The sequence below is a fragment of the Daktulosphaira vitifoliae genome, unplaced genomic scaffold (assembly GCF_025091365.1).
Source record: "Daktulosphaira vitifoliae isolate Bord-2020 unplaced genomic scaffold, ASM2509136v1 Scaffold_1, whole genome shotgun sequence".
In the NCBI taxonomy this organism is placed as follows: domain Eukaryota; kingdom Metazoa; phylum Arthropoda; class Insecta; order Hemiptera; family Phylloxeridae; genus Daktulosphaira; species Daktulosphaira vitifoliae.
The window spans coordinates 52,065,012-52,192,039 of record NW_026099572.1 but is presented as its reverse complement, the minus strand read 5'-3'; the positions used below and the strand labels follow the sequence as shown (position 1 = coordinate 52,192,039).

Sequence of the window (127,028 nt, the reverse complement as noted above, 5' to 3'; positions counted from 1 at the left end):
TAGATAGTATTCGTCATATTTTTCATTTCAAAATGTATCGCGCAAACGAGTGTGTTTTTCGTAATTGAATTTTTCGGATTTTATTTTAAAGAGATTTTTAAATCATCTACTTCTATCTACTAGGCATTCGAAAATAACNATCATCTACTTCTATCTACTAGGCATTCGAAAATAACCACACGCATGTCTCACCCTATTTATTACTTTGGAAATATTGACTAATTTGTAACGAAAAGAAAATAATATTTGGCATACCACGAAAGGCCATTAAAACATAGTTCAGTAGGTTAAATAAGTTATATTCGTTTTGTTTGGACGTACTCGGTGGTCTACAGTAGTAAACATTTTTGATTGTGAAATAGTTCACTTTATTTTTTTACGGTGTCATAACAACTACGCCAGCGATGAATTTTGTAACTCTTCATAATAATGGAAAACTTCCGTTGAATCACATACGAGAGAAAATAACTTCAACTGTAAAGCACAATTGTTCCTGAAGTTGTTCTGAAAATTCGATTAAAACTCGTTGTTAATGTATAATGTATAATTTTAATATAAAATGTATAATTTTGTAATTGTAATTTAGTTATATTCCACTGATATGTAACATGATATTAAAGCTCTATGAATAATTTCAAGTGGTTTGTTTTTCGGTTGTCAATTTTAATTTTAATAATTAATTGTTTTTTTTATTTGTTTACAGCGTTTTCGAGATCAGTCGGTCGACGGCACCGCTCTTCCATTGCTCAGTGAAGATCATCTGACTGGCACGATGAACATGAAATTAGGACCAGCTCTTAAATTCCGGGCAGTCTTGGCGCAAAAGTTGGGAAACTGTGTCGTATGTATGCATTGTGCTCACTGTCATGGAGCTCAGCCGCATGTTCCGAGAACTACACCCAGTCCCAGCAACTCGTCTTAGTGTTGTTGTCGTTATGATTGTTTTTTTTTAATCCGTCCACTAGCAGTATTTAATTATTAAGCGACCACAATTGTTAACAACTTTTTTCGAAACAATTTCTATCAGAACAGTATTGTTAAATTTTTTTGAATCTGAAAACGGACAGTGTTTTCCAAGTTATTGAAGTTTTGTTGTTTATTTTATTCATGTTCTATGTTTAGTTTTTTAGAAGATAATTATATCTATTAGGTTAAAAGGGTTTAATAAATACATTTATTGATTGTAATATTTTACATAACTATAAAGATTTTATAAATGTTGAGACAATAATAATATTTTATAATAAATTTATCTCTAAAATAACTTATAGAAAATCGTTAAAGATTGTTTATTTTAACAACCAATTTATTAAACAATAACTGAATATTTTGAACGGTTAATAAATGTAAGATCCTTGCAGTATGTATTCTATAGTACTTAAATAGATTTTAATTGGTATTTTGTGTAAAATTACAAATTAATGACGTTGATTTACCAATTTATTAATTATTCTTATGTATAAAGTTATTCCACAAACATATAGTTGCTGTGGATTGTTGATGTTTATATAGATTTGTTTATACATATTATTATTATATACATAGATAATATTCATAAAGTTATTATTTTTTTTTTGTAATTTAAATATGTTAAAGGAGAAATTAACTGTATTTTCTCGGATAATCAGGGCTGACCTAGTGCAATTTAAACGCAAATACCACTCATAATGATCAATGCATCTTAGATGATTGTTTGTATATGAGTAAGGCATTTTTCGTTTGATTTTTTTATTATAATTTTGTAAATGTATAAAAATAAACGCCTTTTTGTGCATTAACTCATAATTTTATTAAAACTTGTATCCGTGTACACCAATTACCCATCCACTTTTTTAAAACTTTCCTGTAACGATAAAGTTGTTATTTGAATACAGATACAGATTGATATGTACAAAAAATGATTGCTAAAGTTGAAATATTTAAATAACCGTATAAATGGACTCTATTTCATAAGCATTATTTTAAAACGGTGCGTTAGTATTATCTCGGACATTATTTTTCAAAAATAATGTTTTTATTTGAAAATATAATACGCTTTCTATTATTTTTAGAAAAATGAACAAATTAAATAAACGCGAAAAATAAGATTCATTGTTTAAAAGAAAACTTTTCGAGTAACGATGTGAAGCACTTAACAAATCTAGAGGAACATTGGATTTACTTTTGCTTGAGCAAAGTCAGCCTTTATCGTCGAAAATGTGAACGACTTTTGAAGAATCTTTATGTTTCTTAAGTTTGTAACCGAAAACTATAATACTTTACAAAATACTTGACCTAATTGTTATAGAGAATGGTTTAAGTAGATGAATTCATCACTAAGTACTTTAAAGAAGCACTTAAATGAGTGATATTTATCAATAACTAAGAATGGTTGATATCAACTTCTATAAAGTTTGAGAGCACTTTTTTATTTCCAAATAATGATTTTTATTCATATTATATTAATCTATAGTAAACTATGTACCTAGTAATTTTAATAAAAATGTTGAAGTGATTTATCAAGAGATATTTTTTACGCGAGAACCAAATAATTTAAATTAAATCAATCCTGACAGCGTTTTATTTTGTAATCGAGTTAATATTTTTTTTTAATTGAGTATTTTTTGTCTTAAATTTTAATTATTTCTTTATTTTAGTTCACACAAATATTTCTCAGGGCAATCTACGTATTTTTATTTTATTTTTAAGAATTACTTTTAAGGAATGTCAACAGCTTGAAATAAGTACACATGCATTTGTCGTTCAATAGAAAATTCGTTCAAAAAAAATAAAACCAAGTAATGAGTACAAAAAAAACATTTATTGTTGAATAGATATTGACCTAGTTATATGAATCTGTATAAGATAGAATATCTTGTTACATCTTAGTGTTTATTTTCATTCATATGCGAGCTATTGAATGGCTACAAGAATGTTATAGATATTTGAAAAGATATTTAATTAGTGTTTAAAGTAAAAAGATCACAATTATAATTGAGTTCCAGTCGGAATACGTCGCATTATGTGAAGACGTAAATACTCAGCCTTTCGTTCCTAACATTGTGTGAATGCTCTATATTATCTCAAGTTTATTATTCCCGTTAGTTTAAGTCTCGTGATGCTGTTTGATGCTATCTGCTGATCAAGTTTAACTTTCTTGTTAACTACTCTACTGTTTCTACTTGATTCCTTATCAAACTTTGTTTCTTGTTACTATTATCTTATGCATTTAATAATAATAATTTTGCTTATCTGATGACCAAAGTAATTGTATAGTACAGAAGAACAAATTGTTCTAGGAAACCAAATTGTTTTTAAAACTCTATTTTTAAATTAAATAAAACGACATATAATTTTGTTTACTGTAAAATATATTTTTCATAAAGGTAATTGAATAACTTAAGTTAAAACTAAATTCTAGTTTAAAAACAACTTCAGATAAAATATCTTTTTAAATTAAATATGATTTTCTAAATTTTTAAAATCGAGAGAGTTTTTTCCAAATTTTCGACAACATTAGGTTCAACTAGATTAAAATCGTGTTCTTTTGATGTATTTATCTTAAAATTGGTCCAATGTGAGCTTAGAATTTCCATGGAGAGTTATAAAAAAAATACATCATGTCATAATCAATACCTTCTCAGCTTTGCAACGAAAGTAATGCCAAAATTAATTGATTTCAAAAATCATAACTATTTAATTTTTATGGGTATTGTCTTCAACTAAATATGATTTTTGACCTTTTATGTGTCATTGAAAATAAGTGGTTTAGTGAAAACTAAGAAAAAAAGACGGACACACACATAAATAAACACATCGTATTAAAATTGTTATTAATTTATACATTTATTTATTAATATACTATATATTAAAATTGTTTAGAAAATGTAGCACATTTTTCCCTTGTATACTAATCAAAAATCAAAATTTTAAATTTAAATCTTCAATTCAGTCATCAAGAGTTGAATAATTTTAATCATAGTCTATTGTTATCACACATTATAAGTTGTTAGTACTGACTAATGTCATAGGTTATTCCTCAAAAATTCCTTAAAAAGTAAAAATAAACGCCTAACATACTGAGTAGCGTACTGCAACGAAATAGCTAAAATGATAGAATAATGGAGTAAGAGTGAAGTTAAAGAAAATGTTTGATTAATAATCAGTTGATTAAAATATTACCTAATGTTGATAAAAATAATTTGTTAACTAATTTTTTTACATGACCAAAAAAATAAATGAATAATAAGATAAAAAAGATAAAAACAAATAAAAAACAAGCTAAATCGTCAGTACAGCTCCAACTTTGGATCAGTAACTGTTACTTCGATGACTAACTATGCAACAAACTATTATAAATATGTTTAATATATACAGGTAACTCACTTTTTATTAACCGCTTAATTAATCGAAAAATAAGATTAATATTAATCAACTTTAACTTCGGTACGAAGCTGAGAAAGTATTAGTTTTACTATGATGAGTGTTTCTTTTTTGTGCCTGTTACCACTTTTTCTCAGCTCTCACCGAACCTATTTCTTTCAATGATACGTCAAAAGATCACAAATCGTATCTATTCGAAGACATTACCCTCAAAAATTAAAAAAATTTTCCTCATTCCCCGTAAATGGGAGAAATCTCCAAAAAAATTACATATTTAATAATCGCTAATTTTCTACATTTTTTTATTTTTTTTTACTTAAAACTGCCATAACTTTTTCAAAATTGAACAAATCAATATAATTTTTTTTAATAGATACATAATGTATCCTTTACCTTCCCACAAATAAGGGGTTTAAAATGACAACTTTTTCTNTTTTTACTTAAAACTGCCATAACTTTTTCAAAATTGAACAAATCAATATAATTTTTTTTAATAGATACATAATGTATCCTTTACCTTCCCACAAATAAGGGGTTTAAAATGACAACTTTTTCTCAAAAAATTAACTTTTTCAACTTGACTTTTGAAAATGTTCCGGAAAGTCTGACACTTTTATATATATCTTAAATTAAAGCTAATGTAATATACTTTATTATGGAAAAAAAAACATTTTTAACTTTTTTATGCTATCATTTTTTTTAAAAATTGTATGGATCAATATCATTTTTTTATGAGAAATAATATTTATATCTTTTTTTCATTCAACTTACTATTTTTTTTAATCGGAACATTTCCCTTAATACAGGAGGAGTTCAAATATAAAAAATGCATATAGAAAGTATAACTTTGTCAGCTTAACTTTTGAAAGTGTTCCGGAAAGTCTAACACTTTTATATATATCTTAAATTAAAGGTAATGTAATATAGTTTATTATGAAAAAAAAATCCTTTTTTATATTTTTAACTTTATAATACTATAACTTTTTGAAAGATGTATGGATCAATACAATTATTTTTTTTTATGGATGCATGATGTCTTTAACTATCATTTGGTATATTTTTTTTATAAATCTGACTCTTTACCTACCTACAGGGGGCATTCAAAATGACAACTTTTTCATAAAAAATTTACTTTTTCAACCTAACTTTTGAAAGTGTTGCGGAAAGTCTGACACTTTTATCTATATCTTAAATTAAAAATAATGTAATGTATTTTATTATGGAAAAAAAAAATTTCGGACTTTATTTTATCTTCACGGTTAAAATGGCTACCGAATGCTATTTTTGTGTGAAAATTCTCGATTTTATATTTTATACTTTACATTTTTTATTTTAAAATGCTATAACTTATTGAAAAGTGTATGGATCAACACAATTTTTTTATGAGAAATTATATTTATATCCCTTTTTCATTTGACATACTTTATCTTAATCAGGATATGAATAAGGAACTAGTAGATCATGTAAGGTTTAGAACAATAAAGACAAGTAGATATAAAGAAATAAATATAGATCCGCTCTATTGAGAAATAAAAAACTAATTAATAGGACACTGAGGCAACCCGACTTTCGAGATTTTGAAATATGTATATGTATAAAGTGCGAACAAATTATAAGAAATACCATTAGAAATTAAAAGTGATTATTGCTTTATTGTTATTTATTCATATTATTAATTCTAAATAATTGGGTTGATGTAAATTTACTTACTTTGTGTTTTAATTTCAAAATATTCAGTGACTTTCAAAAATGTCCAACGTCTTTTTCAATGATTGCCTTTTAGACTTCCAAATTTTCAGAAAGATAGAAAAATAAGATTTAAATATAGAAATTGAAATAAGCATTGCACTAATATGTGTCACTATAACACGTGGTCGCGGCTAGTTAAGAAAAATAAACTTGGTTAAAAGAATTCTGAATTCTGTTTTGAATTTAAAGATTTAAAAGTGCTCTCTCTCTCTCTCTCTCTCTCTGAAAATCAGCGCCTTTTTATATTATTTTTAATTACTTGGGATGTTGTCGTCAGCGCTTTTAGTGATTTTTAGTTTATTGTATTAAATTTGAAAATAATATGATTAAAAAATTTTAAATTCCACATAAAATAATAAAAAAAAATTCACAGCCACTATGGGTAATTTGCCGTTAAAGTATAAAAATTTGTGATGGGCATTTTCGAATATTTTAAACTATTCGAATTGTGTTTATACAACCGAATAGTTTATTTTTAGTATAAACTATTAAATAATTTTAAAACTATTTGAATAGACTAGCAAATAGTTTGAAAACTATTCGAATGTTTTTTGAATGATTATCGAATAGTTCGAATAGATCGGTAGTTACTTTTCTATATTTCCCATCACTAATAAAAATACACAATTTTTTTAATACATACATTTGATTTGAATTTTTTTTTTTTTTGATAAATATTTCTGCAAAAAATTGGAGTATTGAATATCTTTTTATACTGATATGCGCAAACAAATTTTGCGCTGATTTCAAATCTACTGTTAGATTTATTCTATCACCTCCATTTTGGGAATTATTAATAATTAGTAAAAAAATGAGTATTTTCATATAAAATTATTAGAAAACAATTAAACCTTTTTTGAAATTATTATTGATTTTGATTTTTTTTGTTAAAAATAAACTGTGTAAATAATGAACGATATATTTATATATATGTAATATTTATATATATGATATATTTATATAATTGTAATATTAATAATGAATATAGTCTACCAGTTTGATAAGAATTTAAAAAGATAAATTAAAATAGCTTTCCCAATTTTTTTGTATTTAGTTATCTATCCATTTAAAAACGAAAAAAAATTCGTTTATTGAAGTAACAATGAAATATTATCGTATCATAAACTTATTAAGATAAGATAGGCCAGTACATAAATAGAATAACTCAGTAATCATAACAAAATAATATTACTATATTTGAAATGCCTTGCGTCACTCCTTAATTTAAAACAAGACTAGTGAAAAATTATAAGTGACATATGGGAATTAAAATACATATTTCCCAAACTATTAGAATGTTAAATTTCAGTTTTTGATCTACCCTATTACTCAATTTTAACAACTATGTTTTGAAGAAGAAATAATACACACCACACAAATAATAAACAATTAAATTTTAAATAATTTTTATATCAAAATTTTTTTGTACGTTATTTCCTCTGCATCATTTAAATAAACTAGTAAAAAAGATTTTAACAGTAAAGATAAAAATATATCATTTTTTTTATATGAATAAGTATAATAGATACGATTTTTTTGGTAATAACATTTTTTATGATAAATAAAAGTTCTATAATTTTTCCTGTGAATAGCATAGTGAATTACATGGTTTATGTAAAGCAAATTCTTATTTTAGTTATAAATTACCATATTATAATCTATTTCAAAATAACTGAATTCTTAATATTAAAAATGTCATTCTTGATTTTTTTATTTCAAATTTAAATAATTAAATTCCATTATCATTATATATTATGGATTATATGTCAAAGGTCGTATGTTATAGGCCATACGTATAGGTTATAAATACTTATTGTTCACATCTTTCATTCAAAATACATTTTTTTTTTAATCGTACCATTTTCCTTTATACAGGAGTGTTAAAAACTTAAAAAATACAATTAAAAAGTGGACCTTTTTTAAATTAACTTTTAAAAATGTTCCGAAAATACCAAGAACTTTAAATATAAAATATAAATATTTGTCAAATTATAGAATATATTAAATAAAAAAAAAATTGTCCCGACACCTTATTTTCTATGGGGAAATAGCCGCCAAATTGAACAAAAAATGTTATTTTTATGTAAAAATCACTGTTTATCGTGTTAATATTTTGATATTTAAAAGTACCATAATTTTTTTAAAAATGTACACAGCAAAATAATTTTTTTTATAAAATTATCCTAGGTATTGTTCTTTCATTTGGTATAATTTTTTGGAAATCTGACTACTTATTTGCCCTCAGGGGAAAATTCAAAATAGTAATTTTTGCACATAGTATTTGTAATTTTTTTAGTTAAATTTTTACAACTTAATTTTTAAAAATATTATTATATAATATATATTTCTATAAAAAAATTTCAAATATTATATCGTCTTCAATGATGAAAATGGCTACCGTATAAAAAAAATATGCTATTTTGGTGTTAAAATTCTCGGTTTTGATTTTAATTTTTTTTTTAAATACTTCACAAAGGGAGCACACTGTTTTTAATGAGTATTGTATAAATATAATTGACATAGAATATAAAGTAACACTTATTCAAATTTTTTACTACATTTAAGTCTAGAAAATAACTGAAATTTTGAAATAGATTAAAGTGCCATTTTTATTATCCCATATATATGGTCGTCCAAATAAAACTATAATATAAAATAAAATATCATTGTAAGAATAATCTCAAAATTTTATAAGAAAGTGATATTTGTGTTTTCAGATTTCTGTTACTAAGTCAGAAATTGATCTCTAATATTGGTAATATAAAAATATATAATCTAACTATAATAAAAAAAAACTTTTTAGGGTTTTAAGTTTCACAGGACAATAATAAGATGTAATCGAGCTAATAAAACTAAAAAACCCAGCACAGGGGGGTCGCGGTACAGTTGTGACGTGGCATAGTTGGATCAAGTATAATGATATCTGACAGTGATTAAAATCACTATCAAAAATAAACGCTTCGATGCAAATCTTTAGATAGTGTTTAATTTAAAAAAAATTGGTGTTTTATTCCAAAAGCTTCTTGATCTGATGGTTCCCTATTAATATCTCGATTAAGACAAAGTATGTCGAATGAAAATTTTTAAATCCCCCTCTGTGGGCAGATAAAGGTCAAATTTACAAAAAAAATATATCAAATGATAGGTAAAGACATCAAGTATCNAGTATGTCGAATGAAAGAAGTATATATAAAGTATTTATCATTAAAGAATAAAGTTGATTCATGCATTTTTTAAAAAGTTATAGCAACATAATGTTAAAAAATGTAAAATATAAAAAAAATTATTTTACAAAAATCGTAATTTTTTATTAACTTTGATGTCAACTTTCACCACGAAGACAAGTCCAGAGGTCAAATTTTTTTTTTTCAAATTAAAGTATATTACATAAGCTTTAATTTAAGATATATATAAAAGTGTCAGACCTTCCGGAACACTTTCAAAAGTTAAGTTGAAAAAGTTCTACTTTTTATATGCATATTTTATATTTTAAGCCGCCCCTGTATAAAGGGAAATGGTCCGATTTTAAAAAAAAGTATGTCGAATGAAAGAAGTATATATAAAGTATTTATCATTAAAGAATAAAGTTGATTCATGCATTTTTTAAAAAGTTATAGCAACATAATGTTAAAAAATGTAAAATATAATATCAAGAATTTTTTCACAAAAATAGCATATTTTTGCATACGGTAGTCATTTTCACCATGAAGACAAGTCCAGAGGTCAAATTTTTTTTTTTCAAATTAAAGTACATTACATTAGCTTTAATTTAAGATATATATAAAAGTGTCAGACCTTCCGGAACATTTTCAAAAGTTAAGTTGAAAAAGTTAATTTTTTGTGAAAAAGTTGTCTTTTTAAATACTCCCCTGTGGGCAGATAAAGGGTCAAATTTACAAAAAAAAANCCCCTGTGGGCAGGTTAAGTGTCAGATTTACAAAAAAAATATACCAAATGATAGGTAAAGACATCAAGCATCTATATAAAAAAAAATTATATTGATATGTTCATTTTTGAAAAAGTTACGGCAGTTTTTAGTAAAAAAAATTGAAAAAATTTCGAAAATTAGCGATTTTTAAATTTGTAATTTTTTTGGAGGTTTCCCCCATTTACGGGGAACGAGGGAAATTTTTTCAATTTTGAAGGGTAATGTCTTCGACTAGATACGATTTGTGATCTTTTGACGTATCGTTGAAAGAAATCCGTTCGGTGAGAGCTGAGAAAAAGTGGTAACAGACACAAAAAAACACATCATAGTAAAACCAATACCTTCTCAGCTTCGCATCGAAGCTAAAAAATTAACTCGATAGTCCTGCAAATAATAGCAACTAAGGTGTTTTTACTGTCCCTGACTTGGCTAACTTAATTGAATAAGGTTAATTAAAATTGATATTAATTAGTGAAAACAGTTATTTACTTATTAAGGATTTAAGAGTAAGTATACAGAGTGTTCAGTAAGTCAGGAAACGGGTATCTATTGTTCTCATTGTTACAAACAAAGAATTATGTTGATAATATATAGCATAAATATTTCAAGTTAAATATTCTATATTTATATTAATTAATATATTTTTATAATATTTATAAGCAAATATTTAAAAAGATATTTTTTAAGTACATTATAGAAATATTTTTAGTGAAACATTCTTTATTTATTATATTTAATATATTCTTGAAATATATACAAACAAATCTTTAAAAACTTATTTTGTAAGCATATTGTGAAAATATTTCAAATACAATATATTACAATATTTTCCTCTTTTTCCTTCAACGTTCATTTCCATAACTGTTCATATAAACAAATGAAAATAAATAAATAAACGAATTGGTGTGTCATTTATTTTACAAATTATTATAAGGTTCTTATCTGTCAAATTTGAGTCCAATCCAATATTATTAACTGTCAATAATTGAGTTAAACTTTGTACCTCATTTTAGGAAAATCACTAATCAATCATTTCAATTTTTCAATATTAGAAAAAAATGTGTAATAAATTATATTTTTAAGAAGTACAAAACTGTATTTTGACTTCGATGCGAAGCTGAGAAGGTATTTATTTTTCTGTATTTGACCATAAAAATGTTTAGCTATCACTGCACAAATACTGATAAATACTTAAAAATAACCTTAACTGAACCTAGTCGAAGGTTTTTTCAATTTTTTGTTATGAAAGGAAATATTCCAAAAATTATTATTGTTGAGAATAACAAATTATTTATTTTTTTTTTTGCAATTTATAATTTTTATAACTTTTTCAAATCGTGATCATTACGAAAATTCTATAGTTACATCGCTAAAACAAAAATATGCCAATTATTTTACTCTTACTAAGAAATTTTTATAATTTAATCTTAGAATGTGTTTAGAAATGTCTGACAAATTTTTAATAATAATAACATTATTTTCATTATACAAAGTGTGATATAAGTACTAATTATGTATTTTTAATTAACAGAATAGTACAGTAAGTAAAACTCCTTTTATTAAATACGAGGTGTACAATAAGTATAGATTCTTTGGGTTTTGATTATGTATGTGTATCGTAAATACTAATCATGGTTTTTAATATACAAGTTATTCGGGAAGTTCATACTCGTTTTTTATTGTAGTACTTTCTAGAGGTATATGAAAATAAATGATCCACATGCTTTAATTTTGTTTGTTTGTAACTAAATTGAAATAAAAAATAAACATTGATAAATGGTTAAATTGTGGCCTGTTTTATTTCATTTGTTATCAATATCTAGTTTTTGATTTAAAATTAGTTATAATTTTTAAAATCAAACAAAATTTATAGGTATTAATAAAAATTATTAAAATAAAATGCGGATTTTATTAATTGTTCATTTTTTGTTCTATTATGTGATATACGCAAATAATTGGTACGTATAGCTAAGCTTCTATAGTTATTGTAGCCGAGGTTAATTTATCCAGTGTATTATAGGTAAAATAAAAAAGATTAAAAGTTATTGGTCAAAATTGTATTACATATAATTATTGTTTATGGTTTTAGCGCTAAGTATGTTATTTTACAGTTTAAGTCAATAGTATGTAATAGGTAAAAGATATGTAAAAAAGAGGATAGTGTCAGTGACACCGGAGTTGCTTTTCTTTGTGACGCGTTTTGGATAATTAATTGTTTTTGAGTTTAAATCTATTTTTTCTAAATCTTTTATTTTGGAGGTTCATTTTATATATTCCTTTTTAATTGTTTCGTGAAATATTACTTTCGTTAATTTATTTGATCTGTGCATTCAGAATACAATGACCTATTAATTTTTACATTGAGTTTATCAGTGAGTAATTTTAAGATTCATTTTTTCCCTTCACAGTAAATGAAATTCGTTGAGTCAGGCTTTTGGGGTTTTATTGTTTCTACTGGTAAAAAATAATCAACTTAAAATGAGTAGTTATTTTGGACTGGCTAGTCGAACTTAACACAAGGACTTGCCAGTGTTGGTGGTTATAACCTTTAATAGTATAAAGAATTTCACTAGAGTTTGTGCTGGAGATATCCTCTGCTTCAAAACATTGTTTTGAAGTGTTTATTTATTCATTTTTTAAGACACCACAGTGAGGAGTTAGTTTTAGTGTGAAAGTATGCCGTAGTAAAATCAGTAGCAAATAAAACGAAACATGATTACATAGAATTTTACAAATACACGGATGCCGACATGCTTTAGTATCATATTTCAATAGCACCTAAATATATTTCCATGTTGACGTTCTAATTTAACTGTTGCTAGTCACTTTTAAGTCAGTGTTTACAAGATCTACATGACTCGATAACGTAAATCAAAATATATCGCGACTAAGCCTTCAAACTAGAAAATCAGTACCAATATATAACAGTAGATGGATTTATAAGATAAAATTGATAATATTTAATATTAAAAATAATAATACATTGAGTGTAAAAAGTTCATGATCTAGGTACTAACTTTCTATGCAAAAACGACTATTTTGAACTCCTCTTAGTAAACAGTTAGATTTCCAAAAATAATGTACCAAATGAAAAGAATTTACCTAAAGTATTAAAAAAAAAAAATTAATTTTGATTTATGTATTTTTAAAAAATTACAAAAATTTAAGTATAAAAAGTTAAACAAATTCTAACATTCATTGATTTTAAAAATCATAATTTTTTGGGAGATTTCTCTCATTTATGGGTAACAAGGGAAATTTTTTGAAGGTAATGTCATTAACTAGATACGATTTGTGATCTTGAGGTACTTTTAATATAGATCTAGTTATAAATGAGAAAAAGGAGTCACAAACATCAAAAAATATATATAAATACATTATAGTAAAATTAATACCTTCACAACTTCTCATCGAAGCTAAAAACAGGGTATAACAACATTTTTAGCGCGAAATGAAAGATTTAAAACATCTTTTAAATTAAAAATAATCATAAGTTAACATAGATAGCATTGAATTTCTAGATTTTAATATCTTATGGTAAAAAATATAGTGGCATAATGTCTGTACCTTTTATTTGGTAAATTTTTTTATAAACTGACCCTTTACCTCCCCACAAATGGGGGTTTAAAATGACAACTTTTTCACAAAAAATTAACTTTTTAAAGTGTTCCGGAAGGTCTGACACTTTTATATATATCTTACATAAAAGCAAATTTAAAAATTTCGGACTTTATTTGACTTCACGGTGAAAATGGCTACCGAATGCTATTTTTGTGTGAAAATTCTCGATTTTATATTTTACATTTTTTACTTTAAAATGCTATAACTTTTTAAAAAATGTATGGATCAATACAATTTTTTCATGAGAAGTAGTATTTATATACATCTTTCATTTGACATACTTTTTTTTTAAATCGGACCATTTTCCTTTATACGAGGAGGGTTCAAATCTAAAAAATGGATGTAAAAAGTAGAACTTTTTCAGCTTAAATTTTGAAAGTGTTCCGGAAGGTTTGACACTTTTATATATATCTTACATAAAAGCAAATTTAAAAATTTCGGACTTTATTTGACTTCACGGTGAAAATGGCTACCGAATGCTATTTTTGTGTGAAAATTCTCGATTTTATATTTTACATTTTTTACTTTAAAATGCTATAACTTTTTAAAAAATGTATGGATCAATACAATTTTTTCATGAGAAGTAGTATTTATATACATCTTTCATTTGACATACTTTTTTTTTAAATCAGAACATTTCCCTACATACGGGGGGCTTCAAATCTAAAATATGCATATAGAAAGTAGAAATTTTTCAACTTAACTTTTGTAAGTGTTCCGGAAATACTGATACTTTTATATATATATCTTAAATTAAAGCTAATGTAATATACTTTATTATGAAAAAAAAAAAAATTTTCATGGTAAAAACAGACATCATAGTAAATAAAAAAAATACGATTTTTGTAAAAAAATTCTTTTTTTATTTTTAACTTTATAATGCTATTACTTTTTGAAAAATGTATGGATCATTATATTTTTTTTAAGATAAGAACTATTAATATTTATATATTATTAATATATATATATATACTTATTTATTTATTCATATATTACACTTCTAAATCGTATAACTAGTAATCAGATAAATAATGAAACAGGAGATCCTGTAGCTTTTGGAATAATACATTAATTTTTTTAAATTAAACACTATCTACAGATTTGCATCGAAGTGTTTTTTATGATAGTGATTTTAATTACTGTTACATATTATCTATGCTGTACCCAACTATGCCACGACCCTCTGTGCTGGGTTTTTTTTTTAGTTTTTCTCATATGTTTACATGTTACTATGTTCTTAGTATTTTCGGAGTTTTTTTATTTGTTAATGATATTGATTGGGTTTTATAAGTGTTAAGCAACATCGAATTAATATTATCGCACAATTACCACCACCCTCCGCTGAATCAAATATGCGTATGGCTATCTATTAATTTATTTTCTTCGCAACAATACGTGTAGGGACATATATGGGGGTAAAATTCTTCTGATCAGGCCGTAAACTATAATCGTATTTCCAGCGTCGTTACATTGTTATTTGTTGATTATTTTGTGGAAAATCGTGTCCATTTGTTTTAATTTTTCAGTTAATGTTTTGAGATTCAATGATATACTAGTATTTGGACTGTTCACATTAAACAATGCAAAAAAAAACTAACGAGCCCAGCTCATTTGCAAAATTTTGTTTCGGAATTGGGCAAAAATATATTTTTAACCGACAAGTGCTAATATGTAAAGCTTGTGAAATAAAAGTATTAAGTGAAAAACGTTTCAGTGCAACTCAACACATCGCTTCAGATAAACATAAATGCGCAGTACAACGTTTTCAAAAAAGTTTCGTACGTTGTTAGTACCCCGACACACACAAAATATAGTACACAAATTAACTAATATTTTTGACGACGAGTTCATCTTTTTTAGCTCTTCTCGAGTCTTCCCGTTGGATACACCGGTAAGCCCCAATCACTCCAATTAGTGAACTACTAAATGGGTAGTGTTTAGACCCATCTGCACGGTCTAGCTCAAAAGTAGCAGACTGAAGGGTGGCTCCTCGTCAGCCACCAGTACAACTACCTTTTCACTATACCTATTAAAGGATGATTATGTCTAAAAATTAGTCAGCGCGCACACTAATTATTAAGATCGACTAAAGGCCCAGCAGTCCAACCTCAACTCTTGTCGCAAACATACACACAATTTTAACAGCACGATGGATATAAAGTATTTACGCTCAAGTGCAGGTTTTTTAATAGATATTTTATTTACGAAACGTAATAAACACAAAGTCAAAATTTAATATAAAATAAATTAAGTCGTACAAAATACAAAGTTACTCGCCCCAGACGTCCTGACCCGTAACTCGATGTTTCTTCGCCAAAACGTCAATCCCTCTATTCTTTTCATGTTTCTCTTTATATATTCTTTTTCATACCATTATTAATTTGATTACCCTGCACTTTTCCTTTATATGAACATTATTATATTGCTTAAGAATTTAAAAATTGCTTTCTACGTGGTAAAACTACGTCAATATTATACTAATATTGACGTTATTTAATACTTCCTCAGCTATTTACTACAAAAGTGAAGATAATAAAAAAATTCAGCTGCTTGCAACAATTATGACAAAAAAAAAAAAAAAAAATGAATACAACATTGANAATTATAAAAAAAAAAAAAAAAAAAAAATGAATACAACATTGATTTATGTAGAGCTAATATTCCTCTGAACAACCTATTCAATACACAATTCAGAAGTTTCTTTGAGAAGTATACTGGGAAATATACCCCTGTTGAATCTACTTTGCCTTTGGAATATGTTGACCAAATCTATAACGGATTACTGAACGAGATCAGGAAAAAATATGGATATCTATAGACGAGATAACATATATTGAGGGAAGAAACATAGTAAGTACAATGATTGAAACACTTTTGCATGATTCTCCCGGCGAAATATTTTTTTTAAATATCAAAGGATTTGATAAAGCGAATCATAGTGCTATTTGTAATACATTTGAAAAATCGTTATTGTTATTATGGCCCAACGGGATACAGTACGGCGATGTCTTATTGTTTGTAACTGATGCTGCACCGTACATGAAAAAGTCTGCTCGTATTCAAACTTTTTATACAAAAATAATTCATCTCACTTGTATAGCACGCAGCTTACATCGTGTAATTGTCGAAAACAATTCGTTTTCAATTAGACAATATCGACAATTTGGTGGCTAATGTAAAATAAATATTTCGTAAATGTCCGTATCGAGTTAAAATTTTTAAAACTAAAACGTCTAATATACCATTACCTCCAGCACTCATCATTACGCGTTGGGGAACTTGGTTAATAGCTGCGTCGTACTACTGTACAAATTTTGAAATTTTAAAACGCATAGTTGAATCAATTGATGAAAATGATTCTGTAGCTATAAAAAAATCCAAACATATATTTAAATTCCAATCATTAAAGGTCAATCAATCATTTGAGGCCGGCCGTTAGGGATTATCAAGAACAAAGTATCCCATTGAATGAAGAATTTGAAATTGTCAAAAAAATTATAAATAATTAGAAGACCGCAATAGTATTGAAATTAAAAACAAATTGAAAAATGTTTTAGATAATAATCTTGAGTATAATATTATTTGTAATATTTCTAATGTTTTAAACGGTAAAAAAGATTACTTTAAATATTAAATCTATCTGAAGAAATGAATGGGAACGATTTATTGTATTTTAAATATGCACCACTTACTTCTTCAGACATAGAAAGACACTCATACTATACGTGCATCTCTAAATAACATTTACTCTGAATTCGACTGAGAAAACAATCCATCTATATGATTTGGGGTCATTTAGACCTCCGTTGGTAGTAATCTCAACAAAAAATTGATTTTGCTGCTCACAAATGAAGGTAAGTTTTAAGTCTTTAAAATAGTGTTAAGTGGATTAAAATGTGAGGCATTTATTTTGCACTTGCGTCGAACAAGATTCTATGACTTCTTATATTTTAAGCATTTCTATGGTTTCTTAAATTTATGCATTTCTATGGCTTCTTTTATTTGATGTATTTCTATGACTTCTTAAATTTATGCATTTATATGGCTTCTTATATTTGATGCGTTTCTATAGCTTCTTATATTTTTTAACACTTCTATGGTTTCTTATATTTTTAACACTTCTATGGTTTCTTATATTTTATGCGTTTCTATGGCTTCTTATATTTTCAATACTTCTATGGCTTCTTTTATTTGATGTATTTCTATGACTTCTTAAATTTATGCATTTCTATGGCTTCTTATATTTGATGCATTTCTATAGCTTCTCATATTTTTTAACACTTCTATGGTTTCTTATATTTTAATAATTTCTATGGCTTCTTAAATTTATGCGTTTCTATGGCGTCTTATAACACTTTGTGTAGTATTTACTTTTTTGTGCGGACAGAAACTTTAGTATAAATAAAAATAAACCGGGAATTAATGATTTTGGAATGTTTGCGCGTGGTATATTTATATATAGAACGGAGCTGTGGTGCGTCGGTAAGTTCAGTCCTAAAGATCCCCAAGAACATCATCTTCATGATTGCAAATTCCTAATGTGGTTTAGTAAACGAAAAGTTCTTTTGATAAGGCATTTATTTTTGAAAGTCCATAAGTATGCATTAATTCTCTAACGTTCTATAAATAACTTGTTGTATTGTATAGTTGATAGAAAAAATATAAAATATTGTTCTATTCCAAATGTTTTTCTTTAATTTTGAGAAAAACCACATCTTTCTTGCCTCTTATTAGTTTATTTGATTTAGAATATTGTCTAGCGAATATTTACATGGTTATATTTTATTTGTTTATTACATGTATATTTGAGATAAATATGGAGATTTGTTTACGTACCCGACGAGCTGCTGCGATTGCAGAAGCTTATGAAATGGAATTATATGACTCTGAAACCGATTCTTTTAGTAGAGATGAAGGAAACGCTGAGGAGGAACCGGAAAAACAGGGTGATAGTAACTCGAAAGAAGAAGCCAAATCTGATAACGTCACCAGTGCGTCAGAAAATGAGGACAAGTCAGATGTAGACAGGTCGTAACTGTGGAACCATAGAACTGGTCGCAAGTCTGATGCAACAGAACCACGCACAAAAAAGAAGAGTGTCTCGCGGGTAACCAAAAGTCTTCTTATTTACGGACAAAACCTAACTTTTGTTAGTCAAAAAATATTCCCAAACTCAGAAGCCGTTGTTATCAAATTGATTATTGTGCACGTGGAAAAGGAGCTGCTCTTGAGGTATCGTCTCCAATAGAAGCTTGGTCGCTGTTATTTAGTGATGACATATTGAACAATATAGTCAAGCATACTAATGAAGAAATTGAGCGACATATTGACAGTATGCTTGAACATCATACACATTTGCAAAATTACCACAAAAAAATTGATTTAATTAAATTAAAGGGTCTAATTGGTTTATTATATTTTGTTGGTTTATATAAAATAAATATGACTAACATGGTTTAAAATGTTAATAACCTATGTACCAAGATCATGCAGTGAAAAACTGCGTTGATTGTAATACTTAAACGACGAGCTTTTGAACTTTTTAATTTGTAACACTGTTTGATCAGTAACATATTTATATTGTAATACTGTAAATTTGACGATAATATATTCTGTTATTGCATATCTTTGTTTTACTTATCCCGTTTTTATCCAATGAAATAATTACTCATTGACATAAACAATTGCATACCATCCATTAACTTTATTAATTTCAACTTTCTTCAATTGTGATCCTACATTGAGCCTTTTATAATTATTTTAAGAATAAAACATAAATTTTAGACACCAACTCATAATTTGAGTTTTTCCCGGAATTCATGACTTTCAAGTACCAAAATAATTATATTTTTTGAAAGAATATTCAATGAGATAATTCTTACAATTGAGTACAGGTAAACTTTGACGTTCAGAGGAATTAGTCTTTTAATTATCTTTTTCATTATAGATATAATCCAAAGAAAAAAGTCGAATTTTTCAAATTTTTTTTTTCAATTCGCTTCAAAATTCTACCATTTATTGGTAACTATAAATTATTTGCAGATGGGATTTATACAAGCGAAAAGATTATAAAAAATACTCAAAAACAAAAAAAAATTAATTAAAAAAAACTAGTTCTTACAATAATATAAGGCATTGAAATGCGCTGGGTCATGTAGACTCCCATTGGTAAACATCTGGTTGCAAATACATCGGTAGACTGAGGGTTAATAATCTTATTATTATGATTAAAATCAGAAAATTATTTAATTTTCGAAGATTAATAAAATGTCTCAAATTGTATTAATTTATACTTTTGATTTTTACTTGTTTATAATTTTTTACTAAAAAGTTATAGTTTATAATAAAAAATTATACATTTTAAATATTTCTGAATCTTTCAAAAAATGCTTATTTTAGATTTTTAGTGTAGTCGTCGGGTGGGATATAGGGGGGGTATTTCCCTTCCTAAATTACAAATTAGCCTTCCATAAATTTAACAAAATTATATACATTGTTATATAAAAACTATTTTTGGAGAGGAAAGATTAAATTTAGCTCCTCTTCCAAAATTTGATCACTTTACGCCCATGTTTTTAGTGCATATTTGAATGCTTTATTTTAGTTTTATAGTGTATGAACTTACGAGCTTTGGTCATTACTATGTGTGTACACTATGGAGATGTTGGTTTAGTAATAACATTGTTGTAATATCGTGATTGCTGATCATTATTTGTTCCAGTAGATGGTTTCTATTTATTATGTACAGCCAATGGAATGATTAAAATACCCACACGTTAAACTTTCAATAAGTACTTGGTCATATATTAACTCGAATGCCTACTGTGGTCGTATTCAACTTGACATGTATGACTATGATAACTGAACATACGAAAGTTGTTCGTTACAATGAGAATAATAGGTTAAATTCTATGTAACTTTTGTGTGAGAATTTCAGAGAAAATCGTTGAAAAATTAAAAATGTTTATACACCTCGATGAAAAAAAAAATTAGTAACTTGCTTATGAAAAAATAAAACACAAAAATCATTTGAATTTTATTAGTTTTATTAACACAATAAAACTTTATAATTTAAAGGAAAAAGTCTAAAACGAATTAAACAAAAGATACTTAACTTTAAATTCAAATTTTAATTTTAATAAATAATTTATTAAAAAAAATACACTTATGAATATTATGAAAAAACAACTTATTCAAGAGTAAATTTTAAAAATCAATACTACATTCAATATTAATATAAAAGGCATAAAAAATGAGTAGATTATTTTTTAACTTTAGAAAATGACAACAAGAGTAAATACAAGTTAACAAAATGTTTTATTATCACTTAAAATTTATTCAATTATGACTCGAATAATTCATGAAGTATAATTATGAAATTACATACTCATTTTATAGTATTATTTATTATTGCTTAAGTTAATTGTGATATAATGTTCACAAAAAGTAACATTTTTACCCAAATATTAACGAATGATTTTTTAATAATAAATTCTTTGTCCGAAATTACAAATAATGTTTAAAGGTTGTTCTCTTAATATTTATATAAGATCATTGATCTATCATTGACAACTAAATCCTCCTAAAATAACAAAAGTTTTATGAAGTTTTTTCTTTGTTTTATTGAGCGCATTTATTTCTAAATTTTATTTTATCCTACATAAGAGTATTAAAATTTTATTAGCAACAATATACATTTTTAACCATCTTAAATTTTAGTAAATGGTATAATAAAGTATATGACTGATCAGTAACATTTTTTAAAACTGTAGTTCAGATGCTATTACTATTTTTATGAAAGGAGTTGTGTGGTAGATATGATTGTAATAACAAAAATAAGAAACCTCCAAATTGTTTACAATGTCATATTTATGTATTAATAATTTTGAAAAAACTGGTTCAAAAGATATCATTTAGCCATTTCCATCTTATTTGGGATAATTTTCTAATTCATGAGCTGATAAATATGTATCTTGACATTAAAAATAATAAAGTTTATAATTTTAAGGAATAAGGATGGGCCAAAAAAATATTTAATCAATTACAAATTGAGAAGTAAATAGTAATCAACAAAATCAAGAAAACTTTTTAAATATTTTTATTGTTTTAGGAGAAATTTAGTGGTCAACGATAAATCAATCATTCTGTGTATCCTTTCAATGTTTCAAAAAAGTATGGGTAATGAATCAAAAAAATTAACCATCCATATTAAATAGGAAAATGGACCCTTATATATATATCACAAAAATAACAAAATAGTTTCAATGTTAAAATTGTATAATTTTAAAAATAAAATATTATATACTAATAAGAACACTAAAGGAAATAAGACTAGATTATTTTATTTTTATAGTATCAGTATTGTATATTCTGAAAAGTAATGAGTTTTCTCTATTTTTAGTTAATTTTGAGCTCAATAAGAAAATATATTTTAAAAACTATTATAGAGTTATTCAAAATTTTCTTTAGGAATATAAATTATATTTTTGAGTAAATTTTTTGAATTTGAGTTAAAGTAAAATCATTCATAAAATGTTTATCTCTTATTCGTAAAATGTAATACAATGCACAAAAACAATGTATGTACCTCAAAGACGCCTCAAAATAGTCACTGTACATTGATATTTACATTAAAAAAAAATTTTAAATATATTAATATTACATAGGTGACTACATCTAACTATGCTAATTTATTGGTATCATTATTATTTGATTTATAGTCATCTGCCTTGTTATAGTAAACACTGCAGCGATATCTGATTGTCCTAATGTGGCGTATTTGCTTGTAATGAAGGAAAATACTTAAAAATTTACTATATTGACATATCTATCTCTCTACCCTGTATGTACGTTTTTGTGGTTACTTCAAATCAGCTGTATAATTAAAAAAAATTCGTGCCTCAAAGGCAATAAATTTATGTACATAATTAAAAGTTCAAACTAAGATAAATGTATACATGATTATTATGAAGATCTCCAATTATAACATTTTTATTTCACAAGTTAAAACGTAGAGCATTTATGTTCTCCTAGGCTCTAGTTTTTGTGACATACTCATTAAGGTCCTCTCGTTGTTTATGCATCGGAGACAACTCACGTACGCTTTAACATCTGCTTCATTTTTCGACACAGGAGGTTCCAAAACTAAAATGAGAATTTAAAGAATTAGGTTATTAGGCTTTTGTAATGTCACTTAGATTACTCACCCAAATGTCTTGCCCTGCAATATCGGAGTGTTCTCATGGTCTGAGCCAACATGTGCATTTTTTCAAAGTTCACTAATCCATCAACATGTGTTTTGTTACCGTCGTGAGTGAATTTCATGTCTGAAAGTTATCACAGATAAAAATATGAAATCATTTTCCTTTAATAGAATATTATATTTAATAATACTAAAGTTAAATTAAATGTATAGAAAATTAACCAAATTTTTAAATAACAAAATTACATTTTCAAGTTACTTATCATTCAATCATAATTAATTTTCATATGTTAAAATATTTTCAAAAAATAACTTTAAAATTAAAAATACAAGAATGTTGAAAAATAAAATAAAATAAAAATAACAATAATAATACAGTAAAAATATAATTAAAGGGATTTTCTTGTTATGTTATAAATACAAGAAAAATGTTTGTACCTTTGATGAGTAGTGGCATAAATGGTATCATTGGTGAAGGTAATTTTCCCACAGTAATCCTATAAGCTCGATGATTCCTGCTAGGATCTATTAATGCTTCGTACTCGGTAAACTGCTTTCGGGACTTGGATGGTAACTTATCCCAAGTTGAAGACAGTCGACTGACAGCTACATCACTCAGTCCCATCAAAATGGCGAAAAATGCGTTGAAATTATAGAACTCTTTGCAACTAAAACAAATGTTCGTTTCTAAATATACAACGTTACTAATAGTTAAATTTACTTTAATGTAATGTTAGAAAAACTATTAAAATTGATACGATTTTTTTAAATTTTATCAGTGTCAATGTAAAAATATTTAAGCATGTTAATTTTATTTTGTAGTAATTTTAAAAAAATGTCATACTAGGTACATTTATATTTTTTGTTGAAAACTTTTGTGGAGACTTTATTATATCATTATTTTAGTTGCATAAGTGGAAATTCATTAAAAAAGTTCGGTTCATTAGATAGTAAAATTATTTTTTAAACTTTTTTTATTTTATTACATTATGTGATAGTATTATACATAAGTTATAATCATTTTAGGAAATGTGAAGAATAGTTATAATAAAAAAATATGAATACATTTTTTAGAAAACACTTCTAAGTTATTTTCATCTTTTATGATTTTTCCATAGTACTTTTTATATATTTGTGTTAATTAAGAACTCTATATTAATGCCTTAAATCTGTGAATTTAATTGAAGATATATTATTATTATTATTATGCAAAGAAAATGTAAGAAAGTGATAAAAAAATTATTATATGGGTTGAGTTCTCTGAATTTAAAGTAAATTTTCACACACAGTTTATCCGATAGATAGCGCCTAACATTTATGCGGTTTATTATCGTATTACAACATAACAAATTATATTGTTATGTGTATATATTACCCTGGTAAAATAAAATCATTTTATTTTTTAAGATAATAATAGTTTTTATCAAAAAACTATTTATTTTAATTTACTATAGATAGTGAATTATTTATTATGTGTAGGGTTTGGCATGATATGCATGCACACATTTTATTAAGTTATTTTGAACATACCATCAGTTAGTATAAGTTTTTATTAATTGACTTGAATACTTAATAATGTGTCGTTACCGAAGTTCTAGTATTGGTAAGGATTAGGAGGGTTACCTCCTCTTAAACAGAAAATATTTCTACGCTACTATATAATCCTATGACAAAGTTACACAAACTTGGGATTTTTCAAACTGACTCAAACAAAATGTATAAATGCATATAATTCTTATCTCTAGTTATGAAACTCACTATGTCGCCAATTTAATCATTTTTTTTAATGTATTTGAACGTTTTGATATATTTTGTGACATGCATATTTCAGTAATGACCCAGTACTGAATTTCATTAAAACGTCTGAGAAAAACATCTAAATTGGCGGTAATTTGTTGGAAACGATGCCTCCCAAACGTTAGATAAATTAGTTCATACTAGAAAAATATATATATTGTATTATGTTTTAGTTCTGGTGGTGGTTTGTGATGTGATTATATTATTTACTTCATGAACGTTCCAGAACAGTTCCCAGTCAAATAGAGTCATATGATACGCTAATTCTTTGGTACTTAACGAGTCAAAGTCACCGGATATTTCAGCTCCTTCAGCTTTCTCTTGTTCCGGTACACAAGTCTAAAATGAATTATTTTAATGAATTATTTTTGCTGTAATGTTTTGTAAGTAATTTTACCAAAGCGTCCATATGATCTTTAGGAGTTAAAAATATACAACTGTTAAGCCCTACACTAGTGGGTATTGAATGTTCACTATCCCTAAACGGTATCCTTTCGCCGTTTGATTTCACTTCAACAATCCGTAAGTCCTGTACTGGATGTCGTAAACTGCACTTTTCATATGCTCCTACTTTTATTGTTTCAGCAGTTGAATTGATTGGTAATCGTAGTGTGCAAAATGTATGGTCAGCACAGTACACTCTAAATATAACTAAAAATAAAATTTTAATTTAATATTCACTAAAATACTAATTTTTCTTTAACTTACTATCATCATTTTGTCGAATGATAGGCCTGGAGTTTTTTGACGGATTGTTGAGCGCCGAAAATAAACAAATAGGCTGTCCACCGGGTGGTAACTTCCATTTCAATCCTGATGTTTCCAATCTTTCATCTTGATACCTCCTTAATCTTGACATTATATGATGCATTAAACTAGCTTCTTCTTGTAAAGCTTGACTGTTGCCACCTAATAGTTGACAGTCTGCTTCAACGTCACTTGCTAATTCCTGTAGAAAAGTCATTTATTTATTACTGGTAATATTAATCAATATAAGACTTATGATTAATTTTTACCTCTAGGAATGACATGGAAACGACGTCGTCAAATACCGGATGTCTGATAGTTACCACCCACCTATATACAAACTGAACGACTTTCCTTTTACAGTTGATAGTGTATTCTTTATCTTGTGATGGATTTTCCATATGATAAGTAAACATATAAATTAAAGAAATTTTTTCCAAAAATCAATATTTATAAAAATAAATATATTTTATAAATTAGTAATAATAGGTTTCATAACACTTGTTTTTTTATTTAAAAGGATATTATTTATTAAGTTCTGACACCAGAGTTCTTGTAGGCATAAAGACTATATGTGTTAATAAGAAATCATCTAAACATGGATCATTTCTTGATCCTGCCACGTTGGTGATACTTAACCTATGCTCCAATAAATGTTCTAGTATTTTTTGTGGAGTTCCAGCTATTATCATATACCTGTAAAATATTAATATAGGAGAATAGAAAAAAACATACTGAATGTAGCGAGGTGTAATATATAGAAGTAATAAACACTTTTACGATTTAATAACAACTATACTATATTACAACGAACTAACAAATAACAAATAACAGCGAGAGACGAACTGTATTACAACGAACTAATAAATAACAGCGAGAAACGAAGCGCGTGTAAGACAGAATGCGTAAGTGATTGACTGATCGACTGACTGACTGGAGCGACGATCTTGCCCTTAAATAGTCAGAGGAATCTTCTAGAGGCGGCGGCGGCCGGACATTCTAGAATATTCGACCGCCACATGAATATTGTCGTAACACAGTAAAGAAAATGATAAAAGGTAAATGTGCAACTATGTGTACGAAGATGAATATGAGGAGGTGGTGCCTGCTGTCTAGGTATTCACGTGCGTGTTGTCGTACAGCAGTCACCGTGCTCGGCTGACACTCCGGGTTAGCTGTGGGTGTCGAAAGGCTGTTGTTATAGGAAGGGAGAATAAGAGTAACACCTAGGTATGAGGTGCAGACGAAGTGCAAGACACAAATACCATGTGTACGCAAAAGGAGCCCAAAGTATGAGGTGCAGACGAAGTGCAAGACACAAATACTTGGGGTATAGGAGAGGACAATGAAGTACGAGGTGCAGACGAAGTGCAAGACACAAGTACTCCAAAGAGAGAACGGGATAGCCGAGTATAAGGTGCAGACGAAGTGCAAGACACAAGTACTTCAGAGAGAGAATGGGGTAGCTGAGTATAAGGTGCAGGCGAAGTGCAAGACACAAATACTAGGCGTACCAGATAAGGAGTATAACAAAGTACAAGGTGCAGACGAAGTGCAAGACACAAATACTAGGCGTACCAGGTGAGGAAATATAACAGAGTACGAGGTGCAGACGAAGTGCAAGACACAAGTACTCTGAAATGTCGAGGAAAAGAGTATATAGGTTAGAAAAGGAATAAACAAAGACTTTACTTTAAACAGTAAGCCGGACAGCGACAACCGAGTACTGAGACTGATGAATGACACAAGGCACTGGAGTCGACTGACCACGATGGTCAGGTCTATTGGGTTTTTATAATAATTACACCTATTGCCGATTTGGCAATAAATATTATTTGTTAATTCACCAATCTCAGGCAGCGGATGTGCTGTCTGTATTTTATTAAAATAATTCTCACGATTATGAAAACGTGACACCATCACAATATATTATAAGTTTATAAATTAAAGAGATTTCTTAAGTTTCAAAAAATACAAAGTTTGGATATTTTTCATGTTATAAATTGTGAAGGGTTACAAAATGACATGGTATAGTTAATCTAATTAATGAGTTTTGATAAAATAAAATGACATTATTTCATACTTGTGCAATCTAGGTGATTTTTCTAGTATCAAAACATCGTTGCCAAGTTCTTTTAGTCTAATGGTGTTGGCTTCAACGTCTCTTAAAATTTTATTATAGTTGTCTTTGTCTACTCGTAGCAAGTGTGTATTGTCCTCTTTGACAGTTATTGTGGCCGACCTGAATAAAATGTTAATAATAAAAAATTTTTCATAATATTATGCACTGTTTGACTGAAACGACATTCAATATATTTATAAGTACTGAAATTTAGGTAATACCTGGGAACGTTGTGTATTATGGCTAATCCTCCAAAGTCTTCACCTTCGTATAGTGTTTCCACTGTCCCTTTGGAGTACGTTTCTACGCTAACTGCGCCTTGCATGATTACGTACCAAGCTTTTCCTTCGTCTCCTTGGCGGAATACTGTAAAAAATAGTGAAAAACTGTTTTATTATAGAGCGCATTGAATAATTTCCAACAGAAATGGATTGATGTTTTCGCGTTTACGGTTTGTTGGATACTCATTGATTATCAACGGCGAAATTTCCAATGTGCGTCGTGTTTCCAGACGAGTAATTTTCCACCGGAAAGATTAATGTAAAATATTCGACTAGACCCCACTCCCTTTAATGTTTTATTCAAATAAAGGGTTTTTAACTTACATACATCACCGGCCCTAGGATGTGACTCAAAGACTACTACAGAAGCCAGTTCACGTCTTACAGACGTAGGAAGATGAATTAGTGCTCGATGTGAACATAGTTCTTCGTAGATAAGTTCCAAGTCTTCGGGAGATCTGTCTGAGCTTCTATAAAAACATTTTTCAATTAATATGTGAAAAGTTTGTGTAAATATCAATGTTATTTACGGTGATCGCAGAACCATACGGAGATAAGCATCTGGACCTCGTTGTATTAATTCTTGTAAAGCCTCTTCAAGGTGTTCCTCCGCTTCAGCAACATCTTGTATATTGGGTGTATTCAATGCACCCTCTCTGTCTTGCCAAAAATTGTAGAATAAACATTTATCCTTGAAAGGATGTTCTCCTGTAGCTTTTTAAAACATTTTATTATCTGATTAGAATATATTTTTTAACTAATGAATTTTTAAAACAAATGTGTGACACTAAATTAGAATAAGTACTTAAGATTGAAAATTTACTTACCATGGAATATGACACCTTCCTCGAGTAATGCCTGCCACATCCCTACAACATCGTGTCTACTAAAGGAATCGTGGTCGGTAGACACAAGATTCATTAACCAGTCTATTAGTTCACTACCGGAAGCACACCTCCGAACGACAGATCTTCCGCCACCAGTCTTCCTGTCACGGAGAATGGTATTTTGGTCACTGAGTAATAATGTACGCATCACCCAACCTGCCCTAGCCATCGACATGCTGGGATTCTGCCCAAAACACAACAGTTTTCATATTAATATATGTTTATAGTAATTGTGTGATAGTCTCATGACTGTAGTGTCGGCAATTGTAACCAAAACTAAAAATTAGTCACCGTTATGTGCATTTATCGTTAACACGCTGTCATGAACTCATAGAGAAATCTTATCTGTTGGCATTATACAACACATAATGAAGTACCCCTTCCTACAAATTAATTTTTACATTTATAGTTTTAACTTAACGTTCTATATTATTGAGTATATATATTCAACAATAATTTTAGCATTTAAAAAATTTAATTTTTTTTATGAAATGGCCTTAAAAATTATTATAGATCTTTTAATTAAATAGTTATCATATTGAAAGAGAAATTGATATAAAAAATACAATTACGTATTGAGAACATACATATTTATTCCAAAAATTATCATTCTAATAAAAGTAAATATATCTACGATGTAGTAGGTCATGACCTACTACATCAAACATTTTTTTTAATCCATTCAAAATAAGCTTTGAAAAGAAATAACTAATATATAGTTTCACTTTTTTTAAGCTGAAATGTAATAAAAAAAATAAGTAGAATCAATATTATAGTATTTCTTTTACATTTTTTCAGACTGAATGTCATTTAATATTTTTCAAATATAGTCTTTCAATTACAATAAACGAAAACGCAAAACAAATACACTGAAGTTGTTATTTGATAATAATAATTTTATTTAAAAGAAAATGATAGCATTTTATTTATCGTATATATTTTTGTTTGAAAGGAACGAAGTCAATTTTCCTATCACTTAGCAAATATAAGTATCACTTCTCTCAAAATAAATACAAAAAATAAGTAATCATAGTTATACAAATAGTTTATTAATTCAAAATACTATAATACCGTTAAAAAAATAGTTTTTAGTTAACTATTACTAACCTAGTAAAAATTATATTTCGTATAACTTACTGAAAATTTGTTTTATTGAATTATTAATTATTTTAATACATTTCAAATAAAGAAATATTATCAACAACTAGGATGGGAAATCCAAAACATGTTTCTGTTATTATGTATTTTGTACTGTTAAATTATATTTATAAAAGAAATTGATCGGGTTTCTTAACTATTATTATTCATGTTTTAGTGGACGGTTCTAGACGTCGACAAAAAAAAAAAAAGAGTCACAGTAAATTAATTTAAACTTTGTGATATTTTAATAGATATAATAGAAAAGATTTTTTCTATTTAGTCGTTGAAATAAATTTAAAGATAATCTCTCTATAAGAAAATAATAAACAGAAAAAATTTAACCATACAAATTAATCGTATCTTTTATTTTATACAGCGTCTTAATATAAACTTACAATATTTTTATTTACTTTAAGTCGATCAGTATAAGAAAGGCCAAGTTCTTAAAAGCTATCATCATTAATTGGTCGTATACTGTATATATTTATATAGATACATAAAAAAAAATCCCTTTTATTTCATATTACGTTTTTGCGATATTCATGAGCTTTTGCATCTCATATTCCATTTTCGTTTCGTTTAACCATAAGTCGATAAACTCGATTGTATATTATTCACCCCAAAATGTTCAAATGGATATTTTATTCTTCAGACTATTAAATATTTTGCATGTTTAGTTAAATTTTACATAATTGTAAAACATTTTTTTGCTAGAAATATTAAGCACTATGTATACTAACGTTTTTGTTGAACAATAAAATCTATATTACTATATTAAGTTTTCCTAAAATTAATTTTGTGGGCCTTTAAGCTATATTTTCGAAATCTAATGAAACTCATGAATCATTTGATGAAATTATTTCATTTTATCAGTTGATAAGTTCTTGGAATATAAATTACAATTTTTTTTTTAAGAAATCATTCTTACATCAGATCATTAATGCAATAGAATTTTTATCGATATAATATTTTATTTGTTTTTCATAATAAATCAAAATCCAAAGTGTTGTTTAAAAAAGCAGTCAAAACTAAAATTATAAACCATTATTTATTATGATATGACACGTGATGAGAATTAAGTAATAAATGATCTTGTGGTATGATCTAAAACAAAAAGAGTTTTTAATGACTTTTTTTAAAGCACAAATCTTTTATATTGTTTGTTGAAAAAATGTTATGTTAAATAATAAATTTATGGATGTTAATGAATTTAAGACACCTCTATTACAAGAACGGGTTCACCTTCGAATAATTTAAAATATAAATACTTAATTTTTCTTTTCCTTTGATTAATTCAATCAATTATTTTTTTGAGTACAAATTATTATGATATTCTATAAGTAAACATTAAAAAATAAGGTGCAAAAAAAACAAAACTTTCGGATGAAAATAAATACATTTAAATCATATGTTTAAAACTATCTTTTATTTTTGCTTCAGTTATAAAATAAACTCGAAAAATGTCTACGATTTCTATAAAAGCAGTTTAATTAGTACCGAACAAACTCGAAGTGTGAAAGTTACATTTTCACATAAGTTAAAGACAAAATCCAAATGAATATAATAAAATAGACTCGGAAGAAAGGGAAAATATGGTTTTAAGTAATAGTATGTAGGAATTTGAGTAAATCCTTTTTAACTTACCTCTGTTATTATTTCAGCCGGATCCGGATTATCGGGAGTAAGCGTTCTTCGAACTTGGTTCATTACCGGCGGAGGAGATTGACACTTGGTTAAATTTCCACCAGCTATTCCTGGAAAAAAATATTTCAAAAGATATTATAGTTAGTCAGTGATCAAAGAAAATGCTTATGTAAGCAAAAACAAAATGAAAATCGTTGAGTAATATTTTCATTTGTTAGCCGAACGGATTATACGCAAATAATTAAAATTACCAACAGCGGAAAGGTAATTCGATTGAATAGAATATCGTTTTTTTTTTTTACTTAATTTTATAAAATACGTATCGCAATAACTATTTTATGAAGAAAGCCGTTTTTCATCAAATGAATTTGTTCAAAACTAATCGGACCACGTCTCGACGAAATATTATTAATTGTTATTTTTTTTAAATCGTATTTTCTTCGTTATTAATGTAAAAACGTTTTTATTTTTAATCAAATTAGATTTTTTACCTCGAATAAACTTGCGGCTGTTTTATAAATTAAAATATCTTTGTTCTTTCATTTATTTTTATGTTATATTGTACAAAAATGTAAACCAAAGAGATAAAAAATGTATGTGCATAAATAGATTTTTAGTGAAACATCATCGTGAGCAGTATTTGCTTTAAAGCCTTCGGGAACAGCCTCGTCCACGTCGAAGAGAAGTGGGATTAACAAAACTGTCATGAAATTAAGGGATAATGCTGTGGATTCTTCTCCTCAACACAACAGTTCTGTCCCGCGGGGTATGTATTTACATAGGAACGATGCGTCGAGGTTTAGTCGAGTCTGACAACGATTGCAAATAATTTACAATTACTTTAAACAAGTTCACTTAAATTTAAATACTTTATATGACTGGTCTATACTCAGGTCGATTGCCTAGAGTAAAATAAATACAGCAAATAACTCGGGCACATTTTTTTCATATAAAATATTCCCATTTTGTGATGTATTGAAAAAATGTTTGCGATTGTTAATAATTTTTCATACGACGGTCAAATAAAAATATTACAACACATATTTTCTAACGTTGCTATTTTTAATTTATTTAGTGAAAATAAACTGCAATTTGACGGAATTATTAGCAATCGTGATGCCGGGGTTTGTTTGAATATTTCATAAAAATATATATCCTTGGTAAAATTGATAAAATAACTTATCTTTTAAATAATATCAAAGGATTCTTTTTTTGCTAATAAACAATGCAATGTAATAATAAAAACATCTAGAAATGATAAAACCTTTACATTTATTTAGTAAATGTATTTATTTAGAAGTTTCGTCAGTCGATCCGTGAAAAAAGTTCAATGTAAATATGAATTAATAGAATTATTCTTTCATTGAAAATCATATTTTAAATTATATTTGGATGGTTTTTGTGAGAAAGTGGTCAAGTAAAATTTGTTAATTTTAGGCTATTTCATTAAATATTTTCCTGCCTTCAGTATTGTTGTATTCATAGATAATATAGATATATTCTTATTGTGATTTGAATCTGAAAAGCCCTATTTACTACTTGTTTATTATGTAACTAATTTACATAATTTCCTGATTACATGTATATTCTAAAATCACTTTAACTCTTAATGTTAAAAAACTTGCTAGATTTTTAGCATAGTTACTCACCGTTTTTTAGTTTGTTACTGATGACCAACTCCTTCATCAAACTGGAATGTTTCTATAAACAACAGATATACGATTAACAATTGAATTTAAATACAATAGTCATAATTGTCGTATGGTTTACTTTACAGCCAATTAATTCCGGTTACTTTGAAAAATTAACTTTTCATATGAAATAAAATTAGTTTAATGTTATTCAATTTTGTTACATATAAATTTAAAAAAATTGTTGAAACTGTTTGAATATTTTGATATCAAACTTATTCAAAGTTAAAATATGGTGTAGGGGAAATTAAACTAATATAAATTTTATAATGTCATATTTTTTTTTATAAATATTTATATAAAAATAAATTTTTTATGATATTTTATTTTTTTGAATAATAGCAAAAAAGAACTTGTACACAAAGTTGACTGATAGTACTTGCTAACAAAATAGAGACATTCAGTATAACTGTTATTTATCAACTTAATATTAACTATAATAATAAGCAGGGAATGTTTCAAATAACACATCAAATATACTCGCGAAAAAGATTTCAAAAGTCAATTTATAAGTTTGACATTGATAAACGTTTTTTATTCTTTGATAGTGAAAAAATATAATGATGATTAAAATCATTCAAAGGTATATACGAACATGAAATACTTAATATTATTCTACGATATTATTTTTTACAATATGCTTTTCAAATAATATTAAAATCTTGCATTTTTAAGCTTATATATTTTAAATTGTAACTTTTTTCTACTTTAATTAAATAAAAATGAAGATAATTTTTTAATTTTCTTGGATTTTAACAAATAGTTTAAAATAATAGGAACGATTTCATTTTTTTGTACTTGTTTTAATAATATTTTATTGGCGCATTTGTTGAGTGAAAAAATGTAACAACTAAATGTTGTTACAAAAAATATTATAATTTAAGCATAAAAATATACGTTTTGTTACAATAATGGGTTAATGTTTTTTTGGTTTTTTTCATTTCTAAAGAAAACTTTTTATAGGTAAGTTTGAATTGGTTATTATTGTCATCCATTAAATCTTTAAACTTAAAGGGATACTTTAATCACAAAATAGATAACATTCTACATTAATTCTATTTTAAGATTTTAGGTCTAATCTATTCTGTGTTTTAATGCTATCCAATTAAAGGAATACTGAAGCCATAGTATATTTTGACTTTATTTCTACTAAGCACTCATAATCAGTTATTATTTTTAATGATTTCAAAAAAATAATAACAATAATTATAACATTTTTTCGTGTTATTTATTAGTCAGATATTAATAACAATAAATGTATTTCATAAAATAAAAATGTATACATGTATAAACGATATTTGATACCTCTCTAATAAACGTAACTTGTGTTTGGAGTCGATGAGTTCAATAATTATTTCGATACACTTATCGATTAAACTTTTGATGTTTAAAAATTAATAAATTTTAAAGTATATAAGGATAATAAAATAAAAATATTCAATATAAAAATAAAAGACCGGAAAAAAATAATATCATACTCATAAAGCTTTTAAATACTTAATTTGTCAAAAAATAACATTTAATATTTTAAAAGTCAATACATTAAATAGTTTTATAAGGCATAATGACCTTATATATTCAAATATTGACTCCAGTAATGATTTTTTTTTTATATTTATCTGGAAATATTTAATGAAGATGAATAAATTTTCTTCTTGTGAATTATTTATCGAGTTTATTTTGTGATATAAGCAATTCATAACAAACAAAATCTTATCTATACCAGTCAAGGTTGGAATATTATAGGATTTACAAATAATATTATTTTTCCAACAGCCAAGTAATAGATAACTTGTTCATTCATATGTTAATAGCTGTCATTCATAATACGATTAGGACAGATTACGATCCTCGTGATGTAAAAGCTAACTAGAAATATCTCAAGTTGAAACTAAATTAACTGATTCCTTTGTTTTGACATGCCGGTATGTACTCACTAAATGCTTCTGATTTATAATAAATATAAGTCGTTCCAAATATAATATTTGAAACGATATAATTCTCGAAATAATGTATACTTTATAGATTTAAGTTATATGAATAATTGATTATTTGTTGTCTTTGTGATTAAGTTTAATAAAAAACGTCCAATAAAGTATTAATTTTAAACAATTTTCTCCGATACAGGATTTAAAAAATCGAGAATTGTCATATTACATCAAGAAAAATAAATTTATTAATAGCAATTATCTTTGCCTGTTATTATGATTTTAAACAGCAGTGCTTTAGTGAGGGTATACAGTGTTTACACCCTATACTAACAATTTTTTTAATGAACGTATTGCCTAGAAAAATAATACTTATGTACTATTTATATTACGGTATACGCTGATTTGCTTATATATTATACAGTATCCTAAAATAAAAAAAAGATTTCTGCGAAAAAGAGCTCTGCTACTTCGGTGAAATGCCTGAGGGAAACACTGGAGCAGTAGATGTTTTATATTATTTGCGCTTCGTTGGTTTGATGATCTTTTTTATCATATAACAACGGTTAGAATGCATTTTTTAAACACCGTTGTAATCATTAATCATTTATACGTAGAGAAAAATTACATTCTAATTCCGTTTCGACGATTGAATACTTAGTGTCACAAGAATAAAACATTTACAAACTGATGATAAAATAATCGTGTTTCGGATGAAATTGTGACAATGCGGAAGTTTTATTTTTAACATGACTCACGAAAACAACAAGTTCTTTTATAATAAAAAAATATTCAAAAAAGTTCTTTCGGCAAGAAATATAAATTCGTTATTCTAAATTCTATCTTGTCAAAGCTATTTGAGGGTGACAGAACATTTCTATTAAACAAAAAGCAAATACGCCATAACTCTTTAAATATAGTGAATATCATATTAATTAAATATATTGATAAATATGTAATTATTCCTATATATTAAAAAGTGTTTTAATTTTTAAAAGATTTGATTATTTTTAAATTTGTATTTATCATTTTATAAGTAATGTAATTGAACCCGCGGGGTTCAACTTTAGTAGCATTTTAAGGTGAATGTCAAGAGAAATTCACTTAAAAATTTTGAAATTAACTTAAAATCTCATGAATATATCATTTTTTGCGTGTGTCGATTGTCTCTTACTTATTATTATTTTTTACTAGATTGTTAGGGGTATTCTTTTTATTGTCGGCAGATATTTTTTTAATAAGTGGTTGTATGCTGAAACTGAAGATTTTACCCAAGTTCACAAATTGGATTACTATAGAGAACAGTTTTGAGTAGAGTGTACACTTTTTTATTAGTAAAGTTTTTCCTTGGAAAATGGAAGGTAAAATGTGTTTAAAAATTTCAAGTTTTAAACGAAGGATATATCCTCAAAAACTTACTGTTTTTTACCAAACATAAGAATTTATTTACGCGTATGGGAAAGAATTGGCACAAGGGTAGGCAGTATAATCTAAAGCGAATAAAATCTTATTTAAAGACATACGGTAATATCGTCTCAGCTATTTACTCGGATTGGACAGTTGATTGTAAAGAAATTGCGAGTTAAAACCGAAGTCGCGTGGAATGTCATTTGAAATCGATGAAATAACAGTAATATTGTACACCGCGAGCGCAATCATTTGATACGTTTGCTGTTGTATAGACTCTCGATACAATGTATACATATTAAGTTTTCCTTTTCTTCTATGGTTTACAGTTTTCTTAATTCATCATCCATCACTACCGTTTATACCATATGCGGTTGTTCGGTAAGTAATTTTCGTGAAATGCAAGTAAAACTGATTCTCCGCTTGAATTATTCAACAACATCGTATGTGAAATGGTTGACGTATAAGTACTGTCCTATACGAGGCTATATCGATTCCATTTAGCGTTTCAAAGGCCGACTTAAAAATAATTTATTATCCTTTTCCGTTTCTAACCGGCAGGCAAACTTTTAAAAATTTATTATAATAATGTATTATATTGCGGGTCCGTAAGAAGAGGGTCGTGAAAAATGCAGCCACAGTCGGTTCGCCAGCGTTGGTGAATCAACGGACCGTTAGTATTATCACCAGGTCGACGTGTGATTTATAATAGGCCCAAAGTTATTGAAATATTGCGCAGTGACGACAATAAATTTTGTTATTACTATTTTTATCTTCAGTGAAATCTATTGACAACTGAAAATAACAATATATCTATATGCACAAAAATGATTACATTTCTGTGCTTTGCGTTCCATTAATTTATATTATTTTTCAATATATTTACCTACAAACTGAGCCATTAGTAATTTTAACCGACTGCTTTAGACTGTTTTGACAAAAAAAAAAAATACTACATGGAATTCTGTAATTTTTTATCAAGCGTAATAAATACTAATATAATATTTTTCATCTCACAAAATATGAAGTTTTCTTAATATATTGAAAATATTTATATTGTTATATATTGAACGTAAATAACATATACACTTTACTGTACATTTTAATCGAATGAAAATAATATATATATATATATTTTTTTTTGATGTTTTCATTTGTTGTATTATATTAATATTTAATATTATTGTTTATTTAAATGTTGTGTTTTGTTAATAGAGTGGAATTTTATCATGCTATAAAAATTATAAAAGAATATTTGATTGTTAAAAAAAATGTTTATTTTATATTATTTTTAATGGAAAATAATTTGTTTATTGCCACGTGATATTTATATGGAATTAAAATAGATTTGAGAAATATTTGGGAGATTTTGAAAAAGAAACTGATGTATTGGCAAATAATTCTTGTCGTAAATACTGTCATTGGTAATAGTATTTTTCATTATATTTGTGAAACAGTTAGATTTTGAAATTTCAATCAAACGCAGTATCTATTTAATTTCAATTCAACTGTTTCGACGTTTCTGATTGTATTGACAATTCCTTCTGGAATACTTGCCACAAGATACCATCAAAATAAACGTTAGACGCAAACGGGCAATAATTAGTTTGTCATACCGAAAATAAAATGAGCAATTGGGTAGCAGCAAATATTGTATAGGCAAACACATGGCCTGTCATTGCTTCATACGATTGCAATAGCAGTTAGAAATTCGGACATGGTAATTAACCATTTTATTATGTAATTTAGTTTCGAATCGCAATTAGCCACGACATCAACAGTACGGTAATCTTCGTTTTACAAGTAGCTGTCCTGTTAGTTGGTGTTGTGATTTAATATTTTGTGTTAACTTATTATAATAATTTGTTTGCGTTTTGGTCGACACAATTTATATTCACTCCAAGTTTTAGCTTCCTTTCTGAACAAATAAGGTGTAATCGAAAAACGGACCGTTAGTAGTACTGACAATAACATAAAATGTAAAAAAATCAACAAGTAAATATTATTCACTTTAAATAGCAACACAATTCTTTCCTTTTGACGTGAAAATAAATATTAGCTAATATTGAAAAATAGCGATGCTATAATTTTACCGAAATAAAAATGGTAATTGAAACTTGATGAGAACGTTTCATGATTCGAGAAAAAATGTTTCTAAAAAAAAATAATACACTTCATATTAATCCATGTCAGAAATAAAATTTGCTATTGTGTGAGTTACCTTCAACAAAAACGAGTAAAACCGTTTAAACATTATAGAAGGTGAACATTTAATTTTAATTAACTACGAAGAATGTTTTTCATAACGTTTTTCAACAAGATTTCAATTTTCAAATGTGTGCTGATATTTTAATTTATTTTATTTAGAAATAAGACTTTTCCTTTCGAATGACAAAAAATTATCCAAAGGAGAGATCAATAATGAAATCAATAGCTTATCAAAATAAATTGGATTGCTATAAAACGAGAAATACCTATAAGTATTATTTATACAGGGTGTTCAGTATACAGTATTGTTCTCATTGTTACAAACAATGAGAACAATAGAAACCCGTTTCCTGACTTACTGAACACCCTGTATAATTGATAACCATAAATACAAACAAAGAAAATGTAATTAACGAACTGCCGTGTGTTTCCATCGTTCTGTTAATAATCTCGTATGAATTAATGATAATAAATATCAGAGGAAAACACCATTTTGGAAATTAAGACTTAGATAAAACAAATGAGCTATTTGATTTTATTATTTATATGACCGAAAGATTTTTATTACCTGATTCCTGAAAACCGATATTTATTTTTGCTGTTATAAATTAGTGAAGGGTTAAAAAATAAGTAAATATAAGTGTAGTTAGTTAATTTAGGGTTTTTTATTTATTAAAAATGTTGCTTAGTAAAATTTATATTAGGGGTTCATCTTGCAATTTATTTTATCCAATATTCATTTATTTTTATTTAAAATAATATACACCAAATGGCATATTACATTAGTATGTGTTAATAAACAATAATAATATAATAGGAGATATAAATATGCTAAAATATAAAATAAATATATAATATGACAAATGATAACATAGTATTGAATATGGTAAAGACGAACAGTTAGTAAAGTCATTTGATGGGATATTAAAAGTTTGCTGCTGGTACGTATAGTAATGGTCTGGTTTAGGTAGTTCAAGTTGAAAAACAGTAAATAATAAAATTCTATTTTGAACACGTTCAAAGCGCAGCTGGTCATTAACAAAAAATGGGTCCCTGATAATTACATCATATTTAAATAAAGAGCGAACAAAGCAAAAATAATGGGAAAGGCACGCATTTTATGAATTTAAAGAACTTGATATTTTGTTTTATAAAACCAAAGACTTTTTATGCGCTACCAACAGTTATGTCGATAAAAATAAAATAAGGAGGAGTATGAGACAATGAGATAGTCAATTAAAAAATAACAATTAGGAATAGGTATGTGAGGTTTAGAAAAAGAAATAGCATTACACTTTGAAAGATTAAGGGAGAGATAAAGACTTAAGACTGGGTACCCAATTATAGAATACATTCATCTTAAAGGAGAAGACAGTTAGAAATAAACTTGATATTCAGAAATATTTTCATGTCATCAACTTATAAGATAAAACGAGTCTTCTGAAGGTGGTGGTTACTAATAGAGTTAATAAAAATAGAGAATAAGAGAGGTTTCAGGTGACCACCTTGAGACACACCAGATGTAACGTAATATAAGTCAGAAGATATATTATTCAACTTAACGAATTGCTGCCTACCTATAAGATATGATTGAAGCCATGATATAAATGAATCACCAATACCAATTGAATTTAGAGCATTAATAAATAGATATGATCCACAAAATCAAAAACTTAAGAAAAATCAGTAAATATAACATCTACTTGTGAATATTATGATTAGACGTAAATGATTTAGATTGATTAGCTTATAGACTACTGACACAAAACTTTTAAAAATATGATGAAGATAGATATAGATGTAGAGGCCTGTAACAAAAGAAGGATTTCTAACTTGAGGATACGTATTACAAAACAAATTTTCCATAGAGAAGAGAAGGTACTTTTATCTAAATGCTTTCTGAAAAGAAGATATAAAGACAAAAATTAAGAAAAACGAAAATTATAAAGAAGTCTTGCAAAGATACTATTATGTCGGATTGAGAAAACGTTTTTTAATCATTCAAGGGTCTCAAGGATATCATTAGGAGTAAAAAGACAATTAGAAGGTAGAGAGTATACATGGCTATAGTTGCCACTAAGTGAAGTAACAGTACTTATTGGACATATAAAAGTAGAAGAAAAATACATATGAATAATTCCAAGTTTAGAGTCTAGTGTATTAAGTAATAGTGAAGTTTCCGTGATGATTATTGCATCATAAAAAGAAAATAAACAAACATTTGCTCTGACAGAATCCAGCTTAATTCTTAAACCACGTACATTTTAGTAAAAAATGTTTGTCACCTGCAGATGGACTAGGCTTACAGTGTGCAAGGTTTCTAACATGAGTGTGAGTATTAGTAAAAAAAAAAAAAATGTACAGTACTATGTACAGTAGAAATTGAGTGCTTACAAAGATAACACGAATTAAATACTAATGTGTGACAGCAGCTTTGGTCAACGAAATAAGTTGCGTTTTTGGTAAAATTTAGTTTTTTGGCTGATTAACATTATAAAGAGCATTGTTGGAAGGCGAATTAGTTTTGAAAATTAATGGGACACTAACACGATATCAAACAGCAATAATGAGTTCCCCGTTCATTTCCTAATTTTGAGGTCAACGTACATTTTCTTAATGAAATCTCGCTCAGACTATGTACAGTCATGAGAAATAGATATGGATTCACCACTAAAATCAATAGGAAACTTGGAACCATTAAAAGTGGTTATAAACTCGTTAGCCTGTTCTCTGATAGGAAAAATTAGTTTTAAAAGCAATGGCTTATTACCATTAGGTCGTCTTAGCCGTAATAGTTTGAGCCCATAGGGAGAGGAATAGTCATAATATGATTTTTTCAATGGTAAATTTTAATTACAATAAATTTTGTTTTATTTTAAAAAACCAAAACACAGTGATTTACTTAAAATATAGTGAAATAACACATTTAGTTGCACGTTAAATCATAAGAACGAATTGTATTCATTAAAATTCTTTGCAATGACTCAAATAGCATGGACAAATCTCTTACTTTGAAATACGCTTACAAATAAATAATTAACACCAACGAGCTGAGAAAAGGTCTTAAGCCTTTTACTGTTACGCGATAATACTTTATAATTCTTTTAAGCTGCTATTCAGTTTTTAAATAAAACAATTTCCATTCATTTGATATGTACTCATCGTGTAAATACTTCCAAACTTTAATAGTCATCAAAATTAAAAATCCCATTTCATTAATATTGTACATCGTTCACTATTATTACCGTCGAAATTCTTCTTACATGTTATATTTTAATAATTAATATTTTTATAACGTTAAATTTAAATTAAATTTAAATGAATATAAATAATTTTTCATCTCGAATAGAGTTACTAAATATTGGTTAAATGAGCATTAAAATTATCGAGAAATATCTATATAGCTTTGTCAGATGATATATTATTAAATATTTGCAGATCTAAAAAAATCTTATAATAATAAACTAATTTTTCAATGAATAAACTTATGAAAATTTATGGGTAAGAAAATCAGAATAACGTGAAGATATTTTTTTTTATATTAAGTAGCTTATTCTACGAATGCTAAAACCATGAAAAAATATTAATTCTTGGAATGAAAACAGTATAGAATTTTTAATATATTTTCTGTTGAAACTGATATTAAATTTCAATAGAGATCATATTTTTAAGATAAATATTGTTATTTAAGTAATATAAATCATGAAATAAATATTTGAGTCATTGAAAATTTACTTACATCATATTCGAAACATATTTATAAATTTTGTAATACTCGTAGATAATAAAACAAATATTTTGGATGGCCTTTGTGTTCTTTTTATCCTATTCCAAAGTTTAAGTTTTTGATTTGATTTAATAATAGATGGTGAAGTATCTGTTTTTCATTAAATAAATATTAGGACAAAAGCCTACACAAATAAATTGGAGCGTAAAGAAATAAATATTATCTTTCATCGAGTCATAAAAGAGTTTGAAAGTAACGCGTATGGAAACCTATCGATTATTTTTAGAAATATTTCATTATATATGTATATACATATGGTTTAACGTTAGAGAAAGAAATTTTATTGGAAAGGTCAAACATCATTCGAGTAGAAAACATTTTTTACTCTTTATAAGCAGAAAAAATAGAAGAATAGCATTGTTCCGATAAATTACAATAATAAAGTATACACTCGCTTGGTCTGCAAAATTTTTGAATTACAAAAATATAAGAATTTTTATGGCATTATTTTTATTGATTTACTAAAATATGATTTTATAAGAAAATACGGTGTAAATAAACAACGACATAGTTGTAGTAAAATTGCCTATCTGAAGCGCCGGTTCAGAAACACATCGTTGGATGAATTTCCTCGGAAAATTATTTTTATAAAGGCTCGTGTTCTTCCAGCAAGAGAATGCATAAAATTTATATTGCGATAATGAATTATTTAGTTAGGAACACTTACATCCCAAATTTTTTTGAAATCATTTTGTTGTATCCTTAATAATTCGCAAGTAGTCTTTGTGCACACTGTCATATCCCGTGGCATGTCGTGCACTATCGATTCACCAAAAGTAGCACCGACGTCCAAAACTACAATAGCCTGTGAACAAAGGGAAAAAAACAAATTAAATATTTACTAATGCATTTTTAGAACAACGGCAAAATGTAAGTAACATTTTTAGTAACTAAAATTACACTTTTTATTCAATATACGAACAATATGTAAATATCAAACATTATATCCATTACAATGCAATTTAAAGTTATACATGTATGCCGTATTGCTTTTTTTTAAACTATAAATCACAAAAATTGTTTTCTACATTATAATGCACATAACACGAGTGCGGTTGAAGTCTTGTTTTTTGTATTCACAGTTAATAAATTAATTTTATTTGAAATCATATGTTTTTAATGCGATGTTTTAATTAAGATAAAATGACTTTTCATATTTTCAAGTAAATACAGTAATTTAATTTTATTGTTTCCGTTTTAGCGCCAAATTTATAATAAACATAAGTTTTATAATTAGTTAAGCTTTTGTACATAGCTCGAAAATTAATTTTTACTTAAATTACTACTGTAAATTAAACGTTTGACGATAATTTGAAAACTATTATTAAAATAATTGACGGGTACTTAATAGTTTTACTATAATTAATTGTCAATAATGATAATATTTAAAATAATGTATATTTGATTTTAAATTAAATTTACTGAATATATTAAAATGAATAAAATAATTAATGGTTGATAACAAAACTTTTAAAATAAAATAACCGTATAAAATATCGGCAATTGAAGTAATGCTTTAAATTTTATTTCAAAGTCGTATTTTTTTTTTTTACTCGGAATAGTTAATTTTATTCATTAAAAGCAAAAATAATATAAGGGTAACCAGCAGTAAAATTAACCAGTATGAATTTTAAAAGGGTACTATTAGTTGGTTTGCTTTTTGCAAACTTTGATAGTCAGTGTAAATAGGAACAATTCGCCTACGGGTAAATATACGGTAAGTTTGATTAATTTGAACTAGACGCATGTTAAATATTTTGTTATGAACTAACGTTTTCCCTTGAATTGTAAGATAAAAAAAACGTACGTTCTTTAGATTTTCTTACGGTCGACCTCTCTTCAATAAATAATCTGATATAAAATGTGTATTTTTTAGTAAGGAGACACGTTCATAGTTTATAACTCTCAACCCTTTTCGTGTTCTATTATTGTACGGGCGATTAAGTTGTCACGATTGCGCTGGTAGAAAAATTTTAAACGAAACAACACACAGTGTTATTTTGTTTGCTAGAAGTGGTTTTGTTTCCGTCTAGTGTTATGTATTCTTGGGTTTGTTGCTAAAACGAGCGGCAAATTCCGTTTGGCACATGGAAAGCATTCTTTGTAGAAAAATAAATGAATTACATAGCATAGGACAGTGAAAGCAGAAAAATCGCCAGCGGCCCTCCTTTAGACACTACTAACTGCGTACGGGCAACTCTTTGAATACTAAATGTTATTATTTGAAAACCGCTGAAAACAAACTCATGTGCGCTACGTGTGTGTGCCCACTTAATTTGTTGTGAGGGTAAAATGAAAAGGGGGTGACGACGCAACTTAACCGTATGGTATTATATTATTCAATGCCATGTAAAATAATTAATTTAATGACACGATTATATGACGGTACGTCAGTGCGGTTATCGCGTTTAATTCATTTTGTCGTATAATTATTTGTGCTTTGTTTAAAACGCCACCTCAGTGAGGTATATTATTATGAATGCATACACACTACACGTACAATTTACTGTTCTTATTTAGTTTCATAGGACTGCCCTTTTAAGTATCTCCGAGCTATATCATCCGTAAACACAACGAGCTATCCTTTGAAACAACCGCATGTCGGTGTGAGCTAACCAAACAAAGTTGAGGTACATTAAAACACATACGAGTAGTTAAACTGGAATTGCTATTGTTTTATGTTATTATTACCACATTGGACTAATGATCCGAAATTCTAGTAATTCCACCAATACATTAGCTGAATTACAAAATATGTCGTAGTCATTGATTCATAAAAATATTTTCAAAAACATATGCTCAAACTATAGTAATGAAATTAAACGTCAGACACAGTGCTTATGATTTATCGTTGATAACAGTTTTTAACAGCTGTCACGACTAATGCTTTATAAAAGTTATAAAAGCATACAACTCAATTGATTATCCAATGTTTGGTGCCCTATTTATTTTATTCATACAGAACATTCTGTTCCCTTACTAAATACTTTGCTGGAAAATAAATCCATAAAAAAAAAATTAATGCGTTTTTATTACAAAAAAAGCTAATGGAAAAAATCTTTTTTCATTTTTTGGGTTTTACATGAGCTTACAAAGGTTGAGAAAGTCAGTAAAAGCTCCCTCAGCAATAATGAAGATGCGTCAGGTGGACAGCCGGTGTAATAATCCTGTCAAATCATAAGGTAGAGCCGACCTCAAATAGTTGGGATTGAATATAAGTAGATGATAATGGCGACATACGTTTACAAAAGTATAACCAAGCTACCGATCAAGTTTCAATTTTTTACCTACAGTTTTGCAGTAACGCCAAGATACTACACATTATAAATAACTCTATTGTGTTTACTGACAACATAACGCTAAATTTGCCTCTTTTTATAAACTTCTAAAAGCAAATGCATGTTAGTAAAATTATGGATTACTCCTTGAGCGTTCATTTTTATGATTTATACATCAAATAAATGTTTTCTTCACTATTAACATTACCATCGCATTAACCGATTATATTTTCCGATTTCCTACATTAATATCTTTTGTAGGGCACTCAAAAGAAAACCTTATATTTAGATTTATATATTAAACACATAAATATGGATATTTTTTTACGCTCTTCGCACTTACCCGAATGATGCCGATTCATTATTTTTATTGCAAGTAAGTAAGTTTTAGGACACGTAAGTTGTAAATAATACTATTTAAAACAGTTTTTTTTTAATTATATCATAATCAATTTCCTTGAAAATTACCAAATAAATATTTTTATCCGATGCTTAATTAAATAATAAACTACCTATTTAGGGACATCAACATTTTGAACGCATATTTTTTTAAATGTGACCTTTATTTTCAAATAAATAAACCTTTTGATTTGTTCAAAAATTTCAAGTTAAAATGAAATAAACATCAATGAAGCGTAATAAATTGTCTACTATCTACATACTTTTCAATTCAGAAATATTCAGAATAAATGTGTCGAATGGATTTTGCTGGATTTGTAAAAACTAGGAGCATTGAATAGAATAGACAACAAACACCTTAGCTACACTCAGTGAATCAAACCGTTCAAGAGATAGGCGAATATACAATGGAACATTTATAACCTGTGACTGTTTTTCATATTGAACAAATCTTTATAGAATACTCCGATTTCGTTCATAGCGACAGAAAATTGTTGATTAATTCAATGTCAACTGAAAAAACTACCCTACCCCTACTAAATGTATAAGTACTAATAATTTATAATGGAACCTGATCATCAACACCGGTTATTATCGATTGTATCTTAGAACTCTGCGTTTGTCGCACTCTTTTCGCCCACAAATAAAAAATATAATAACTTAAACTAATAATACGTAATTGGTATAGATCAGACAATTTTAATTTACACCGTTCTCTATTTAATAATAAAAAAAAATCATAGGTTCCCATTTAACTATCGAAACCTACCTTTAAAATCTACCCTATGATATAATTTTTTCTTACAATAAACTTGATATTTATTATGATTAATAAAATTAAATCGAATTTTACTTTATGTATTTTTATGAAAAAAATCATTGTTTAACNATTATGATTAATAAAATTAAATCGAATTTTACTTTATGTATTTTTATGAAAAAAGAGAGGATAGTATTTTTTTATAAATCACACAATATATCAACTAAAAATTAAAAAAACATTTTTTTTCATATTTTTAAAATTTTTAAATTATTTGAAGAAAAAAAGGAGGGTAGTATTATTAATAATACATATTGTATATCCTAAAAATAATGATTTTTAATAGTAGATTTTTCGTTTTGTTATTAAATAAATAAACTGCACGCACTGTAATCGTGACATTTTTGTTTATTTTAAAATTAGTAAGTATGAAAGAATATTAAACAGAAAATAAAAGTAAATATTTCATGATCCGTATGAATATAATACATGGTTCTAGTCAGGTTTAAAATGAACAAGTTCATTGTTAATAAAACAGTTTTATATCTTAACATACGAGATACCATTTATGTTATGTTAAAATCGTACGTGAATAAATTTCAGGTTGTGGATATACATTTTATATATTTACTGTTATGCATTAGGATGGATCATGAAAAAGATTGTAAAATGTTTACGGTTTTGTATAAAAATGATAAAACCAAAATTTTATGAAATACATAAATAGTGGTAAATTGAAAACCATTTCAAAAACCTAGTGCTGTATTTTGAATACTTAAAGTACTGATAAAAAATGATGACTCGTAATTTAATTTTGTTACTGCTTTTGTGTCAACGAATTTGATGGATTTAATTTAAAACATAATTCTATGTTATCCCACAAAATTTAAAATAGACAAATGTTGACATGGCTTTTAACAAATTTTGAATGATTAAATTATTTAGAATATGGCAATTTTTTATACAACTATTCGTTTTAGAACAGCTTATATACTATGATTAAAACAAATGCAAATAATTAATACATTTCTCCGTTAAGCACTTTATTAAAATAAAAATGAATTGAACACTTTTGCGTCTAACCAATTTTATAACACAAAATAATATTAAAGAAATAATTTACTTGAGATAAACTTCTCATATGTTTTATCTGAACATATACATATTTTGTTAGATTTCCCATCCTTAAACATTATTAGTAAACAATATATGGCGTATTAAAATCCTTTTTTTTCACAAATAATATTAAAATTAAAAATAAATTATTTCTTCTATAATTAAACAACATTTTTCTTTATTTTCACTTATTTGAATTCCGGCTTGACATTAACTTTATTCTTAAAACAAGTGTACCACTTTTAAAAATAAACATAATTGAGAAACTTTTTTCAAGATTAATTTAAAGTTGAAACACTAAACTTTTATGTTCAATATATACTTTTAATTTAAGTAATTCAAATGAAAGGTTCATTTAAGGCAATTTTCTGTACTATTCCAAATGAAACTCAACTTATATAGTTACTCAGATAGTGTTATGAAAAAATGTACAAAATAAAATTATTCCAGTAACCAAGTTTTTATTATTTTATTTATCGTACAATATTTATATCAAGTTTATTTTTAGTTTGGAATATGAATTCGCAAAAAAACCATAGGTATGGTCATCATTTTTAATTAATTTTTTTTATTCAATCAATTAATATAACAAAATGTTTAATGATATTTAGTATGATTGATGAAAAACCATCAGTTTTATCATCCGAGTTGTTTACTATTGTTTTAACGGTAGACATATGGATGTAACAATTATAATGTAATTTAATATAAAAACAGCATATTTTAAAACGTCATCATAAGGCTTTGCAAAAACTCAGGTTAAGAATAAAAAAATAATAATATACAGACACACGGACAATCGAAATATCTAAAACATATGACAATGCTAAATTGGTGATCACTGACAATTTTTTAAATGCATTATGATAATGAGATTTGTAGAATGTTTTACAATTATTCAGCTGAACTAAGTGTAGTTTTATCCTTATTTTTTTATCTTGTGTTTTCTTTAATATTGGATTACTAATTTCAACTAAATGGAATCGGCTCCAACTCTGGTCTTGGTCCTTCCATAAAATTTGGTCTTCTCATAATTTAACCAGTTAATCGTATTACTTTCTATATCATTAATTTTTTCTTTTCGCACACATATTCATTACTATTTTAACTGCTACTGGCTATTTTAATCTTAAAATATATGTTTTATGGATCATTTAATACAATAATTTTTTTGTTTTTTTTTCTGCTATTGACAAAATGTCTATAAATGTAATACTTTGTATAGCAATCCACAATTATTAGAGTAAACTATAACATGTTTCATGGCATCTAAAATTCAAAATAACCTCTAAATAAACATTTTCCTCAAACATCATTAAAGAATCACAATTATAAAAATGTCAGAATACTTAAATGTTTACATTATAAAAATTTAGGTTAAGATAAAATATTTTATACAATATTAGGAAATCTGATTAACCTTCTTGAAAATTTTATATTATAAGCTACATAAAATTAATTATATAATTTAATGAGAAACTTTATAAAAGCCTCTAGCTAATTAATAGTTTAATTAAAATACTGGATGTTATATGAGAAATATTTGTATAATTATATATTTTTGTTATAATAACAGTAACCAGGATATTTTTTATTTGTTATTTTTATACGCGATATTCATTAAATCAATAAACTATATTTCATATCAAGTAAATTTTAAAAAATAATATTAATTTGGAAATGGAAACATTTCCTTTTTTTTTAATTACTTAATGGATTTTTGGTAAAATTATTGTTTTTCTTACAGTTGTAGACACATTACATTTAGAATATTTACACATTAAATTCTCCCAAATCCTAACATTATTTGCAAAATTATTTTTTTGTTTCTCCTGTAAGATTTTATTTTTTGGACATTTTCCAAATAACCCATTTATTTGTTGAATAATATTTTTTTCTCATTCTAAACTGAATAATAGGTATAGTGAAAAATTTAATAATAATAAAAAACTTATTTAACTTTATAATTGTTATGGTATGTTTCAATTTTTAAAAGAAAAAATATGTTATATTTATAACTGCCAATCTTTTAGAAGTATTCTGTTTTAAAAATATTTATAAAGAAAATAATTTTAGAAATAGAATTGTGAATTTGACAGAAATTTCTTACTATAAAATATTAACATCTGTAGATCATATGTATTTCATCTATCAGAAACAGAAGTTTGTAATAATTCAAAGACTAATAAAATAATGTACTTTGGTGTACAGTAAATATTTCAAAGTTTTTACAAGTTATATTATTTTAATGCATGTTTAAACTGAAAATACTTGTTTATAATACAAAGGGCGCGACATTGTTTTATTTTGATTCACAGCTGGGGATTTATAAAATAATTATTGATATTCGAGTTAGATGAAACAAAAGTAGTAATTTTATGTAAGAAAAACTTTTTCTCGCTAATGAGAGAAAACACTGACAAATAATTTCGACTTAATTTGGTATTTTTTTAAAATTATGAACATGACGGCTATTGTTTAACAATCTACGTTTTTAACTACAATAAAACTTTACTTCAACTAATGTGACTTGTAATTTTACCCACAGCTGCATCTGACTCGTAATTAGCTATAAATTTATGCATAATTTGCAATTAGACCTACTTATAAGGTACTTTAGTAGTTTAGTAGGTTGAATAACGATAAAAGGGAAAAAAATGAATATACTAAAAATAATCTCTTGGGTTTAAACTGAAAAGATCAATACTTATACACATTTATTTATACCATAGGTGTGGTGATCACATCGAATATGAACATTGAAATTAACTATACGTTATTACATGCTTTAATTACATATACAAAATAAATAGAAGGCATTTGATGAAACTATAATTGTAAAAAATATAATTTAAGTAATTACACGTATTAGTCTATTCTTTTTTTTATGAAAAATCTGACGCTATAACGAAATAAGAGCAACTAAAAAAAAATGTGTAAATTATGAGAAATACGTTTAAAAAATTTATCATGTTTTTATTTTATAAATGAAAATAAATGATTCAATAAATGGACTTCGTTATATCCGCAAATAGAGTAGTTGTTTTTTTTTTTTCATACTGTTTCCATGCATATTTTATAAACAGTAATAAAAACGTTTATGCTTTTAGCTGTGAATTATTCAGACATTCGTGATGGTATGTTTAATGTAATAATTAACCAAATAGCAAGAATAATACGCATCCTGTAATATTTATGATCAAAATATCACAATAATGTATTGCTAAAGCATACCTAGGAATATGTTATTGCAATGAATGTCGTCCAAGAGTATAAAATATCGGTCAGATAATGGCGTATAAATTATACTAATTTGTGTTAGAATTTAGCCGGTTACTGACAATTAAACTCGTATCCATTGCGGCAAAAATCTATATTTTCAGCAATCACAACAGTGTTACAGTTGTAAACAATAGTGCTCGACAAGAACTTATTTGCTTATTTACAAGTTATGGAAAATCTGCATTTTATAACTATTTAGGTGTAAAGAATTTCTTCGATTCATTTTTCAACACTTACATTTTCCACATAGTACGTGGCGATGACAAAACTCAAAGTGTTCAAATCGTTTTCAATTTTTCACTTAAACATAACATTATGTCATCTACGCACACCTACTAAATAAATAACTCCGGTCTGAAATCGTTGGCGGCGATCCTCATTCACTTTCGATAACACGTACGCTTGCCAAACGTATCATTACTATCCTCATTTATGGATGTTGCCTTTTCATGTTATTGATGAGATCAATTGTTTAAATCTAGCGCATAAATTTATATGGTACTTAACAAACAGGTACTCTGCCAAGTTTCAGTCACTTTTACCCAGCAACTTGCAATCAATTACTTTCTTGTAATCGAATCCGTCCTGCACAATACACATGACTATCCCACTTAAAACCAACCACAACCTACACCCTCTAATAACATCATCTATCAAATAGTTATAATGTATCTCAATCAACATACTCATAATGACTCTTAAAATAGTTCTAAAATGAAAGATGATTTTATACTCTTTTTTTTAACCCATTCAAAGTCGACTTGTCGAGTCTAAGTAACATAAAAAATTTAACTCGCTAAGAATTTTATGAATTATTTGCCAAAATAATATGTACACCGCAGTAGATGAACTATGGTAAGCAATAAAATATTTTTGTTTTTCATACGTCATATGAAGATTACCAGAGTATTAAATTTTGCATTATTATTCAGAGGGTGCAATTTAATTGAATGCATTAGACTTATAACTAGAACTCGTACTTTCATGCAATAAAACACACGAAAATAAGTATGCATATGCCCTAAAAACTAACAATGTGTGCAACTATATGAAAAAGTAAAAAAATATACATTTGTATTCACATATATAATACACATATAAAATACATCGTAGGTTATCTTGAAATAATATATAAAATATGTCAATATTTCATAAATTATTTTTTATTTTTGTTAAAACTTTTACATAGATTTAAAAAAAAATAGTCACAAATTAAAAATAAATAAAAGTTAATATTTCTTAAAGCTTTTATAATTTTGATAAAGTTAATTAACTACTTCCACAATTAATTCATTTGACATGTCATTTACCCATTACAGTTTCTTGATTTTTTTTTCACAAATGCTAATTTCCCAAAATAAAAACAACATGCCAAAATTTTAGATTTGAATATATTTATTTTTGAAGCAATACAAATTTTAAATACATGCTAATACAATATTAGGGATGATTGTTCGTAGAAAAGATACTTAACCGTCGTTTTTGTGACATATTTATTGTAACCTAAAGTAATCGTTCACAATCCTACTTATAGTTATAACTTTTTGATTGACGAATTTTCGACACGTTGACCGAGACTATTATCACGAAAATAGCATTGTCACATACAGTATCATACATTGCTATGTGGTCATACTTTTTCCGGTAGCTTTATATATTTTACTATGTTTAGAATGTTTTAATTTATTAATTTAAAAAAAAATTAACAGAAAATTAAAACAGAATCATTATTTTAGTTAATAATTCATAGGTTACTTACAATTTTTTTCATAGACAACTTTTAAATGATTCAAATTGTTATTAACGAAAATGATTTGTTGGAAAAACGGAACGGGAAATAAATAAATAATAATAATTTATTATTTGTGATAAATATTATGTTAAATTAAAAATATAAGTTTAAGGAAAAAAATATTTTACTCAATAAGGCAAAACTAGTACATAGACATATTTCGGGAATAATGTTTCCATCATTAACTCTAAAGACATATTGACACATCGAAAATTTATTTATTTATATATGACCTGACGCTTCATCACTTAGTCCATTGTGACGTCGTGTTGTGCCAGTTTATACACGATTTAATAATGAATTTTGTAATGGGCCTAGATTCCAATTGAATAATTTGTTTATATTTTTAAACATTTTTATTGTCTTCCTTATATTAAATTCTTTGTAATTATTTAAAACATAACCAAGTGTTCAAAAATATCGGGGAAAACAATTTCAATAAAATAATATTATTTTTAATTTTTTATTTCAAAATTACAATTTTTTAGTCCTTTTTTACAAAAAAAATTTCATGAGTCGAAGATCGATTAAGATAAAGTACATATCATATTAAAGACTATTCATAAGTAAAGTAAGTATGTGTGCAGAGGTGGATCCAACCCTTACTGGATTACTCTTATAATTTTATGAAAAATAAAAATAATTTTTTAGCATCAATGAGAAAGTATTGTTTGTGTGATGATGTGCGTTTTTTAAGTCTATCCATGGAAATTTTCAGCTCTCATTGATCCTAAAGAAAATTTACTAGGGTATACTAATGATAATAAGCTATAATAATAAGATAATAAGTTTTTTTATAAACATTCAATTCTTGAAAATATTTCGGAACTATTACTATAAATCTATATAAAATTAATGTTTTTGAACGTTTTGCAAATAAAAAAAAAAATTGTCCCCAAAATTGTGAAAAATCGGCCGTCAACGTAACAAAATCGCAATAAAATAAAAAATTAAATTATTTTGAATTAAGCAATTTATTTAACAATAAATAAATAAAATTAAAAATATTAATTTAAAACTAAAATATTGTTATCTCAAAATGCCACAAATATTACTAAAAAACTATACAAATTTTAAATTTATCAAAAGTTATAAATGATGTCAAACATTTTGTATATTCAAAAAAAAAATTTTTAGATCAAATTTTGCACTAAATTATAAATATTTTTTTTTGTTTTATTTTAAAGGATTAACTTTTGTTGTCTACAAATAATTTTTTAACGTTGAGATTGAACTCTCTATGTTTGGTAAACCAGAGGTGTATATTTAAAATATAATATAGTTTATGGTTACACCTTCGACAAATTTAGATTCTTAATATAAACTTCTTTACCGCTTAGAACTTGAGAATTTTACCTTTTTTAATATACCCAATAATTTTATATAACAATTTATATTTATTTTGATCTTCAGTTTTGTAGCGACTTTATAATTTTTTATTTTTTTTTCTTCGATTGTATAAGACTATTACTCAATTGAATGTATTGCTTTTGCAAACGTTAGATAGATAATGGTTTGAAATCAAAGTTTGAATTGATAAAATGTTATAATTCGTAATAAATGTCAAATTAATTGCTTCAGCCAAAAATCAATTATCGGTTATGTTTAAGAAAATTATTTTACAGAGTAATCAGATTTGAAGGATTAAAATAAAATACCTTCAAGATTTATATTGCAACTCATCATTAATAAGTGATATATCAGGTTACACTTCCCTAAAACTTGAGACTTAAACCTATAATAGCCAGTGTTGAAATGTAAGTTATTATTGATTCATTTAGTGTTCTACTAATAGTGTCTCTTTAAATCGAATATCAATTTACATTTTAAGAATGCTTAACTTGAATCATTGAATATTCCTTTTATAGAAACAATGTATAATTCTAATTACTCTTGTCTACTGAACATAAGTTTTAAGCCTTGAAATATTTAAAATTAATTCAAATTACAATGAAGTTTCTAAAATTCAATACAGCTGCGTTTGGTTTAATTACTAAATTACAAACTACCGCAAAGCCCAAAACTTTAATATGATTCTGCATTAAATACGCCTATGAAATATAAGTAGCTTTGATGGATGATATACCTGTACATTATATCAGAAACGTTGATTAATAATTATTCAAACCTATGAGATTTCGACACACAATTTATGCTGCCTCAATGAATAGACAATCTATAATTATTTAAGATAATAATACCTTATTAAGTAAAAACGTAGTTTTCAGGAATTGTAAAATGTATTTCTTAATTACTTAGTTATATGTTAAGATCAAATATTATTATAATACCTTTTATAGCTTGTACGGGTACAGTAACGTTTAATATATTGGGTTGAAAAATATTCATTAAATTATTATTATTATTATTAATATAAGTGTTATACTATTAAATTAAGGTTACAACTGATTAAACCAGAGACTGAAATAAAATTGACATCAAATAGTGGAATAACTATAACGTTCATAATTTAAACTCATTCTCATTTTATCAACTACTTATATGAATACTATCAATAATGACAAATATAAATAAGTTCATTATACAGGAAATTTCTTAAAAATTCCTATAAAAGAAGATTTCAGCTAAATACATAGACATTTGCGTGAAAATTAACATTTCCCTTGGTGAAATGTGTTTTGCGCATTAATTTAATGAAAATGTTCCAATAAATATTTTTATAAAAACTAAAATCGAGTATTTAATGTATTAAATACTCGATTTGTACAGTATTTTCAAGTTCATTAAAATTTCTTTGTGAAAATAATAAAAATTATTGAAAAATCCAGTTTAAAATTTACATAGGCTTGTTTTTGTATGTTAGACATATGATGAATAGGAAAACTCTTAAGTCAGTATGACACGGCCGAGGTATTAGAGTCGCACTGATTTGTGGATATCAACCGGATCAAGATAGTAATACACCGAGACCATGTTGCATTTCCCTAAATCGCCCATTAAGCATTACCCGAAATGTCTCATCACTAACTGGCGGCGGTGACATAAATTCAGATGAACGGGCCGCCAATCAGTCTGTGATTAACGCTTTCACGGTCATAGTAATACTCGTGTTTTAACATACTGACTTGCGTTTATTCTTTTTTCGAAATATTGTAATAAAGTAAAATTTATTTGAAGTTTGATTATTTAGCTGTCGTTCCCTACCGCTCTACCATAACAAGTAATATTAGCATTAACACAATCAATTTTTTAATGTGGTATATCTATTTGGGGTCGTGTTTACCATTACATTATGATTATTCCAAAAAGTATAATAAATTGATTGGTTAAAATCTTATTGTAGACACCTAAATATTACAATACCAACTTGTTGAACCTAGTATAAAAAATTTAATATCTTACCTATCCATCTTGTAATAAAAAAAAAAAAAATACGTCATACATATTCATTAAATTTATAAATAACCAAACATTTTTTTTCAGCTCTTTTTCATTTCTAAAAAACTAGTTTAAAGTTATTATCCATTAGTAACTTTCATCATTAGTTGATCTTTTAATTAGTATTGTATATTATAATTCAAAGAATTCATCTTGATATAGTTTTAATGGGTAAAAGGAAAGCATATAATTCAATTTTATTTTTAAATGTATAGTAATTAAATATATAAGATTGTATAAACTTTTAAAAGGAAAATAATTATTTAAGTTAATACTTTTAAGATAACGCGTTAGACATAAATATCTAACGCATTATCTTGTGTTGCAGGGAGGTTTTTTAATTATAGTGAAACAATCACCCTGTATTCTATCAACACTGTTAAACCCAACATAACAAAGTATTTTTCATGGATTTTTTTAAACAGTATTTCATGTTTATCATTGACTTAAAAAAATATATTTGTTTAATTACTTTTCAAAAGTCAAGATAGCCTTATATAATTTTATTTTAAACCCTAAGTAAATTGTCTATTACTGAATAGTAAATAATTTTACCATTATGTTTATTAACTACCATTATATTCTTGTAATTATATTTAAAGAATATTGTACTTATAAAAAAATAACGAACAACTTCTTAAAGTATAATTAAGTAAAATGGGATTTCTGTATATATTTCAGCAATTATCAAAATTTAATTATTTATATAGCTTTAGAATTAATATTAACTGAAAAATTGGCGCAAAATACTCAAAGGATCACCTAAATCAACTTTCTTATAATTAATTGCTTATATAGCCCTACTTATCATATGTCGAATGAGTCGAATAATTTTACTTACCACATATAAGGTTAAAACAATAGAGATAAATGAATTCGTTATATTTAGATCAAATAGAAGATAATTACATAACATGTTTAATTATTTTCTAAGAGGAAAATATCTCCAATGTGATATAGAACGAATTGATGTTGAGATACATAGAATATTAAATTTATTTTAGGGTGCACGTAAACAATAATAATCGAAAGTACTATAGAATTAATTGTTCAGTGTCCTTTACCACATTCCAAAATGTGCTTTACCACAAAATTAATATCAAGTTTACCTACTTGAATGACCCATATTCCACTCGTAATGTCGAGCACATTATTGTATTTTATAGCTCTCTAAAACCATGCCAATTTTATATACCTATCATTAATAAAATATTGAAGGGCATATAACGCTTTATTAAATTTACACGATGTTAAAATATAAATTTTATTTTAAACCAACAAATATTCTAATACAGTAATTAAATACAAGATTATATAAATTATCGGAGCGATCGCGCAAATTTATACCTTTACATATTTTAGTAATATAAAATATGTTACATCAACTATAGTTAAAAAAGCCAATAATTGTTTCTATTTAGATACATGGAAATTTCAACAAAAAATCGAAAAGGCACTTCAATGTTCTACACTCTAAGTTTTAAGTGTGTAGTCAACACATCAAAATATCATTGCAATAATATTATTTGGTTTTAATAGCATATTGTAAACATTTCAAAGAAAGGTATCTACTACATTTATTGCATTATTTGCAATCCAAACAAACATGAAGTTCATTTTTACCTACTAAAGTATTTTTTCTCGCTGATATAAATGTACATAAGTGCGTTTTATTTTGAGCGTAGAGGGGTGGCATAAATGCAAATGCTGCTTCTTGAAATCTATAAAATAACTGAATTTGTAGTGTGTACATTTTATTTCATTTTATTCATGACCTTCCGTTTGTTTCGCATATTATTGGTTATACGTACCACTAAATTAAATTCCAGAATAAAACAACACATGGAATTATAGGAAATCTATTTAAATTTTTAACCATTTTATGTAGCTCACGTTCGTCACATTACATTTTTTATTACTACTATTTCTTCTCTTATTTCATGTTTTTCACATGTCATCTGAATATTTTTGATCATATTGTAAATTTTATAAAAGTCAGTCATTTCATTGTTGTATTATTTATAATTTTTAATCTTACATGTTGTAAACAGACTGTTTAGCAACAATAGAACGAATTTGTTCTATTTTCTAAAGTATTGTCGATATTCAAGAGTCTTTGTACTAACTCTAAATAATACAGCAATTCTATTTATTTTTTAGCCACCGAATGCTTTATATGATTGAGTGGTATGTTAATCATTATTTTGTTTTTATGTATTAAGTTGTAGACTTAAACATAACTCAATGATAAGAGTCATAAAAGAGCTATTCAGATGGGACGAATTAAACTTTTTGTTATTAATATTATATTAAAAATAACCACTTTTTTAACCATTGTTAAATTTTATCCCTTAAGTGACTCTATTGTAAAGTTTTTTAAAAATTTACGCGGTCAATATCAACAACATTCTTAGGGAGTTAATCTGTAGTTACGCTTATGTAAAAAAACAGACAAGTTTTTAATGCGCCAGCTGTATTATAAATTATTTGTGCTACTCATTCTGATACCTGAAAAAAGTATCAAAAATTTTAATCTATTTAAATTCTGTTCTTTTATTATTTATTAAATAGATGATAAAAAATGACGTCAATAGTTAAAATGTAAGATGAAAACAAATAGTTAATTACGTAGCTTTACGCAAACCCTTTAACATAATTTCACGCTTTTGATTAACAATAAGTTTATTGTAGTCTGACTTGAATAAATAAGATAAATTAAGTGTTGGTGCTCTATAGCAATTACTATATTATTATCCAAAAAGCACTCGAACAACGAGTTCTACACAATAGTATACTTAGATAATTTGATCAAAGTCTTTTGTCGATCTATAGTTTCAGGGTCTTTGACTACGGAAAAAGTTATAAACGACTTTATGTGACGAGGTAAAAGAGAACAAACGACATAGTTCCCTATAGGGGTTAGATATATATTTTGCGGTACAGTATTTACACATGATAATGGTTAGATTGAGACTCACTTAAGTATACTTTGAGTACAGTACGGTGTTTGCAATGACATTAAAAGCTACCAAGACTTCTGTAAAGACGTTAACTTGCAAATTTCAATAGGCAACAAAACAATGAAATTTACAAATATATATAGCGTTTTTCCTATTAAAATTAATAGTGTAAGTTATCTCTGTTACAGGACATTTGTGTAAAGCGAATGACGTGTTCCAAGTTTCTCATAGTTCAACATTAAATATTACAATAAAAAGTTATATAATTATACGGCAAAACTATAATAAAAGTTTCAGTGTATTTATTATTAACATTAATTCATTCGTAGTTTAATTTCTACAGTTTTATTTTTATTCATATGCTCAATGATGAATAACTTGTAAAATTAATAATAGCGTTCTGATACAGATTTTACAAAAAACTAAAACAAATGATCACATAATGTATTTTGAAAGTATTATATTATTCAACAAAACCGAAATAACAAGTATCGACGAGAATCAAAAATTCACGTTAATCACCATGATAAGTTTTGGAAGATGACAACAAAAGAAAAGTTAGGAGCATTTATAAAACATAATTACTTAAACTTTACAAATTCAAATATATAGTTTACAGTCTGTTGTTTTAGACGTTCAGTTGTGAAAAAAATCAACTACCCCACTTTAGACGTTTTCAAATTACATTAGTCCCTTCAGGCGTGAGTTTCGTGTTATAGCGCGTAGTAACTAGAAATGCTCTTTATATTATTATGGAAATAAGTCACTGTGTAAAATTCTAGGAAAATAATATTCAGGTTTCCGGACAGCCATTATGTATATGACTAAGCTACTGCAATGTCCTTTGAGTTTGAACACTTACTCTTGAATGCTCAGTATTTTGATGTCTCTTTGTGTTGATTCGACTTAATATCCGTATGCCATAGGCACCACCCCAAATATTTTAACTTGCTCTGTTTATATTCAATTTACTGTTTCTACGTTTATATACTTCAAAACGCAAAATGCATTGTGTAATTACGTGGAATTCAATTTTCATGTGAAATTAACAAATGAATATAATAAATTGTAACTAAATTTCATTCTTTAAAAATATATCGTTTTAGCGCTAATCATTCGATTTCTCTTAAACAAAGTCAAAAAAAATAATTTTAATATTTATTAGTGCCATATAATTCTCGATTTATCAGTTATAAATTACTTTTTTGCATCATCCTTTTTCACTTTTTGGGATAGCAAACTTAATTTGTTTAAAAGGCAACATACATATTTAAATAACTTATAAAATACAAAATAATCTAATTAATGAAATGACTGGTAGACAACATCTTCTGACCCATTATTTAAGAAGTTATTACAATTTTAAAATATAGACTGGAGGTGAGGTACAGGTATGACAATACTCACCATTAGATGTTTCTCGGTCGCATACCTCCTCCCGCCTAGCTATAAAAAATATCAATAATTTCTGAATTACTAACCCAAAAGTTGTTATCGACCAGTCATTTCATTAATTAGATTATTTCGTATTTTATAAGTTATTTAAATATGATGTTGCCTTTAAAAAAAATTAAGTTGACATCCTTAAAGGTTAAAAAGGGTGATCCTCAAAAGTAATTTATAATTGATAAATCGAGAATCATACGACACTAAAAATTACCAAAAGTAATATTATTAATATAATTATTATTTTAAGAGAAATTCAGTGGCTAGCGTTAAAAATATAATCTGTATATACATATTTGCATATATAGGGTGTTCAGTAAGTAAGAAAAGGGTTATCTATTGTTCTCATTGTTGTAACAATTGACCCGTTTCCTCACTTATTGATTACCCTGTATAGATCATCATAAATAGATAGATTCTATATTTTAATAGTTTTAGTTTAGATATTCATTATTTTACTACATTACCTTGTCGTTTACTGAGGATGAACTTTGAGTTGTATGAGCTAATTTGGCTTCTAGACTACCACCCAATACTGCATACCAACTAGATCCAATTTCCCCTTGTCTGAACACTGAAACATCAAAAGATGAATTATGTACTTCTAATGTGATAATATCTAAAAAATTTGAATGTACGTCTAATATTAATTTTTTAATAGTATATTTCTTCTGAGAAAAATAAAAATAATTTTAAGTAAATTGTTTTTTTTTTAGTGAACAATTGTCAAATTTTCGTATATACATATTTCATATAAATACATTGATAAGTATATATTTCTGAGTCGATTACATTATCTCATATTTGTGTGCTGCATCAATATACATTTACTATGCGAATATTATAACGTTCTAATACTTCCGACACTGTTAGACGTATCCTGTCTTTTAAGATTACAATATTCACAATATATCTAGAAATTAAATCTTCAATGTTATTATTCATTAAAACTGAATTTTCTTCAGCGTTTTCTGTTCAAACATATTTTAACTAAGAGATATCTGTCAATATTTTTTTGTGAGAGAATGTCAAATAAATATTTGTAAACTAACTTAAGTTTAATTTAATAAAATAGCTTGTACATTCTTAAAATTAATTTTTGAAATTTTCCACTAATAATGACTGAAACCTAATTTATGGAGCTTTATACTTCCCTTTATACTCCTCTTTAAAATCGCCCTTGGCTTTAACTTACTATAATAATATTTAAATGTTTATCATAATATTAATACTAAAACAGATTAAAAATAAATAACTCTTGTTGTTGATGATTAATATTTTTAATCAATACTTTATGTTTTTATTCTTATGATTTATTTATATGCATCGATAAATAATGTTAGATGCAAAGAGTTTAAATCGTCCATAAAAAGTTTAGCCTGTGCAGCCAACAGCTGAGAATTACGTTCTTTTATTTACATTACCTCTCAAATCTTTCAAAGGTTACTGTGAATAAATGCTATAATAAAATACAAAAACACAGATAAATGCAATATTTGAATACGTGAACACGTGTAAAATATTAATCAAACGACATTTGACACAAGTTATAACAGTTTTGTTAAAGTAGTTATTTTATTATTTTATTTTTTCTTCAGAAACGAATCTCGAGAACAACCAATAAGTTACAAGTGTTTGATTAAAACAAGTCGTCTAAGGAAGGAAGTGATAAATTTCGAAAAACTTTGTGCTGTTAAAATAATAACCGGAACCAAACTGAAATGTTTGAAGTTACATGCACGAACATAAGAATCGTTATATTAATTAATTTCAACTGCTAAATTAGAACTCGAAATTGACTTCATAGGCCATTAAATTTAATTTATTATTTGTTTCATATTGAGTCTATTGTAAATAAAAATTTTATATCCACTGCTTAGTGTAACAAGTTTGCGAATAGCGTCAGTAAGATGTTATACAGTGTTGAATATTTGGAAAAGCAATAAAATCAGCAGCATTATAACTGTAGAATTTTGTATTGGGGGTCATAAAAAGTTATAACAGTAGCCTACGCTTGAATCTTAAGCTGTGACATCAATTACACTTATGAGTGGGAGTTAATAAATTGGTATGAGATTAATGGTAAATATAAAACAACTTTTGTAAATGCAATAGTATTTACAAATGCAATTGCAGGGCGTTGATAATGAAAATTTATTAAAGTCCTAAAGTTGCCCACAGACACAATTACTTTTATGTATTTCATTGTTCAAAATACTAGCCTAATATAAGATTTAATAGTCCTCAGTGAAATATTGAGTCCTATCAAGATGCCGAAGGAACATTTATATTCTGAGGGGGCGTCAAGCGTAAATCTACTTATCCCTATTGAAACTTTAAAATTGTATTACAACATAAATATTTATATTTCAATATATTTATATACATATTAGTTTTGGAGTGATAGCTCTATTGTTTGACTATTATATACAATGGTTCCCATGAAATCGTCATTTTTCTCTTCAATTTTTTAAAGTGTAGACCACATGGAATTCATAACATTTTTCGATAGACTGTTTTGTTTTTGGTATAAAAAGGAAAAAAAATTGAAGAAGTCTTGGCCAAAGTATAAAGCGAATATACATTAATGTGTAGCATTTGCTCGTGATTAAAAGTTTTTCCAATTTACTTCTAAAATAAATGTTTTAATGTGTAATTTTATTATTACTTTCACTTATAACAAATAAAAACGAAAATTTATATTTTCATTTCGATAAGCGCAATTTAAAAAATCTCCATTAATTCTGTTTATTTGCAACAAATATTACTATATATCAGCATACATAAATTAATGAACTTTAAACTTACTTTTTTCTTGGACATTAACAATTTAATGTTAACAAAAAATTATAGATATCGCAGGTATTCTTAAATAATTAAAATTATTTTGTTCATTGAATGAACGACAATAATTTAAGAAAACGAAATGTTATCGTGTTTTGGAATACTCGTACAACATAAATTATTTATTATTATGCGAATATTTTATAACCTTTATCGGTTATATAATTTTACAGTTTAAACTTTTTTAATTGTGGAAACATAAACCAATTATACAGGAAATAATTTTAATGACTGAAAATGTTTTCATCGATATAAATTGTCAAATATAATCTTAATTAAAGTTTATGATATTAAAATAAAGTATCGACATTTCTATTGCACGAAGAAATTTTATTACTGAAAACATCACTTAAAACATAGCAAAATATAGTAAGTAAACTTTTTTATTTTACCGCTTCACTCTTCTACTTTGCTAAAAATATAAACATTTTAAATTAAATTCACAAACAAAAATAATAATGTAATAATAAAGTAAGTTGCAATGTTGGCAGTTACTCTTAAAAATCGTAAAAAAATGGAATACTACACTATAAAGCCTGAAGAATTTACATGTCATTTGCAACTGTCGCACAAAATACTGAAAGCTAAAAGCGTTCTGGGCTTGAAAGACTGTTTTTATGTCACGTGTCAAGCTTATGTACAATATTTAGAGATGCTCGTTTTAAAATAGAAATGTTGAACCAAAACAAACTTATTGTAAGGTTGGTATTCGAAATCATATAACTGGTCAAAAATAACGTTGTACTATATGAATATTAAGTGTTACAATGAATTTATTGTATTTTAAATCAAGAAAAAAATTTACAAATTGTATTTAATTAATAGACATTCTATGACCTAAACGTCCAATTAAAAAAAAGTATGCACTATTCGAACATAATACTGTTTCAAAGTTTTAAAAAAATATTCAGTTACTAGAAGAGTAGTTTATAGAAAGAAGCTACACCTCCTTTTAATATTCATTCTATTTAAAATTTAACTCTATTATTTTTCACATATCATAACATAACAAAATGACAATTAAAAAAATATTAAGTTGTTTTAATTTAGTTTACAAAATTTATTCAACTACTTTCACGCTATTGAACTGAGAAGTCATTACTTATGTAGTTTTATTTGCCATACACTCAAAATGTAAACAATTGTATAATAATATATTAATTTTTTCTAAGCGTACTTAAAACCCTTTTCAAATTAATCATAGTGTCAATATATGCAATTGAACTAAAATATTTCAAAATGTAAACGTTTCCAAGGTGATTTTTATATAAATACATAACCATTATTAATTTCTTTGTACATTTTATGGATTAAAAACTATCAAAATGTTAAATTTTAATCAGATAAAATGTGTAACTTTAATAAATTATAACATTATATACTACAATGATGGTTTACAAATAGATTTTATAATTACATTAAAGGTTGTAAAATAAATTGTTTTTATTTTTACTTTAAAATACTACTTTTGATTTCATTTGGTAAAATAAATTGAATATTTAGAAGGGTACATTACATTATACGGTATACATACACGAAGTATAAATTGTATTATATAAACTTTATAAAGGTTTTATATTTTTATATATTTGGATTTACTAACGAACAATTTTTTGCATTAAATTGGGACTTTTAATAGCATACCTTTACTTGGTACATGGAGGATTTTTTTCCTCAATTTTTTCACTTAACACTTTTTAAAAGAGTAAATTATTATTTCTTTTTTTTAAGTATAAATTTATTTTTATTTAAATTTTCCTTGCTTTGATGTAGATTGAAAAATACATAATAAAAGAATATTATTCTGATTTTTTTCTTTTACATTCAATTGTGTAACAAAGAAATAGTTATCTACAGAATTCCTACTTGAATCAATCCATGTGAATAACTTAACTTGTGCGCTATTATAGTTGAAAAATACTTAACGTTTCATTTAAAATTGTTTTTAAACTTATATTAACTTAATTTATTTATTAAACTAACATTCATCTTATCTTATAAGATGAATAAAAACAATTATACAAAAATATGTTTTTTTACCTTGAGCTGTTCGATGAAAAACAAACAAGAAGAATATGTGACACAAAGTGGAACAGATCTAATTGACAACTCTTATAACTTTTGATACAATTAATATTTCGTTGCAATTCTTTTTTTAATAATAATTAAAAAGAGTATAATAATTTACACTCTCTTAGACTACGATAAAGTCACAATCTTTATCATTTGATTTTAATGATAAAAATAATTTTTTTATAATATTGAATTTTTTCCAAATTTCAAAAAGGTCGTTTTTATTTATTTTTTTTATACAAATATATTTAATGCGTCGATAAAGATTTTAGGGAACATGCTTACTGAGTTTCACGTATTTTAACTCAATGCATAAAACCGACTATGTCATAGTATGACATAGGTATGTAAAGCAGGTGGAGTATACGTTATAAATAAACATCAGTACAAACTGTACCACCCACGCTACATACCAACTATATGTATTAAAATGCTTATAATTCAATAATTATTCGTCCTAAAATTTGATAGACTCATTAATCATTTATGTAAGAAAAGTGCTAAAAAATTGGCTATTTGAGAGATTCAAAAATAATTTTTTGGCTTTTTAAGTTGCCTATATTTTTTGATTTATTAGCAATTAATTACTTTTTAAAATTATACCTTATAATGCATAAGGTAACATACAAATTTAACTAACTTATAAGATAGAAAATTATAAAAAGTATTAGTGGATAACAACTTCTGAACTACTACTTCAATTGGAGAAAATTATTCACATTTTTATACTTATATAGGAAGAATAGTGTGGCCGATTCTAATGATAAGAATAGTCATACCCATGTTTAGGTAAAGTTATGAACTGACAAAGTACTTAATAAAAAATAAATTAAGAAATATTTGTAACTATAAAAAACAAAAAAAAAAATTTTGAAATTATATCCGTTTTGTAATTAATTGAGCGTGTTAGGGTAAAAAAATCACTTTTATACGTTGATTAGGTATAAAAGACGACAATTAAAATTGTATTCAAATTTTAAAGGAAAATTAACAATATATCTCTTTTACATTAATAAATAAATATAGCTGAAATAGCCACCAATTAATCTTGAAAGGTTTTATTAAGCATTTTTTAGTAAAATACTAAAAACACCAAATAAATAAAATTTTCAGAGAGAGTAATATAGCTAGACATCTTTTGTGTCATTTAATCTTTTAACATTAAACAAAAATAATTTCATAAAAATAAAAATTGATACTCCATAAATAATTAAGAGACTCAAATATTGCACTATGCTATTGTTAAGCATTTCGAATTAAAATTAAATAAACAATTTTGTGAAACCTAATTAATTAATTTAAACTGTAAATACAAAAGTATTTTTAGAATAATAAAATGTCAAATGCAAATAAAATCATTTCCAGTTGAATGAGTGATATTTTATTTTTAAACGTTATTGTCTTTCTTTTCATTTTGATTTCATTCAAATCTTGTTTAAATGTTTACTTTTTTTGTAATTCAAATATTTATTGTTAAAACAATTTTTATCGACCGAACGAAAAAAAAAAGAGAGTTCATAAAATATAAATAACAACCTGTCTGTTAAATGAACATTCTGTTAACACAGCAATATTTGCTTACATACTGCCCACGATACAACAATTTTGATATCAAGTTATCCATTACATTTATGATACATTTTTATTATAAATATAATATTTTCTAAGGACTTAAAATCTAACTTTGTATTTAATAATACATTTTGGAATACATGGAAGTTTGAATAGCTAATTAAAATTGACTAATTTAATCGATTTAATTAATTTAATTGGATTTTTATTTGCGTGATTAATGCACCATAAGTCATGTGTATTAAATGGGGTTTTAAAAGTATAATTTAAGCTTACTTCTTAAATACTGAATGATTTGCCTACAATGTCAATGAAATCAAATTAGAATAATCTGCGCGTTAAAATAAAAGTCGTTGCATATAATAAACTTCAATAATCCTAAAAAACAACAAGTGCTCCTTAAAAGTAACGATCGTGGAATAGTCTTATTTATGTCATTGAATTTAAATAAACGTGAAACTATAGTAAACGCAATTTTCATCTCGGAAGTCTTTTTAACGAGTGAATCAGCAACTACCAAAAACTTCTACTTACTTTTTTTTTAAAAAACTTATTGAGTTATTCTCAAAATTATTATACTACGTATAAAATGAACAACGGCCCTACGTATGAAGATACAAACATAACACAATTTTCAAGATAAGGGAAGTCATGATCGTGTAGAGAACAGTTTACCTTATCGGATCACATGTTGGGGCGTGATGAAAATTCTCAATTCATGAGGATACTTCTCTTGTTTAAATTTTAAATATATATCGGTTATGCGATTTCTTTGGGATAATAGGTTCCTTTCTTAGGTGCTAGCTTTAATGCCCAGCTTTTATAGTTTATACCGCATACGTTCGTTTTCAATTCAATTTCTCCGTACGAATGTAAACATACTCGTAAAACCTTTTTTTCCTACTCTTCATGGTTCCCATAACTGTACGCTGAAGGCTATAATAGTCTCAAAAAAAAAAAAAAGTAATAATAATAATAGTAGCAACAGATGTGTCCTCGTATACTGACAGCCGAGCCTTCAAACCGTAATGTGAAATGTTCTACAGTTTTGACGATTGTATTAAACTAATAAATCTCTAATAAAGAACATCATTGGAATCCCTTTTCCATCAAATATTTTTCACAATAAATCATTAAAGTTATAACTCGTATGATATTCGTTTTAATAGAATTCAACCCGAACTAATTTTTACTTTGCGCAAAAAAAGTATTTTTAGTACTGAGTATTTTTATAGTAACGTATATTATTTTAATGAAAGTTCTTAATACTGAATTATCATTATATAGGTATCATATAAATAATTATAGGGTAAGAACTGATCAAATAACAGACCCACTGTAATAGCAGAGTTTTGTAGTTTAAGCTTCACTGTAGTGTGCAGTAATGACATTAAGTTTTATGGATATGGCTGACTATAGTTTTCAACTTTTAAAATTGATTATATTTAAGTAGAAGATGAAAAATCAATTGGATTACATAATAATACATGAAACCAACTTCTTTTTCTCGTGGGATTTTCCAATCAATATTTTCATATTATTGTACTTGGTAATATTGAAACAAGAATATTAAGTATTATGTCTTTACTTTTTAAATTTTTACATATACTATATATTCTATTCCTGCCTTCCTCAATTTTATTTTACTGTGCCTTTTATTTTTTAAGCTTTTAATAATTTTTTTCTTTAAAAATTTTTCATTTTTATAAAATTTTGAATTCATAGCTTAGTACGCATTTATTTAAATATAGTCATAATAGTGTATAGTTCCCCCTATATTAATTTTTTGTGTATAATTTCTATGGCGACCAATAACTAACGGTATATATAAGAAATATAATGATAGTACATTTTTAACTGAGATTAAAGTAGTAATCGATATAAAATTAATTAATTATAAAATTTGTTTAAAATATTGAGAATGACTACTTCAACTTATTTAAAAATTAAAGGTTATATAACATCAAACGCCCTAAATGGGTATACTCCTGAGAGAAATAATTCAGTGGTTAAAACTTTTGGTAAAGCCTGTTGGAAATTCTATCAATAACAACATTTTAAGTAAAAAAAAAGCACCGTAGGAATAGAAGTTTAAAAACTATAACCAAAATAATAAAATTAATAGCCAAGTTGGAGTTAAAATATAATTTATAAATTCAAAATATTAAAATTACTTGTTCCAAAAGCCATATTTGGCTTTTGTTATTAATACTATTAATACATAGGCTAGGTTGTTAAATAAATATAACGATAGTTACTGGTCTGAAATTGGAACTATACTGACGGTTTGGCTTATATTCTTTTGTTCTTATCATTTTTATTGTTTTTCATGAAAAAAAGTTGGTCAAAATATTATTTTTATCTACAAGTTTTAAATCATTTATTTCATATTCTAACTTTTTATTTAGCTTCTCTTTTACTCCATTATTTTACCATTTTAGCCATTTTGTTATAATATTGATAACCAATATGATAGGCGTTTTTAACTTTTTAAGTACTTTTTATCTTATAATATTAGTCAGTACTAATAAACACATTGTGATAAACATCATTAAACTCCAGATGACTAAAATTGAAAATTTATTTATTTAATTTTAATTTTTTGAAGATATATTGTATGATTTATTAAGAATTCTACACTCTATCTTTCTGTTAAATAATGATTTTTTAATAAAAAAAAAAAAATATTTAAATTTGATTTATTTCTATAAATTATAGTATTAACAAGTTTATTTTAGAAAAAAATTATTTCTAAAGGTCGATTTTAGGGATAACTTTTACAAGTTAAATTGGAACTTATTATTATTATTTTACTATATAATGATGAATGGTCTAAATAAAAATATTTTTAACTTTTTTACATATAAATTGGGTCTGACTTTCTTTTTCACAATTATTGTATTTTAATTATCTTTGGGCAAATTCTTATGAAAGGGACTTTATATCGTTACCACCTGATATAAATTTACTGTTCAATTCATTTGACGACATTATGTTTGTAATTGCTCCTTGACTATTTCATTATTTTATATTGAAGACATACGTTCAAGTTTATTTTATTATATATACATTTTATTGGTCTAGGTTTATTCAATACTAGATGTGCTATCTTTATTACCTTAGAAAACTTAATTAGACGTAAAGAACAAAGATTAAGTATTTCTGGTACATGTTCGCTATTATGCTTCATACATTCTTGGAATCGCTTCTTCAACATCATGAATAATTAAATACATTGATCACCTCAAAACATCCACTACCATTTTCATTATTAATGAAATATTTCATCAGAAACATTATTTACAATCAAATCATTATTGGTTTTCAATAATTAATGTTTTTTTTATTAATCAAAGCCATTTGAATGGAAGTTTCCACTTTATTTATTTTATATTTGTATAAAGTAAAAAAACAACTAAAATTGAAATTTTTAATTAAAATTCGTTTATCTTTCCTATTATAAAAAAAAAAATTATTCTTCTAAAAGTATATTTCTTTTTATCAAAGTAAAAGTTTTATATTACAAAAAAAAAATTTTATGTGTTAAGAACATTTAAGATATCTCACATTTTGAAAAAAGTAAAATAATTTATAATTACGAAAATTCATCCTTGTTTCATCATTAATATTTTATCATCATTTTTACTCAACATTTTTGAAGTATGCAGAGAAAAAAAATCTTGATCTTTGCTAATTATAATTTGACTATGATTTGTATTCTAAAATGTAGTTAAAAGATTTTAATTGTTCGAAGTACTTATATTTAAGCATACCAGAAACACATAATAGCTTGTTATCATAGCAATCATCATTCGCTTCAAAAAGTTCCATAAAAAGATATTTCTCAGAATGTTTTGATGAATTTTTTCTCGTTTCGTTTTTTTTTTTAGATATATTTAGACAAAAGATTTTCATAATATTCTTAAGATATTTATAAGATATTATTTTTTTATTTANCATACATTCTTGGAATCGCTTCTTCAACATCATGAATAATTAAATACATTGATCACCTCAAAACATCCACTACCATTTTCATTTGAAAAAAGTAAAATAATTTATAATTACGAAAATTCATCCTTGTTTCATCATTAATATTTTATCATCATTTTTACTCAACATTTTTGAAGTATGCAGAGAAAAAAAATCTTGATCTTTGCTAATTATAATTTGACTATGATTTGTATTCTAAAATGTAGTTAAAAGATTTTAATTGTTCGAAGTACTTATATTTAAGCATACCAGAAACACATAATAGCTTGTTATCATAGCAATCATCATTCGCTTCAAAAAGTTCCATAAAAAGATATTTCTCAGAATGTTTTGATGAATTTTTTCTCGTTTCGTTTTTTTTTTTAGATATATTTAGACAAAAGATTTTCATAATATTCTTAAGATATTTATAAGATATTATTTTTTTATTTATATGCACATTAATGCATGTAATTTCATTTAGTTTGAACTTTCCTGACATACTTTTATACATGACGATTCCTTTCATTTTAATTAACTATATAATGTAATTTTTAAATAGAAGTGTTTGAACGCAGCGCCCGATGGTATTCACGCGGGTTCGTTAACGTTCGTGGTTTTGTTTTGTCTTAAGTTTTTAGCTATGTCGAGGATTAAGAATGAGGTGAGTGGATTGTATGTTTGAATGTAGAATGAATTTCACAAGATATAATTATAACAATTAAATGTATTATATAATAAATATAAAATCTTATATACACCAATGTGGATAGGGGGGACACTTAATACTAATGCCACTAAGGCGATGATATAAACAAATAATAAATTATACAAGTGAGTCTTAGAAAGATAAATGAACAAGCATTATACTTATCTGCTAAATGAAACGGCTGATGATAGTGTTGAATATTGAAAGGATCAATTGAAGTCGAATGTAAGTAGCTGACCAAAGTGTACAATATGCTGTCAACGGTATTGTGATGTATCCCAGAAAATATATAGACCCAACGGCGATAAACTGAGCGCACAGGGTACGACAATCGCAATGGTGATATATTTTTTTTACAGTAAAAACGAATACAAAACTACTGGCTCGCAAACGCCATAGAGCTTATAACAGAGAAGCATTAAGATGGCTGCGACTATGGTAACATAGAGAGAAAACCGACAACAACTCGATGTAACACAACGATAACATGAATAATCAAAAAACACATTTTCTTGACAGCATATTCGACCGATGTGTATCCAACAAGAAGTAAAAGAAAATCACTAGAATTATAATATAATTGTGAAAAGCCATAATCATAATTACATAATGTTTAAAGTCCTTTAAATGCCAGTAGACGATTATTTATTTAAAATAAAATAATTTTACTTTACATTATGAAGATAGCGTAGTACACTTTTGGCTTATTACTCATTATAAATATAAGTTTAACAGAAGGCTAGGAATCAAAGTGATGGCAATTTTCGGAAATTTTTACCATATATAGTAATTTAGTTAATCTATATTGAATTTTTTTCAAAAATATGTAAGGTTAAAAGTTTGGTTATATTTGTATACTATATAGTAAAAATACATTAAAAGTTTTTTATTTATATGACAAATGTTTGATGTTTAAATCATAAAAAATTTTGCTTTAATTTAAATATTTTCAAAAAATTGATAATAATAAATAAAAAAATAATAATAATCTTCAATTTGAAAAATTGTTATTTTTTGCATATTTTCTTTAATAAAAATTCAGATAAGATATAATTTAGCATTTTTTTAACTTGATGCCTGATTATTTTAATCCAGAAGAACTGAGTATTTGTAAAGACAGATACAAAAAATATGTATACAATAAACAAATAAACATATCACAGTAAAATTAATTAGTTTCTTAGCTATGCATGGCTACTAAAAATTAATTTATGAAAATTTATAATTTATAGCTTCCAACAAAAAATTAACCACTTTTATGTCAGTCAAAAAACGCGAATAAATATTTTAAACAAATTCGTTTATAACGAAAAATGATTTATTTAAAGCGAAAAGGTCTAATTTCCATGATAGTAGTTTTTTGATCGTCTTACCCAATGAACCATATCTTTTTTATGGATGAAGTCGATAGGAAAGAAGAAAACAAATTTCCCCGATAAGGATATTGGAAATGTAATTCAATTTGAATCAAACAGGTTTGTACGTCTATTTGTAGAATTTTAAAAATTATCTAAATAGATTTCAAAAAAAAAAAATATCTTGGAAGACGATAATTGATTTAATTATTCCTGATATATTATAATATAATTATTTATTAAGTAATATAGGATGATTGATTTATCGTTGACCACTAAAACAACAATAATTTAGAGAATTTTTTTCCTGATTTTGTTAGGTAGTATGTATTTCTCAATTTATAAGTGATTAAATATTTTTTAGATTCATTGTTGTCCCTTAAAAGATATCAACTCAATTTTTTTTATCAACATACATATTATTAATCAGGACATAAATTAGACAATGATCCAACAAAGAAATGACTGGTTGACAACTTTTAGAACTTTTTAACTAGTATTTTTAAAGTTCTTAACACTTTAATATATAGTCTGAAAGTGTGATGGGGTATTGTTGTTTTTCATTAAGCATTTCTCTGCCACACAGCTCTGCTTCCATTCATGTATAAAAATGTCATAATTTCTGAATTACTGGCCCGAAAATTGTTAAAAGATTAGTATTTTTTTAAATTAGACTATTTTCTAACGTTCCAGACAGCTAAATATACATATTTTCCATTTAAAACAAAAAATATTATTTAATATAGAATAAATTGTCAAAATTATTATTATTTAGGCGAATTTTATTGGTTAACGATAAATCAATCACTTTGTAAATTAAATTTTATTTTGTCTACAGAGTCAAAAGTATACTTGGTATTTGTTAAGGGGGCGGATGTAGTCCTATCTTAATGATCGGAGAATCATTTTTTTTATCGTCAACATTTTTTAAACGAAAATTTCAAAAGTAATTTTTATATATAACCCTGCATTAAAAACGATAAAGATCTAATACGAGTGAATTCACATTACAAACATAATTTTTCTTTTGTCCGGTTTTCTCAATAGCGTTTGAACCTTAATTTCCTCTTATTGGAGTACAGCCAAGCATTGGGTTATTTTTTTTATTAGTCGGTTAAGTTAGAATAAAATATATATATATATAGAGTTTTATCAGTGCTTAAAAAATGTATTTTTAATGAACTTAAAAAAAAAATATTCCAAAAACGATTACGCAACAGCAACTTTTTTTCGTAAATTCGGATATAAATATAATTATTATAATATTAATATATGATAATATAATTAAGCGATAAAATATAATTTGAATAATTCTATTGATGGTTTGTAGCTGGTTTAACTCTTAATTTCAAATGGAAGATTTACAGCATTTTGGATCGAAAAATTTTCCGCGAGACATTTATTTTTACGAGTTTTGTAAGTAATTTGATTTCTTATCTTCTACACATAATCTGCTCTGTTTATTATTATTTGATGTCGAACGAAAAAATATTACTTTAAAAGAGCTTTCTTACTGAAATATATTGTTCGCTACCAAAACAACAAAGCCTACGTAGGAAGAACACGAGATTACAATACAGCGACGTACGGACATAGTGCTTCGTTTAACACTAAGATTTTCTCCTATACTGACGTTTTGTAAATTACCCGATTACTCTACTTTATGGACTATGATAGCCTTATTTTAAATCGTACGTACTTTTTGTACAGACTGTATATGTTCACGTTGTCAACTGTCCTGGATCTTTTAGAGGCCAACTAATTAGGATCACGGACACCGGAAAGCTTTTGCCCGCCCCCTGAAGTGTGCAACATTTGTCACAGCAGTAATACACAACTAACAAAAACAGAGTTCTTCGTCGGATTTTATAAATTAGTCGCAGCACACGGCGTGACGGATCCGTATACTATTAAAATACATAGCTAAAGGATAATTTAATTACTGCTAGTTGATGGCGCGCTTTTTAACTGATTTATAAAGGTTACACACGCGTTCAAAAGTATTACGCATGTATTATGAGTATTTGATACCCACATCGTCTCTCATCAGAACTTATGACCCAATACGCACCTGCACAAAAGAATACCAAAAAATGGCGTTGATTTGTTTTGATTTAATAAAGTATAAATTAAAAACAGCATTTCTAATAAAAGAGTTTTTAATTACGGCAGTAAGTTCAAAAATTTGCTATTTCTTTTTTCGATTAATTAATTTTAACATCGCCTAATGCCTCTGTATACACAAATCATCTCTGAAGTTTTACCGTGATTTTTTTTTTATAAAAAATATAATAGATTATCAATTTTAACGACTTTATAAAAGAACATTGTTTCATTACAAAGGCTTATGATAAACTAAAAAAGTATTTAGATTATATGTTTCATTTTAATAAAACAGGATGATAAAAACAGAATTGCGTTACAAACAAGTCCATTTTAAACTCGTTTCAAGTTTTAATGGTTCACGATTTTTTACAAGTAGTTGCCCTAAATTAATTGAACAAAGAAAATTATTTTTATATTAAACTTATAATTTTCTTTAAGATTTATCTTACTTTTCCTAAATTGTAAACTTTCTATAAAAAATACAAAAATTATTTGAGTAAAAAACAATATATGTTAAGTACCTGTAAAATGTTAACTGTCGCTATATTTTAGTTTAGTACTTATTAAACGTATAGGTAAACACGTTTAACATAATTTAAATTAATATTGTTTGTTGGTTTTAAACAGACTTTTAAAGGCTTTTGTTTCTCTTAATTGATTAGTATTTAAAAATTGATTAGTAACTCGGAACTTAACGGTAGACAACGTAATACACTCGACGTTAATTTAAATAATTGATTAACATTATAAATACTGCGCGAATTAAAAAAAAAAACATTAAATAAAATTAGTTAATTATTTATAACTTTAAAAAAAAACACAAATTGTCTTTATTAGAATTAAAAGTAATAATTGCGGAGTTCGAAAAATAAAAATAACCTATTTTAGTAAGATCAACTTTACATATTTATTAGTTATAAAATATCAATAAAATTATTCGTAAGTGAATTTGTATCATTATAATTGTAATTATACAAATAACAATATATATATATGTCTTATGTTACTATCATACTTAAAAGCATAGAAAGCCTGAATCTGTTATCATGATTATTACTTTTTGCTTGATTTACTTTTTATTTGAACTTGTTTTGTACGTGCTCAGAAAACAAACATCTTATCATGATTCAAATTATAAGATTGGTGAGATTTATGACTACGAACAATTAAATACTTAATGTATTTACAGTACCAGCACTCTAATTCATAAATAACAGTTCTGAATTCCTTTCTTTGTTTAATCTGCTTTGCTGCTTACGTAAACTTGAAAAGTAAATAGATAGATAATATTTAAAAGTAGATAGTAAATGCACGTAAAAGTTCAATATGTAAATGTGTATTTTGTATATACGTATTTTTTATTTTTATTTCTAAATAATGAGCCTCACTGAACAAACTCGTGTGGCTCCCCACTAGTTTGCTTATATACTTCATAATAATTTTAATAACATTTAAACCCGATTATAACAATTTAAAGTCGACAGCAAATATTCAATAAAATAGTGAACATGCACATTTTGATTACGTAAATATTTTATAATCAAGTCAAACTTGTAATGTTAACAAATTTTAATCATTAATAATGCGATTAATTAAAAGAAACTAATGAATTAAGCATACCTCTTCATTATACTCTAACATGATTATTCAACAGTTTTAAAGGTATGAAAATTTAACTTAAATAAAGGAAGATAAATTACTAATTTTTTGGAAAGGTAATTTTCAAAATTTTATTTAATTTGTCATTATGATGTATTTTATTGTGTTTTTCGTATCAAAACTATTTCAAAGTTAATAGTATGTTAAAATTTTGTAGACAATTAATTAGGACTATAAGTGTACACACAGCACTTTTAATTACGAATTTATAAGCTTTTGTACAAGACATTTTATGTAATAAATATCCACATTAAAGTTTAGTTTGAGGATGATCCGGAAATTCTATTGTCTAAATGATGACAGGGTGGTTTTATTTCAGATTAAGCAACCCATACTAACTCAAATACCATTTTGTGAATATTCTGACTATGATAATAATCTACATCTCGCCACCGTCGAAACGAGCAAATTTAGTATTACTATGATCATTAAGGTCTCACAACACCAACTATGTTAGCAATATAATTCTAAAAAGAAAACGTCTTGTGTATTAGAGTCCATGGTAATTATTAATTTTATTAGAGAGTACAGATTATCTCTAAAAAAGTTATAGATTTTCTGCCTGTACGATAGTATACAATTTTAAAATAAGCATTTAAATCGAATATTTGATCATCATGTTTTAGAATAAAAAACGACCACGATTATTTTTTCTTACATGATTTTGCTTGTTTTAATATTATTTTATGCTTTTTATTATTATGCTCAATTATACTAAAATGAAAAAATTTTAAATAAAGATATTGAAATATTTTAATGAAACTATGTGTACATAAAAAGCAAATATATTGAAGTGATCTGAGCTGGAAAGATACTTCTATATGCTATCACTTAGTTAAAAAGTTTAAAGGATACTCCTTCCGTGAATACCATTTATTTGCCCCAGAAACACAGCGCCTGTTTAGAGAAAACTCTTTTGATGTTTACCTAAATGTTACATTACAGAAACAACTTTTGTTGAAAGCTGAAACCTTTGAAATAAAAATTCTTATCATAATAGTGTGTGCGTTTATTGTCATTTAGTTGAGAAAGTTATGATTGCGAGTTATTTCATTTTTAAGCCACTCATTCCGTTAATATTGTACTTTGTTACAAACAGACTAGATTTTGTTTGTTATAGATGTTCATATTTGGAGTATAATACATAAACAGTTTTAACTTAGTTAAATATTTGCTACAAACGAATAAACACTTTAAATTATATTGATTTTTTTTTCATTTAATACCCACAAACAAAGTCTCAATCACGTTCGCCTAATGGTGTTCAATTAATGTTTCATGAAAACTACCAATATTATAAATTTAATACTTTGATTGTACACGTAATTGAATTACAATTTTTTCTTCTAAATTGAGTTTAAAGTTAATGTTAACAAAATATTTGCGCATCATTAGAATTTTATAAAGTATAGCGTTACAGTTGATTTTTAATTGATAAATATCGAGAAAATAAAAATAAGTGAGAGTTTATAGTTTTTAAATAAAAATTAGAAGAACTGGAAATAATTCATCTTTTTATGACAAATTAATTTTTAAGAAATTGCTTTATATTATTTTTTAATTTTTAAACCTACCATGTGATAAATACTTATTAAATATTGTTACAATTGCTTGTCTAATGATAAATTAGACTAAAAATAATTTTAATTGAACAAAAAAGTGTATTAACTTTCCCCACCTTGAGTCACTTCTAATATGTATTGTATAAAAATGTTACCTATCTCTTAATTATATTTCTAATGATAAAAACATAATTGTGATCTTCATATGATTAATAAAATATTACAAGAACATCTACTTGCAAGTTAAAGAAAAACAAATTGAAAAATTTAATAATTTTTTTATTGTAAACTAACATTTCCTGGATTATTGATTAAAGAAACAGCATAAAGTCAAACAAGAGATAGTGACCATTACTGTGGGACATATACACGACCGGTTATTAGTATTTATCACGGAAGAAAATATTTAGCTTGTTACTATTGGTCCGTGTTACTTTTGTCATCGGCCTTCCCTATACGGAATTATTACAGCTCAAATAAAAGAGTTTTTATTCGAACAAATTTTTAGCAAATTAAATAAATGAAAAATTATTTTTAAAAATAAATATATTTTTTAAATACGCGAATTTAATTAGAATGATTTTTTAAAAACACTATACTGAAACTTTTGCCGTAAATATATACAGTTCATTTTGTAACTTCTCAGAAATTAACATACCATAATTATTATTCAAAATTATTCCTGATTATAAACGTCAGGTACCTCTCTTATTTGTTTGTGATCAACTTTGTATTTCTAAGACTTAAACAACATATTAAACTTCCTACAGAATTCATCTTATGACTTGCGTATGTTACAAATTGAAAAACCACTTTTAATGATTATTTGACTATTACCATCAAAAAATATTTTTAATACTATTTTAAATAGAATACTTCTTTTAACAGTAAATATTTTCAAATTACACTACATTAAATAATATTATGATATCACTTATGGGCATACTAGTCTTTCCATAAATGTAAAGTTTTAATAGGGTGTATACTAGAAACTCTATACCCTAAGTACTAATTTTGAGCTCTGTAAATTTATAGATAATTTTACTAGCGTTTTTTCCTATACCAATATCAGAATATAAAAATTGCAGTATTTAAATATTATTATTAAATACATTATATTGAACCAATAAGCGTCAGTTATCCATTGATATAAGAATCGTCAAAATACTTAATTAAAAATACCGTTTATTGTAAATAATGTAACAGTAAAATTTAAAAAAAATAAAAATTAGATAGTTTTGTTGATTGTAGTAAACAATTTTCTTACTAATATTTTAGAATTCATATTTTATTCAATGACAATACTCCATTAAATAACAGAACGAAACTTTTAAAATTCAAATGCCATAAGTTGGAAGAAATCATTGTTCACTAACATTTTTGTAATACCTACAGGAATTACTTAGTTTTTATTGTCAAGTTCTAAGAAAATCATTTAAAAAAAAAATAGTTTTTTGCTTTAAAATAAAAAAAAATATTTATAGGACTTAGAAAATTTATTTGTGTGTTTGCTCATCTCAATTATACGATTTTTTTTATAAATAATTAAAAATTATATAAGATATACTTACAACAATGATGAAACTTTTAAAATATTCAGAAATCAACCAGCAGTTTGAATAATAAATTGTGATAATACTTTGTATGTTATAATACTACTGTCAGAACAATGTATTATTATCAATTAAGTTTGATTAATTTTTATAAACCATAGAAATTTAAAAAATTTAAATAAAATATTACTTTATTAATAAATAATTATTAGTTAAATAAAAAATTATTTCCGAGGATAGATTTTAAGGATTAAATTTTAGGTCAAAAGTTAAATAAAATTCTGTAATGAATTTTTTATTTTAAATGGTTATGAATTCAGTAAAATTTTGACTAGTGGTTGTAAAATTACTTTTTGTGTTATAATAAATTATAGTTATAGGCGTGAGGGGTGTGTAATATAGAACAATTTTTATCTATGAATTATGGTAAATTTAGCGACATTTATTTCCTGTTTACAAATATTAATAATTCATACATATTATAAAATAGTTGACAGATATTCACATTTCATTAAAATTAATACTTTTTCAGTTCGAATCAAAACTAAAAAAATTATAGGTTCCTTTTTAATTTTAAAAGCTACCTTTTTTAAATGATTTTTTCTAGAAGAAACTTGATATTTACTATAGTTTATTAAAATTAATTTTATATATAATAATAAATTTTGTCATTCAAGCTAAAAATATATAACGGAATATCTATATTATTTGAAACTAAATACAATTTTCATTTTTTGTTTATTGTACGATTAGAAAGAGATGAACGTTTTGACAACTTATCGTCTATGAGTAATTGGTCTTTTAATTGAATAATAATAGATACAATTTCATTTCATTTACGCATAAAGTTATTATTTTATATTCCATTGGTCAAACAAAATTATACTATTTAAGCACCGGTCTGTTAAGAGAAAGTTATAAAATTAATAGTAAAATTAACCTGTTTCGATTCATTGATTACTGCAAAAAAGCTTTATTTTTTTTATAACATTACATTTTTTTTTATATTGTGTGAGTTTATGGTATTAATTTTGTTTACTGTTATTGTACATTTTACAATTATTATTAAACTCTTTAATCTTTTGGACGTTATATCATAAATATATAAATATTAAATTATTATGAGTGAATTTGAAAAGGGTTGATGTAATGATTATTATTAATTGTTAAAGAGAAAATAGAATAAATTATTTATAAATGCTCCGAACAATAGATTTCTATTTGTTTTATTTCCTTTAATTTTATTTTTTATTTATAGTTATTGTCCATTCAATTATTATATTGTAGTGGTATTGGTCAACCGAACAAATGATGCATAGTTGCTTACAAAATACAATCCTTTAAGTTTCTGTGTAATACAATCATTTTATAAAATCGATTATTCTTGTAGAACAATTGACTCATGTATGTGACACAAATTATAAACTATAATTTAGAAAAATTAGAACAATTCTAACATATAAACATATTTTTTTATCAAATCATCACTTACTTATGTCTCTGTTGCACCGTGAATTCAATCCTTTAACTTGTTTGAAAATTTCATATTGAATTTAGAAGAGTATAAGTTTTATGCTATTTCTAAGATAGTATATACTCATTATGAATGTTTGTGAAATTATTTGTTTGCAATAAATTATTATTATCAATTATTATTTTTTATATAATATTATTCAATTAAAAAAATAAAGTAAGATATTTGTTGATCTCTTTCATTGTAATATGAAACTGCTCAACCCTTCACTAGTTACAAAATTTCCTTTTCTTAGGCTCTTTTATGGTCGAAGAACACTTTTACTTTTTACTAGCTCTCTAGAGACTATCAGATCGCAGAAAAGAGGTAATTGAATCTGAAGTATTATACCATGTGCAAGATGAGAAAATATTGACATACTTGAAAAAACGCTAAAGGCGACAATGATCTAAACAGTTTAAAAAATCGTTTTTTACGCAAAATAAAGTATGATAATGTTTTTTGTTTATGAAAAGCAACTCAACGCTGATTTCCGCTTTCGAAGTTATGCAAGTAAAAAACTATATCTAAAGTTTATGTATCTTTAAAAAGTTTATATGACGTAACACAAATTTAACCGAAAATACACCACGCTAAGTGAAATAATAAACCATTAATAATTTTCATAAATATAAAAACACACCTATTTGAAGATTTAAAAATATTTATTGAACAGGTATATTAGTCAACTAATTAAATTTATAATTTTTTTATCAAATTCTACAAAAAAAATAAAAACAAATTAATATTTTAATTGATTTGCCAAATTCTATCTAGTTTTCAGACAAATTGATTACATTAAATAATCATGCAAGGAAAGTTATTTACAATTTATTTTTCTACAACCTTATTTTTTTTTAAATTATCTAAATTTATGATGACAATAGGCAGTATGGTAAAATACTGTAAAAAGTACCAAATAATATTATTGGTAAATGATCAATACTCTGTATAGACAAATTAAAACACATAATTTTAATGAATCTTTGTAACATGAAATGTGAAATATTTAAAAGTGAATTATGAAACAAGAATCATTGATACATACAACTTTTAAACATGGTTTATTTAATCAATAAATCATTGAAATATTTAATATGAAACACAAAACATTAAAACTTATTCTATTTGGTTGAAAGCTAATTAGAATAATTAATTTTTTTCATTTAGAAATTAAAAAATATCTAGGTATCTATTGTTTTTAATTCATTTTCATTTCCTAAATAGTAGATATTGGTTTTAAAATTTGTGCTAAAGTCGATTTTATAAAAAATTTGCAAAATATTATATCAATAAAAATGATTATCACAAGTGATAGTTGAATAAATAGAACTACAAAAAATAACAAATCACTTAACATCCTATAATGTTACATAATTGAGAAAATAGAAAAACTGTCTTTTAGTTGGTATCTATTTTAAATCCTTCTATTCTTACACTGATTCGAATGTTTGCACCTCATAAAATACTTAATTAAATCTAAACCAGTCTGTGAAGTAATGAGAGATGACATTAAGTTATTTAATAAAAGTGTAGTGTTCACATTTAATAGACTTCTATAAACCATAAGTTTATCTTATCTTTTCTATAAAGATTTTAAAATTTAATTTTGATTAATCTATTAATATTTATTTCGAAATTTATGATTTTTGATGAAATGTTGAATACGATATCATGATATTTTTTATAAAATTTTGATTTTTAAATTAAGATTACTTTAATTAAGATTAAATTTATCTTTCAAATATACCTACTATGCTTCATTTATGATATCGTATAAAAATAGAGTTGAAAAATGATAGGCTAAAATCAACATCAATCATCTTAAGAAAGAAAATATTTTGATAAATTACTCAATCGTATCGTTATACATTAATAACATGTTATTCTTACTATTAGAACCCTTCAGAATATATTTTACTGAGTTTATCTTCAGGTTATCCATATAATATATGTATACCAAGATCGTTCATTGGTCTTATAAATGACGGTTTGTGTTTGTAAAAGGTTATGTTTGCAGACATTTCAGTTTATGAAAAGTTTAGGATGCGTTTTACCTTTACCGCCGCAAGACATTTTACCATGTGATTGCTAATACTGAATAAAAAGTATGGATCGAGTCCATTTTCACCCATCTTAAACTACTTACCGAAAAAATCCAATAATCCTTAGAAACTTTTCACTGACAATGTCAACAAATATCGATAACTATCGGGAACTTACGCAGAACTTTCAAAGATATATAAGAAAAATATTTCAGACAAAGCAAAAAATTCTACTTCATAGATTTTTGGAAGGTCAATTAAGATTTATTCCATACGTATGTCGGTAAAATGAAAAATGTTAAATTTTATGAAATTATATAAATGATTTGGTATTTGAGAAAAGAAGGATGAGTATAAAACTGTACATTTTAGGTAGAGATTTTAATAAAAATATTAATTACGTTTGGGAAATGGGATGAGTCATAAGATGATTTTTAGCATTAGTATTCACGTGTAAATATGAGATTAAATGTTACTTAAATGTAAAATGTAAGTTTCAGTTTAATTTTTCAATATTAGCAATTTTAAACTTATTCTTTTTTGCTGAACATTATAGAATAATTACCTCCTAGTATTCACAAATTATTTGTTTAAAAACTTTTCTATTTTTTTTTTTAATTATCATTATTATGAATTATTAATTAATGATTAATAAGTATCTTAATCCGTTTGTTAGATAACTTTATTATAACAACAACAATAATTATCGATGACTATCAAATGTGCAAAAGTATGGATAAATATTTACTATAGTAAATTAACTAATGTTAATTAATAATTATTTCATAGTACATAAATTTTAAATATTCTCAAAAAACCCTAACAAATATATGTAACAATTTTCTAACATTTTATAAATATGTGACGTTTACAAAAAAGTTATTTATCAACAATGGCTTGACACGAACCTCATTGTTCATCCCTAGTGTATAAAAAGATTAAAACACATTTATTTTATTTTTTTACTTACAAAAAAAATAATACAAATACAATAACTTTTAAAAAGTTTGTTGGTTTGTTACTAGTTTAAAAAAGATAACCCAGACGAAAAATACAAAATAAATTATCAGAGAAAAGTAAAATGGATAAAATTGGAAAATAATTTTAAAATAAAATACTAAAATTGGAAGTCAAGTTTCAGGTTAATAAAACATTATCCAAAATAAATTAAATAATAATAATAAATCATTTGTATAAAAAAAAAAATACATCTTATGAATTAAAATTGAAAAGTTGTATGTATAATAATTAATTATTTTTGTTTAAGAATGATTTGATCATGAAAAATAATGTATTTTGAAAAAATATATGAACATTAGCAAACTACAGTTTAATTAATTTTCTGTTAAACCTTCATTTAACAAAAAAACTAAATAAAATTGTAATTACATTGCCATTGTTTATTTTTTTATAAACATTTTAATTAATTTTCCTCCATTCCAATACTTAAATCATATTCTACGTTTAAATATTCGATTTTCTTGTTTTCAATAATAAAAAATATAAATACATGTACACTGTAGTGCAACAAAATTATTATAAGTAAATATCTTTTAGCAATACGTTTACCAAAAAAATTCTTTTAATAAAATCTGTAATGTTTGGATATTTAATACTATATTTCCTTGAGATTTATGAGCGTTTAAAGTAATATAAACATGATTATATTAATTATTTTCTTATAGTTACAAAATCATCTAAATTGATTTGATCGACAAATAAGATTAAATTCCGTTTATTGTGACAAACAAGTCTATTTGAACATTAAATTGAGATATTAAAAAAACCAACTTTCGATTAATAAGGCAATACGTGATAAATGAAAAATAAGTCAGCCAGTAAAAATTTTCAAATCATTTATTCATCAAATAATAACATTTAATAAATTTAATTAATATATTTATCATGGTATACAAAGTTTAATCAAAAATATATTTTTTAATTCGAGAATAATAGCATAATTCAATCTCAACAAGCACATTTCAAAGATTTAAACAAACATTAGCTTAAATATTCAACATTTAAAATTCATTAATGTGAAATTAATGTAGTCAGTAACGTTTAAACAAAAATTATAGTAGAACTTTTCAAAAATATCTAATATTCCTTTATATTTAAAATATTTATTAAGATAAATTTTACAGTAAAATTTACCAAATATTTAATAAACAAAAAAGTAAAGTGTTTTACCTACCACGTAAAACTTTACAGAGATCTATCATTATGACAATGATTGTAATACATGCCAAAGACCTGTCAATCCATCAACTACCTTTTATTGATGTATTTAATTTGAGATGTATTTTAACAATGCCGCCAATAAATAAAAATATATTATTCACTTGGTCTTTACATCAATCATTGAAAAATAATAACTATACTAATAATTACTTTTAAAATATTAGTATCGATATCGTTTTGAGGAATTTATAAAATTATTCTTTGTATCTAAAACAAAAGTTTAAATTATAATGACTTACAGCCGGCGGAATAGAAATTTTAAACTTCTTATTAGGCAATTTAAAAGCTATTTAAATAACCAAATAAATATTATTTATAGGTCGATCAAAATGTAAGGGTGTCAACATTTTTTTGCAGAAAAAATGCTAAAATACGGTTGTTTTGAAATTTTGAAAAATTAAAACATTATTTAAGAAAAATAATAAATATATAGACTTAAAATGTAAAAATTATTTTTTTTTTTAATGACTGAAATAATTATCGTATCAGAAGTTGTCAGCTATATTTGATTCATTAGGTATATCTATTATCAAACAGTATAATAATGGCATTTTTTTTAATGGCCTACTTTTTTTGCTATTCGCACAACCATGCCTCTTTGACCCATTTATACAAACATATAATCGTTAAAAAACTTAAAAAGTAATTCAAACTATGATTATTGTAATAAATACGAGCATAATACGAGTAAGTAAAAGAGGAAATATATTTCTACTTGTAAGAAAGTATTCTAATGAAAACAGAACAAAGGGTATTCTTAACAATTAAAAATCCCTTTCAATAATTTATAACTTTAAATAACACAGAGCAAATTACAAAAAAAAATTTTATTGTTTACATATTTCATATGATTCTGTTTGGACTTTCGACGCTGATTTCATATCTGTTTTGTTTTTTACCGTCATATTTAATTTTTAAGATAATTACTAATTAAAATCTTTAAAATATATAAAATCTTTTTTTACAGCAAAAATAATTTTCTATAGCAAAATAGTCAATTTGATAGTTGAAATTCATGAAAATACCGAAATTCCAACAATGGCCTCTTAATATTTTAACTACTATTGACATTGTTAGCTAAAAAACCTACACAAAATTTTCTTTCATTTTATGAAAGAAACTCTAAATATAATATCATGCTTACATTACAGAAAAGGTCTAAATGAGAATTTACCATGCTAACAAAAATCTTATACTCCAACTTAAAACAAAATATTTTAACAACAATAAGTCGAGAAAATAAATATTAGTTAATATTTTCCTATAATATATAAACACACAAATATATATCATTGATTTACTAGCCAACAGAATTGAAAAAAAATGTTCGTGCTAACAACCTTTTTGCTGATTTTGAAAGTATTTTTGTCTTTGATACCAATTTTTTTAGATTTTTGTTATAAGCTCTAGTGTTTGAGGTATTGACGAATTTAAATTAAGTCAGAAAATTCTTAATAAAATTGCAATAACATAATGCGAACGTGGCATAGTTGGGACAAGTTTATATGATATCAGTTTATATGATAAAAATCACTAGAAACAAAATCCATAGATAGTATATAATTTTAAGAAATTAGGGGATTATTCTAAAAGCGACATCAGCTCCATTTTCCTTAATTATATCCTGATTAGTAGTTTGATTTATAAGTTGAAAAAATCCTTAGTCATCTATAGTTTAAATTATAGTAATTAATCTTAGTATGAAATTGATATTCAATATTTTAATATTGTAAATTTTAAGGAAAATCATAAAAATTAAGAAGTAGTTTTATTTTGTTACTTCTATTTCAAACGTCTACAAAAATTGAAGTACTGCAAAACTTTTCGGAAAATAAATTAGTCTACAAGGAATTTTTAAGTAAAATACCTAATTATATAAAAAAAAGTTATAGCAGTTTTAAGTAAAAATGTTGAGTTTTCCAATTTTAAAAATCGCAATTTTTTGAGGAATTATTCCCATTTATGGTGAATGATGAAATTTTTTTTAATTTTCAAAGGCATTTAGATACGATTTGTGATATTTTCTAGTACTATTGAAAATATCTATTGATATGAATTATTGCGAATATCACTGAAAATTAGGTAAAAAGTAATGAAAACCATTTTTTGTATCGTTTAGGATTTGACAGAAGACGGTTGGCTTAAGGCCGGAAACATTAACCACAGCTGTGCAGGAAGGGTTCTATATACTGATTATCATAAGCTATAACTTGGGATCTTATACGCGAACACGTACATGGCTCGAATTGTAGGTCAGGTTAGGAAATGCTGTCGGACATTAAATGAAAAAAATGCAAAGGATTAACTTAATGTAGTGTTGGCTATTCTCTGAAAAGACTGTAGTGAAAAAGTAAGCCTTATTTGCTTTAAGTCTCCTACCGAATTTATTTAGTGCAACAAATCCTTATTCCCGTTCTAATGACTGTCTTTTTATACAGCACATAATACTACTGTAGGTAGACTGAGGTAAATTCGCATTACAGTGTTCTGAGCGCTAAATTTATTGGGGTCTTAACAATACTTGATTGATATGGTGAGGAGTCATTTAGCTGTTTTCAAAAACCTATGTATTGTCACGCTATTCAGATAACATACACAGCCCATTGACATAGTAATCCTTACAATGTGTAAAGCAAGATAGAACAAAAATATATCATTGCATGACTTACACAGGACATTTTTGTAGTTTACTTTGCGTGTATAATTCTGACAAACGGAATTTAAGTCAAAAGATAGTGTTAATGTTTTTTTTGCTTTATTGCATTATTGACATAATTTATTTTTTCTATCGAAATGATATTTCAAGGAGATATAAAGTTACGGCATTTAACTACTATATACCTACTACTTCACAATTTTTTGGCTGTAAAAATATTTCATTTTATCCGTTTTCAATGTCAATATTAATTTAAAAGTAGTCATTTTTTATTTAAGACTTTAACTCTTAATAATTAAGTTTTTACGAATTTCTTCCTTGAGTTATATTCTCAGTATTAGTATAAATGAAGAATATACTTAAACTTTTCGTTTACTCACAAGACCAAATAGTTACAAATATATCATTGAGTGTTAGTAAATTGGATAAATAAACTGTCCAATTTATTTTTTGATAAAAACCCGTTTGACAGCCATAAAGGTTTTTGGTTCACACACATAATTTTTTTTGACGATTGTAAAAAGCTCCTCTCGCGGGAATCACTTATAATCAAAAAACTTTATACCATATAGTTTACAAAAAAAGATTTATTATTTGTAAACAAAATGCGTTACTTAAAAATTCATTATGTAAATTTGAAATATTGAAGAAAGAGTTTCCAGAATATTCTAGATGAATGAATAAAATCACTTTCAAGGATATTGAAGTTTAATTCCAAAATGTTTTTTTTTATATTTGCTTCAATTATTTCTGCGAATGTTGATTTCTTATTTCCACTCTTGTTTTTCAACAAATACAATGACGATTAAAAAAACAGAACTTTTTAGGTTCAAAATAAGAAAATAACTGATAGTAAAGAAGAATGTAGCTTTAGGGAGTGTAAAAATAAAACCCTTCCGGGACGTGTGGTGCACAATATTCAACTTTGGCACAACACCCGAGAGAGTTGTGAAAAATTTCTCGTAAAAGATCCTCAACNTATACCTACTACTTCACAATTTTTTGGCTGTAAAAATATTTCATTTTATCCGTTTTCAATGTCAATATTAATTTAAAAGTAGTAATTTTTTATTTAAGACTTTAACTCTTAATAATTAAGTTTTTACGAATTTCGTAAAAACAAGAAACGTGTTGTCATTTCATTTACTAGGAAAAATGTGATCGTATCATTTATTGTGTGCTCTGACTTATCAACATTTTAAAAAATTACATTTCATACATATGATTTACAGAATTAATATTAGCCAAATCTTAGTAACACTAACATTGTAAATAGCTGACTGATAACTACTAAATATAAAAAATGAAAAATGGAATCCATATGGGGATAATTTTGCTTAATTTCTAAAAAATTTAAAATGTGAAAAATATATTTTTAATCATTAAACAATTATTTGAAAAACTAACATTGATACGATTATTCCAAAAAAAAAAAAAATGATATACAGAATGATTCATTAAGGATAAAACATTCATTTTCTCGGAAACTAATATAAATTTTAAATTTTTTTTAAAGAATATATTGTATGATTCAAAAATAATAGTACACCCAAAGAAAAACCTCAATCAATTTTGATAGAGAAATTTTATCAAGGGCTTATGATAATTTTTTATTAATACGAACAAAATAACTATTTTTATGAATAATTATTGTTCAAGACAAGAAAAAAAATCATCATATTGATAAATATATCATAGATTCAATAGTAATGATATATTTATCAAATTGAACAATGAATTTATTATATAGATCGAGCTTTTTCTCTGGGTGTATGTAATTAAGTAATTTTTTTTTAATTCCTTCAAGGATAAAAAACCTTAACATTAATTTTCTTAAGTGAGAACCCCTATATTTATACTTTGATAATACAATAGAAAAAATATTTACAAAGCATTTTGACCTTAAATTTTTTTTATTCGATCAACCGTTCGTCAGTCTCAGAGTGTTAAAATTAAGTTTTTTTAAACAAAATTTCTAATGTTATTTTACTTTTTTGTATATAGAATCCATTGAAGCATCGAGTACTACGAAAACCAAATTAGCGATGAACTTCTATTCTGAATCCAAATCTTTAAACAATTTAAAAAAATAAACGGTTGATCGGATAAAAAAAATTATAAGAACAAAATTGTTATTACATTTTCTTCTATCATTTTATCGAGGTAATTATAGAGTTTTCATTTAAGAAAATGAATATTAAATTTTCTTATCATTACAGAGACAAAAAAAAAATTATTTAACTACATATTGTTATTTTTAAATCAAACAATATTTTCCTTTACAAAAATATAATATTTTTAATAATTTCTGAGAAAAGTAGTTTCTTAACTTTAATAAATCACTCTATACACAGAGTAATTCTTTAAACACTAGTCAAGCGAATTCTCTTAATACATATGCATCTTCGTTTATGTGTTATAAAATAATTTTTAGATTATTCCCTAATATCTTATAGAAGTGGCAATTTTTTTTTTCAATTTAAATATATACATATATGAATACAAATTAAACTATCTTATTAAAAAGATAATTATCTAATTAAGAAATTGACTGATGGATAACAACATTTAGATTAGTATTTCAAAAGTTATTCTCATTTTTATATCTAGGTGGGAGGAATAATACAATCGTGATTAGTGATAAAAATAGCAGCACCCACTCATAAATCTAGTCATTACTTTAAATTATTAATAATTTCTGAAATACTGGTTAAAAATAATAAACTAGTTTATTATGTATGTTTCCAATTATAAAATTCAAGATGACACCCATATAAGATATAATGGATTGACCAAAAAGTTGTTCTATAACAGATAAATGATAATAAATATGTAACTAACAAAAAGCAAAAAAATAAATGTTCAAAAATTTCATTATTTTAAAAAATTGAGTGGCTAATATTAAAAGAATCAATTATAGAATGTGTTCGTGACAACCGACTGCGATGCGCTATAATCTTCTTTTTTCGGACCCTGTGTAAAGAAGTTTCACTTTAAAAATGAAGTTTACACCACTATAAGACGTATGGTATGATCATAAAAAACATTCTATAACAGAAAAATAGAGATACATGTGACTAAAAAAGCGAAAAAATATGATTACTTTAAGTGAAATCATGTAGCTGGTGTTATACGATTTACTATATATATCTTCTTCTCTTCCTCTTATATTTCCTCTTCATTTAATGTTTTTTTTAATAATTTATGCATTTGTAGACTCCGTTAAAAACATATTTTTCATTATTATTATTTTTTTAAATCCATTAAGAGAAATGGCGGCCTCCACNATCATGTAGCTGGTGTTATACGATTTACTATATATATCTTCTTCTCTTCCTCTTATATTTCCTCTTCATTTAATGTTTTTTTTTAATAATTTATGCATTTGTAGACTACGTTAAAAACATATTTTTCATTATTATTATTTTTTTAAATCCATTAAGAGAAATGGCGGCCTCCACCCAAAGAAGGAGGTATCTTAACCATTAATTTTACATTTTTGGTCTTAAACATCAAGTGGTAGAATTTAGGAATATAAAAATGTATACGCTTTTTTTAAGTAAATGTTTTGTTGAAACTTTAATCTTTTCGTTTGCATTATTTCTTCAGTTTTAACGAGATACTCAACAATATTTTTATTACATGTTTTATTATATTATTTGACTAATATTCCAAAATAACAAACATTATAATAACCACGAAAATTATTAAGAAAATAAGTAACTGTATATTTGAATTTTTTGAGTAAGAGTTCATAATACACATTCATAAACTAAAGTACAGGATTATTTGTACTGAATTATTTTTTCCATTAATAACATTTGTTCATAAATAAAAGGTATTATTAACATGTTATTTATTTTTATAATATGTGCAGCAAACTATAAATAATATGAAACACACAGAGTGGAACAGTTTCATTTCCAAAAACTTTCAATACATTTCTTAATATATGACTTTAAATCTATTTCGTTTTAACTTTTTTTTTAAATAATTTATGCATTCTTAGACTACGATAAAACCTTATCTTTCATTATTATTTTTATTTATCGCTTTTATAAGTCCATTAAGGTCTATAGCAGCCTCCTCCTAAGTAGCAGTATTTTTAACCATTGACACTCCAGGATGGGTGGTTAGTCCGTTACCAGAGAAAGGGATGGCGGACTCCAATTACCGAACTGATCTCTCCCTCGACAAATGAAGCCGCCCGGGACTGAGTTTTGAACACGAGACAATATGCATTGCTGACTCGGCCACACCGTTCCTCTTATATTGTTTAGTATTTTTCATTATTTATTTTTAATAATAAAAAAAAATAGAACAAAATTTAAGGTCGAGTAATTATTGAATTACAAGCATTTTAATAAATAAAGTGCGTATGTAACACAGGCGAAGTATGCGTTATAAATATACACCAGTACTATACCCATGTACCAATAAACGTAAAATATCGTTAAACATAATACAACTTTTAGCTTAAAATAATTTTTATTAAGTCCATTTCTTATAATATTTAAGTACAGACTGAGGCCTATTTTATCATAATGCATAATGAATGTTATAATATATTTTTTTTAAATAGTTATAGAATTAAGAATTATAGTTTATAATTATTATGTATTAGAATCTCAATACTTCTGGTAATTCAATTTCACTTGGATAACAACTTCAATAAAAAAATCGTTCAATTTCCTTCAAACAACACTAGGAGAATGTGTGGCAATATTCAAAATGTATAAATGCATAAATCAATTGCTCTATAATTTCTTTATAGTTTCCAATATACTAAGTGTCAGGCACTACCGGATTGTTTATTTTGCCTAACCAACTTAATTTAATACGTGGTTTATTTGTTTTACACAATGGAAAATCATTTTTTTAATTGTGTTCGTGGGACAAATTTTTGTATACTCACGCATTACGCCACGTTCTAGATCTTCGTAATAACCAACAAAGGCTATTTGTTGTAAGACATTACTGGGCAATCTATTTAACGTGTCCACACGCCGAAGACGTGACGCTATCGCTTCAACATCTTTTGCACTTCTATCTGAAGGCCTAAAATAAACATAAACCAATATTATTAAATGCTTACTTTACTTAGTTGAATATTTAAGAGTAAGTTGCATTATGACATTTATTTAGATTTAAATGTCTATAAATTCAATTAAACTTCACGAATAAACCCCAAATTTTATACAATTTTCTTTTAACACCAGCAAATTATATTAAAAAAAATAAAAAGTTAAAATTATTTTTCAAGTTTTTATAACGATTAATGATGATTTGAGTATAACTTAATATTTAATTATCTCAAAACGTAGATGCGATGGAAAAAATTTGAAGCCAGAATCAGAATCAATTTCCATATTCAATGAGACTTATTTTTTGAGACTTATGACAACAAAGAGGCTGCTGCCCTGTATTATTATTATTATAATATTATTAGTATACAGTTTTTATATTATTAGTATTGCTGTCATAATAAAGTAAATTAAAATTTGCTTTCAATATGTTTGTACTATAAAATTTTATTATCGACTTCCGCTATATATTTTCATTAAAAAACAATCAAACTAATTAAAACTCCAATAAAACCAATTAAATCTAATAAGACTGATATGGCATAATAAAATACGTTAAATGATATCATTTGAGGTTACATTGACAATTTAACCTAAATTAAAATAATTTATTCTGCTTAAATCATTTTATTTGTTCGTCTTGATTACTTCAATCGCTTTTAAAAAGTACAAATCATTACATTTTACTAAGCCCCGTTCTAAGAAGTGGTTCAAGTGTACTGTTGATTAGAACAACAATTTTGAAAGCGCGGTCATTAATGAGTAATGGAAAAAAAAATCATAACAATTGAATTATTCTTACAAAAACTTTGATCTTTGTTAATTACAAAAATAAACAAGAAATAAAGTATAAATTAGTTAAAATTATTATTTTTTAATTGTAATGGAAATAGTATTACTATTAAACCTAAAATTTAAGTAGAAACTTAGAAATAATATAATTTATTCCTGATTTTTTTAGCTATTCCATTATTAATTTTAATATTAATTTATAAATGAACTTCTCAGTATAGTAAGCAATGCTAAAAAAAAAGATATCTCAATTATTTTAGTTATTTAATCATCTAATAAGAGTATATTCAATTTAAGTTTAAGTTGAGCTATTGAGTAATTAGGACGTTCAATTATTGAGCTCCTAATATTCAAAAATTTATTTTACATACATTTAAATAATATAGCTAAGTAATTATGACGCACAAATTATCAACTGTCAATATTATACAGCTATACATCAGCTTAATTTTTTGAAAAATAAATTATTTGCCTCTTATACTTTAGTATACTTTAATATATTGTACAAACAATACCATACATATATAATGTAGAACAAATGTAGGATTTTTACATACTTTTTAAGACTGTATAATGCAATATCAAGTTAATATATAAAAATAAAACGCAGAATATCAATTAACATAATTACAAATATGTGGTTTGAGCAAAGTTTATAATAAACTTAAATGCTCGAAAACTTTTTCATTATATATATAAACATTTTGCCCCAACCCGTTCTGACAACTTAAATAACTTTTGATTCAGTTAATATTTTTCGCCAATTTTTTAGCTTCGATGAGTAGCTGATAAGGTATTAATTTTATCATGATGTATTTATTTTTTTTTTTTTTGTGTCTGTCCCTACATTTTCTCAGCTCTCACTTGATTTTTCTCAACAATACGTTAAAATATCATAAATCATATCAGTTGAAGACATTACCCTCAAAAGTTAAAAATTTTTTTTTCTAAAAATTGCCATAGCTTATTGAAAAATGAACAAATCAAAATAATTATTTTTTATATTGAAATCTTAGATATTTCCCTTTCGTTTGATATAAATTGTTTGAAAATCTGACCCTTTAACTGCCTACAGGGGGGAGTCAAAATAGCAACTTCTGCACAAAAATTAAACTTTTTCAACTTAAGTTTTGAAAATGTTGGTATTGTATTTTAATTTATTTTAAAATACCTTATAAGGGGGTTCACTGATTTTCACGAATATTATATGAATCTAATTGACATAGAATATAATGTTAAACTAATTTCAATTTTTTTTTTCCTTTAAAGTCGAAAAAATTAATTTTAACATGTGAATCAGCTTAAATTGCCAATTTGATCGAAAAACGAATGTCACGAACGTTTACCGATTCAGTAAAAATCATTGCCTATGGCAATGTTTTTTTTGCAATTTTTCCGTAATTCTTTTTGAGAGAAAAATGAGCTTTTCATTAATCCACCAATTTTTTAAAATTAAACACTATATACAGATTTGCATCTAAGCGTTTCTTATGATTGTGATTTTAATCACTGTCAGATATCATCTATTCTAGTCCCAACTATTTCAAGCTCACACTGTGCGTGACCCTATTGTGCTACTTTATTTTTTTGAATAATTAACANTTAAAAATTTAAGTTGAAAAAGTTAATTTTTTGTGAAAAAGTTGTCATTTTAAATCCCCCCCGTGGGCAGGTAAAGGGTCAGATTTATAAAAAAAATATATCAAATGAAAAGTAACGATATCATACATCTATATAAAAAAGTTATGGCAATTTTTGAGGGTAATGTATTCGACTAGATACGATTTGTTATCTTTTAACGTATTACTGAAAGAAATGGGTTCAACTGAGAGAGCTGAGAAAAAGTGGTAACAGACACAAAAAAAACACATCATAGTAAAAATAATACCTTCTCAGCTTTGCATCGGAAGCTAATANATAGTAAAAATAATACCTTCTCAGCTTTGCATCGAAGCTAATAAAATAATGATGTGAACATAAGCTGATTTAATTTTTCAACTTTTATTTTTAACTTTTAAGCTATTAAGAAAAAATAATTTATTCCTAAATACTAATAACAATTAAGTTATAAAAATTTTTAAAATAAATATAAATTATAAACAATGTAAAATTTATTTTATTTAAAATTAAAAACAATTCCTGCCTTTTTTTAGTCATATTTTAATTACTATTATTTAGAGCACGCAAATAACAAATTAACAAAAACAAATAAATTACCTATTGTAACTACTAAATTATAAAAAAAAAAACAAATTAAAGATAAAATTTATCAAAAAATTTTTCATAGAGTATACTCTATCGAATTTTGTAATTAACTAGATTCTAATCAATGCAGATACTTGGTAGTTTGTTATCATTTGTTAGACCAGAGTTAAAAAAAATTTACCTACAACCACGTTTGGAGTAATTGCTATTCCATTTATTATTACGTCTAGAACGTTATCTTTTTCAAATAACGTTTTCTATGAATATAAAAATGAAAATACAGCCATAATAATAACTGTATTACTCAATAGTAATCACAAATTAATAATAATTTCAATGTATATAAAGCCTAGCACGTTTTTGATAATTCGTAAAAATAATTGAATTTTAAATTTGGGGGGGCCTGCTCTGGGCCACATTAAATTTAAGGGGGGCCAGACCCACCCTTGTTTACGTGCCTGTATTTAGATAATATATTGAAAGTAAGATAAGTATTGCAAATATATCACTTGTGACAACATCGGATAGGATTTTTATGTTCAATTTGTGGTGGCAGCGCTGGTGAGATTTTGACATCCATCGGAGGAATGATAAGAAGTAATATTGGTAATTAGTTATGTTTTTTCTTTTAATGGACACATTTTTTTTTTCTAATATAAATTAAAAGTAAAATATGAATTTCATGGTGAATTAAATGGATATATAATGAACTATGTTTGAGAGAACAGTGAACAAATTCGTTCGAATATCAACTATATTCGAACTGCTAAACAAATAAACACATCACTGAAACGACGGAATTAAGGCCAGAAATTAAACTACTACTAATCATACACAGCTCATTCACATACTATACAACACATTGGGATTAATATGTTTATTTTCATATGAATACTTGTATACATTTTATTATTGTCTAACACAGAAAACTATAATTAGCTACTTATGTTAACAAATTGTAATCAAACCAATATTTTTATATTTGTAAAGTAAAAACAAATACCAATGAAATATATTAGAAAAATTTCAAAATAGCCATTTTTTTGTGTAAAATTTTAGATTTAATTTATTAAAAATATCTTTTGACAAAACTGATTACACATTGTAGTATTTTAAAGTTTGTAAATATTTTAACTTTCTGTATTTATCTTACATAAAATAATGGTAAAACTTTATATATTTTATTTTAAAACAACCAGTTTTTGGTTGTGTTTAGATTCATATTGTCATCGTCGGAATCAGTTTTGAACCGTTTCTTAAAAGTTAATTTTGAAAAGATTCCAAACCTCGACTGTTACTTACTTTAAAGAATTGTTTAATTAAATTGAATAGCTTGTAATTACTGTAAAATTTGATGTTAAGAAAAATTATTATTTATAAGCCATACACTTTAATATATAAGGTATTTAGTAAGTAAGGAAACGAATTTTTATTATTCTCGTGGTTTATAACAATTGACCTGTTTCTTTACTTACTGAACATCCTTTATATTTAATTGATTATATTAATAATATATATTCCTATGTATTATAACTATTGTGACATATCGAAAATTTTTTAAAAAATTTTAGGGATTATTGTGGATTATGGACCATTGATAATGACTTATGGGTCATTAATGATGAATAAACCAGTGGGTGACGTTTTCATCCCTACACGGAATTAAGAGGTATAACATTGTCAATGTTATTTTCACGTAAATATTGCTTTACCATAACGGTAATAACTTATCAAATTCGACGTTATTGTAATACATAAAGGTTGATTTTAAGGATTACAAGCAAAGCTCGAAATTTTATGTATTTATAAAATGTGTTTAAACCACATTAGAGATACTCAACTCAGTGGAAAATTATCATAATTATTATTATGTGGTAATTCATTTATGTGTATACTATGGTAATTATCATTACCACAGGAATATTTTTTGTTCTAGGTGAAGTGATTCCATTACGTCCCCTAAAACTAAACTTCTAATTAATATGTATAATTTTTAATGTTAAGAAAATCTATCATGAATAGCTATTTATCAATCATTGTCTCGGGACGACTAACATAAACTTTATAGATGCATAAAGTTCCGAGCTCTTTTTATAAGTGCTTCTATGTTTATGCTTGTAGAATATTTGCAATATCAATATTGAATTTCATACATCAATTTGTCGTGTGTTAATATATTGAAACTGTATAAACTATCAAATATAATATTAGTTTTAATAAAAAAACATTCCATTTACTTATATAAATAGTATATGATATATAAATACTAAAACAATCATGATCATAGCATGATAATTTACTCATAAATATAATATATGCGTGAGTTTAGGACTACAATATTAAAGAAAATTAACAAACATAATATGGATAAGTACCCGATTTATGCGTAGGAAAACATTTTAATTAATATATAAGTATAATGATTATAATTTTGTTTATTTCAAATAAGAATGAATGATTCAAATGGAGTTTCTTGAAACTATATTGCAAATAGTAAACCTGTATAATAATGTGTTTCATTATATATACAAAGTGATCTGTTTATCATAACCCACTCAAACTTTTGCAAAATATATACCAGGGCCTAAAACTGTTTTCATAACGTTATAACGACCAAAAAACAATTGAAATCGTAACTCTTAAAGAAAACGTGTAATGATTAATAAAGAATGTATAATAACGACAAACATTACATAACTACAAACGAAATAAAACAAACATCAAACATAACTAAAAACAAATTAAAATAAAAAACAAAACAAAACTAAACAGAAAATGAAAACATATTGGTAGTGATTCGTTATAACTTATAAGATACAATAAATTTTGGGTAAAATATAACTGCAAGAAACCTAGTGTTTCTTAACATAAAAACTATGGTCGAAATTCTTACATGAAAGCAATGGTAGGTTAATTTCTAAAAAGTAAAAAATTATCAATGACGTTTAAATATCAAAAAACATAACAAAACGGTTATGTTTTCCATTTTGATACTATATTATAAAAATGTTTTGTTTATTTTTAGTTATATATAATATAATAATCTAATTAAGAAAATGACGAGTAGATATACTTACTATGTTTATCTCTTCATTTACCTATCAGTCATTATAGTTCAGGATTATTCCATATAGAAGAAAATAACAGAATTATAACATATAGAGGTGTCGACTTTATTTTTTTTATTGAAAACATATATATTTATCTAGGTAACGTTATTATACCTGGTTGAAAAGAAGACTGTAATGGGAAATTATCTAATGAAATGAATCGTCATACATGCATCTCTATCAGTTTAAAGTCGGTCATATCATCTGATATACTGGTCCAAAAGTCATTATCTACCTGTCATTACAAATTGTAATTTTCTATTTTATAAGGTAGCAAAAAAAAATTATTTAACATTTTTATTAATTACTAAGGATGTTGCTAAAAAGTAATTAAAAGCTGATAAATAAAGAAATATACGCAAGTAAAAAAAAAAATGTATTTTTGAATATTGTATTTATTTTTCCAGTAATTGATTGGGTTGTGATAAATGGACCATCCAGTGTATTATATACTGTAATTATTCAAAAGATGGATTTCAAAGCTTAAAAGCCATTAAAATAAATTTACTTTTTAAAAACGTCTATAATTTTTCGTGTAGACATATACACATTATTTCAAAACCTTATATGCTAGCTGTAATTGTGGCTGCCTTTGAATCGGACTAAAGTAATACCTCTGACAAGAAATTTGTACTATGCTATAAACTGCTAATTGGGTTTCATGTTACCTGCAACTACATGACCATTTTACTTATTTACGAAAAGATTTATAAAGGATTGCTGCCATTGAAATACTACCGTTTTCACGAATTTCAGTTATATTAAACTCCATGTTTCAATCAAAATGCTTGACTTTAATTTTATTTTAATGTTATTAGACTTTCAATTACATAAGTAAACTCAATATATTAGCACACATTCTTATAGTATCTATATCACTCAATGTACCAAAAATATTTCAAGTGAATAGAAAACTCATTCGGGATTAATTATTTATTATTATGTACTTTTTTTTAATTGGCATTAAAATTCATAACTAGATGTTGGACCACTGGGGGTGTCTATTAAAATAATCATGATATAGTTACTTTTAGTACATATACTAATTAATTAAATATTAAAAAACTATTTACATGTACTAATAATGAAAAAAAAGTTTCGTTAAAATACGTTTATAAAAATAATTAGAAATGTTTTGATATTATGTATATTAGCTCAATAATCTAAAAATAAACATATATTTGCTGATAAAAGCATTGTTACCAAATATTTTATTTTTATACGCTGATTAATAAAAATAAGTGCTTCAAAATATGTATTATTTTTGAACATAGTTCAGTAATATAAAGAGTGGCCCACCACTCACTGACAACTTCAATAACTTTTGATCAAGTTAATATTTTTAGTTGATTTTTTTTTTAAATAATAGTTATACGTTAGGTCTATAGCTATATCTCAATAATTAATTTTTTTACATTTTATTAAAAATATTAATTATTTTTAAATTTTAAATAAAATGTAAAAAAAAAATCTAAGATAGCTATTTTGTAGAGTAGAATTTAAGAAAAATTTTAGTAAAAAAATATCTTATTAATATTCAGTAGTAAATATTCTGTAGCGTTTTGAAGTTTGTGAAAATTTGAATTTTCATGTATTATTTTACGGTATTAAACATTGAAATACGTATTGAGAAAAGGACAGAAGAAAACGCTATCTTTTCAAGATTACTGTGTATACATATGATGATAGTGTGTATACATTACAAACTTGGCATAAATACCATGATAAGAAATTAGATAAGGCAATTATTACTTATCACTCTCATTCAAAAGTATATTGAAAAGATAGCGTTTTCTTCTGTCCTTTTCTCAATACGTATTTCAATGTTTAATACCGTAAAATAGTACATGAAAATTCAAATTTTCACAAACTTCAAAACGCTACAGAATATTTACTACTGAATATTAATAAGATATTTTTTTACTAAAATTTTTCTTAAATTCTACTCTACAAAATAGCTATCTTAGATTTTTTTTTTACATTTTATTTAAAATTTAAAAATAATTAATATTTTTAATAAAATGTAAAAAAATTAATTATTGAGATATAGCTATAGACCTAACGTATAACTATTATTTAAAAAAAAAATCAACTAAAAATATTAACTTGATCAAAAGTTATTGAAGTTGTCAGTGAGTGGTGAGCCACCCTGTATATTAAAACATTTTATTTTACTTCATTTAATTTTCATTTTAAGTTCAAACACATTCATTCCTAAAAAAGTTTCTAAAAAAGACTTACAAAATTTACAAGTATATTGAAACGAAAAATGAAATATTCTAATGCGATTTCGTCCTCATACGAATACAATTCAGTTAATGATACTAATTAGATTAGTTGTTCTAACTCAACATTAAACTTTATATAAAGATGGGAGCTGGGCAGTTAAGAAAATAGTGAGGACATAAAACGAGTTTTTTTTAACACACACAGAAGTGTAATAGGTATTATCCTGCCTGTTAAAGCAGTAACATTATTGCAACCAATGCGACTTAAACACACAAGAAAATCTACAACAAGGTAAGCTGTTTTTAATATTCTTAGCTCATTGTTGGCGGCAAAGGTAATTCTATAATAAACGTATATAGCTCATGAGGATAAAACAACTTATAAGATTATTAAAGCAAAAAAATTGTCTAGTTTAATCATTATATTAAATATGTTAGTATAAAATAAATAAGCTTCCTAACATTATTGAATAAAATTATTAACAGGATCATGTTAATATAAAATATTAATTGGTCATATTAATCGGATAACAATTATTATAACTATAATTTAAATTGAACGTTTTCATAAATTTTTATTTAGTAAATTTTATATAAAATATAGTGAAACACTTATATTATGGAATAATTGTGTCAAAAAATAAAATTACATTTTTTGCTTTGATTTCGAACAAGATATCAGTAGGAGTTTTTTTAAGATGTCAAATGTCCAAGAATTTTCTTTGCTTTGAACATTCATAGTCTAACTAATTTTTACTTAATTTTTATAGATTTCAGTTGAAATAAATTGTTTATATTATACGTGCCAGTTAAGTAACTTGAATACAAGTTAGTCTAATGAACAAACTTTTGAAAATCATTAATTCATAGTAAAGTCTATATTATAAGAATAATAAAACTAATTTGAATAAGGTAATATAAAATTCAATTTATTTTTATATACCAGAACGATAAACAAAACAAAAAATATTATCTACAGTACAAATAGACAAATTATTAAAATAATATTCTAAAAACAAATTTCAAAATCAAAACCTTTGAAAAATTAATTGTTTAAACATATTTATTTTTATTTTAAAATAATTTAAAACTTAAAAATAATGTAATGTAATAAACAAAACATTTTTAATAATTTATATTTCATTAGGTTTATCTATTTTCATAAAATTATATGCGCTTATAATATAAATGAAATATATCAATAATGTATTACAATTATAATTATAATTATAATAATAATATAATTCAATTGGTTAAAATATATAAAAAACTGAACTACCAAAGCAAATGCAATCAAGTAATACATTATTAATATATTAAAATGTTAATTGAAAAAATATTGAACACCCGGCATATTGATTTTACATAACTTATTTAAGATAATACATTCAATTAACTCAATAATGTTCGTTTAGTTTAAATACAAAACTATTATTATTTGTACTATGGATAAATAAATGTAAACGGCTAATTAAATTAAATTAAATCCTAAAACTAAACTAGCGGGATCCTCGAAACTTTTCCAGTTTCAAAAACCAAAGTAATTAGTGAAAATTTAAACCGAGATAAATAATTTCCCTATATAGCAATCAACTTAGATGTGCAGTAATGGATTTATTGCAAACAACACAGTTCATTGCATGTCATGTTTAATTTTTGCAGAATCTCAAGGGTTTAAGGAGAGATCAGAGGAAACGACATCATTGAATAGTTTAAATTCCAATCGACATTTCTAGTACATGTGACGCGGAGCATGACGTGATGCACTCAAGAACACATAGCACCATTTTTTAATAATATTATCATTATTTTGTCTAACATTTCTGTAGTTCATCTTCATTTCCATGACTACCATAATTAAACCGATGGTAATAGGGTTATTCAATGTATGTAAAAAGGCGTAATAAATAAAACCCTCATTACATTTCTCTGGGAGTATTCAGTTCTGGTTGGGACAAAAACGCCCACAAAGATTTTTATCTACTGGGTTTGATAACACCTAATCGAGAAGCTTTTTATGACCTTTTCATGCTAATCAATTTAATTTTTTTTTTTTATTTTTCTTTGGTGTCTTTACGGAAGGAGTCTAAGGGATCCAAATCCTTCCTGATTTAAAATCATGGTAGTGGACAGTGAAGTTTCATTTGGATTTGAGCCAAGCTGACCTCTAATGACTCAAGTTTCTTAGGTAATTTTCTTAAAAGGTTAACATATAAATAATAAACATCAAAACAAATAGGTAAAACCAAAACTTTTCCATAACCACAATTCAGTTTAGTAGCTGAAATTTCGCCAGAAATTATAAAACCAAAAACTACTAATATTTTTATTTTATTTTTAAAACATTTTATATTTCTTACGTTTTTTATATATAAGACGTCGACGTTTTATATCATATCATTATTATGAAAAATGACGAAACAAAAGTTTAGTCGTATGAGAGCTTTATTACTTCTTCATAATATGACACCTTTTTACTTGAACAAATTACATCGTTATCAAATGATGTTAAATTTCTTGAGAACGCACTCAAACATAAGCAAAGAAATTATTTTTAATGCTATTCTTGAGCTCATAACATTATTTATTTCTTAAAAAACTTGAATGTTAAATAAAACCTTTTAATAACATTAAATTGTCCAAAAATTCAAAGTAAAAATGCCAAGAAAATTTTTATTTAGATGACATGAGTTAAGGTATTTTGCATCATTTTTTTGAAGTGTAAAATATATAAAAATGTATGTATTGTTTTATTTATAAATTCTTTAAAACTCATTTTATATTTTCTTCAAGTGTTTATAATTATCCCAATAATACAGGGTAAATGTGAATAAGTAGTATGATGTTTGAAATATTTAATTAAATATATGTAAATTAATCATTTTAGTCAATAAATGAATAAATCGTGTTTTGCGTCATTTTTATGTATTTTAGCTCACATTTAATCTCAATTTCGATTTCATTGCTTATTACATAAACAATAAGCTTGAACATTTTTAACCAATATATTTTGAAAATTTATTAATTTGCATAATATATTAAAACTTATATCATATTTAAATATGATTAAAATTTTTAACCAAATAAACAATTATTGTTTATTTAGATTAAAACAACAAACTTGTTTTCAATTAATCCACTTCACCTTAATTTATATTATTTGCCACGGTGAAAGAAAATCTTAATAAACTGTTTTTAACTATATAATATATTTTATATAATCAATAAACTTGAAACATTGTCTGTGTGATTATAATATTCACAATAATTTTTGAAAACATCAAAATAAATATATTTTTTAGTTATAAATAAAACTAAACATTCTTTTCGTATCAGTCATATAGGACAATTATGAAAAATCAAATTATAAATTATAAAATATAATCTATTCCAAGAAAACTGTGTTAAGACTGATTATTTAGTATGAACAAAAGCCGTTTTGTATGGAAAAGAATGTAATACACATCGAATTCATGTCATTTATTTTAATAATTCATCGCCGTATCTTAACTAGAAAAAATATTCCTGCATGTACTCTTTAAAATTTAATATTACTGTCATGCTGACATAAATGTTTTTAATTACTACACTCATGTATTAAAAGTAAAGTATCACAAATATTGGCTACAATTCTATAAAAAATATCACTTCTTTAAAATGAATTGAAACTGGAAAATATTATCAACAATATTTGATAACTTACAAATGATCATTAAGGTTTCTAGTTAATAATCTCGGAGTCATTAAAATTGAAGGAATCTATTTAAATTTAAGTCACTTGATTATAAAACACTAAATTCGATAGCGTTAACATTATTTAGTAGTCACAGAAAATTACGAATTAACCAACGGTATATGTAATTATTTAATAGGTTTTTATTGCTGCAAAACATAAAATAGAAGGTGTAAAAATCACTAAATTATTTAATTTATTTGTCAAAAAATAAGCTGATATGTTAAAAAATAATTTTTTTTACCGCGCATAGAATATTTATACGTATATTAATATTACTATAATTTAGTATTGTAATAAATACAGTCGTGATATAATGAATTTCATGGGACCGAGAATAAAGTTTGTTACATAAAAAGTTCGTACATCAAAATTTTTATAACAAAATTTAAGGAATGTTTTAATCAGATCCGACAGAATGATATCCACCAATGAACTTTCCTGGAACTCTGTGCTTAAAAGAGCCTCACAAACATAGATGAAAATAAAAAAGTTATTTTAACTAAAAAATAAATTAAACTGAACCTGCAAAAACATTTTGGCATTAGGTTCTGCATTGTCGGCCACCTGTTATCCAGAAACTCTTCAAGATAATTTTGTAAATACTTTTGTGAGTCTCACTAGATATTGTACACTGGGGCCCAAAAATTAACCAGGCCGACACTGAAATTCCGCAAAACTAGTGCCAGCACCAATGTAGATCGGCAAAAGTACTGAAAATTGATTTTAATTTTCATTTAAGAATACATAAAAACATATTATGAACATTAAGGCTTGATAATTATAATTATAAGCTCCAAAATTAAATTGCAAGTAAAAAATAATTTGTAATACCAAAGAGTCCAATATCCATTTAATTTTTTGTTATAGCGCCACAATTTCGAGTTAGTAACCTTTTCATTGGTAGTATCTCAAAGTGACTGTAGAATCGAATGTATAAATGATATTAATGTTTAATATTTAGCATTTTTATCTTATTTTTTCACGACAATGACGTTGTAAATTCGTCATTTAAATAAGATTTCTTAAATGTCTCTATACCAATCCAGTTATGGTGAATCCTCCCAAACTTAAATCAAGGCCATAAACAAAACTAATCAGTGTAATATAATGTGTAAAATTGTAAGCAAGTCTTTTTTTTTGCGATACTTTTTGTGACAACTAGATCATTATTTTCATCCTCCATAAATTTAAATAGAAGCAAAAAGGATTTACCGTTATCATTGAAGTAATTTTGTTTAAACATCTTCTTTGACAAATTAAGAGGGTTTAAACTTTTCAACGTCTTTATGAGCAGTAATGAAATGTATTTGTAGATGGATGAGGATTTAAAGGATGAATGGTGATAAATGTAAATTTTTAAAGAGCTATTGTTATCCTTACCTCAATAGGTAGGGATAACTCAATTTCACTCAATATAGAAAAAAAATTATGTTTTGGTTTCTCTTTAACTGAAACAACTACATAATTATCAACGACCAATCATTTAAATACAAAATAACTAAATAACAAAATGCAATATTACTGAAAGTTAAACAATAATTAAATGGAAATTTACGAGTACAGTAAATATTTAATTAAACATTTGCGCCAATGTATTTTTTCATTAAATAATCGAAAAAGGTGACAATTTAAATGTATCTATCAATTTACTAAAATAATATTTTCCAATAGTTACGATAACATTAAAAATATATTTCACTTATACAATTGCTACTTTTATTTAATATAAAATTTTTAAATATCAGTTTTTCTACTTAATAAACAGTGTTTAATAGTACAATGTTTTAAAACATTTTAAACAATGTTCATAATATATTTAAATTTATGACAAACTTCTCAATAATTGAACAATTACAATTTTAATGCGCTGTTTTATTCTATATATTTAATATTTATTGACTTTTATAATTGACAGCATAATTTAATTACCATGCAGTGATTTCATTTCTACGAATATAATTGAAAATTGATAACACTTGTCTACATGAAATTTTCGTCAAAGATTACAATATACTTCTAAAATACAATTTTTTACACCGATTAGAAATCTTCAATTAGATTTTTTTCTTTGACCTCTAGTTTTTGAGATAATTACTAATAGTAAAAAACAAATGATTAGACATAAAATAATTAATTTAAAAAAACAATTTTATTTTCAAATATTATTGATTTTTAATATGTTAACAATAATTCATGCGAAATTTCGCCCAAAATATCATACTTAATCCTTTTTAGTCGATTTATGTATGAAAATTTATAATGAAAAAAATTAAACTTTTTGTCATAACTATTTTGAGTTCGACTTGAAAGTTTCAAATTGAAATCATTTATTAAGATATCAACATTGATCTAGAAAAGAATATTTTCATCTCTGGTGATTAAAAAAGTTTCAATTTGTAGATCAGTGTTATTTTATATCATCATGACTCATAAATAATTTATAACATTATAAATGCTAATTATTAGCATTTATAATGTTATAATTTTCTTTTTTTTTTTTTACTTGTTTTCACAATACCTCATTACACGAGTATTTGTACATTTAACAAATATCAAAGAGCTAAAAACAAAAAAACTAAAACATAAAAATTATTAAATAATTTTAAAAACATAAAATCTTAAAAATCGTGTATTTTTTATTGAATTTAGGAATAACGATAAAAAACTGTTATAAAATGTCACTTACATGTAGTTAATATACAAGATAAAATTCTCTTCGTTAGAATGGTTTTATAATAAGTAATGAATATATTTCAAAAACATCAAACACATTTTTATAATTAAAATCAATCAGCTTATCTTTAGGCTTTTTGAATAAACTATAGGCATTGGAATTGGAGAGTGCACTTTGCACAATTTGTATAATGTTTAAATAATTGACCTGCGATCGTCAAAAAAATAAGGTTGTGTTGAGTTAGGATCAAAGATTCATGAAAAAATACACGAGTTTTTGACCCGAGTCGGCTTGAGGGTTAATTTTACTGAAATAACTCAAAACCGTTTATAAAGTAGTTCGTGAAAGGTATCGACATGTTTATTATAATTATTGTAAAGAAAAAATTTAACCGAGTTCCGCTCTAGTCAATGATAACAATGCTTGTCACGTGCTTAACCATTCCACCGCTGGGTATGATCAATAGTCAAGAAATGTACGAATATGTTACTACCGTTTTACACATAAAAAGTTTTCGACGAAATCATGTGACGCGCGACGGTCAAGCGATGAGGCTGCCCGTCGTGGCATTTCAGTAATCAAATTTCCTGAGTGTTTTGTCCTTGGCCGTTCATTTAAATCGACCGTGTTTTGCCGTTGTCGTCAGCGGACCAATTAAAGCGCCAAAAAGAGCTGAACCTTATTACACGAGTAACACAGCGGCACTTCTACGACGCATTGGTTCCCACAACGATTAGTAGTGCTCGCTAGAAATTTAACTGGAAACTCGGGCTGATGTTAATTTATGGCTGTATTGGTTTGGCCGTACATCAATGTCGCGATATTGCAGCGCAGCGACAATAAAGTAACAACGCCATTGTTATGATGACGCGTAAAAAGTTTTCGAGCCGACGGTCTACTCGCCCGCGCCTCGTTCGGACTTGACCGACGGTGGGTGTAAAATATTCCTCGGTGACAAAAGATACCTCATTATTAGACTTTATTATACTTAGTTGTTTGCTGCAGCAATAACGCGCGGGGAAGTTAAAGTTTTACTACGGTCAACATTGCACAGTGATAGCTAAAATGTCTAGAGCCTTTGTAGTTTTACGTGCGATTGTCTAGCTCATTGGAAACTTTGCCAAGTTCTATAACAGTGATGCGAACGTATAAGAGTTGGTATTACAGTTAGTTTAACACGTACTTACCGCTACTACACTACATAACCCGATGGGAAACTCGTATTCGTTGTACAGAATTTTTTTGTAATCAAAAGGCTGTTCAAAATAAATACTCGTATAAGATTATATTTCTTAAGAAAATATTAAAAATCTAGCCACCAAACAAAATATACACACTTGAATTTTATTTTGCTTTGTTTTATCTCTTATTCTACGCGTAGTGTAAAATTGTAAGATCACAAATACCTATCACCTATACTGACAGTCGGCCTAAGGAAACTGAAGAAAAAAGAAAAGTAAAGCTAACAATAAAACGTCGTTAAAAAGACATTTGTCGACTAAAAAGAGTTTTTTTCTATGTATGATTCCCAATAATGATGTATGCAGAGATAGCAAAAAGAACTGTTCTGCTCGGGGCATGTACAAGCCCTCGCAGAATTATACATGAAACATAATTATATTTTACTAGTCATGTTGTAAAGGATAAATAACAGATAGTATTAAAATTTTAATTATTACTATAACAATAATAAACATTATTAAAAATTCCGTGATTGATAAAAATATTTCAATGCACATCAGTAATAATAATATTGCATGATAATAATGATTAGGTTGGCGGTATTGTAGAAATAATGACTTGTTGCTAACGCACTTTTGGTAGCAAACTATCGGCAGTGAACATGCAACACCGAATATTCAGAAACTTCAATCAAACACCATAAAGCATATTATTCAACCGTATTATTTAGACATTTTTTATTGTTAGGAAGTAGGCGTGTCTCTTCAATAGAACATATAACATATAAGACGCGAAAAAAAAACCATCAAAATTTGTGGAAAGTGTTGAACACGAGTATTTTTGACAATAGCCTATTTTAAAAATAACTCAATAACACGTATTTGAGATTGATATAAACTTTTTCTCCCTTCGGTTCTACACATAACAGTAAAAAGTAATATCGAACCAATCAATATTAACGTTTAAAAAACAGTTATCGATGGCCCATTCCACTCGATAAAAACTTGAATAAAAACATTGTAACTGAAATTATATATTTACCAAATATCAACTGAAAAGTAGCTAACAGTGTATTCGAACAATGCATAAGCGATAAGTCATAATCTTTTGTATTTTAATCGATACATTGTATTGTATACCCAAAGGAGTTCAACAAAAAAATATTCCATTATACAACAAAATCATTGGCACGTGGTAACTTTGTATAGACAACAAAGTTTAACTTGGAAAAAGCCTTTATGATCTCTAGTGCGGTACCTTGTCGACAACATTCAAAGAATCGACCTTAATAACATTCCTTATTTAGTGATAACACTCTATTAAATTCCAAATATTTTAAGCGAAAATTCCTTATAACCCGCACACATTTGAAAGTACCCCATATTTAATACGCCAGCATCAATCCTCAATGTAATTTCTCTTTTTACATCCTTTGGCATTTTTTTTATCACATCTTAATATCCACTTCAGCCTATTCCGATGGTGTTATATAACGAATGTTTTACACTCATAAAATTAAATAATTTCATAGTTATACTATCTAATAAAAGTAGCTTAATGTATATGATATATATAGAGTGTTCAGTAAGTAAGGAAACAGGTCAATTGTGACGAACAATTTACCTGATTCTTTAATTTTTGAACACTGTATATTTTAATACTATATTACATTTTAATAATCAATAAATAAAACTAAAAATAGAAAAAATTACAGGAATTTTTCAGTCTAACATAATGGAATCCTTAAACTACAAGAGATTCGACTTTTATTGGTACGTTAGACGACTATAATAAAATTTCTATTTACCAATTAAACGATAAATAAAAGTACAATAAGAAATTTTACGAGAAAAAATATTATATAATACAAAAAAGTTTGCTTGACAATAGTTAATTAATCTAGCCTAGACTATATTTTTTAACTAATCAATACAGTACGTCATATTATGTCAGCTTCATGTGAACAATATAAAAAATGAAAGATACTTAAAAAGCAAAAAGAAATCAATCAGTGAGTGTGCAATAAATCGTAGAGGCCTGAAATCAATTTGTGGAGCTGTATTTTGTCTCTTTTTTTAGTTGTAGGTACTTTTATGGAATCCATTTGACAAATGACTAAGTTAGTGTACCGACAAAAACTTCGTCACACAAAGGATATCGATAAAATTATAAAGTAAAAAATTACTTTTATTCGTACAAGAGCCAATTTGTCTTTTAAATGAAATAATTTATCTTCAATCGTTTTTAAATTCCATTTTTTCGCCTCCTATGAAAATGTAAGAATATTTTTATTTTATTATTTCACGTGTGTCAATTTTTTTACTTTGTATACTCTATTTGTTTTCAGTTTTTATATTAATATAAACATGTTTAGAAACTATAATGAGTATTATTAATGTTTAAACATTTGGTAATTACCAAACATTGAAATGACAACAATATTTTTCAATTTATTTCATAAATGTATTCATACTTATATAATTTTTAAGCTTTAAGATATCACACTAATAGATCAAACAAAGGTTATTCAATTCATAATATATGAGAAATTAAAATATTTTTAAAAAAATTCTAATAATAATCAAATGAAAATAAAAAACACCATTGACATTTATTTATGTTTAATAAGATTTGTATAGTATCTTATAAAAAATAATTTATTATTTAGCTAAAAATAATACTAAAATTGTATATTAAGTGAAATGTGTATGTTTGCAAGTGTTATAAGAGAATTATTTGATTAACTAATTGATCCTTTAAATTATTTTTAATTTAGAAATAAATCCTCTTTTACATCAAATAATTCTTTTTAGAAAAGCATAAGCGTAGATACGATTTAAAAATAAACTGTAAAATAGTCATTATGACAAAAGTTATATGATTTCTTAAAACACGTGAGACCACTGTTGTGACTTAACCATAAATTGATTATAATGAAGATACGTGGTTCACAAAAAAAGGCTGTTTTCCATTATGTATTCAAAAATTGTTTCTTCGTTGTAACAGTTTGCAAAGTACCAAAATAAAACTGTATGGTGTTATAAATATTTTCATAAGAGAATAGTTTACTCATAAAATGTACTAATAATATACAACATTTTTTATTTTAGAATATTAAATGTATGAGAATCTTTAAAATAAAACTTATGAACATTTTTGACAACCCTAAATTATATTTTATCACACACTTTCAAATTTAACGAGCAATCGTGAAATTTGAACAAAATATATTTAGATTTAAAGATTTATCAAAACGTTATAATGGCCTCAAATAAAAATGTGACATGAAAATAAATGGAGTTAAAATTTAAATAATCAAAAGTCAGTAATTAGAATAATAATTAGATATTATAAGTTAATTATTTTTTTAAGGCTTTAAAAAAAATTATATGTTTTGGCACATATACATAACTTACACGCCTAGAACAACAAAAAAATAAAAACTTGTAAACAATTTATTTCAAGTTCCAGATTTACGAACTTTTTTGTATAATTGACATTTTAATACTAATTGTTCAAATTTAATGAAATCAATTTATAAATCACTGTATAGATCTCATTTCTAACATTTAACGGTAATATTTCTAAATTTACAATAATGTAAAATTATACTATGATTATTTATAATATGTTATAATTATAATAATTTATATAGCTATTTATAAATATTATAAATAGATCAAAAATACGAGTGTACTAATTCACAATGGAAAAGTCATGTTTTAAATTATTCATAAAGTGGTCAAAAAATACGAAATTCATGAACTTGTAACAATTTCGTTATAACAAAAATACTTTTTATTTTCAATAATTTCTCTACCGAAAACAAACATTATCATCAAAACTATTATATGGGTTTAATAATTTTTTTATAAAGTTTTAATTGTTTCTTACTGAAGACAAAACAATTAAATAAATAAGTTATAAATTTTCACACGTTGAAATTTTTTTAAAGTTATCAAAACTTAAATATTTTTAGCCTCCCAATTTATGGCTAATATATTACGTTGAATAATTAAATTGATGAGTTGTTATCTATAAATATTTACAAATTTTATCGTCTTATTATATTATTTTTCTTAATAAGTGGGTTAATTACAAACAATAAAATAAGTTGGTTAAGTTTTTCAATTAAACTAAGTAACAGTTTTAGCTTTACTAATGAGATAAAACTCAATACTGCAGTTATATTTCATTAAAGTAAACACGAAATTTCTTTGTAATTTTTAGCAACACCTAACTGCGTCAAAACATGAGACTGTTTATACTTAAACAAAAGATGTATCATAAAAAAAGTTGTGTGTGTACTTAGGCTTTTACGCCTAAATAATACACAAAAACTCTTCCTTGAAAATACACAATATAACCATTCTACTCAAGTAGAAAAACTTCAAAGTTTCCTAAAAGAAATTACAAATAACACCAAAATTCTTTTTGGATACGCGTTGTTTCATTTTTGCAAAACGAACACGCCTGAATAAGTTAAACAGCATATGATGATAATTTAAAAACAATTGGTTTTTCTTAAATCGCTCAATTTTGTATATGTTACAAAATTATGTTATTAGTTTACACTAATCAATTAGTGTGAATGTGTCACAAAAACAACAGATATTAAGATGTATACGATACGGGCTAAGTAACTTGACTTATGCTATTGACGATAAGTCAGAAAATACATTGGTTTTCACTGTAATCAGTAGTTCTATTTAACGTTTGTTCTACTCGAAGAATTTCTAAGTGTAGTATTTGTCTTTTGCCGTTTACTTAAGCGCAAATGGCATAGTACGTGTTGTGATTAACACTTAAATAGTTTCAGCCTTGAACTACGTTTCCATTTAAACAACATACGAGCCTTTTCAAATTGTAAATCAATCGAGTAGTTTTTCTCGAACTTGATTTTTCACAAACTTCTGAATAACATCGAGATTTAGGGTTACGTTTTTTTCACGCTGGATTAAGTATTACTTATACTTTGACTACTGAACAACAATTATCCCACGCATAAAAAACGTTCTTTAACTTCAAATTTGACACGCTGGAAATTGAAATTAATCATTTTTCTTCGTTTACGCCAAAATCTCAAGTTTGTATTACATTTCTATAAAATCTCAAGTATTTTATTATGTAAACAAGAGTGTGTATTTTTTTCAAACGTTTTTCTCGGTATAAATATAAAAATAAATCATAAGGAATGTTGAACCATGATCCATCGCAACACAATTAAACTTGTATTAATATGACACGTTTGCAGATCATTTGGATCTCTAGTAAATACAAATACAACTTCTGAACGTTTAAGAGAAATTTAGTTTTATGTTGTTTGTGTAAAGAAATTAAAATTTGGAATTTTAAAATTAACACAAAAATTAAGGTAAAATATCCAAATAGCACGTTTTGCTGCTTACCTTTTGTCGATGGCAGTAATCCACTCGGTAGCTGCCATGCTCAAACTGGAAGAATTAAATTTATATTTTAGAAAAACTCGCGTACACCAGTAAATCGGCTCGGATAATACGAATTATAAAAAAACAGATTAAAAAATGATCAACGTTTTAAAACAATGTCGGTGGTAGCGGAAACGGCGGTGGTTCCAGCGGTTGAACTCGCATCGTGACCCCCAGAGCACCCAAAGGGATAACGGTGGCGGCGTCGTCTACTTGTTGAACGGGCGCGACACACGTGCGACTGCGACCCGCCGGCTCAAACGGTCTGTGATGTAACCCACGTCGGGTAAGCGCTCGAAGCGGCGAAATCCTTAGCTCGTTCCGCGCCGCCTCCTCCAACAGGTCATGGAAACGGTCGACGAAATCTGGTGGACCCCTCAAGTGTTTTGGTCCATTGTAATTCAATATACTATTGTATTATCACAAACTTTTGAGATCAGACTACACTCATTCACAGAGTACAGAACAGAATTGTATAATTCATCAAACAATGCATAAAGAAAAAAAAGACTCACTTAATATCTCGGCTATGAGTCTTTTAATGTAAAGAATTTTTTCATTTTTCCTCAAACTTATAGGCAGCAATTACCATCTTAAACTAAACATGTAATACTAATCATTTAGATAATACATGTCTACGATATTATATTGAAATACCGTACTGATATATCATTTATAAAAATTGATATAGTAAAAAAGAAATGTCTTCAATTTGTTGCATTTAAATCCAATATGTTGGTCATTGTATAGTCAATATTGAACGTTATTGTAACCTCGTTTCTTTGAAATGAAAACATCTTTATAATAAAACATGTTATATCTTTAAAATTTAAATGATTTTATTCATAGCCCGATGAATTATATGTTAAGTATTTGTAATAAGTTAAATAATTATGATTTTTTTTTATTTGATAATTTTCTCAAATTTCAAAATTTTGTATCCCAAAGATATAGTATTCAATTACATACATGAATTCTTTTACTCTTTTTTATATTTTGATTAATTTAACTTTTTAGCTTCGATGCGAAGCTTAGAAGGTATTAGTTTTACTACGTGTGTTTTTTTTTTTATGTCTGTTACCACTTTTTCTCAGCTCTCGCCGAATTGATTTCTTTCAACGATACGTCAAAAGATCACAAATCGTATCTAATGGAAAACATTACCCTCAAAAATTGAAAAAATTTCCCTCGTTCCCCGTAAATGGGGGAAATCTCCAAAAAAATTACAAATTTAAAAATTGCTAATTTTTAAATTTTTTTTACATAAAATTGCCATAACTTTTTTTAAAACAACCAAAGCAATATTATTATTTTTTTATAGATGCATTTTACCTTTCATTTGGTATATTTTTTTTTTAAATCTGACCCTTTACGTGCCCACAGGAGGGAATTTAAAATGACAACTTTTTCAAAAAAAATTAACTTTTTCAACTTAACTTTTAAAAGTGTTCAAAAGACTTTTGAAAAGTCTGACACTTTTATATATATCTTAAATTAAAGATAATGTAATATACTTTATTATGGAAAAAAAAATGTTAGGACTTTATTTTGTCTTCACGGTGAAAATAGTTACCAAATGCTATTTTTGTGTGAAATTTCTCGATTTTACATTTTTAACTTTATAATGCTATAACTTATTGAAAAGTGTATTGATCAATATAATTTTTTTATGGGAAATACTATTTTTTAATAATCTCTTTTTCATTTGACATACTTTATCTTAATCAGGATATTAATAAGGAACTAGCAGTTTATGAAGCTTTTGAATAATCCACCAATTTTTTAAAATTAAACACTATCTAAGAATTTGCACCGAAGCGTTTTTTATGATAGTGATTTTAATCAAGTTATGCAATTTTTTTATGATATAATTTGTACGGTTGTATTAAAAATTAATAAATTATTTATTTAAAATCAAAAAAATATTGACAGTCAATTTTTTAAATCTTTTTCTTAATCCTCGCCTTAATCCCAACTACTTGGGGCCAGTCACTTTTTTAAATAATATTTTTATTTGATCGATCAAAAAATTATTTTATTTCCATCTGAGTTTTCACAATAAAATTATTGAATAATAATGAAAAACAAATGAGTTATTTTGTTATTTAGTATGGAAACTGTATCAAGAAGTGTTAAGAAACTGACTCAAAAAAAAATTCATTAACTGCCTTCTAAAAATTATATTAAAAGAAGAATGCAATATCACAATCGATGCAATCGGTTTTAATACTCATATTAGTAATAACCACTTAATAAAAAAATTTTGTTTAAATTTGGGGGCCGTTTACATAAAGAAAATAAGTCTCTTTTTAATATAAAGTATGTAGCATAATTCTTAAGTTAACAAATGTTTAAAGCTTTTCCAGCTTAAAGTATTTCCAGAACAAAATTAAAACTAAAGTTGAAAAGTTATATTTTTGTGCAAAAGTTATTATCTTGAATCTTTCCTTATAAAAAGATCAATGGTTAGATTTTCAAAAAAAATATCTCAAGAAAGGGAATTGCCAAAGGTACTTATATAATAAAAAAAATTGTTTTGTATATTTAATAAAAAATTATGGCAGTTTCAGGAAAAAAAGTTTAAAAAATGACGAATTTTATCGGTTTTAAAAATCGTAATTTTTTTAGGGATTTCCACCATTTACGAGGAACAAGGAAAAAATGTTTAATTTTTTAGGGTAATCTCTGCTTTGGATCAAAGCAATTCTTATGGTTGTACTGAGTGAAATGTAATTTTTAAAAAAGTAACAGGAATAATTTTAAACCCTGACTTAATGTTAGAATTTTCCAGTGACTAAACAGTTATTGATATTATATCAATAGTCGTAATTTGCAGTAAGACATAATTTAGATATTTTCTTGGTTATAAAGTATACAATTACAATTTGCTACAATTAAATTGAGCATAATATTACGTCGTGTTTTTTGTTCGGCCAACACCGACTAAACAGAGGAAAACTACAAAAATAAAAAACGAAAATTTCACGTCACCACAATGAAACAGACTATGGTGAGCATAAAACATGCTGTACAAAACTACTTAATACGTTTCTTTATATTTATTAAAAAATCAAAAGATTTGAAGTACTGAAGCTACCGACTAATTGCTGCTGTCCAGCCGAGTTGTCACCGTAGCAGAAGGATTGCCGTTGTCATCTACCACCGCTGCTGACAAGTACTCTAGAAACCATATAAATATTAGAAGCTAATAGTATAGCGGAAGAAAAGAAATTAATGGTTTTATTTAGGTAAGAACGTTTGTTTAAAAGGTCTTTCTGGAACTTCCGTTTGCGTGACTCGACATGTTTCAATCTGGCCCTGTAATTTAATCTTTTGGCAGCATAAATTCAAGCTTTGGTAATATTTAATTCTAGATTAGTGTTTTGTGTGAAATACGAGTATTTCACTTCAATAATATTGACAATATCTCCGGGTTTTATAATTGTATCAACTTTTCTTACTGTGTTCAGATTTTTATATTAAAACAAACTTTTAGACTTTCGTTATCTTCATTAAATTGTTTTAATAATTAATTTTGATAGCAATGTTCTTGATATTATTACAAATACCACATTAAAAAATAATTGGATTTAAGTTGTGTAAGTTGAAATAATAGGGTGGTTTGATTTTGAACCTACAGAATACGTAAGGGGTAAGTTGTATAAGTATTGACACGGTTGCAGGCGTTTCGTGATACACGAAGCCCCACGACCCGCATCGCCTTCGTCAACCGTCTCCCTACTCATGTCAATAAATTGTAGTTTGACTGATTATCACCGCCTACGACATGTCAAAGTCTAACAAGTACCGCCACCCGTCGCAATACTACGTGAAGTCATCATCCCAACTTCGGAATCGTCTATATACGTATATGAGTGTTCAGTAAGGAACGGATTCTATTATTTGTAACAATTGACCTGTTTCCTTACTTATTGAACACCCTGTATGTGAATTATCCCATGTGAATTAATCCAAGATTATTATCATCATTATTATTTCGCTTTATTAAATACAATCGCTTTTTTTTATATACGATAATGATTTATATAGATTTATGAAACTAACATTAATATTTTGTGGATAAGCAATAAACGATTCCTGTGGATCATTGTCGATCATCGTACTTGTGTTGCCTACAACATTTCATTAAACCCATGAAAGTATAAGGTTACATTTTATTCTCATACAAACACAGATCATGTCAAAAAATAATCAATCTACTTTGACACGTGTAAATACCGTTTCAGAAATTTAAAAACATTTCAATAATTTTTAATTATTGAGTAATTCTCATTATAAAATATTTTATTACTATTAAAAATTTATCCAATTTGTTTGTAGAACTATCCAAAATACTATAAGATAATTGGGTACGAGTTGATCTATTTTTTTTTTAATATATCAGTCATACAATGATAAAAAGGAAATATATAAGCCATTTCAACATTATCCTATAAAATATGAAATAAGTAACGTTAAATTTTATTAAAACAATATAACATAAAATTTAATAATTTTTACTAAATTTCAAAATTTTTTAAAGAGTCAGAACACATACAAAATAGTTACAGTGGAAAGTTTTTTTTTCTGAAAAATGCCCATCTAACTCAAATTTAAAAATCAATAAAACTTAACGAAAAATTTAAAAAAAATAAAATATATATATTTTATAATTATTTAAGCATAGAAATTCTGTATATATCAAATATTTAACAGTATATTAATAATATTTAATATATTTAATTGAAGTTTATATGTCTGATCTCTAATAAACTGTTTTTGATATTATGTTAGTTGTGTCGGTATTTATTAACAATTAAAAAAAGAAATAGTTAACAATAATTAAATCAATAAGATTTTAGATACAAACTAAACTAGAACACTAATGTTAGAATTTATACACGTAAAATAAAATTTTATTTTACGTTTATTTAAAAAAATTTATTTTATTTAACACTTAAGTATTAAGTTTTATAAATAATTTTTTAAAAATTAATATTTCCCGAACATGTTTGCTTCTTTACTATCAAATAGTATCTAAGTTCATAAATTATATAATTATACTTATAATTGTTTAATTACTCATAAATGTTTTTAATATATAAGCTCGTTTTCATTGACATCGCTGATTGTGATACGCTTATCTATTTTATTTTCCAATTCAGTTATTTCTGTGCCACACATATCAATTATTTTTTTCACATCACTTTGAAAATTAGAAGAATTTGAGCATTTTGGACTTCGATAGTACATTTTTATGTAAGAAAGATGATTATTATAGAGCCATTCTCTACCAAATTTTGATGTTAATCTAAAAAATTGTGTATTAGTAATATAACAATACGCATGAATACAAACATATAAACCACAGTCAAAAGAATTATATTGCTCTTCTGCATTTTTAGCTAATATGAACTGCCATTTATTTACTTTAATTTTGGCTGATTTGGTACTTGGACCATTTTTAAATTCCTTTGTTTTATAATATGTACGTAGTATTTGAAATAATATTGCAAAATGTTGTTTATACCGTTCTTGGTCTTCATTATTTGGGTTCAATAGTGAATTTAAAATAGTAATTTTTTTTGTGTACAAATTAATTACACCCAATACCCAATGATTACCATCATTTACATTCGGATTAGTACACATTGTCACTAAAATCAATGTTTTTTGTGTAGCTTCCGATTGATAAATATATTCTACTAAAGGCCAATCATTTTTATTGAATAAAAAAACATAGATATAATGTGGTATGTATAGAATAGATCCTTTTTTTCCTTCCCTTATAATCCAACAAAGTATGAAGTTGTCAATTACTTCCCCAAAAATACATTGTTTCGCATATAAAGATCTAACTAATTCAGAATCTGGGTTATTAGGAATTGCCATAATCCTGAGTTCGTCTGCAGGACGAGCAAGCTTTTTTACATCTAAAAATTGATTGATTAAAAATAATTTTATTTGAAAATTAAAAATATTATATAATATTGTAAACAACATATATTGATAAATTATAATAGCGATGAGGTGAAAACAGCTATTGCAGTCTGGATACGATAAGATTTTTTAGTAACGGCATGAAAAAAACAGTAACGCGACAGGAAAAATATGAAAAAATAGTTAAGGAAAATAGATCCCATGTTGAAAACTTAATTTCTGATATTTAAGTCAAAGAATCGTAATTCAGCATGCATGTTAATAATACTCAATATTTGTATTCCATATAAGTATTCGAATATTACAAGAAATTTTTTTTCAAAACGTATTCGAATATTCAAATTTGTATTTACAAACACAAACATTTTTTAAATTATTTCAAATACTTTTGAGTTTTTTCTTAGTCTATGACAAGAGCAGGAAATGTTTTAATTATTGAATGCCTAGCCAAATTCAATTGTTTTTCTTTAAAATTTGAATCTTTTATTTTATTTAGGTTATTGTTACAAAAAAGATGAAATTTCATATATATTGGAGCTATTTGTTAACCTACAAAAATGTATAAAGTGTATAAAAATGTGTAATTTGTATATAAATGTTAATATTTTCTGAAGAATTATACAGGTGTTATTAAAACATATTGATAAAACAAAAAAAAAACTGATTATTTTAATTTTTAGTTATCCATCAATTAAGATCAAATTAAAAGTAAAACTCTTTTTATTTACAAAAAAAATTTTTTTTTTTAATCTATATCATATACAGGGTGTTCAGTAAGTCAGGAAACGGGTTTCTATTGTTCTCATTGTTTGTAACAATGAGAACAATAGAAACCCGTTTCCTGACTTACTGAACACTCTGTATAGATATACATATATCATCAGTCATTGATGTTTTTATATTTTGGAACACTATAGGGCGTAAATTAATCAATTCTATTTTCACGGTCGGGTTAGCTTCTCTCTCATAACAATTTTATATAATCTCTTTTTATAATTTACAAAATAATTTCAGTTTTAACAATTTTATTACATTAAAATTAAAAACTATTAAACGTGTTTTTCCAACGCTACCGTAATAGCAGTTTTAATTTTCATTAGTAAAATAGTCAATTTGATAGCTAAAATTCATGAAAATAACTAAATTTCAACAATGGTCTCTTAATATTTTAACTACCGTTGACATTAGCTAAAAAACCTACCCAGAAATTGCATTTATAAAATGAAAGAAACTCTAAATACAATCTCGTGCTTACGTTACAGTCAAGGTTTTATCTGCGTGTGCTAACTGGAATTCTTATACTCAAACTTTCAACACGACTATAATACCAGAAAATATTAGTTAACACTTTCCTACAATATATCAACACACAATAACACATCATTGATTATACTAGCCAACAAAATTGACAAAGAAAGTTTGGTGCCAGCATCCTTTTTGCTGATTTTGAAAGTATTTTCGTTTTCGATACTATTTCACTCGACTTGCGTTGCAATAGTGTGGTCGACACTGGTTTTCAGGGTAGAGACTCCGTGGGCCGTTTATTAATAAGCAATAACAGACTATTTGGAAAAAAAAACAAACCGAAAAATCGAACAAAACTAATAATAATCTTCGCATATTACCGCGCAACTTTCGCTGGTGTCGGCGACGCGGTGCCGGCATGATCCTCGAGCGTCAGAAAGTTAGCAGCGTTAAAGGCGACAGTGCGCTGGCCGGTTCGTCGAGTTCGGTCGTGCGGCACGTCCCGGAGCCGGTGGCGTACTTCCTCGAAGTTGTCATTTTGATAACGATAAAAAGACTCTGCGTATCATTTGCGGCGAGACATCGTCGACCGTATGGCACTTGCTGGATTTGCATCGTGGCGTATGGCACGAGGGTTTGGTTAGTCAAATACTTATAGTAAGGCGACGGCTAATAAAGGTGGCACGAGTCGCGGGACATCGTGTGTCACGTAGCGACGCAGGCCCGTGTCGCAATTTTTTAGATTTTCGGTATAAGCTCTAGTTTTTGAGATAATCACTAATTTCAAAAAATTCAAAAAATGATTAATAAAATTATGAAAAAAAACGGTAACACGGTGGGGTCGTGGACACAAATCGGACGTGGCAAGTTGATACAAGTTTATATGATATCAGACAGTGACTAAAATCACTAGCATAAGAGACGCTTCAATACTAATCTGTGGATATTATATAATTTTAAGAAATCGTTGGATTATTCCAAAAACAACATCTACTTCATTTTCCTTGTTTATATCCTGATTGCAAGTTTTATGATTTAAAAGTATCATATATGAATAAATATTTATTTATTTAATATTGCAATTTTTATGGAGAAATTATAAAAAAATTATTAAGTAGTTGTTTCTTTTACGGCAAACATGTACAAAATTGAAGATTTTAATGCAATACTTTTCAAAAAAAAAATTGCTACTTATGAAAAAGTTTACTGGTCTACAAGGAATTTTCCTACAAAAATTGCTGAAATAATTAATATTATATCTCTTACGTTTATACCAAAGTCATTAATTTGATATGAACTTCTAAAGATGTAATAAGAATTAAAAAATATATTTTTTATCTTTATCGCGCCAACTATATGAGACATATTTGATTTTAATTGTAAATATTATAAAAAATATCATTCATTTCTAACAATAATATCTTATATAAAAAATTCTGTAATGAAATATTATTTATTATGCTAAAAAATAAAATTTTATAATTTATTAATTTTATCACATGTTGCTATATGTTTTTGTTTATGTTCTACAAGCATTCTACAGTACGCATTACATTTCAGCTAGCCACCTTAGTATTAAGTTATTCATAAAAAAACTCTTATGTGCACATAAATAATGTTAATATCAATGTGATGTATGATTTTATTCTCAAATCGACGGCACATGTTTTCATATATATATTCTTTTGAACAAACTTAAAAAAATGTACGTCACAATCAGAAATTCTATGTAAATTTGCACCTTAATAGTTTGTGTGAATACATTTAGTGAAGTTACAAAGAAGTTAATACAAACTCAAAATAAACATAGATTCGTAAGTAACTTTTCATCGAAGACAAGGTCTTTTATAGTGTTAACGAAGCGATTTATATACGAAAGTATTTTTGTAATTTCGCATATACCAACTTGCACATGCGTTAAGCGTCCTAGGGATATCTCTGAAAAATCTTTGAGAACTTCATATAACCATCACAGATTAAAATGTTTACTTTACTTAATTTATTTGATGCTGCATTACTTAAATTAACCAAAAATATCACTTGAACAAAATTTGTCAAAGTTATTATTTAATAATCACAACGCTTACGTTTAGTTTGTTGTGCACTGAAGCAACCTAAAAAAGATTACAAATTTTTAACTGATTAAATGTATAAACTTATAAACTTCTATGTATAATATATGCTTGTATCGTAAAATCAGAACAGTCGTGAAAAAAAGATTTCACATGAAACCATTTTGATTGAAAATACCTATTGCTAAACTATGTATGTAATGTATACATCACAGTTTCACACACATTTTCTAAAAACTTACTTCGCATTTTATCTGAGACACCATTTGCACGAAATACAAAAATCATTAATATAAAAATGTGATTAACTAAACACTTTTTATTCATTGTTAAAAAAAAAATTTTAAATAATAATAATTTTAGTAAATTTTTTATTAGACGATTGCTGAAATTTAAATGTTCATAGTAAATTTGTAGAATAAATCTTACACATCAAAAATACTTTTATTTTCACAATTTAGAACAGTTCAAAGATAAACAACATGTGTTTTCGTTAGAAATAATTTTTTAAAACTGTATAGTACGGTCTATAACTTTTACATACACATATTTTAACATAATATTACAAACAATAAATAATTATAAATGTGTGCATTTCATTTTAATGCAATATAATTATATAATAATAATTTAATTATCACTTAGCTAATAACTAAATTTACTAAAAATTATTTTTTTAAATAATTTTAATAATATAATTTCACAAAAATGTGCTGCAAATGATGATTATTTTATAATTTAATTTTAAGTTTTTAATATTATAACAAACGTTTTGAAAAAAGTTAAGCTTTTAATTCATACGAATTACTACATTATAAGCAGTGCATTAACAATTATATTATAATTTTTCAATTTTTTCAATTGTTGGATCATTTAAAGTACCCAGTATAATAATCATAAATTATAATTAGATTATATTTGTAAAAAAATTAATTTACATTGTTGTTGAATTAAGTATCTTAAAAAATAACTTATTTGTTGCAATATCTTGATGAAATTATTCATTTTAATACCATGGTATAATGTAAAAATTATGGATACTAGAAAAAATTTGAATTTTTAATCAATTTGGTTCAGTCTAGCCAAAATAAATTATACTGTTGCATCTCTTCCTCTTATGAGCATATAACAGATTTTATAGCACTGACACGGTACCGTGTTTCCCTCAGCCGCACATCACGTTATCAACCTATATAAAAGTGAATCGGAACTAAATCATAAGTACACGGTGACCTTGTGGTAAGGTTTGTCTATAAGACGCCTTGGGTCGCGGGTTCTAATCCCGTACCGTACCTCTCTTTTTCACATGATTTCCGGTACACTTTCTATAACCGGCCGTCAATCCCCGGCGGCCGTGTCAGCATACTAAGGACTGCATTTCATATCACACCCCCAAAATTATTTTTAAAAAGTAATATAAATGATTTTTCTGAAATTTTTGGATTGTTTTTTCCTCCTTCCATCCATACACTAAAAAACCCAACTATACAAAAACATCGACATCGTACACGTTATCATGAAAAATGATCTAGAAGAGAGTCTTCATTTCGATACTAACAGAGTGTTCAATCGCATTCTATGACTTTTTAAGTGGCCCACAAAAATATGCACAACGCTTAAACATTCTACCTGTATCCGGTAGTCATCGTAAATGCGTTTTATATTCTAATTCTAATATTCTTATATTTTATAAATTACCAAAAATAACATTCAATATAAGTTTTTAAATAGACACATTTTACATAATATGATATATTATATCATACTGCTATACGCAACGTATACAACAGTACTCATTTGTTAAGACATCAAAAATAAATAAAATTTAAAAAGGTCGCACCCCTATAAAAACTGAAATTACACCACTAATATGGAAAATGAACCTTCCACGACTAAATGAATAAATACAGATACTATGAAGAACCAGTATTTTAAAAGATTTTAATAACTTTATTCAAGGACGTGAGGAGTAAAACACATTAGTTTATTTTTATCTCTGGCGTATATAAACCCACTGTTCCTCCGCCATAATACAAAAGAACTAATATCTTTAAAAATATGTTTCTATTTAAAAAAACTTAAGTTAATACTATCTTAAGTGGAGAGAATTATTTTTTTTTTTAATTATTGAATATATTAACTTCTAAAAAAAATTATAAAATGTTTATATTACGGTATAAAAAATTTATACAAATATCCCTTCACTCTCCCAATAAAACAAAATTCTGAGATTGCCTTTGGTCTATAATTAAATCAGTTTTATTAATTTTCTGATAATTTATTACCCATATCCGCATATAAATAAATACAATATTTCACTTTTAAGACTGAATGTATGGCAGAATAAAAAACAATAATTTTTAATGTTAATAGAGCTCACATAATAATGTATATAAATTATTTTAACTAAGTAATCAAATTGCCAACAATGTCAATAATAAAAAAAATTGAATTTTATTATTTTTCATCAGTTTTTTAGTTAGTTTTAAATTGTAAATCTCGAATAAATAATATTGAATA

At 25.7% G+C, this 127,028-nt stretch overlaps 3 protein-coding genes and 1 long non-coding RNA gene across 7 annotated transcripts in view; 2 read left to right on the top strand and 2 right to left on the bottom strand.

Annotated features, from left to right (window-relative positions):
- LOC126895584 (polycomb protein Scm-like) overlaps nucleotides 1-1,778 on the top strand; it is a 26,968-nt gene extending 25,190 nt beyond the window's left edge. For all 4 annotated transcript variants that reach the window (XM_050667608.1, XM_050667610.1, XM_050667611.1 and 1 more), the window contains exon 4: nucleotides 704-1,778. In XM_050667608.1, coding sequence (XP_050523565.1) covers nucleotides 704-922 — 219 coding nt within the window. In that variant the 3' untranslated portion in view covers nucleotides 923-1,778. The remainder of the gene's footprint in view (nucleotides 1-703) is intronic.
- A 20,076-nt stretch (nucleotides 1,779-21,854) lies between these two features.
- LOC126895583 (rap guanine nucleotide exchange factor 4) lies at nucleotides 21,855-115,524 on the bottom strand. Its single transcript, XM_050667607.1, has 20 exons — nucleotides 115,213-115,524; nucleotides 93,709-93,851; nucleotides 61,401-61,507; nucleotides 43,169-43,306; nucleotides 33,130-33,181; nucleotides 31,481-31,590; nucleotides 28,637-28,880; nucleotides 28,340-28,523; nucleotides 28,134-28,279; nucleotides 27,750-27,894; nucleotides 27,490-27,648; nucleotides 25,932-26,102; nucleotides 25,676-25,814; nucleotides 25,368-25,608; nucleotides 25,057-25,310; nucleotides 24,870-24,998; nucleotides 24,621-24,799; nucleotides 23,301-23,530; nucleotides 22,867-22,986; nucleotides 21,855-22,804 (listed from the first exon to the last, which is right to left on the bottom strand). The coding sequence occupies exons 1-20, from the start codon at nucleotides 115,248-115,250 to the stop codon at nucleotides 22,680-22,682; spliced, it is 3,054 nt and encodes a 1,017-aa protein (XP_050523564.1). The 5' UTR covers nucleotides 115,251-115,524; the 3' UTR covers nucleotides 21,855-22,679.
- Nucleotides 26,457-27,471, top strand: LOC126895589 (uncharacterized). Its single transcript, XR_007701674.1, has 3 exons — nucleotides 26,457-26,643; nucleotides 26,704-26,823; nucleotides 27,013-27,471. It is a non-coding gene; the product is annotated as an uncharacterized LOC126895589 (long non-coding RNA).
- A 4,496-nt stretch (nucleotides 115,525-120,020) lies between the features above and the next one.
- LOC126895585 (uncharacterized) lies at nucleotides 120,021-124,918 on the bottom strand. Its single transcript, XM_050667612.1, has 3 exons — nucleotides 124,751-124,918; nucleotides 124,524-124,550; nucleotides 120,021-121,184 (listed from the first exon to the last, which is right to left on the bottom strand). The coding sequence occupies exons 1-3, from the start codon at nucleotides 124,833-124,835 to the stop codon at nucleotides 120,346-120,348; spliced, it is 951 nt and encodes a 316-aa protein (XP_050523569.1). The 5' UTR covers nucleotides 124,836-124,918; the 3' UTR covers nucleotides 120,021-120,345.
- Between the last annotated feature and the right edge of the window lie 2,110 nt (nucleotides 124,919-127,028).

Coding starts and splice junctions, on each gene's coding strand:
- LOC126895583 (XM_050667607.1), bottom strand. CDS start 115,250: ATGGCAGCTACCGAGTGGATTACTGCCATCGACAAAAG. Junction 25,609..25,675: donor TTTCCATGTCATTCCTAGAG/GTAAAAATTAAT, acceptor ACTTTTCTACAG/GAATTAGCAAGTGACGTTGA. Junction 25,311..25,367: donor CATTCGACAAAATGATGATA/GTAAGTTAAAGA, acceptor TTTTATTTTTAG/TTATATTTAGAGTGTACTGT.
- LOC126895585 (XM_050667612.1), bottom strand. CDS start 124,835: ATGAATAAAAAGTGTTTAGTTAATCACATTTTTATATTAATGATTTTT. Junction 124,551..124,750: donor TGTCTCAGATAAAATGCGAA/GTAAGTTTTTAG, acceptor AATCTTTTTTAG/GTTGCTTCAGTGCACAACAA. Junction 121,185..124,523: donor CAGTGCACAACAAACTAAAC/GTAAGCGTTGTG, acceptor ATCAATTTTTAG/ATGTAAAAAAGCTTGCTCGT.